Source organism: Mercurialis annua, linkage group LG3, assembly GCF_937616625.2.
Source record: "Mercurialis annua linkage group LG3, ddMerAnnu1.2, whole genome shotgun sequence".
Taxonomy (NCBI): Eukaryota; Viridiplantae; Streptophyta; class Magnoliopsida; order Malpighiales; family Euphorbiaceae; genus Mercurialis; species Mercurialis annua.
The window spans coordinates 65,413,067-65,522,510 of record NC_065572.1 but is presented as its reverse complement, the minus strand read 5'-3'; the positions used below and the strand labels follow the sequence as shown (position 1 = coordinate 65,522,510).

The window sequence follows — 109,444 nt, the reverse complement described above, 5'->3', positions numbered from 1 at the left end:
AGATCATACTGAAATGAAATGATTTCTTTAATTGTAAAACGAAATGCATGAAAGCCAATAATAATTATTGTAAATGACATATACACATATAACTCCAGTACTCAAAGTAAAGCTTTTGGGAGTTTAACAAGCTATTGCACATTTGTTTAAAATATTTAAGTCTGGTTTATTCAGAAAATTTCTTTTTATACCCGATTCATGGATATCATAGAATAAATTTTATAATTTTTAAATAGCATAGTCAGTTCATGTATTTTTCTGTTTAATTTATATCTAGAACAAAATAAATGAACAACTAAAATCTATTGTATTTATATCGATTAAGTATATTTTAGTTTGATGTATCATTTAATACAAAAATGGAACAGTTTTTGCTAATATTAATTCACATCACATGAGTCTTTATGATGTATAAAATTTCAGAAAACCCTGTGTCAAAAGTTGAAACCTCAATATAATTACATGAACTTATTCTTAAATTTTATCGTCTTATTGGATTATTGAAGTCTGACTTCTCGACATGTATCATGTAAAATAATGGTTAGAACGCTAATCGGATGGTGATTGTTCAATGAGCATTGAGATAAAAAAAATCAGCCCATCGTCTGATGAGCGCTCTGATGATCAAGTCAGTATAGACGTCTTCAAATAGTTTAAGAGTTTAAAGAGTAATAATATTAATGTGTGTTTGTAGGCAATACGAATAGAATTAGGTCTCCCATGTCGTGATGATTTTTAGTTCAAAATAGAATTCTATCTCTATTTTTTTAGATCGATACGAGTATTTTTTTAAATAATTAAGACTTATCCGAATGTGATAATTGATCGGAGAATATTTCTCAAAGCAAACCCCAACGGATTCAGCCTAGACGGACAAACCCTGAAGAATTCGGTCTTCCCGATCATTTGTAGGAGTCGGTACGAGATTGTGTTCGGACCTATAGTCCGGTACCGATCATTTTTTGAATATTTATAAAACTTTAAAGCATTAACTTCAAATATATTTCTAAAATTATGAGTTTAAATTTTGAGTATATTTAAAGATATTTGTTTATTTAATAATTTATTTGATTAATTGCCATAATATAATAAAATTTGATATGTATAAAATTTTCAAATTTTCAAAATGTCGTTTATGAGTCTCTATTAGGACTCCGTCATAATATAACAATCCAATACTCCATGCCGTCTAGTATTACTTATTCAATTAAAATCCCTAACAAGTTGTTAATTTTGTTGTAAACTTTGTGCCTATAAATACACAACACAATTAACTTAGACAGCAAGTTGACAAACTATTTAACTTGGAATTGAATTAACAAATGCCAGTCCAAAATATTCTCTCACAAATGCCACCAGGCTACAAATTCTTGCCTACTGATGAAGAATTAATAACTCATTATTTGATGAACAAAGTTTCGGATTACGAGTCTCTTCCTCCTCATGATTTCGAAGATATTGACGACGATGAGCTCCATAGCAAACCTCCCAGTAATCTTGGTACGTAATTTTATTTTTATCTCGATTTCTTGTCGTTTAAGTTATTTTCAAAATGCATACTGCTGCCCGACTCTCCTAGGGCAGATTTCGTGCAGGTTTGCGAAAGCTGTGTGAGAGGGCATGGGCACGCACAGAGGTAATGTTCATCGTAGCATGGGCATTAGGTTTCTAGGTTTCAAATTTTGGTTTAGTGAGGAATTTGCTAAGTACCAAAGTACTGTAAGTTTTGTTAGGTTTTGAAAAACGAACTTTGAATTATTTTTAGAATTTTTCTAACGCATCGTTTGGATTGAATTTTTTTTTATTTGTAAATTTTCTGTTTAGGTTGAATATCAAAATCATAGATTTATATGATTATTTTGGGCATAATTAAATTTTAAATGAAGAATTTGAATGATACAAATTTTCACAATTTATGGATCCACAATAACAGCTTTTTCCATTTTCCCAATCAAATGGTGACATTCATAGACCGTTAAAATTCTTCATAATCAATAGTAACTTTTTCCTACCAAACGGTGAAATCTACGAATCTGATGAAAAATGTTTCTTTAAAATTCTTCAATTTAAAATTTTAAATAATATCTAAGTCTCGAATACATACAAGTGAAAAAGAATTTCTAGATTTCTAAATACTCAAAAGTTTTTCTTTTCGATGCAACATATTTGTCGTCTCAATATACAACATATCTCTCATACATAACAAGAATGGAATTTGTTTTAAGTTCTAGGTCTCGGAATAATATGATATTTGCTTTTTTCATCTCGAATTCTCGAGAATAGAATGGCTATTACATTTAGAATAACTGTTTCTTTTCTTATTTGGTTTTTCGGTATTTGGAATTATGGAAAGTAAGAAACATCAAAGTGTTCAATGTCCTTTATGGTTATTCTGATTCGTTGGCTTACTCAAGTACTTGTAAGGCGGTTTTGTTCAATGCTTCGTTAAATCAGCATTTTACTTATTCCAAAACTAATTTATTTAGATGTTTAGATTACCATATTTTTTGATTGATCCGTCTTTTGGTGTTTTGCCTTCCACCTTTTGTGATTTTGTTTTATAAATCACCATTTATCTAAAAAAACTATTACTTATTTTGGTTTTTGGAATTATATCTTTATGGAATTGCTAATCATGAATTAATAGAAAAAATATCCCTCTCAAAAGCTAACAAATATCTATTTTATTCCATAATTCAAACATAACTTAAATATAAAATATTATGGCATCTATTGTAGTATCTAGCTACAACAAATATGTGACTTTGTGATTGAAATTCAAGTAATCGAATCTTGACGTACTAAATTCTATATTAAAAAAATCAAAATTATTTAGTTTTATAATAATTTCACGATCTTTGTGTAATTTCAGTGACATATTCATGTGGAGAAAGAGAATGGTACTTTTTTATTCATGAAGGCGAAGAGTTTGTAAAAAGATCATCAAATAGAATTGTTGGAGATGGATTAGGGTTTTGGAGAGCAAATGGTCAAGAACAACCAGTTTTTAATTCTGATGGAAATGTTTTTGCCTTCAAAACCCAATTCACTTATTTCTCAGGAAGTTCTCAAAAAAATGCCACCAAAACTCATTGGAGAATGGAGAAATATCGATTGCCTAATGATCAGTGTCACTTGGAAGATTGCTACTGCAAGGTGATTAATTCAAGGATAATTATACGGTTATGCCACGTCATTCGTGCAACAAACCAATAAGACGTTAACTATGTGTATATATTTAATAATAAAAAAAATAAATTATAATTAAAGATATCCTATCGCAAATGTTCATTAGTTTGTAGTAAAAATGACGTGACACGACCAACGTTGCATCAGATAAATTCAAACAATTGTACTATAACTGTATACTAATCATGATTGATGGATTGATCATAATAATATATAATAAAACAACTTAATTCATTGTTTAAAAAACAAACTTAAAATTAAGTAATCATGCCCATCCAATTGATAAGTTTTGATTTTTTTTATTAGAAAGATATTTATTTATGATTAATTACTTTATTTTTCGTATATAGTTTTGCTGATATTTTACAAATGAAAATTGTGTGCAGGGAAAAGAGTGGGTACTAGGAAGACTTAAAAGAGGAATGAGCTACAAGAACTATTTTTAGTTTTTTTTTCTTTTTCTGAAACACTTTTGTTCGTTTTTTTCATTCGTTTAGATTCACAGGCACCGACGTTGTTATTATTCATTATTATTAATAATAGAGTTATATTTGATTTTATACTGAAATTAATTAGTTGACATAGTCAGGAATCTAAATCTGGTGAGGGAAATTTTAGATATTTGATAAACCATATTCAATCAATTATCCAATTGGAAATCCATATCAATCTCTAAATTTAGAGTTTAGCTATTTATATAAATAAAAATACAAACTAAAATATAAGATAAAAAAATAAAATATAAATATGGATAATACCCAGAATAGTCACTTTTAAATAATAAACTTTATTAATAATAATAATTTTCAACTTTTTTCAAGATTAATAATAATTTAAAAAGCTAGAAATTGAGAAAAGTAGGTAAAAATTATAGATATAGGCTAACAAAATATAAATATGGATAATACCCAGAATAGTCACTTTTAAATAATAAACTTTATTAATAATAATAATAATTTTCAACTTTTTTCAAGATTAATAATAATTTAAAAAGCTAGAAATTGAGAAAAGTAGGTAAAAATTATAGATATAGGCTAACTCCTAATTTTTGTTTTTACAAAAAGATATTTATAGAGGCATCTCAAAAGGAAAAAAAAACTCTTCAAACCCTAGTCTAATTAGAAGTAGTACAAACAAGTCTCTGCTGGACCCAATTACCCCTATACATAAAAACAGGTCCGGTTCGATCAAAACATGCTTGGTTCGATCAAATCAGGCATGTGAATTACTGCCTTACTTGGAGGCAGTTGGTTCGATCGAACTGGTCATAGTTCGATGTAACATGACCTGTTTCTTTTCCTTTATCTTATATAGAACAAAGGTTAATGCGCCCCCTGAACTTGTGACACGGGATCATCTAATTCAATATATACTTTTTTGAGCAATTAATCCCAAAACTCTTCATTATTGGTCAACTAACTTTAAAACTCCCCAAAATCAATTTTTTAGGAGAGCTATAACAATCAATTAAAATAATTATTACTGAATATGAACATCCAATACAAATGAATCTGCGACTATATATAATGTATTAATCAATAATCAAAATATAGTAAAACTCATCAAATGTGAATTCATCATGTTATATAACCAAAGTTAATCGATAAACTTATAACAGTTGTGATTAACAGTTTCACAACCCACATCAAGAAAAAGAAATAAAAATAAGGAAATCTATCAAAATTATAATGTGCTTACAAGAGATCTGGAAATTACATAAAAGTTATTGTGAACCTTTTCCTTTATTTTATATATATTAAATTTATTTTTTATTTTATAGAATATTCTCTTTATTTTAGAGATTACATATTTTTCATATAAATAAAAGAAATAACCTAATGCTTCATTTGATCAACAAGGCTCAAAAGATTTTTGTAAGAAGTACCACCTTCACCAACACTCTTTGTAGCCATTTCTTTAAGTTTTAGAGAATTGATTTTTATATCATTATCAGATACCAATTTCTCTATCTTGCTCTTAATCTCATGCCTAGTTACAATCCCATTTTCATTTGTGTTCACTTCTAAACCAACTTTCCAAGTTTCACAAATATAATTCTTGTAATGGATATGTTCCCCTACGTAAGGCCAGCATAAAAATGGCACCCCCATGCTCACACCTTCTATAACCGAGTTCCATCCGCAATGCGAAAAGAAACACGCAATCGAAGGATGAGCCAATACCTTCTCCTGAGGTACCCATTTAACTATTTTCCCATAATTTTGAACTCTCTCCAAAATGTTACTATCGTGAAGTTTTTCATTCGATCCATTATCGGTTGTGAAATCTGATCTAACAACCCATAAAAATGGGCGGCCTATGATTTCGAAAGCATGTACCAGTTCATTAAATTGGTGCTGATTGCAAACTGTTGTGCTTCCGAATGCAGCATAGATGACCGATCCATTTGGTTGTTGATCGAGCCAGCTTAAGCAAGTTGAATCCTCTGACCATAAGTTTCCCGCGATAGGTCCCGAATGAGAATTTTCTAGCAGTGGACCGACGGGTAAGATCTTTGGAACCAAGTGATAGGCTGATGGTTCGAGTTCATAAAAGGAATTCACAATTATGGAATCAGAATTTCTAACATTTTCTGCAAGATTTTTGACGAAACTATTGTATATAAATTTTTGAACTTCTAAATCGCCTTTGCAGCTCCATGAGAGTTCATTTATATTCCAAGAAGGCATTTCTTTAGATAGAGAAACCGTCTCTTCTCGGATTGGAAGCCCTGCGACGAATTCCAAGTATTTTATCAAATAAAAATGAGGAATTAATAGATATATCCAATTCACTATACATACACTATGAATTAAATGATATCATTGAAAAGTTTATAATGGTACATAATTAAATGAGCTAAATTAAGAATTTTCAATATTAATACCATGAATATCTATGATTCCAGCCTCAATAAGCTTAGGAGCATGCAGTCCCAGTGCCAAAGTTCCGATTCCAAAAGGTGCAAATGCGGCAGTTTTGATACACATCTTCTTGGCTACTTCTAGTGCCCACCCATTTGTTATATCAGCAATCACATACGACACTTGCGCTTCATTGTTCTCCTATAGGGGTCAGGCCAGAATTTGTTTTAAAATAAGTGAAATAAGTCTAGTCCATCTTTTTTCGATCTTCATCAAATACACTCACGGCTTATTTGAAGCTGATATGATAGAATGTTGCATACACCAAGTGGGTTATATATTTTACATATAAACATACAATATTGCGGCACGTCTACTCCATACAAGTCATGTATATATATATATATATATATATATATATATATATAAAAAAAAGATAAAAAAGATGATGGATCAAATTAAAAATATTTAGAAGATAGTAATATATTTTGGGGGTGTTTGGTTCAACTTTTTGGAGAAGTTTCTAACTTTTACTTTTCAAAAACCTCCATCAAAATGTTTGGTGAGAATTTTCTAGAGCTTTTCAGAGCTTTTTTAACCTCCAACAATTGTTGTTTGAAAAGCTCCATTTTGGAGGTTTTTACCAACAGCTGATAGCTGTTTAAGTATTTTTAGTTATTTAGACAAAATTATCCCTATTAGAATATATTATTTTTTTAATATATAAAATTATTTAAATTATTTTTAAATACTCTAACCATTTATAAATTATAAAAAATTATTTTATTTATATTAAAGCAACTATAATTTAATTTTTTTTAAAATATTATTAAATAAATTTAAATTAAATACTGCTGCTTATAAAAAAAATAATTATTAATATTTTCATTAAATAATATGTGATATAATATATTTATAATTTAATAAACAAAAATAAAAGTTATGCCCTTTACGATCATTTTGTATATAAACAGCTACAGCTAATTAAATCTCACCAAACACTTATAGTATATCAGCTATCAGCTACCAGACAACAGCTAACAACAGCAACAGCTAACAGCCACCCGTTACAAGAAACAGTTGAACCAAACAAGCACTTAGTAAATGAAACATATTTGCGGAAAAATATGTTAATTTAACCTAATATACGTAATTAGTATTAATTAATATGAGCTTGTTTTAGAGTTATTTTGAACTTATTGTGTTAAGTTTACTGTTGGAAGAAAGTGATAGTAATTCATCTTAAAGTGAAAGGTGAACAAAATAAACTCTACTTCCAAAAGACGAAGTAAATATAGATAATCTTATTAAATATAACATAGAGTTATTTGTATATAAAAGGCTTAATTCCTTAAAAAAACTCCACCTTATATTTTTTCTTCATTTATACCCTGATCTTGTAAAAACACCATTTGTACCCAATTTTGAGTTTTTATGTTTCATCTCTATCCAAAAACATCAAATTGTACTTTTTTCATTTGGAAAAGAGTTTAAAACATACTTTTTTCTATTTTAAAGTATACAAATAAATCCTTAAACTTAAAAAATAATCAAATACATCCAAATAATTAATTAATTTTTTTAATTTGATAAAATAATAAAAAAATTAAAAAAATTATTATTATTTTTAATTTTTTTTTCGGAAATATTTTTAAAAAAATTAAAAAAAAAATCAAAATATTTTTTAAAAAAATTATTAAAAAGATGGTATTTTTGTACTATTAATAACATTAATATCTAATTCGTATATAAGTTAAAAATAAAGGATTGTTTTAAACTTTTTTTTTCAAATGAAAAGAGTACAATTTAATGCTTTTGGGTAGAGATGAAACATAAAAACTCAAAATTGGGTACAAATGGTGTTTTTACAAGGTCAGGGTATAAACGAGAAAAAAATGCAAGGTGGGATTTTTTTAAGAAATTAAGCCTATATAAAATACCATCTTTAGCGTTTTTGAGGTAATAGACACTGGGGATACACAGACTAGCTATCATGATGTATCAATTTAATGACCAAATTTTAGTATTTTTTTATTTTTGATTATTAAATTTCAATATTTTTTCAATTTGATAACTAATTTTTTTTTTCAATTTAATTACTAAAATTTAACTATCAGCCGAACTTTACTTCTTCTTTTTTCATAATTTAGCAAAATAACTAATTATTGAAATCATGTATAAATGATAATTTTCATGAAAATACAAATAAAAAATAATTCTCAAGTGGTAAAATCTGGCTGATACGTCATCATTTTGGCCTAAAAATCTCTGTTGAAATAATTTTAACGTTTAGTAATCAAAATAAAAAAACAATTAAAGTGCAGTCACCAAAATGAAATATAACATAGTTTGGATACCCCAAATATCTATCACCCGCATTTTATTTTGCGATTTAAGTATATTATTTAAAATTTGGAATAAAAAAGCTCAACCTTTTATTTTTGGGCTGTTTACGTACCTAAGAAAATGAAAATAATTATTTTTTACCTCAACACTGAAAAGTTTTAAAAAATACTCCATATTTTTTTCAGATTTATATTTTTACTCTCGGTTTTAAAATAATTATGATTTTACTCTATTATCGTGTAGGTATCATAACATTATCATAATTTTTCAGTAATGTTTTTTTCATGTATATATCATATTATTATCATAACCTTATTATTTTATTATTATAAAATCTTATCATACTATTATCATAACATTATGTATCTATTATCATAACTATATCCTCCTATTATCATTTCCGTATCATACTATTGTCGTAATTTTATCATAATCGTATAATATTATGATATTGATATGATAATGTTATCAATACCGATATGATAATATAATGATACCGATATGATAATCAAGTTTTGTATCTATACAAAAATCGTTTTTTTCCTGCAGTGTTATGATACGGATATGATAATACAATGATACTCATATAATAATTAAACGCTAACTTTTTGCAATAATTGTTTTTTTCTACAGTGTTATGATATCAATATGATAATGCAATGATACTTATATGATAATTTGATGCTGTTTTTTGTTGCAGAAAATAGCTTTTCTCTACAGTGGTACGATATTGATATGATAACACAGTAATACTCATATGATAATCTGATGCTATTTTTTTTTGCAGAAAATCATTTTTTCATCATAAATTTATTATTATGTAAATTTTTAGATTTGGAACTGGAAAAATTCAAGAGCAATTTATTTAGATCTGAAAGTTAAAATAACTAGTAATAATCACCATAAATTAAAGAAAAAAAATTCAAAAATCAAATATGAAAAAACGGCTGAACGACGGCGGAGTGATAAAAGAATGACGAAGATGAAGAAAACGAAAATGAAGAAGGAAAAAAATAAAGAAGAAGAACAAAAATAGAAAAGGAAAGAAGAAACAAAAAAAAGAAAAAAAAAAGAAATGAGAGAGAGAGAGAAATGACAAGTGGTTGAGAGTAAAAAAATATATAATTATAATATGAACAAGTTTTAGAATAGAAAAATAAAAAATAAAAAAGGTGAATTATTTTATTTATCTTTTTTTCGTTAAAGTAGATAATCAGATTATTTTTAAAAATGTAATATTTATTCTTATTTTCTCTTTATTTTTAGTATAAAATCCAAACTTTTCATATTTTTTGGCAGTTTATAGTCCAAATGCCTTATCCGATGTTATTTAATTCAAAATGGTCAAAATAATATCGTTTTTTTTGGGGGGAAAACGTCTAAAACAATATTGGACTATAAATTTTAAAAAGATTGAAATGTGAAGTGTCACATTTTTTAAATAACATATTTAAATTGTCAAAAAAGCGCAAAATATGAATTTCTTGAACTCATAACCGCAGAATATATATTTTAAAAAAGTTTACGAAGCGGTCAAGTGACCACTATATTTATCTATATGGTTTCGTCACCTGATTAATGTTTTGGATCAGATTTTGGAGATGAACCCGCATATACTTAGGTCCATCCTCCATTAATTTCGACATGTCTTGCTCACCACCACCAGGCTCCAATATATCAGGAATGGCAGCTAAATTTATAGGACACTGGTCCTTCATTTCTTGAGACATTGCAGACGTAATTTGCATGTGTATGGACTGTGTGTTAACAAAGGTGACCTTGATGCCGTGGCTTGCAAGCTTGTATGCCAACTTCATCAGAGGACCAACATGACCCTGTAATGCTAAAGGTACAAGTATCGCATGTGGTTTGCTACGACAATCCATATTATAAACCTAATCAGAATATTACAGATTATAATTGTTGAATGAATTGAGAATGCAAATTGTTCCATATTTATATACTGATAGGACATGCATGCATGCATTAAAAATTTGAGGGAGGTCCTTTAATAGGATATTTATATGTATTTATTATTGAAACCCACTTGTTTAGTATAGTGGATTGCATAAACTTTCAACTAGAAATAAATAACTAAATAAAGCTTTAGGAGTTCATTTATTTAATTTAGTCAGCAAAGCAGGAAAATTTATGCACAAAGGGTAAACGCGCCCTCTAAACTTGTGTCATAGGGTTATCTAACCCATTTTAGATTTTTTTGAGCAACTAACCCCAAAACTCTTCATTTTCGTGTCAAGTAACCCCATAATTGCATTTTCAAAACGCGTAAAATACAAATCGGAGGTGAGAGATGCAAAAAAATAATTAGATACTTCCCTAATTGTTGCGATATAATTATCCTAAATCTGTTTTTTAAAATAAAAATATAAATTGTGGGGTTATTTGACCCAAAAATGAAGAGTTTTGCGGTTGATTGTTTAAAAAAGTATAAATTGGGCTAGATGACCCCGTGTCACAAGTTTAGGGGGCGCGTTGACCTTTTATTCGAAAATTTATAGTTGTAAAATTAGACGCAATCGAATTAAATACAAATTTATCAAAAAACTATAAGCAAAGAATAAAATAGAGAAATGAAAAAAATATAGAATTTTTGATGAATCCGTCAGGTTATAGCCATAGTTCACTTTAAGACATTTTAAATTTGGAACAATATGGAATGTGACATAGTCAAAAGGTGTAAGGTGTGTTCTGTTTATGCATGTGATATGGACAAAAGGGGAACATAACTGATGGAGTCTGCCTTCTGAACCGGTGAATAAACCTGCAAAACAGGGTAGAAGCTAACCGGACGGTGGTTGTCCGATTAACTCTCCGATGTTAAAGTCAGTTTAGAGCTTTGAGCAACGTTTTGAGTATATGAATGTAATTGTCATTCTAGGCATACCTCGTGCTCTTTTTATAGTAGTCGAATATACCTAGTAGAGTTGTATTAGGCAGGTGAATTCCTACTTTGTAGGGATTCAGCAATATCGTAGAGATTCTCCTGATTTGTCGGGATCTACCTTAATCTGATAAGAGTCCTATTTAGGAACGTCTTCCTAAATAGTCTTATCTTCCTAAAGTAGAGCTTATCCTTACATATGTAGTGTTTGTGTCCGAATAGGACAATATTTCCATACTTAGTTGATTACCCGAATCCCGGACCCGACGCGCTGTCGGCGGATCATGTGGGATTCGGTCTTTATGTCGCCGAATCTTAAGAGATTCGGCGTCTCCTTCATATCTTCGGATCTTCAGGGGGAGTCTGGTATCACCTGGGAGTGGATCTCCTGTAACTCGGCTCCATTTTACTTACAATAGGATTTGGTATCCATCATTAGCCCCCCCGCAAGTGAGCTGAAGTAGTTTGGCATTTATGCCTTAGTAGATTTTAGCTCTTTTGGAGCTGAGTTCTCTCATACGGGCGAGTCGTTTTGTGTTCCGGGCGAGTCGTTTCATATGTTTGTGGGTGACGTTTCTTCTTTAGTAAGATTCTGTGTTGCCACGTGTCGGCATTTAGTGATTCAACGGTTAATGATTCAAAAACTCTTTGTATTTAATCTCTTTGCATTTCTTCTTTTCCCTCTTACTTGCTTTTCAAATTTATTCTTATTTCTTGCAGCTATTTCTTCTTCGTTCTTTGTTTGATTATTTGGTTCTTCGTGACTTGTTTCTTCCAGATTTTTCAGGTATGTTCTCTTTTGTCGCTTGGATGTTAATATGGTTTTCTTCTTTGTATATGTTCTCCATGATTTATATTCTGGAAATTCTCTTTCTGTACTTGGTGTTCTTCGACGTGTTCTTCAACGTGTTCTTCAATATATTTCTTGTTTGATCTTTATTCTATATTTATGTTTGTGATTTCCTGTTCTAGGATGCCTCTTAGTCGAGTGGAAGATGCATGCGCTGCTATGGCTGGTGCCGATATGGCTGCTTCTGATTCTCCAGGATCTTCCTGTAGGGCGGTTCTCTTCGAAGAGCAATTTGCTGCTGGTCTTAGGTTTCCTTTAGATTCATTTTTAGTAGAAGTGTGTAGGGATTTAAAGGTTGCTCTGGGACAACTTTATCCTGGTACGATTAAAGTAGTGCTCGCCTTTTCGGAGGCGTGTAGGCTCCGGGGTTGTGCCCCTTCTCTCAACGTGTTGTATCATTTTGTAGACTTTAGGAAGTGCGATGGTTGCTTCGTTTTCGCCCTTGGCAGAGAAGGGCGATCTCGTATTTATCTTCCTTGCCTAACCAGTCGGTGGCGAAGGCGTTTCTTTATTGTTTATCATAAATTTGTTTTTCTTCATTTTTCGGATGGTTTTTCTTCTCACCAAGTTCGGAGTTGTCTGTCTCCTTTAAGTTTATCCGAGTCGAAACTTGCTTTCGACATATCTTCCTGTGGTGTTGTATCGCGTCCCATTCTAGATGTCTTGGTCAATAGTCATCTTCGGCGTCGATGGTTTCCTTTGGAGGATCCTCCTCGGGGCTTGGCGGATCTTTGCTACTCTTTTGTTCAAGGTATATTAATTTGCTTAAGTTCTTTTTGATGTTTCTTTTGTAGGATGTCTTCTTCTTCTGACGATTTCCTTTCCGGGTTTCAAGTAGATTTGGACGTTCCGATGGGTGGTCCTGACGTTCCTATCGCCAACATTATTCCTGGCGACATTGACGTGGATGTGGCTCCTGTTGATATTCCCATAGCTCCCGTCGAGATAGCGTTGCCTGCGGGTGGTGAGTTTATTGTTGTAGATGATGATGATGACTTGGCTGATCCAGTAGGTGACGAGGCGGTTCCGTCGCTACTTCCCCCTCTAGCATCATTTACCGTCTCGGGGGGAGTTGGGGGTGTGACTTCAGAGGGCCTGGTTGTTGCTGATTCGGGAGAGATTTCTCTGGGTCGAGACTCGGATTCTCCGTCTAGGAAAAGACGTCGAGTTGGCGATGGTTCTCCATCGAGGGAGAGTTTTCCTGGAAACTCTTCTTCTGCTCCAGATTTGGTGCAGTGGGTCGAAGGTCAGGATCCTGCTAGTTTGCTGAATCCTAGAGTGCTAGCGGAATATATCCGAACTTTGGCGATTCCTGATGATGTCACGTGGTTTTGTGGTAGGCCGGGTCAGGAGCTTTCCGATCTGGCTTGCTTTCATGGTTTCTCTGTAAGTGCTTTCTTTCTTGAATATAATATGTTTTTCGTATTTAGTTGTTTCCTTATTTGTTTGTTTCTGGTGTTTGTAGGCTCTTCAATCTGTTCTGGTATTGAACGACCGCCGACAGTGTGCCGAGGAGGAGGTTGAGCGTCTGTCTTCTCTTTTGGCGGCTTCCGAGTCTGAAAGGGCAAAATTGAAGGCCTCTTTGAAAGAGCATGATTCCCTTCTGGCGCAGCTTAAGGCGCAGGATGCGATTAATGATCGCCAAGTGAAAGTGATCGAGAAGAAGACCGATGACTTGACTCAAGAGATTGAGGAGCTTATTCGAATCAATTCCCTTGTCGGTGGGGAGAGGGACAGTCTAAGATCGGAGGTTGAAGGTCTTCACATCCGTTTGCTAGATACCAAAGCTTTTTACTCTGCTTTGATAAGCGAGTATCGCCTTGCGATTGGGAGGAAGCTTCTAGAGCAGAATCCTCATATTGATCTTTCTGGGGTTAACGGGTTGGATCCCCAGGCCATCGCTCGTGACCTTCTTGTCAAGATGTCTAAAGACCGTGTCTAGTAGTTTTTTTCTTTTGATTGTATTTGCTAATGTACTAATTTTGCTTTTTGTAATTCTCAATTTATGAATATATTTTCTTCGTGTTTCTTCGAAATGCGCTTTCGTCTTATATCAATTTTATGTACTTGTCTTGCCTCGAAGGTTATTCTAAACCCTGTTCTTGGCGTTGCTTTTATAGAGTTAATCTAAACTCTTTTTTGTTTTTGTTTCGAGTTAATCTAAACTCTTTTTTGACGATTTGCCTTTTCTGAGTTAATTTAAACTCATTTTTTAGCCTTTTGTGGCGATTTGCCTAGTTTGGCGATTTTGCCTTGAGTTAATTTAAACTTGTTTTCTTGGCTCTTAGCCTTTTGTGGCGATTTGCCTAGTTCGGCGATTTTGCCTTGAGTTAATTTAAACTCGTTTTCTTGGCTTTTAGCCTTTCTTGAATTTGATCTTTAATTTATTTTTTCTTCTTTCATCTTTGATTTAATCATTCGTGGCTGTTCTTGATTTTTATTTCTTTATTGGTTCGTCTGGCTAATCAAATGGTAGCAAAATTGAACTTTTATTGATAAGAAGATGGCATACAAAATATTAAAGATAGATTTGACGCCATCTGGTAAGACGTAAAGTCGTTACCGATGATGGGTCGTTTTCCGTTCCTATTCTTCCTTCTTTTCGGTCTTGTTTTCTTGGAGATCCACCACTGACTCGTCATAGCACTTCTTGGCTATTCCTTGGTCTCCTCTCAGCGTCACTACTCCCTTTTCGGTTGGTACTTTCATCGCCAACGCTCTTATGCTGGTTACTGCTGCCGAATCATGGAGGAAAGGCCTTCCTAGGATGGCATTGTATGTCAGTTCCATGTCCACTATGTTAAATAGTGACATGATTTTCTTGTTTATTCCTCTTTCTGGGCCGATTATTACTTCCAAGGTGACTGCTCCCAGCGGAGTGATGGAGGGGCCACCGAGTCCTGATAGCGGAATTGGGACTCGGCGTAGCCTTGACGCCGTTCCTCCCAGCATTTTGTATGCTGCGTTTGTCATGAGGTTTACCGCGCTTCCTTCGTCGATTAGGATTCGCTCCATGTTCCAATTTTCAATGATAGTAGTCACTACCAAAGCATCGTTGTGGGGTGCTTTGACGTGTTCATAGTCTTCTACATCGAAGATCACTGGCGGCATGTGAGTTTCTCGTATGTTCATTACTTCCTTCCTCTGCTTCCTCCTGATCGTGGAGCTGCTATGTCCTCCACCGTTAATCATGTGTATGGTTCCCAGAATTTTGGATGGGCGCTCGTCTTCTTTTTCTTTCGGCTTGTCTTCTCTGTTTCTTTTTTCTCCCTTGTCACTGCTCTTCTCTTTTCGGGCCACAAATTTCCTCAGCTCGCCTGTGTCGATCATTCTTTCGATCTCGACCTTTAAGTCTCTGCAGCTATCCGTTTCATGTCCGTAATCGTCGTGAAATTTGCAGTACTTTCTGGTGTCTCTTACCTCTGCTTTCATCTTTGGTGGCCATACCACGTTTTTGACGTTTTCTTTGATCCACATGAGGACATTAGTTCGGCTGGTGTTTAGCGGAGTGAAGTTATTCTCGTCATCTCTGGGGTCATATCTCGATTCATATCTTGTCTGGGGGGCGAATCGTCTGTTCTCTTCGGGTCTTCCTCTCCTGTCTTCAGGTTTGGACTTGGTTTTTTCTCTGGATCTCTCTTTTGATTCTTTTCCTTTTGCTTCCTTTCCGCGGATCGCCCTTCGCCCTTCGTCTAACTCGAAGTATTTCTGGGCTATGCCCATTAAGTTCGAGAAAGTGGTGGGTTTATTGACTAGCAGCTTGTCCACCAGTTTTCCGAATCGCGTCCCTTCTCGCAATGCTTCTGTCGCCATGTCGACGTTCAGGTTGTCTATCTTCATAGCTTGCTTGTTGAATCGTTCGATGTAGCTTCGCAGGGTTTCTCCTTCTTCTTGGATGCAGGCTCTCAGGATACTGGTAGTGGTTTTAGCTGGGATGTTTGTGAGATATCTATTAAGGAACTCTGTTGAAAGCGAAGCGAAGCTTTTGATCGAGCCTGGTTTTAATTTGTTATACCATCTCTGGGCTGTGCCCGTGAGTGTGGTAGGGAAAACCCTGCAGAGAATGGCGTCAGATACGCTGAGTAGCCCCATGGTCGCTGTGAACCTAGAAGTATAGTCTCGGGGGTTTCCTTCCCCATTGAAGATTGGCAGGATCGGCAGCTTCATGCTGTGCGGGATGGTTTCCTCCATGATCTCGGGCGAGAGGGGTGATCCTTTCAACCTGAGGTCGTCTATATCCAATTCTTCAGATTTTAGTTTTTTGAGTGCTTTGGCGATCTTCTCTTCTAAATCTTCTTCCACCACATATGTGGCCTTGCTTTTTTGGGGTGTCTCTGATGATTCGCCCTCTTCTTCTTGGTGTTTTTTCTTAGTTTGCTCTTTCCCTGCATATCTTTCTTGTCGTTTGCTCCTTGGCGGGGCGTCTTCTTTTTCCTTCTCCCTTCGTTCGTCTCTCTTTGAATTCAGACCGCTCCGGGCGTCCTCCTGGTTGTGCTCATTTCTGGGTGTCTCCGGTGATTCCTCGTTAGATTTGTCTCTGTTCGGACTTTCCTCGTCGCTGGTTCTATTTTCTCGCTGGTTTCTTGCTTCGTTTCTTTCTCTGTTCCCTCTGGTTCGGGCTTCCTTGCTTTTGTTGTTTTCTGCCCTTGTCTCTCGTCGGCCTGGGTTTGCGTTTTCTGTTCTCTCTCTTCTTCTGGGAGTTGTAGGGCTGAAATTTTCCCTTAGGATTTTCATAGTTTCTTCGTGCCTGTCGTTTGTTCTTTTGGCTTCGCTAGCCAATCTGTCGAGATTTGCCTGTACTGATTCTAGTATCTTTTTTAGTATTTCGTTGTGTGGATCTTGTGCTGCTGCGTTTGGTGCTTGTTCTTCAGTGCCCAGATTGAAAGCAATTGGGTTGCTTCCCCTCATCGGATTAGTTTGGTATTGGGGTGTTGAAAAAGAGAGCCCTCCATTATTGCTTTTTTCCCCGGAGTTGAGAAGCCCGTCTTCCGTCACGTTGATTATCTCCGGAGTGCTTTTTGGGTCCATTGGTTGTTTGTCTTTCAGGTTTACTCTTTCAGAAGTCATCTTCTTCAATGAGATTTGTTTTTGAGTTCAGAAAAGCTCCTTCTTTTGAAGTTTAGTTAAGCTTTTCCCACAGACGGCGCCAATTGATGGAGTCTGCCTTCTGAACCGGTGAATAAACCTGCAAAACAGGGTAGAAGCTAACCGGACGGTGGTTGTCCGATTAACTCTCCGATGCTAAAGTCAGTTTAGAGCTTTGAGCAACGTTTTGAGTATATGAATGTAATTGTCATTCTAGGCATACCTCGTGCTCCTTTTATAGTAGTCGAATATACCTAGTAGAGTTGTATTAGGCAGGTGAATTCCTACTTTGTAGGGATTCGGCAATATCGTAGAGATTCTCCTGATTTGTCGGGATCTACCTTAATCTGATAAGAGTCCTATTTAGGAACGTCTTCCTAAATAGTCTTATCTTCCTAAAGTAGAGCTTATCCTTCCATATGTAGTGTTTGTGTCCGAATAGGACAATATTTCCATACTTAGTTGATTACCCGAATCCCGGACCCGACGCGCTGTCGGCGGATCATGTGGGATTCGGTCTTTATGTCGCCGAATCTTAAGAGATTCGGCGTCTCCTTCATATCTTTGGATCTTCAGGGGGAGTCCGGTATCACCTGAGAGTCGATCTCCTGTAACTCGGCTCCATTTTACTTACAATAGGATTCGGTATCCATCAATAACCATAAACCGACTGTCATGTAAGTAAAAATTGATCATCTTTTATTATGATTTTGCTATAGTCACTAAAGTAATAATAGTACCATAATTAATTTATAATATATAATAGGACACATTTGAATTTATTTTTCTTTAAGAGTCTATTTTTTTTTTCTTGATAATTTGGAAAAGGAGGGCGCTTGTGGGAGGAATCGAACCCACGGCCTACCAGTTTTCTGCTTAACGCTTATAGCACTTGAGCTAAAACTCATTGGTATTAAAAGTCTATTTAAACTATATGTCAAATATGAAAGACATATTTGAGCTTTTTTTCAAGTGAAACAAGTCTAATATAATTTTATTGAAATAGATACAGTTGAAAATAAAACTTGAGAATTAGTGTAAACTTAGAAAAATTAAAAAATTGGGATATAATAGCTTCAAGTTGAAAAGTGAGATATTTTTACAAAATTAGACTAATTTTCTATAGTAACAAAAATATTTTAACTATAACATACACATTTTCATAAAATTAGATAAGTAAAATTTTCTTTATTTATATTATTAATTTATCAAAAAACAATTTAAAAAATAAAATTTATTTTATTTTTATTAATTCTTTATTTTTTACTACGTGAATATAATTACCAAAATTCATAAAACTCAATGGACCAAATTAATCGAAATTACTTTTTATAGTTAATGATTGATGAAATCATTTTATCTATATTTGATTTAGATGTCATTTCTAGTTCTTCTTTCAGAACTCATAAAATTAACGAATAAAATTGTTTGAAATTGTTTTTATTAATTTAGTCTTTGTGGATAGATAAAATTAGTTTGCCTATATTTTAGGTTTAATATCATTTCTTGGATGTAAGATGTGTATACAACCACAGGTTTATTAATTATTAGAATTCATAAAACTCAATGGATCAAATTTATCAAAATTACTTTTTATAGTTTTTTCTTGGATAAATACTTTTTATTGTTAATGATTGATGAAATCATTTTATCTATTTTTGATTTAGATGTCATTTTTATAGTTCTTCTTTCATAACTCATAAAATTAACGGATAAAATTGCTGAAATTATTTTTATTAATTTAGTCTTTATGGATAGATAAAATTAATTTGTCTATATTTTAGGTTTAATATCATTTTTTGGATGGAGAAATTCTAATCTAGACCTGATTCATAAATTTTCCATGCACCTATCCAGTGAGGTGTTAGAAAATAGGAGAAATTTTTAGATAGACTCAGTCCACCACATTATTCGTGAACTAAATCAATCATATCATAACACCTTATTAAAATGATGGTATTCTTTTAATATTATTATCCAAAAATGTAAGTAAATAACAAATAAAATTACAAAAATATCCTTATTTTAATAAAGTGTTATGATATAATTGACTTATTTCATGGATAACGTGCTAGACATAGTATACATAAGAATTTTTCTAAAAAATAGTACTCCCTCCGTCCCGTTTAAGAAGTCCCATATTCTATTTTGGGATGTCCCATTTAAAAAGTCCCATTACTATTTTTAGAGTACTTTTCCATTGAATACCCTATTTTACCCTTATTTTAGTCATCTTAAAAGAGTTCTATGTAAAATTCCACTATCATTAATAGGGGCAAAACATGAAAAAACATGAAAAGACAAGAATAATTAATATTTTCTTAATCTGTGTGTAAAGTCAAATGGGACTTCTAAAGTGGGACGGAGGGAGTAGATAATTTAGCTTCTTTGCATCTACTTACTTGGATTGTATAGCCTATATTCTATAAATAGCTATCGACCATAAAAACCTACCTCAATCGAGTAATACACAAGTAGGAATTGCGCCAAACCTATATCGGGTAAGCTACAAATTAAACTGTAGTTAATTGGGTCTGCCAAACTTATGCACCACTATTAATTTTGATTTTTTATCATTGAAATTACCATTTTTTTTCAAAAAGTTAATTTATCACATAATTTTTCATGTCACACAACATATCATCACCGCTTCAGCAAATAAGCAATTTAGTATTCATTTTAAATTAAATTATAAAATTTCACAATTTTTTAGAATTTTTATTAAAAAAATATCATTATATGAGATAACATTAAAAAATATTTAATTAAATTGGAAATTAAATAAAATCTCCGAAAATAAATAACTCGTAGCGCTAATGCATTGAAAAATTTATAGATAATAAAAGTTTCATTAAATTATTAAAAACATTTAAAATAATTAACAAATAATATGAAATATTATTAAAAAAATATTATTCAGGACTGACTACTAAATAAATTCTTGAAGCTGAATTTACCTCTCAAATAAATTTAAACAACCACAGGATCTATAAAGTTTAAATTTTTAAACTAAATGAAATGGCAGTATATTAAGCTGTGTTGGAACGGTAATATTCAAAAGTTCTCTGCTAGCTGCAGCTGTAATAAACGCCTTTACTAAGCTATGGAAATCATCTTCTTCTCCAAAGGTGAAATTCTTTGTGTGGATAGCCATTCATGGAAGGATAGCGAGCCGCGCTATTCTTGTTAGCCGGAGCATTATTTCAGCTGCGGAAACTGGATGAATAATATCACTACTAAAAATTATTGATTTAGCGACGGATCAACGTAATTAGTACTAGCCTGCAATATGACATTGCGGCTGGTGGATCCCTACTGATTGAGGAGTGCTTTTCTCTCCCCAATCATTGGAGAGATAATGATAAATTTAAAAAAATTGTTATTTATGAATTTATTTACAAGTGTTTTTACGTTTTTTATAATTTATTATAGAGTTAATTACACATAAAATCATCACCTTTACACGAAATTGCAAAAATAACACGACCTTTAAAACGTGGCAATTCAAGGCACCGCCTTTCATTTATTTTCAAAAATAACACAGACACATTTTTTGTGGTGTTTTTGCTGACGTGGCATGACATGTGTCACTCTCATCGGGTGTCCAAGTCAGCAAAATTTTATCTAAAAACGTGTCCATGTTGTTTTTGAAAAGAAATGAAAGGTGATGCTTTGAATTGACACGTTTTAAAGGTCGCGTTATTTTTAAAAATTCGTGTAAAGGTGGTGATTTTATGTGTAATTAACCCTTTATTATATACTTGAAAATAATTTTCAATTGTAAGGTTTATAGTTGTTATTTTACTGTTTAGAAATTTGGCAAAAATTACGATAACAATAAATTACTAGTGTTTTATTTCTACTATATATGAAAACAAATCCAAAATTTTATTACTTAAAATTTTAAACTACTTCCCACACAATCATTAAATGGGAAAATAATTTTAGTCATAAACTAACATTAATTGTTTTCCATACAAGCAAATTGATTGTTTTTCATATAATTTATTTTTAAAAAAAGATTAATATGTAAATAATTAAGCATTATAAATTTAATGAGATGGTGAATTTAATAAGATAAGAAAGGTTAAGTCAAAAATTGCACTGAAAAAAATTATGCAATAATGAAAAAGAACAAATTCTTAAAAAGGGTTGTTTTGATCTTCTTGTTTTTTTATGTTTCTCGGAGTGTAAAAATGTCGAAAATAAAGAGAAAATGGGTAAGGCGATATTATAGTTACGTAGTGTGTAAAGCGAAATAAAGAGAGTTAACATATAGACTATAGAGTTGCAGTAGGAGAAATCAAGGGGCCATTACTATCTCTATAGTGTGAATTTCAAATAAAAAAATAAATTAAATCTTTTAACGGTTATAAATTATATGGCCATTAAGTGTTTATTTTTGATTGGGCGATAATTATTTATTGGATTATCTCTTCAATGATTGGAGAGAGAAAAGATTATTGGGGAACCACCAGTCCGTAAGGACTGGTACTAATCACGTTAATTAATGATAATCAACGTAATTAGCACCAGCTTGCAATATGAGATTGCGGGCCGGTGGTCCTCATGCACAAAATGAAAAATATTTTGTATTGGGACACAAAAACGAAAATATTTAAGGTTAACAGGCGTAATTTTATCAAAAATCCAGCTTTTTTTTACCAAATTCTACATGCATGTTAAGTTTTTAGACAGAAAAAAAAAATCGTCTGCCACATGCATTTTTTTGTCTGAAAACTTTCTTTTAAAATAAAATTAGAATTTAACAATCAAATTGAAAAGAAATTAAAATTCGGTATCCAAATTGAAACGAATAAAAATTTGGTCATCGAAAAATAAGAAATGAGATAGTTTGAATATTTCCAGTGTCAATCACCAAGATATGGTGTTAATTCCCGACTTCCTGCTAAAGTCTGTTTATATGATGCAAATTTTATGATACAAATAGTGAAAATATGGCAAGAACACAATTCACTCAATAAATTTAAATTCTAACAAACCACCATTGGTCAAAACGTTCGAAATTATAAAAACAACTTAATATTTTATTTGATCAACAAAGTTTGTAAAATTCTTGTAAGAAGAACCACCTTCACCAACACTTTTTTTAGCCATTTCTTTCAGTTTCAGAGAATTATCTTTAAAATCCTTATTAGAAACCAATTTCTCAATCTTACTCTTAATTTCATGCCTAGTTACGATCCCTTCTTCATCTGGATTTACTGCTAGACCCACATTCCAACCTTCACAAATGTAATCTCTATTATGGAATTGATCCACAATGTAAGGCCAGCACAAAAATGGCACCCCCATGCTCACACCTTCCATCGTCGAATTCCATCCGCAATGCGTAAAAAAACACGCGACGGAAGGATGAGCCAGTACGTTCTCTTGCGGAGCCCATTTTACTATCTTCCCATAGTTTTGAATTCTTTCCGTAAATCCGTTGAGGAATTCTGCTTTCGCTTCATTGTCCGTTGTAAAATCTGACCTAACAACCCATAAAAATGGTCGGCCTGTGATTTCAAGACCGTGTGCGAGTTCAATTAATTGCTTCTGATTGCATACTACCGAGCTGCCGAATGCAACATAAATGACTGATCCATTAGGTTGTTGATCGAGCCATTTTAAGCAAGTTGAATCCTCTGACCATAAGTTTCCGACAAAAGGTCCGAATTGAGAATTTTCCAGCAATGGACCGATAGGTAAGATGTTTGTAATCAAGTGATAGGCTGACGGTTCGAGTTCATAAAAGGAATTCACAATTACAGAATCGGAAATTCTGAAATATTCTGGAGTGTTTTTGACAAAATTCCTGTATATAAATTTTTGTCCTTTTGAATCGCCATTGGTACTCCATAGAAGTTCATTTATATTCCATGCAGGAATTTCTTTAGATAAAGAAACCGGTTCTTCTTGGATAGGAAGCCCTGCGGTGAATTTCAGTTATTTTACCAAATATTAACAAAAAATGTAGACGAACTCAGTTTATTAGGTACGCTTAAAAATTGTTTATTTATAGCGTAACACATAATGATATTGGGTAAAATCGTTCATCAATAAAGAGCACTAAATTCTCATTAGAACATTACTCATCAGTGATCGATATGTAGGATATTAGTTGAAAATTATTAAAACGATTACGTAATTTTTTAGTATAAAAATTCAACCAATTAAGATGATATAAAGAAAATTTAACAAGAAAACAATTTTTTATCTTGTGTCTGTATATAAGAGATCATTCATTTAGCTCGTGAGGCTCACAAGTCTCTTTATCTAATAATAGATTTCAACTCAAAATTAAACTCAAGTAGCTCGAGATTGACTTCAAAATTTTGATTATTCTTTCAATAGCCTAGAGTAATTTACAGTATTTTTTTTTTTGGATAAATGAATTTACAGTATTTACATCCGTACTTACCATAAATGTCAATGATTCCATCCTCAATAAGCTTAGGAGCATGCAGTACCAGCGCCAAATTTCCTAATCCATAAGGTATAAATGCCGCAGTCTTGATACACATCTTCTTGGCTACTTCTAGCGCCCACCCATTTGCTATATCACCAATGAAATGTGTAACTTGTGCATCACGGTTCATCTGATTCACGTTTTCGATCAGATTTTGCAGATGAACCCGCATATACTTCGGTCCATCCTCCAGTAATTCCCATGTATCTAGCTCGTCGGGGTTCGACTCCAATCTGTCCGGAATCGTAGCTAAACTTATCGGACATCGGTCTGCGATTTCTGGAGACATTGCAGACACAATTTTCAAGTGTATGGACTGTGTGTTAACAAAAGTGACCTTGATGCCGTGGCTAGCTAGCTTGTATGCCAACTTCATAAGAGGAGCAACATGGCCCTGTGCTGGGTAAGGTACAAGTATCACATGTGGTTTACTAGTAAAACCCATATTATCTAATTAAAAAACAAATTGTTGAATGAATTGAGATCGCAAATTGTTCCACATATATATATACTACATGACCGAGAAGGATCTAATAATTGAGTGAGGTTCTTGGACTCCCCTTTTTGTATATATATTATATACATATATATTAGACATTTATATATGTATATATGAATTCATCAAAAAAATATATGTATATATGTATTTGTTTATTGAAATCTACTATTTCTCAAGATAGTATAATGAATTCGATAAACTTTTAACAAGAAATTAATGACCAAATAAAAATTTGAGTATTTCATCATTGCAAAGTCAGAATTTTTATTTATAAATACAAAAGTTTTATTTGCGAAACGACATGATGTTCGACTGTTTTTTTCAATTATTTTATTGTTTGGTTTAACGATTTTTTTTTTAAAAAAGCATAAGGTTCTTTTAATTAAATATTTATCAATTATAGCAAGCGGAAAAAATAAGGTAGGGCGCAGTTGTCTCCATAAAAGGATGATGATTCATTTGGTTTTGGCTGCCAGAGGGAGAAGCCTCCTTTACGCCTCCCTCTGACCGCTCATGAGTTTAGTTATCAAATTTAGCTCATAACGGAGGAAAATTTAGGACTATGGCAAAATAAACCGAACATTTGCCGAAAATTTCAGTTCTATCCAAACTCTTAAAACGTCTTAATAATATTTAAAATCGTATTATATCATTTTAAAAATATCACAACTCAAAAATAAGTGTGCTGATGCTGATGTGTCGCTGACGTGGACTTTCACATATTTTTCATTTATGAAAAATATTTTAAGAATTGAACATACCGGTGACTTTCGCTGATTGAAAATAATGAAATTTTTTGCTAAACGTAAGATCTTATTGGGTCATCATTTGCATCTTTTGTTTTATATTTTTCATTCATGACAAAAAGATGGCAGTTCTAGTCAATGGTACACAAGCATCAACACACTCTTTTTCAACTTGGGATTTTTAAAATGATAGAATACGATATTAGTTATTATCGAAACGTTTTGAAGGTTTAGACATAAACAAGACTTTCGTTAAATGTTTGTCTTCTTTTTTTTGTCATTAGGCCTAAAATTTAAGTTTAATGGTGTTAAAAGGTCAAATTTTTAAAGTTTTTACAAATTTATTTAAATCTTTTAAATTTTATAAATCTATCTCAATTGTAATTTTATTTAATTTTTTCAATCAATTTAATTATGTTAACCTTTTACTGTATTACAATATCCATTTGTCTTTTTTGTTCATTTTAAAATTAAAATATTTTTTCTCTTTAGCTTTAACCACCGCAAAATGTAAATTGAAAACCAAATTTAGATATTGTTTTTGAATTAGGAGTTAAAGTTTACTATTTTAAAAGAATGGATTTCACTAATTAATAAGTTAGTATAGAAATACAACTGAAAATTCAAACAATCAAAATGATTGAATCTTTTTTAATAGAATTGCAAGACAATTATTAAATCCAAAAAGATTTACAATATTTAAATATTTTGAACACATTTACAAAAAATTCAAAAATATATGACTTTTAAGCACACCATAAAGCCTAAAATTTATAATCTAGTGCATTCATTTAACATCTTATAAGAAAAAAGTTCATTTAACCTACATATTATGAAAAATGTAGTGTAATTTTCATTAACTTTTTTTTTTGGATCCATCACATATTGTGATGGGTAGGGGTGAGCAAAAACCGAATCAAACCATTAATCTGATCCAAACCAACCCAAAATTAATTTTGGTTTGGTTAAAATGGTTAAAATGGATTGGTTTGTTTTCAAATTATAAAAAAGTATGGTTTTTGGTTTTGGTTTGTTTTTAACTAGTGGTTAACCGAACCGACCGAAAAACCGAAGTTTACAATAATATTATTTTTATTAATATTTATATATGTTTAAATAAATATAAAATTTATTTATTGAAATATTCATATAAAAATATAATATGTGTGTATAGATACATATATGAAAATAAAACATATAAACTAATACACACATATAAGTAAAAATTATTATGCATAATTTTAATTATTGCGTATAATTATATATAATTTTTATCTAAATCTATATTAATCAAACCGAACTAAATCGAACCGAAACCGATGCTAAAGTTTGGTTAACCGAACCGAAATTTTACATAAATGTTTGGCGTGGTTTGGTTTTTATATTTTTCCTTAAAATATGGTTTGGTTTTGGAATTTATTAAATCAAACCGAACCGAACCATGCTCACCCCTAGTGATGGGGATTTTGTTGCAAAGTGCTTAAACATTATTTGGTGTTGAAATCATTGCCTGCGTTTTGCTATTGTAATTAAGTGTCTATACATTTGTGATTGATTGCAGCTTGCGGTATCTAATTAACAGCCGGCCACTATGTTTTTGTTTATTAATGTTAATTAATTTGAGTTTGTCCGTTTAGAAAGTTGTCAATATCTAAACTTACATTTAAAACAATCAGAATCCTCCGGTGACATAGGGTTTATAAAATGTTAATTTTATTGTATAGGAATAATGTTGTGGAATCTAGAGTATCTTACTATTTTGTTTTGCATTTTAATTTTATCAAGTGGGTGTTTGGTTCAGTTTTTCGATGGGGATTAGTTTTTATTTTTTTAAAAATTCCACTAAAACGTCTGGTGAGAATTTTATACGTGTGTCCATTGTTCATAACTAAACGGCATTATTAATATTGATTATAAGTGAGTTGGATTTCTATTGAAACAATGGTATGAATAGACTAAATCTACAAAGATAAATTATTTTATATATCTATAACTTTAACAATTTTAATAGACATTATTATAAAAAAATTGAACAATCTGATCCGTTAATTTTATAAACTGAGACAGATATATTCACGGTGTATTTAGTCCGACATGGATTGATTATGTGGATTTATTTGACTGGTTCACATAGAAAAATAAATAATCATATTTTTAATCGAATTGAAATTGAATATAATTATTTGAACTCATTAAATTAATCTGTCAAGCTGATCAAATATTTTTAGAAATATTTATGTTTAAAAATCGAAATTATAAATATATAAAATTATTTTGGCATCTATAAAGCACTTTTGGCTCAATGAAATTCTTGAATTTTCTACCTTAATTCAATTCTTGAACTGGCTAATTGGACTGGGCCGAACACCAACTCAGAGAGTTGTTCTTAGTGCCTTGATCCAGCCCATGGGCCAACTCATTGGATAAGGCCGACTCATGGACCGACTTACTCCAACATAGGCACTTTAAAGTAGAATATAAATATAGTTTATATGTATATTTGGATATATCTAATTTTAAAAATTATAATTAGAATATCAATTTCACGAGAATTGAATTTAATACCATGCCAAGCTTTTATGATAGTATATGAGGTTGGGGGCTCAATCCCCAACTCTCTCAGGATGTGTTGTCTCTCTCAGGATGTGTTGTCTGTTTAAAAAATGTCCAACTATACTAATAAACTCCCGCTAACCTCCATTAATAATTAGAATAAATTTATCTTTGATAAAAAAAATTAATACCATAATTAGATAAATTAAAATTGTTTATTAATTAAATTTATAAAAATGAAAAATTAATAATAATGATAAACAACATAAAGTATTGCTTTTTTCTATTAATTTTCAATTCAATAGATTTTTAATAAATACAGTTGTTGCATATGATGGAGAATAAATTTAACTTACTAATCATCTATTCCTAAAAGACGTTGGCCTATAAATTATAATCGAGCATCTCAAATTATTTTTATTATCACATCTACCGAATAATAGAAGATATTCAGCAATTTATAACTAAATCATTAAAAATCATCTATCCACATATAACAAATAATGCAAATAGTGGTATGACTCATCTTTTATAATTATATTTTTTATTACCTCTTTTAATCAATTACCTTTAATTCCTAACGCATTAATCGATCTAGCATCAAGTAGTTAGTGCCAAATTAACTACTAGCATTAAATTTAATAATAAAAGCTATATGAACAAACAATAGTTTATTAAAATTTAATTTAACTATTTATTCATACTTCCCACTGTATTATAGATTAATTTAGAAAGACGTCATAAAATTAAAAAAAAAATGCAAACAATAGAAAATTATATAATCAAAGAGAATGAAGAATAAATTAAATTTGATTTGCCTCAAAAATAATTTTCTTCAATAAAAAAATTACATTACTTGGATAATTTAACAAGTCAAGCGCAAACATCCGAGCATGAGTTTATTAAGTTTCTATAAACACCTTCAAATAATTTAATTCTTAATTTTCAAGAAACCTTAAGCTATCTTGTCTGAGTTGTATGAAAAACATGAATTTGTTATAAATCTCTAAAGATTATAAAATATTCACTTAATGAAAAGAGGTCAATTTACAAGTAAGCAAATGTGATGCGCATATTATCAATTTTCATATTATCATAAGCTAGACACTTCCAAATATTTTAATGCATTCAAAAAATGAAGGTATTATATATATTGTAATCCAAATGAACAATTGCATTACATTCATAGGCATAAATAAATCCATTTTAAAACATTAATGGATTAAGTGAGATAGAAAATTCATTAAAAGTTTAGTTGTTTTCCGCCGTATAATATAAGGGTATATTTGTTCCTTTTTCCTTATTTTTCTTGTCGAAGATGAAATATCATTAGTGATTATAATTGACTATCAAAGTTTCAAAGCGGCACAAAAAGCTTCAATTCTAGTCACGATATTGGGCTAGACAAATACAACGAAATATGGCATTTCTCGGCTACATAAGGGCCACCCAAAATGATCTATTGCATTAAACTCGAAAAACTAAATCTACAAATAGATTTAAATAAATGGGTATAATAATTTATAGGTTTAAGAAAAATACGCAAACAATATTCTAGATCAATAATGAATCTAAAAGACATACTCGAGGTGTAAAATTTCCAAATCCGCAAACTGAACTTCCAAATCAAGAGCGGAATATTCAAGATTCGCCTATCCAAGAGAGTAGACAATTTCTAGACGATCTCTAGTAGAAACTTCTAATTTAAAGAAAAGAGAAACTCATATAGAATAGAAGAATAAAAAATAAACAACCATAAACTAGTAATATATGATAAAATCATTTATTTGGAGTACGGTGCGAAAATTTTAAAAAATATGAATAATCTATTTCTATCACATAATTGGATATGAAAATATTAGCTTATACCATCAAAAACAAAAAAAACTAATGCTTGATTTGTTCAACAAAGCTTAAAAGGTTCTTGTAAGAAGTACCACCTTCACCAACACTAATTTTAGCCATTTCTTTCAGTTTCAGAGAATTAATTTTTATATCCTCATCACAAATCAATTTCTCTATCTTGCTCTTAATTTCATGCCTAGTTACAATTCCTTTTTCATCAGGATTTACCACTAGGCCAACTTTCCAAGCTTCACAAATATAATCCTTATTATGAAATTGATCCCCCATGTAAGGCCAGCATAAAAATGGTACCCCCATGCTAACACCTTCCATAATCGAATTCCATCCGCAATGCGAAACGAAACACGCGATCGAAGGATGAGCCAATACCTTCTCCTGAGGAGCCCATTTAACTATTTTTCCATAATTTTGAATTCTCTCCAAAATGTTACGATCAGAAAATTCTTTAGTCGCTTCATTATTCGTTAAAAAATCTGATCTAACAACCCATAAAAATGGACGGCCTGTGACTTCAAGACCATGTGCTAGTTCATTAAATTGGTGCTGATTGAAAAATACTGAGCTGCCGAATGCGATGTAGATGACTGATCTCGAAGGTTGTTGATCGAGCCAGCTTAAACAAGTTGAATCCTCTGACCACAAGTTTCCGGCAAACGGTCCGAATTGAGAATGTTCTAGCAATGGACCAATTGGTAAGATGTTTGGAATCAAGTGGTAGGCTGATGGTTCAAGTTCGTAAAAGGAATTGACTATTATGAAATCAGAAATTTTGATGTACTCAGGAATGTTTTCGACACACTGTCTGTATACAAATTTTTGTACTTCTGTATCGCCATTGATGTTCCATACGAGCTCGTTTATATTCCAGGGAGGAATCTCTTTGGATATGGAAACTGGTTCTTCTTGGATTGGAATTCCTGCAGTGAATTTTAAGTGTTTTATCAAATATTACCAACAAATATGTTATCAGAATCATTTAGTACAAAAAATTTATAATAAAAAAAGCTACTTGTGCTTACCAAAAACATCAATGATTCCAGCCTGAACAAGCTTAGGAGCATGCAGTACCAGTGCCAAATTTCCCAGTCCATAAGGTACAAATGTGACCGTCTTGATACACATCTTCTTGGCTACATCTAGCGGCCACACATTTGCTATATCAGCAATAAGATGCGTTACATGCGCATCATTGTTCGTCTGATTAATATTTTCGATCAGATTATGCAGATGAACTCGCATAAGCTTTGGTGCATTCTCTATTGATTCCGGCTTAACTTGCTCTCCAGGATTAGACTCCCATCCGCCAGGAATCGCAGCTAAATTTATCGGACATTGGTCTGCGATTTCTCGAGACATTGCAGACATAATTTGCATGTGTATGGACTCCGTGTTAACAAAAGTGACCTTGATGCCGTGGCTAGCAAGATTGTTCGCCAATTTCATGAGAGGAGCAACATGGCCTTGGGCTGGAAAAGGTACAAGTATCACATGTGGTTTACTAGTAAAACCCATATTTTAAACCTAAATAAATAATCACAGATTGTTGAATGAATTGAGACCATAAATTACTATATATAAATATAATGTATGAGATTCTCAAGGTATAAATTTTTTGAATACACTTAAACATTATCCGTTGATGGTATGGTGATTTTGTTGCAAAGCGCTTGAACATTATTCGTTGATGAGATCTTTGCCTGCGCTTAAAGGGTATCTAACAGCCGGCTACTATGTTTTTGTTTGTTTACTAATGTTTTGTCCATTTAGAAAGATGTATGTCAGTATCTAGACTTACATTACAACTCTCAGAATTCTCTAGAGACAATTAGCGGATAATAGATACCGGAGATATCCAAACTTCGCTTCATTTTAATGCATGAATTTTAGTTTTTTATTTTTATTTTGATTATCAAACTTTGTTTTTTTTTTTAATTTGGTTACCAAATTTTAATTTCTTTTCAATTTGGCTATCAAGTTCTATTTCTTTTTTTAATTTGGTTACAAAATTTAGCGGGCACGTTATCTTTTTGCCTAAAAAGTTTTATTGAAATGATTTTAAAATTTAGTAACCAAAAAAAAAAAAATCAAAGTTCAGCTCACCAAAATAAATATTGAATTAGTTTGAATACTCCCGATGTCTATTATCCGAAATTTGGAAAATATGCTAAAACTGACGATTTTGAAAGTTTGGAGCCACAAACGAAAAAAATAAAAGGTGGAATATTTTTAGAGGATTAAGAACAATGTCGTATTTTATGTCAATAATATATAAATAATAGTTAAAAAAGATGAAGGATCTAATTAATATAAATAAGTTTACTATCTCAACATTTTTTGTAATATGTAAACTTGATCTTAAGCAATTATAAAAAAAAAGTTATTTTTATGCATAACTAGTTTATAATTAGAGAGCAAATTAAAAAATCTACCAAAATTGTTCTAAAACTATTTACAGTATTTTGAAGAAAAAAAAATTCACCCAAATGTATCCTTTTTATTGGCTAAACTGAAGTATTTGATAAATCAAAAAATGAAAGTTTAAGGATTTTAAAATGGGTTTATCCTTTTTTATTCAATACTCTCTTCATCCTATTTTATTAATCTCTTTTCTTATTTTTTACATAAATTAAAAATAAATGAAATATTATAGAATCAAAAAAGAGAGGGAAGATTTGAACACTAAAATTCTCAGATTTAAATATCACATAATTACATATAGCAACAATAGTTTATTATACCACCAAAAACAACCTAATGCTTTATTTGACCAACAAAGCTCAAAAAATGCTTGTAAGAAGTACCATCTTCACCAACACTCTTTTTAACTATTTCTTTCAGTTTGAGAGAATTAGCTTTTATATCCTTATCAGAGACCAATTCCTCAATCTTGCTCTTAATCTCATGCCTAGTAACAATCCCATTTTCATCTGAATTTACAGCCAGACCCACTTTCCAAGCTTCACAAATGTAATTTCTGTTATGGAATTGATCCACAATGTAAGGCCAACATAAAAATGGCACCCCCATGCTCACACCTTCCATCGTAGAATTCCATCCGCAATGCGAAAAGAAACACGCAATCGAAGGATGAGCCAATACCTTCTCCTGCGGAGCCCAGTTTACTATTTTTCCAAAATTTTGAATTCTCTTCAAAATGTCAGAGTCCATAAATTCTTCAATTGCTCCGTTATCCTTTGTAAAATCTGACCTAACAACCCACAAAAATGGACGGCCTGTGATTGCAAGACCATGTGCTAGTTCAATAAATCGATGTTGATTGCAGATCACTGTGCTGCCGAATGCGGCGTAGATGACTGATCCGGTAGGCTGTTGATCGAGCCATCTTGAGCAAGTTGAATCCTCCGGCCATAAGTTCCCAGCAAAAAGTCCAGTGTGGGCACTTGCGAGCAGTGGACCGATAGGTAAAATGTTTGGAATCAAGTGACAGGCTGATGGTTCGAGTTCATAAGAGGAATTCGCTACTACAGAATCAGAAATTTTTATATGTTCTGTAATATTTTTGATAAAATGCTTGTATATAAACTTCTGTCTTTCCGAGTCGCCATTAATACTCCATGCGAGTTCATTTATGTTCCATGTAGGAAGTTCTTTAGATAGAGAAACCAACTGATCTTCTTGGATTGGAAGTCCTGCGGTGAATTTCAAGTATTTTATCAAATACTAACCAAAAAAATTTGATGAATCAAGTTCATTACTACTAGAGGATTATAAACTTTCTATTCACATTGTGACACTCGATGTAATTAGTTAAAATCTTTAATCATTAAAAACCGTTCAATTATACTTAAAAAGATCATTTGATGTGGACTATAATATTAAACGATGATTCCAATTCAATTCTGTCATGTGTGATGCTATAATGAAAAATTAATTTACCTACTCATTGAGTAATTGCACTTACCATAATCATCTAGAATTCCAGCCTCAACAAGCTTAGGAGCATGCAGCATCATTGCCAAGTTTCCTAGCGCATAAGGTAGAAATGAGACAGTCTTGATACACATCTTCTTGGCTACTTCTAGTGCCCACAAATTTGCTATATCGGCAATAAGATGCGTAACATGCGTATCATTGTTCGCACAATTAATACTTTCGATCAGATTTTGGAGATGAACCCACATATGCTTTGGTCCATTCTCTATCAATTTCTTTCTGTCTTGCTCACCGGACGAGTTAGACTCCAATCCATCAGGAATCGCGACTAGATTTATCGGACAATGGTGTGCGGTTTCAGGAGACATTGCGGACACAATTTTCATGTGTATGAACTCTGTGTTAACAAAGGTGACCTTGATGCCGTGGCTAGCAAGATTGTACGCCAATTTCATGAGAGGAGCAACATGGCCCTGGGCTGGGTACGGTACGAGTATCACATGTGGTTTACTACTACGACCCATCTCACTAGCTCAACAAAAGTTTCAGCTGCTCTGCTCCTCCTGCTCTGATTTGAATTATGCAGTGGAATGGACGGTGTGGATTCGTTTAATACCCGTGAACGGTTGGGATTATCTGCAGTTTCAATTATTGTGGCTTTTTTTTCTTCTAATTATTGTGGCTCTCTTTTATTTCTAATTACTGTGGCTCTTAAGATTTCGCTGTGGGGCAGACCGCATGTCGCACATGTCTCTCAGGCAGGCTGAATATTTATATGTTTAGGCTGAAGAGTAAATAGGCATTATGAATTTTTAATTTTAAATTAGGTCCCTACCATTTCAAAATCGGTCCATCGAATCCGATCACTTTTATCTAGCAGTGTTAACGAAACATTACATGTTGTTACTCTCTGCCTACGTGAACATCCATATCATTTTCCACATGAGAAAAATTGATATAATTCAAGTCAATTTAAGTGTGATATCACCAATTGGGCGCAATTCAATTGGCATATTGGAGCCTGTTTCAAAACTGTGAAGATCTGGTGTTGGAGCAAATTGACCAACAAAGAAAAAATAAGTGAGATATTTTAGTTAATGACCAGTACTTATGCTTACCATAAAAATCTATAATTCCAGCCTCATCAAGCTTAGGAGCATGCAGCATCAGTGCCAAGTTTCCTAGTCCATAAGGTACAAATGCCCCAGTCTTGATGCACATTTTCTTGGCTACTTCTAGAGCCCAACCATGTACTATATCAGCAATTACATACGTTACATGTGCATCATTATTCGCCCGATTAATATTTTCGATCAGATTTTGCAGATGAGCTCGCATACACTTCGGTGCATTCTCTATCGATTCCCATTTTTCTTCCTCCCCGGGATTAGACTCCCATCCGTCAGGAACCGCAACTAAATTTATCGGACATTGGTCCGTGATTTCTTGAGACATTGCAGATGTAATTTTCATGTGTATGGACTCTGTGTTGACAAAGGTGACCTTGATGCCATGGCTAGCAAGATTATATGCCAATTTCATGAGAGGAGCAACATGGCCCTGTGCTGGGTATGGTATAAGTATCACATGTGGTTTGGTAGTACCATTTGAATTTGACATTTTATGAGTGAATGATTGGTCTCAAATGTTTTGTTTAACTTTGAAAGGGGAGATGGAGATGGTTATTATATAGGTATAAGATATATAATTGGCCTAATATAGGAAAAGGATTTGTTTTTCCAATTTGAGTATATAGTTCAATTAGAATATGATTTTAAAGAGCTGTGAATATCTCGAGTTTTGGGAGACGATAGAAAATTAGAAATATTGCACGAAACTTTTAGAATTCTATGTTTATATTTTTCATTTTCACTTTCAGAATTGCTTATAAAACTGTAATTTTATATTTTACAATTTTTACTTATAAAAAATATGAATTCCCGGTTTCTTTTTTCAGCATTTTCATTTCCGTACTATATGATAGAACAAAATATCTCGAAACTAATTTTTTTTCATTTTGATTTTTTTTTTTGACAAACGCAAAGAAAACAATATCTGAAGATTCTCAACCATCCTATCTTCTTTTTGGTAAATAATCCATTTGGATTCACTTCTTTTATACCATTGATAATTTTAGATTTTTCGATCCACTTTAGATCTTTTGAGATTTGACTTTGAATATCAAATTTTGTCAAACTTTTCTGAATTCTCTTGTCACCAATTTAATTAGTTTTTTTTCCTCCTTTTCTTTCTATGATATTATATTGTTATGAAATCAGCAAATAATTTGAGGGGTTAAAAATTGGCGGTAAATCGACATAAATTGTATCGATTAGGTTATAAATTAAGTCAAGCATTTCTTTTATTTTAATTATAATAAGCCATGAGACGCCGAGGTGTATAAATATATATAGACATAACATAAATTTAATAAGTCAGCTGCCACTTCATTATTTATTGACGTAGTTAGTAGAAAATTAATGAACAGAGATTTTGTATTACCCAACACGGAATTCAGAGGTTTAGAATTACAAATTCAAATTTAGGGATTATAGTGGGAGAAAGAAGATAATACGGGGATCTTGGACGAAAATAAGCCAACATTACAGCATTTAAATAACACATATTCCATAATAATTGACCTTAAACATTTTGAAACTTAAGAACTAAAGCTTGAGTTGTTCAACAAACTTCTCCAAATTTTTGAAAGAAGATCCTCCTTCTCTAATACTATCTTCAGCCAACTCCTTCAACTTTAATACATTTTCACTTATACCCTTATCAGAAACCAACTCATTAACTTTCTTCTTAACTTCATACCTCGTAATGATCCCATTTTCATCATAATTCAATTCCAAGCCCATCTTCCAACCATAGCAAACACAAGTCCTGTTGCAAAATTGGAGGGGTTAATCCCGCCAATTTTTATTAGGATTTAGCGATGAATTTTAAATACGTCGCTAAATTAGATTTTAGCGACAGTTTGAAATCCGTCGCTAATCGACTGTTTTCTAGTAGTGTAATAGTTTATTTGATCAACAAGGCTTAAAAGGTTTTTGTAAGAAGTACCATCTTCACCAACACTCTTTTTAACCATTTCTTTTAGTTTTAGAGAATTAACTTTTATATCCTCATCAGAAACCAATTCCTCAATCTTGCTCTTAATCTCATGCCTAGTAATAATCCCATTTTCATCTGAATTTACAGCTAGACCAACTTTCCAAGCTTCACAAATGTAATTTCTGTTATGGAATTGATCCACAATGTAAGGCCAACATAAAAATGGTACCCCCATGCTCACTCCTTCAATCGTAGAATTCCATCCGCAATGCGAAAAGAAACACGCAATCGAAGGATGAGCCAATACCTTCTCCTGCGGCGCCCATTTTACTATTTTTCCAAAAATTTGAATTCTCTTCAAAACGTCAGAGTCCATAAATTCTTCAATTGCTTCTTTGTCCATTGTAAAATCTGACCTAACAACCCATAAAAATGGACGGCCTGTGATTGCAAGACCATGTGCTAGCTCAATAAATTGATGTTGGTTGCAGATCACTGTGCTGCCGAATGCGGCGTAGATGACTGATCCGGTAGGCTGTTGATCGAGCCATCTTAAGCAAGTTGAATCCTCTGAGCATAAGTTTCCAGCAAACATTCCGAAGTGGGCACTTGCGAGCAATGGACCGATAGGTAAAATGTTTGGAATCAAGTGATAGGCTGATGGTTCGAGTTCATAAGAGGAATTCGCTATTACGGAATCAGAAATTTTAATATGTTCTGTAATATTTTTGATAAAATGCTTGTATATAAATTTCTGTCTTTTTAAATCGCCATTAATACTCCATGCGAGTTCGTTCATATTCCATGTAGGAAGTTCTTTAGATAGAGAAATCAACTCTTCTCGTATTGGAAGTCCTGCGGTGAATTTCAAGTATTTTATCAAATACTAACCAAAAAAATTTAAGTGAATCGTGTTATTATAAATTTTTATTCATTGTGGCACTTGATGTAATTATTAAAATATTTAATCATTAAAGACCATCCAATTCTAGTTTAAAAAATCATCAATTGATGTGGACCATATGACACTTGAAGGCTTGGCTTAGTTGGCCAAAACTCTAATGATATGTGTATGAGGTTGAGGGTTCGACTCTCAATACTCACGGCAGTGTGCCTATTTAAAATATGTCTAACATTAACTCCCGCTAACCTCCGCTAACAATTAGAGTGGGCTATCTTTAACAAAAAAAAAAATATGTTGACCATATGAAATCAAGATTTCAATTTGACTATGTCATATGTCATGCTATAATTGGAAATTATTTTCAAAGATGTGACATCTTGAGGTTAAGTATTTTGAGTGAACTACTTTTTATTATATAACGGTTATTGAACCATAAAAAATTATAAAACAACTTCAAACTATAACATTAATCTTTACAAAAAGTTGTTGAATCAAAAAGATATAAATAAAAATTGGTTTGCTCGTTGATTGTATATTTTTGTCTCGTCCACGTCAATAAACTAGTAACAGTTTAAAATAAAAGCAAATTACTCTGAATCTTTTCATATGTAATTCACATATTCGTTTTTTTTGTTTGAAAATCAAATTATATGGTTTCCACTTTTGTTTCTCTCAACAAATTAGTCTTACAATTCATTTGTTGTGTTAGAAATTAAGAAAAAATTAAATTGTAATTTAATCTTTAAATTTATATTTTAATGTCTAAATAAAAATCATATTATAAAGAGATTTAGCAAGTTAACTGCTTCAATTTAATTTAAAATTTATTAATGTTCAAATTTTTTAAAAAAATAGTTTTAAAAACTAGAAGTAAAAAATTAAAACAGAAACAAATTTAAAAACTTTAACAGTAAGAAAACTTAATAATGAATAATTGAAAATATTAAACCGTTGAATTTATAAATTTATAATTTATATTTGTATTAAAAAAAGTTTAAAATTAAATTAATGTTTAAGTTTTTTCAATTATGTCTTTTGCCTCGGTTGACTAACACAAAAAGTGAACGAAAGGACTAAATAGTTGACAGAAACAACAGTGGAGGACCGGAATAATTGGCTCACAAAAAAATCTATTGTTTGGTAACTCTTTTATAATTTTATAAAAATTTGTAACCAAACGAAGAAAAATTCTGGTAACTGCCTTATATTATAATTTATTAACTGTGTTGTAAGTTTTTATAATTCGATAATCATTTTGTAAACAAGATATAGTTTGATAACCGCACAACTATTTAACCATGAGATCTTGTGTTCAAGCACCGGTTGAGCAAATTAACCAAAGAAATGAAAAATTAATTTAGCTACTCATTGAGTAATTGTGCTTACCATAAACATCTAAAATTCCAGCCTCAACAAGCTTAGGAGCATGCAGTATCATTGCCAAGTTTCCTAGCGCATAAGGTACAAACGCGACAGTCTTGATACACATCTTCTTGGCTACTTCTAGTGCCCACCCGTTTGATATATCGGCAATTAGATGCGTAACATGCGTATCATTGTTCGCACAATTAATACTTTCGATCAGATTTTGGAGATGAACCCGCATATACTTCGGTCCATGCTCTATTAATTTCTTTCTATCCTGCTCACCGGATGAGTTAGACTCTAATCCATTAGGAATCGCCACTAAATTTATCGAACAATGGTGTGCGGTTTCACGAGACATTGCGGACATAATTTTCATGTGTATGAACTCTGTGTTAACAAAAGTGACCTTGATGCCGTGGCTAGCAAGATTATATGCCAATTTCATGAGAGGAGCAACATGGCCCTGTGCTGGGTATGGTATAAGTATCACATGTGGTTTGCTAGCACCATTTGAGTTTGACATTTTATGAGTGAATGATTAGTCTCAAATGTTTTGTTTAACTTTGAATGGGGAGATGGAGATGGTTATTATATAGGTATGAGATATATAATTGGCCTAATGTAGGAAAAGGATTTGTTTTTTCAATTTTGAATATAGTTCAATTAGAATATGATTTTAAAGAGCTGAAAATATCTCAAGTTTTGGGAGATGATAGAAAAATAGAAATATTGCACAAAACTTTTGGAATTCTATGTTTACATTTTTCATTTTCACTTTTAGAAATGCTTGAAAAAATATAATTTTATATTTTACAATATTTTCTTATAACAAATAGGCCTAATGGTGAAAAAACTCAAACCTTTAAGACTTGTTGCAATTATATCCAAACCTTTTAATTTTTGCAATAATATCCAAATTGCATTATATTGTTGCAATAATATCCAAATCGCATTTTTTATAGCAATAATAGTCAAATTGATGGCTAAACTTGTTGTTTTCAATTAAGATATTAGGCTATTATTATTTTTTGATGTATAATAGTATAGTAAAAGTCTCAAAAAATGGCAAAAAACTCAAAAAAATTCACATAAAAAGTGCAATTTGGATATTATTGCAACAAAGTAATGTAATTTGAATATTATTGCAAAAATTAAAAGGTTTGGATAAAATTGCAACAAATCGGAAAGGTTTGAATTTTTTTTGCCATTAAGCCTAAAAAATATGTATTCGCCTTGTTTCAGCATTTTCATTTCCGTACTATATCATATAGAACAAATTAGTTCGAAACTTATTTTTCTTCAGATTGTTTTTTTGGACAAACGCAAAGAAAACAATATCTCAAGATTCTCAACCATCCTATCTTTTTTTTGGTAAATAATCCATTTGGATTCACTTCCTGTATACCACCATTATTGATAATTTTAGATTTTTAGATCCACTTTAGATCTTTTGAGATTTGACTTTGAATGTCGAATTTTGTCAAACTTCTCTGATTTCTCTTGTCACCATTTAATTAGTTTTTCTTTTCTCCTTTTCTTTCTATCACATTATTTTGTTACGAATTCAGCAAATAATTTGAGGGATTAAAAATTGGAGGTAAATCGACATAAATTGTATCGATTAGGTTATAAATTAAGTCAAGCATTTTTTTTATTTTAATTAAGCCATGTGGCGCCGAGGTGTATAAATATATATAGACATAACATAAATTTAATAAGTCAGCTGCCACTTCATTATTTATTAACGTAGTTACTAGAAAATTAATGAACAGAGATTTTGTATTACCCAACATGGAATTCAGAGGTTCAGAATTACAAATTCAAATGTAGGGATTATAGCGGGAGAAAGAAGATAATACGGGGACCTTGGACGGAAATAAGCCAACATTACAGCATTTAAATAACATATAAACAAGAGGACATACACACATAATAACTGGCCTTAAACATTTTGAAACTTAAGAACTAAAGCTTAAGTTGTTCAACAAACTTCTCCAAATTTTTAAAAGAAGATCCTCCTTCACCAATACTTTCGTCAGCCAACTCCTTCAACTTTAATGCATTTGCATTTATACCCTTATCAGAAACCAATTCATCAACTTTCTTCTTAACTTCATACCTAGTAACGATCCCATTTTCATCAGAATTCAATTCCAATCCTATCTTCCAACCATAGCATACACAAGTCCTGTTGTAAAATTGGTCTGTAAAATTAGGCCAACACAGCATTGGAACTCCCACATTTATAGCTTCCATGATTGAGTTCCAACCACAGTGAGTCACGTAACACGCGATCGAAGGATGAGCTAATACTTTTTCTTGCGGTGCCCATTCGACAGTCTTTCCGAGTTCAGCCGTTCTGGCTCGGAAAGTGTCGGGATAGTCGATATTGATTCCGTCGATTTGGTCCGAACGAACTACCCATAAAAACGGTTGTCCGGCAAGTTCGAGGCCTAGAGCGAGTTCATTAAACTGATTTTGATTGAATTTTCCAGCGCTTCCGAATGCAACGTAAATGACTGATCCGGTTGCTTGTTTGTCAAGCCAGGTTAAGCAAGATAAATCCTCTGACCAGAAGTTGCCGGTTGGTTTCTCATCTGCAAGCAATGGACCTATAGTTACTAAATCTGGAAGCAAATTGCTAACCGATTCTTCGAGCTTTTCGAACCAGTTGCAGAGGATCCAATCGGGAACTTTGAGGTTTTGATTGACGAGAAGCATATGATGAAATGCAGACTTTTTCATTAAGTCATTCTCAGGAATATTCCAAATAAGATCAGTGTCGTTAAAAACCGGCAAGCTTGGTGATATCTGAATCTTCTCATTCTTTAGCATAGTACCTACAGGAATTAACATTTTCGCCATTCAATCAAACACTCAACTAAGGAGTAAGGACCGTATAATTGAATCGAGTCAAGTTGAAACACTGTCAAGTTGGAGTTCTATTCGACTCTAAATTTTAAGGACCAAAACTCAGCTCAAACTCGATTATCTATACAAATATTATTTAAATTGCTCGATTAGGCTCGTGAGTTTGTCGAGTCAAGTATCTTGATGCTCGAACTCGACTTGGCAATAGACTCGAGTAGCTCCAACTCGAATTCAATCAATCAACATCAAGTCAATATTGAGTATTGTTCGAGTCAATTTCGAATAATTCGCAAGTTAACTTAACTCGGTTACACTCCCTAATATCTAGTATAGAGTTTATGATAAGCTTACCATCATTTGGATCAATTATGCCAGCCTGAATAAGCCTAGGAATGTGCAGTATCATGGCCAAGGCTCCTGGTGCTGCGGTGAAAAATATAGCTTTCTTTAGTCCCATTTTTTCTGCAATCTCCAGAGCCCAACCGAAGATAGAATCTGCAATAACACAAGTGAGTTTTTCTTCATTTTCTTGTTCATTTATAAACTTTGCCAAGTAACCAGGCATGACAGTGAAAATGCTCCGAGTTACAAGCATTTCGTCCTTCCGATCGTCTTCTTTGGGCAATCCATCAGGGACAGAAACTATCCTGACAAATCCCTTATTATCTCCGGTCACGACCGTCTTGATTCGCTCGTGTAAGAATTCTGTAGTGAGAACTGTGACCTTACTTCCATGACAAGCAAGCTTGTGTGCTAATTTCATAAATGGTACAATATGACCTTGTAATGGAAAGGGCAAAAGTAAAAGATGTGAATTGGCTTCAGAAGTATGCTCCATTGTCTTTTTTTTTTATCTTTGGTTTACAAGATCTGGCTCTTATTAATTCTTATCCTCCTCAATTTATGTAGCTAAGATGATTTAACTATTTTATTATTATTATAGTAGACGGGGATCAAATCTGAAATTCTCTTATTTGAGCAATACAATTTAGATATATTTTTTATGAATATTACTATTTAGATTATGTTAGAGATATGATGATTTTTTTTAATTCATGAAATTTCATTAAAAAAAATCTAGGTAGGAGTTTAAATTGTTATAATAACTTTGACATGCCATTTTTGTGTGCGAAATAAAATGACTTAAATTCAGGTCAGTTTGAAAATGAGAAGGGGATGGTAAGTGTAGCCAACTTCAACAATGTTGTTTATTTTTTATTTTCTTTTTGTTTTCCTTTTTTTTTTGGCCTTCAAAAGGGATTTCTAACTAATTGATATCGAAATCTTACTGTAATAGTTTTGCCTTTCTAAGGTGATCTCCTATTGGATAAATACTATGATCCTGAAAATGAGCTAAAATGGTGAAAGGCGAAAAGGTAATGTGGCGAGGGGCTAGGAATATTTAAGTCTGTATAATCAATTCATCAAATAGAGGCTCGTTTGTGTACTCTAAAAAAAATACTTACAAACAAAAACATATCATTAACACAGTATTCAGTCAGTTTGTTTATGTGATCCTACCACCTAATAATAAAGTCACACAAACAATAAAAAGGTTGTGTTAGAAAGAAAAATTGACACTTCAGATATAAAAACGAGGACATTATTTTATGTTGACACATTATTGTAAAACCATATTAAACAAATAGACTGAGCCAACATTCATGATAAGAGCTTATATATTCCCAACTCCTAACCACAGATAATTATCAGTACCTTCGGCCATGATTAAACCACTGGCGAAATAAAAATAAATGTTCACTGAATAAAAAAAAAAGTTAACACAGTCTAATATCCTGCTTAGTGCTTTCAAATATTCAGAAGAAGATATGTTGGTATATGCCTCTTTCATATCAGTTCAATACATCATTACTAAAACGTAATAGCTAATGGAATCTCAACAAGGTAAATTTACAAAGTTTCGATTAAATTTGTCAAATCAGATCAGCCACGGCCTTCAAAACTAATTAATCAGCACCACCAGATGCAAGGGACCTTAAATTGTCTCTCCTTGTTTAGTCCCCAGGATGAAGGCTCACTTTTGTGGCTGAGGACTTGGTCGAGAAGCCCCCAAGTAATTAGTCACCAACCCCATGATCGCAAACCTGGCGTCAGACAACATTAAAATTTAATAACCTTAGTTAGCATAATCCAAACCAACTCGCAATCTGATTTCTTTCTTAGATGTATCTGTGGTATAATGACATACACATTACCAGATCTTCAATCATCAAGTTCAACTTCTTTCTCGATGATCTGCTTATGCTTAATAAAATTAATAAAATTAAACTCTTTTAGCTAATTCAGTATTCTATCAGTAGAATTCTCCTCAAACCGGCTTGGATATCAGTTTTCTATAAGTTCTTGGCGGTGCCTAACTGTAGCCCATGGTTAAAATACATATGACCATTGCGCAGCCACTTTCAAGAGACCCCTAGAAATGTCTATATCAGCAACGAGAAAACACAATCTCTGTCAGCCAGCTCCTACCAAGCCTTCAACACCTGTTAAGTGACCGAACTCTGATTTCTTAGGACAAAACTAGACTTTGTTCATTACAATTTGTCTGTTACATTGGAAACAAATTTCAAGTTGTACAAACAAAAAGGAAGTATTTGACACTATGTAACTCTATTAGATGTCTCAGGCTCATCTCCAAGACGTTCACACAAGTTATCCCTCCTCCCCTTTTCCTCCATCACCCGTTATTCTCGGCAGCATAAAATTCCAAAGATCCAAATCTCTTTGATCTCACCGGCACCAATCATGGTCCTTTCTTCTCTTGCACAATTTTTACTTTTCTTTTATATGATAATGCTGACTATCAGTTTTAGTAAGCAAAGTAATCAGTGCTTAGTTATGGCTTAGATAGGTCATGGTTGCTAGATCTTGAAAATCAGCAGCAAACTCGAGTGGCAGGCCTCAAAGAAAATGAACCAAATTATGTGTCATTGGCTTATATGTAAAGGCAGTCTTATATACACTACCTGAGAGCTCTAAATATATCTATGTCTATAGTTCTATACCTATCCTACAAGCCCATACTTGACTCATCAGAAAAGAAAAACCATCAACCCTCCTCCAAGGGATCTCACAAAGGTGGTCACAATTGTAACCAATAACCTAATGATAAACCGTTTCCGTTGATTCAACTTATATTGGGAAATAGTATTTGTTTAAAAACCTTCCAGGCATCACCCTAGACAAAAACATAAGATTTGAGATTCACACTTGCAATAAAGTATCCAATGCGGTGAATCTATTATCCTGACAGAAACATTTTATTCTGAAAGTGATACTCTTTAATCAGAGCAACAAATCCTGCATAATTGCCTTACACTTCTTAAGCTAAAACTCCAATTCTAAACTGTGCCCCAAGCAGTGCCGGATAACAAGCAGGGAACAACTCAAAAATAAAGTAAGCTATCAAGAAGCAACAATATCTTGCAAAAACCACTGAGAATTGCTTTATTCACAGCCACGGCTCTAATAGTGGAAGAAAACTTTCACATCACAAGAATCTCAGAGGTCTTTAATCTAAATAAAATTAAGCAAGTCACAGAAAACACATGAATGATTGTGGTCATGATCTCTCAGCTATTTATTCGCTAATCTTAGACACTCAGGACTACTTGCATATGGAGATATGTGATGGGTTAGGCCAGAACATCATGATGAAAGTTGGTATCTCAAACTTCAAAAATCACCATTTGCATCGTCCGACATACTTTAGGATATCTCATAGCTTTAGCACTCCTAAAACAGTATGTTGTTGGTGTTCATAAATTTTCTTTCTACCCTTGTATTCCAGTTCTGACAATTCATTATGATTATGTCAACACAAATCGCCACTAGACTGAGATCAGCTGCCACGGCATATTATACTACTAGCTCCCTTTACAAATCATCCACAGTAAATCATAAGTATTTAACCTGCTTTAAATTTTTCTTTTCCAGTTCTTTGCATATGTCACAAACAAACACACATCGACAAACCTAAATTCAATCCTAATCAAATCTCTAACCACTAAACTTTTTAACAGATCTACATTAGAAAAACAGTAATGCATAAAAGCACATGCTATGAGATCAATAACATTAGGTGCAGAACATGCAAAATTAAGCTCAATTCCAGTGAGACAGATTAAAACAAACAAAAAATGATAACGAACTTACATAGTAGCCATAGAGATCTGTTTCAGATCATTCTCGGCATTTCTCATATTGGATAGCGATTGTGCACAGAATATGATTGCAAGCCACGAGCATCCCTTATACTGCCAATACATTATAAATTTAAATTTCAGTAATTAAATTCTATAAGCAATGAGCAAAAATAAAACTATTGAATCGAGCGCAGAAGAAGATATACAAACCCTAAACATAACGCCAGCAACACCAAAAACAACAGCGATGAAACCGGCGTAATCGACCGGTAGATCTTGTGGCGAGATCATCGGTGCTACGTAAGGCTTCGCTGCCGATGGCTGACGTGGATCGTTTGCCGATGACGATGTATTGTGTTGCGACGACATCTCCGATCTATCTCTGTGACGGACAAAAGGAGAACGAGATAGTTTAGACTACGGAGAGATTTGACGGAAATTAAGTTGTAAAATAAACACGATGCTGATGTGGATTTATTATTAGAGAAAATTACTTTCCGGTCCCTGTATATACCATAGTTTACATTTCAATCCCACCTGTTTAAAAATCAAACAAAATTGAACACAATGTGGAATTTAAAAATTTCCTCTTATTATAATAATTAGTTCGATACGCGCAGTCTTAAACCCTGTAAGCGCGTGTATTCCACCTCCACCATCGCCTCCCGTTAATTCAAAAACCCTCCTCTGAGCAGACCATGTCCAGTTAATTAAGGTGGGCCACTGTGCTATGGAAACTCCAGAGAAACCTTCTTCTTCATCATCCTCCTCCGTCTCTCCACTGCCAGCATCAGCGTCTCGGCTATGGAGACCGGCGGCGCAGAGAAACCTGAGAAATCAATGGTCAAAATTAGCCTCCTCCAGAACTGAATGGCTTTCGTGTTCTTCTAAAGGAAGATCACACGCTACTGCTTTTATTAACGCTTATCTCTCTCAAAAGTGATCAGCTTCTTCTTTAATCCAACATTTTTTTTAATTAATACTAATTAATTTATCTAAATTTAGTTGAATGTGAATTTCAGGTACATGCCTTCAATGGAGCTTGGTGTTCTAAAAGACATGCCTGATATTAAAAATAAAGCTTCTTCTAAATTATTCAAGCAACAGGTTAATTCTCTTCTTAGTTAGTAGTATTTGTTTTTCAATTTTGCTTTAATAATTGATTGTAATTTTTTTGTTTTTTGTTGAATTTATAGGAGGTTTATCAAAAACAATTATTGTCATCTTACAAGGATATGGTATATAAACTAAACCATATACTCTAATTTCATTTTTTTCGGGTTAATTGCAAAACAAATTAGTACCTTTAGCGCGAAGTTTCAGCTTTGACAATTTAAAACACAAACTATCGTTTTTGTTAATGGAACACAGAGTAATTTTTCAATAAATAAATGTTGATGTGAACGCCGGAATATATATTGTTTCAGATTCCACATTGGTATTTTTTAATAAATGGCATTCCATATAGTAAAAATTTAGTATTTCATATTTTAATTTGTCAAAGTTGAAAATTCATATTAACATTACAGAATACGCTAAAATTCGTAATCTACTCTGCAATTGTCCTTTTTATAATCTAGTGAGATTGCTGATGTTTTAGACTATGGCTTCTCTTATATTTTTTTTCTGTCCTTTCCTACAGGTGGATATTGTAATAAACATGGTTAATACTAGTAGATTAATGAGGTGCTATGTTAAAGGACCAGCCAGTAGTCCCATCTTGAAATTTTCAAGCACTTCTGAGGATCATAATGACGATTTTGGTGACGGTGGAGGGATTCCTGTCTTTACATTTTTGCCGATTTCTTCTTTTGGTATATTTGCACATTTTATCAAGTTATATTTGTTTGGTTATTTTCTTCTGGTTGAAGTTTGAAATGTTAGGTTTAAATGACTTTTGATTGAATCTTTGATAAAATAATATGTTTATAATGCTGGTCTTTGAATGGTTGCAGAAAAGTTAGCAGATGAACTTGTACAAATGTTTGTTTCTGAGCTAAATTTGAAGGTAATCTGTGCACCGTTAATACTATGATGAGATTATGGCATGACTGAACTTCTGGTTTTGTTCTTCACCGATCAAGAAATTTATTCGGTTTTTTCGACTTTCTGCTATTTGTCTCAGAGACTGCTTGTAGTAGAGTTTGTTACCAGTAGCTGTGAAGATTCACAGGTCAAGGAGTTAATTTGGTCAAATGAACTATATCCTGGAGAATTTGACGATTTGAGCATCTTCGACTTGTACTCCAATGAAACTTGTAAACTAGTGACTCCAAAAATGATGGAACGGGAAAATGCAAAGCCTACCTTGCAGTTCAAGAGCCAAGCAAATCATGAGGTACTGATTTGTATGATTCTATAAACATAAGGATTATCGAATAAAACGAATACCCTCTTTATGATTGATTGAGAGTATTTTAATTCTCATACGCAAGGCCAATTCTTCTTACAACATTTAAAATGTTCAACTTCGTAACTTGGAATCAGACATCTTTATTAAAACTCCGTCAAGATAATTGTAGCTCATGTCAGTATTATTGTAAACCGATGAATTTGCACTTTTGTGCTGACATGCTTTCATGTGCAAGTTGATGCGAATTCTGAAGCTTGTCGAATTGCAGGTTTATCTAACAACATGGCTGGCAGAGGTGAATATAGATACTGATAGGTGAGACTGGGACTCGGAACTAAATTCTGATTTATTTGCTCGCTTGATTGCTATATAGTACATTAAGTAGCTATCAATGGCATATCTCGATATAAAAGATAGTCTAGCGCCTTCAATTTTGATAATTGGTTCATAATATTTTTCAGGGTTGATGAAATTTTTTCAGTAATTGGAGAGGAAATGCATGTGAGCTTGCTTATTTCTTGATAGTCACACTTAAAGGCATGAATGATCTAGCAAAATGCATGAAGCTCGGCTGTTGCTAAGGCATCTTATCATAGCACCAGAAGAACAATCGAACTGCCTTATTTGAACCACATGAACGCATATCAATCGCGAACTAGACTATCAGTTGAGCTCCTACGTCAAGAAACAAAGGGGAAATTTTATAAAAATAGACTAACAAAGTTATATAAATTATTTTTTTATTTTGTACACTTCATAGGTTCACTTCATATCTAAAAGTTAAACACCTTGTACGCCCCGTATGAGCCATGTGTCTTTAAAGCATCTAATATATATCTGATGCATCTTTCTGAGACAAAAATTAAAGTATAATTTTTATTTTTAGTTTGGATAAAGATGATATTTTGGGATTAAAGTGTATTGTTAAAAATTAAGACTCTTTTAGGTAGTTTTATGGTTTTCCAAAAACATTAACGGATAACTGGTGACTGAATGTAAGAACTGTGAGGAAATTACATAGAGATAAATAATTAGCAAGGACTTATGTGCATAGTTTGCATTTTCTATGCCTATCAGATTTCTTTGAAGTCACTTTCTAATCGATTCTATAAGCATAATATTGGAAAGGGGCAGAATAATTAGTTGTGGTTTGTATTGTGATTTTGCTTTTGATTTTCTTTTTTAGGGAAATTGTGATTTTGATTTGTAACCAAAACAGTGAGAGGCTTCAAAACCCCTTGGTAGCTCAAAGCGGATTGCTCTTGATTCATTGTTAACTGCGATCTAACGACCAGTCTTTTGGTGCCGATATTTCTCTTAAAATTCATATTTGAGAAGCTCGTTAAGAATAAGTTTTTCCGATACTACTGGCATTCGGGAGAAATAAACTTGCAGTTGATTAGTTACCTATCTGAATGGATCTCACAACTGATAAGAGGTGCTGATATACTTTCCGGTACATTTGTGACATAGAAGGTGAGCTTTTAGAATAAATGGGAGCTCTGCAATTTTTTCTCCAAAACAAGGATCAAATAATCTAGTAAAAGTACATGCTACATGCCATTTACTGATTCTTGAACCGTCTAATAACTTCTGAAAAATGAATAAATAAGGTATAGCAATACATGTGAAAATTAGATAACCAATCATTTAACAACCTAGAATCAACACATTCCACATTAAACTGATAACAGAAAAGTCGCAACACTTATCCAGAGGCACATATTTTTCAATTTTGTTTTTCCGGAAGAAAAAAAGATGAAAAGAACGACAGATATTGAAGCAGAATAAAATAGAATAAACTTGCATATAAATCAATCAAATAACTAAGAAAATTTTAACATGCTTCTCAAAAGTTTCTTGCAGTAAAGTTTTGCATAAAACGTGTATAGGATGAGAAAGTTTTGGTAATTTTTTCCATTTCATAATTTCAGACAAGTATCCTACATTTTCATAACCAAACCTGCAGTTTCCTTCTCAGCGCAAATGTAAGGACATTAACATGACCACATTAAAATTCTAAGTTGACTCAGAATCTGATAGTCTCCAGAAGGGAACTGACAAGAAGTAAAGTTAGATGCACAAAAAAAAAGGAAAGTATGAAGGCTCATAGAGAAAGAGAGCGTAAGCTGTTGAGGAAACAAAATTGAAACTGCTCGTAACTGTCCATTCAATTTGGCAACTTATCTTTGCATGTTTTTCACCATTTCTTGGAACGTCTAGTCCCACAAATATTTTGTAGCACGGCCAATTTGTACAATATAATAAAAGGGCCAAAATGAAAAATACACAATTATTTCACGAAAACTAGCTATTTCTCACTTTGAGCCATGAAAGTTACTGGCCTCACCCTACCAATCCCCCCCTGTCCCAGCAAAAGCCAGCCATGAAAGTTACTGGCCTCACCCTACCAATCTCCCCCGTCCCAGCAAAAGCCACCCTTCAACCCCCCCCCCCCCCCCCCCCCCCCTCTTTCTTCCTCCAGAAAACAAGGGAGTGCAAAAGGTAAAACCCTTATGTCCCGTTTTAAAATGTGTGATCGGAAGCTTTGCAGGCAAAAGCACACTTATCAATTTTTAGCTAAATTGTGAACATCATTACTGAATCATACTGCCATCTGTTAACCCCCTTTTACAGGAAAAAAATTGGCTGGGAATCCCATCTTCTAATCATTTAATGTATACAAGACCAGATTATACTGTTCAAGAATGAATATGATACTGATGGCCTAGATTGTAAAGATCTAACAGCCTCCCATTGCTTCTAAGGAGACGATCTAGTATTCAGACCTCCTACATGCCCATCCGTGTGGTTATACAGTGAGCAAGCTCCAGTAAATAGGTTGGTAGAAATGATTCGGAGAAGTATGAGGATGTGGAGATAATTGGCCATGAAACAAAAATCAATTAATTAATGGTCAAAGTGAAAAACACTGTACCCCATCAGGGAGATTCCTAGGCATGGGAAGTGCAGTGACATATCTCTGGAGGCAGGATCTCTGAGAATTAGTGGATGCATCAGAGGGCGATGAGTTCTCACCCCCATCAACTTGTCCCCGGCCATGAAATTTTGCAAAACGGTTGATAACAGAATACTTCTCTAGCTCTTGGCATTCCACTCTAAAGTCTAGAACAGATGCTCTTTTATCCAACCTGAATCATTAGCAGACAGCAAAAAGGAACTGTGAGATTGGAAAAGTAACTAAGATAGACATTGTCTTCCATAAATGTTTAAATGGTACTAATAGCCAAGGAGGAAAAGGTCAGTAGCAACAACGGCAAAGAGAGATGAAACCGCAGAAAATCTTTAAAAACACGGAAGCCAGACCCAAATGACACATATGCATCACTTCCTTTAACTGCATCAACACGTAACAAGCTGAAGCAAATTCAAATTGCATCCCCAGACCATTTTTACCCTCAAGTATAAACCTTCAAGTTTAAGCTTCAACTGAACCTACTCTCAACTATTATGAAGAATTTATCACACAGTTCTACTCGCAACTATTATTCAATATTGAAACTGGAATAAGTGTTTTACCTCAAGATATCATTCTCTAGTTTCCCCACTCTACTGATCAGGTCTTCCACAACTTTTGAGAAGTATTGATCTATAATTCTCTCGGATGTCTTCTCCGGAACTCTGAGAAAAGATTATTGTTGTTTGAGAAATTTCCTAATAGCATGGATAGGATAATATTCCCTTGGCGAAAAATATGAATTTCACAAGCAGCCTAAAGCATGCTGATAAAACAGAGCAACTTACAGGTTCCCACTGCTCGAAGGCATCGCATTATCACTTCCAGCACAAGATAGTGTGCTGCAAGCATCTCCAAGGGTTGACCGAGCAACAAAGTGCAAAACACTCTCATATTGTGACATAGCATCTGTAGACAAAATTGATGCTGGAGGAGGACGAAAGAGCAGCTGCATAAGCTGTGTTGTCAATATAAGTCGTTTCTTAGATCTAAATGCTGGTGGTCCGTCGCCTACCATTTGAACTTCATCTTCCATCTGACAAGTAGTATAATTCATGAGACACTAAAATAACTGTCAAAAAAACAAAACTAATAACAGTGATATAGAGTCAGAAAGCCTGTATCGGCGATGTATATACCTTCTCAGTCAATCTGTTGGCTACGCGAGACCAGTCTAATTCCGCAGTACTGCACCCCAAAAAATACCAACATGTGTTAGAATAGCTGAGAAAAAAAAAATCCTGCCACATGATATACAAACACTTATATAGGATATGTAGTTCCGTGCACACTAGCAGGCCAAAATATTTTTGGGATAAAAAAGAAATTCAAAAATCAACATGATCCATTAGCTCCATCAATAAAGAAAAGAGAAGGCACTCGTCAATGTGAAATTTACAACACCCACCTAACATTAAGCATTTGAAGTCCATGAGCCACCTGCCTATGCCACGGGACAAGTTCTGATGTAGCACTTTTACGCTTCTTTGGTCTCGCCATAGTTAAGGTTACAGCAGCAGCATATGGATTCGTCAACAGAGGCGAAGACAGACCCTCACTTGCAACAAAAGAAGAGGTTGATCCTTTTTGGAGTAGACCATGCTGATTGGCATCAGCTGCAATAGCATTTCCTTGCTCCCCTGGAGCATGAGGATACAAACTATTGGAAGGTCTTCCGACAGGTTTATGCGCATCATGCAAAGGTAAAATCTGCCCATTTTTAAAAGTTCCATACTGATCAAACCAGGATGGAGCCATCTGGGGACTGATATGAGAATGCTCAGTTCTCACAGGAACTGCACTACTAGTAGCAACATTCTGAGAATCATTTCGACCAAATGCAAGCATCTCCTGAGAACAAATATTTGTATCTTGAGGATCCGTTGATTTTGCTGAAAAGTTTAGCATATCAGAATCACCAGAGGGAATTGAAGTACAATCTCTTGTTGCATCTCTAACCATATTATTCTGAGCATCAAACTGCTGTCCTCCTTGGAGGCCTACCTTTTGAGAATCCCCAACATCATCTTGACCTTTAAATCTCTTCAAACTTCTATTCTCCAAATCAACTTCCGCCATTTTTATGTTCTGAACTTGGTGAGTTAAGGGGTAATTTTGATGCCAAATGTTATTGGGCCTTAAAGACCTGCCAAAAGCTTCAATCTCTCTTTGTGTACTGTTGCAATCTGATGTAGGAGTGCCGGCGACAAAATTTGCAACAGATTCTTTTCCTTGTGAAACCCTTATTGTCTTCTGTGCAGGGTCATTCTCAGGTGCAACTTGCTGCGACTGTTCCCCTTTTGCAGACTCCATTGCAAAATTTGCATGTGAATTCCCGGAAGATACACCAGACTCAGATGGCCTCATCCCTGTCATTAGTGCACTGTTACCCGGTTTCTGTGATATAGAGGAAGTTGTTTCAGATTCATTATTCAGTTGAAGATTAGACTTAGAGATATTGGATGAAACCTTCAAAGGCTGCAGCCCAGATGAATGTTGCGGAACAGAAACATTGGTCCATGTACCGGACGACATTTTTGCTGAAGCACTCTCCTGTAATGTGCCAGATACAAACGAATTTTTCTGAGCTGGCACAGACTCTAGAATGGGGAATTGGGGGAAAGAATCTCTTGCATTATTTTGGTTTTCATTACCCAGCTGAGGTATTTCACCGGATGGAGCAACACTGTTTTGCGAAGTACTTCTAGGTGCCGACTGAGCACTCTTAGCTCTCACAAAAGATTCATTCATCTGTTTTGACTGGGAAACAAACCTATCCAAATAAACATTGACAGGTTGGCTGTTAGTTGCCTGTCCACCGATATCATACATTTGTTGATTTTGAAGATGACTTTTTGAATAAGGAAATCCCGGGGGAAACCCAGCAGGAAAATTTCCATGAGGACTCTTCTCAATATGTCGACCAGTACCAGAAACATTATTCCTCGATTCTACTTGAGATGTTTCATGGGAAGGAGGCAAGGCCTGAACAGAGGATGTAGACGCCAACCATGTTTGGCTCTTTTCCCCTACTTCAGGAGGGGCACGAATTAAACTAGAGGAGTTTGTAGTCTGGGAGGGGTTCTGAGAAGAAAATCCATGATCGTGAATGGGCAAGAGTTGAGATGGGGGAGCAAGTTGTAAACCAAAACCCTGAGATGTGGATGACTGGTTATGTTGGAGGTGAGCAGATCCAGCAGAACTTCTTATTTCGTGCATCTCAGAAGACTGATTGCAGTCGGAAGAGCTAAAATGTGCTGCATTTCCATGCTCTCTTGATTGATCCACCTTATGAAGAAGCTCAAGCATATTCTGACTGCAATAGATCTTAAAATAAACATGACTCGTGCAAGAAAAAATAAAGAAATAAGCAGCAGCACCAGAAAGCAAATCACATAATGAATGGTAAATAATGGGAACCATGCCAAACGAGATTGTTTTAAGAACAAGCAAGCAACTGTTTCAAAATAAAAATAACAATAAGGAAAACTAACCGACACATTCAAATGATTAAAGTGCTAACACTAGAAGCACTACATTAGAAACCAAGAAATTAAATACCTTGATGATGTTGTTTTGCTTTTTGCATTTTCAAAAACATGTCGGTCAAAGGAAGTAGAAGTGCTAGGTGCAGAACCTGAAAGTCTGTATTTCATTTCATTTGAGCCTGTTGTTTCTCCTTGAAAACCAGGAAACTGACCCTGTAAATAAGTATTAAAACAGATACAATGAACAATAAACTTTCTTCTCTTGCTTTTTTTACAGCAGAATGGCACTTAGCATGATCCTTAAGTTTGAAAAGAAGAAAAGAGAAATGACATGAACCTCATAAAGAAAAGTAAGCAATTACCTTCTCATTTTGCAGAGATTTAGTTGTCTGAGCAGGAAATGTTGATTGTCCAAAACCTCCATGGCTATGACCTTTAAACCCTTGAGAAACCTGTGTTTGCTGCAAATGTGCAGCATTTTTTGTTCCATAAGAAGGTTCAAGATCAGCATCCAGATCCCCCATAGGATGATATTGAAATTTACGAACTCCAGAAGACTTCCTATTAATATGATCAGATGCCTTTAGTTTTCCCCCAGACGGATGATTTTCATCTAGCCAGGCATTTTCTCTCCCTCCACTGGTGGCAGTGTAGTGGGGTGCATTACCAGAGCTATCGTGTTTGAATTCCTTTGAATCAGGATAATCATGAGATTCATCAGCCCCATTGCTCACATTACTATTTCCTGGTGACTCAAAAGTTTGATGACTCTTGTCCACACGAAATTGGAACTTTCCAGGGAACTCGTGTCCTCTAGAGTTGACTGAAGAATTAACATGTTTCCAGATATCAATATTACTACCATTGGGAGGCTGTTGACTGTTCTCCTGGTTCTCCCTTACATTGCTTGAATCAGGCAATGCAGCAACTTGACTGCGGTTAGAATTTGCTCTTCTTACCTGCGCGCTTCCAGGGGTGGATTTTGCATTCTCCATTTCAGTAAATGAATTAGAAACAGTATCAGTCTTCCACATATCAGCACCATAACCTGTTGCCTCAAACATGGGACTCTTATTCTCAACATCCTGAGAAGATAGTGATGATTTTTCATTCCCCTGGTTCTTCATAATAGCACCTGCACCAGGTAACACAGAATCAACAACTTTCCAATTATTTTTCCTGCTTGGTTGACCACCAGTACTATACGAGGATAAACTCTGTTCATTCATCCAAGAACCTGATATAGTTTTTGCAATTGGGTGTGCATCTGAAGAATGAGAAACCTTTTCATTATTATTATTACCTTCAGAAATAGGTGTTTGCAGAAGTTTGCGATCCAACCATTTGGTTCCTTCTCCCGAAAAGGGCTGAGCAAATCTCTGAGAAGGACTGGCACGAGGCATCTCACTCTGTTCATTTGATATACTGACTCCGGAGTGCTTAACCCCTGCAAAATTATTATAGCTGACAGCAGTGTTGTTGCCATCGGGCAGATTACAAGGACTAGCTTTTGGCAAAGAGCCTGCCTGCAATCTGTTATTAGCCCAATTGGATTGTTGTTTGCCACTGTCATTAACAGTTGCCGCTGACTGATTCTTGCATGCAGGTTCGCTACTTTGGTAAGCCACATCACTCCACTCTTCTTGATGCCCAATATCAGCAGTAGATGTTTCTGCTACGGCAGATTGCATGAGAGCACTCCAACTCCCACTTTGTAAAGAAGGAAATGCCCCAAACAAATCTGAGCCTTCTGACATATTATAACCTCCTGAACCCATGTTTGTCCCCCTGCCAAAAGATTCCCACAAATTATCATCTGAACCAAACAAAATCTTTTCCTCAGTTGGATCTAGGGTGGCCACATTCTGCGAAGGGGCAACCTGCGCCACTGTTTTCTCCGATGCAGTTTCTGATGTGCCAATCAGATCCTGCTTTCCATGAAATCCCTGGCCAGAGCAATTGCTTTGCCTGAGATCTACATGCTGCAAGTTTTCAAACATAAATCCACCACTTAAACCTTGACTATCAGCAGTCCCTGCCATACTTTTTCCCTGATACCCCTGTCTAGAAACCAAAGTGCTATCCTGCATGCTAGCTTGATCTGGAAACCCAGTATACTGATTACCCAGGAAGGAGTTGCTGCTTCCTGACATACGATGTTGCATAGATTTGTCCGTTTGGACAGGAGAAAACTGGTTTGCAGCAACTCTTGATCCAGAGATGGGGACGCCATAAAGAGACTGATCAACATGCTGAGGAATCATTCCCATCAAGCGCGGTGTTTGGCCTTGCTCAGGGGAAAACATTAGTCCACCAGAAGATCCTTGCATAGCTGGAGACATGCTACGCTGTGGCCAGTTCATATTAGCTGTCATAAGCTCCGGCTGCCATTGATAATTAGATGCATCATGCATGGGAATGCCGTTGATGAGAGATGATGGAAGAGGGCCAGCTGCCTGCTTTGCAAAAGTGGAAACCTGACTTCCAGAATTCAGTTGCCTTCCTTCTTGTTGCTGCAATTGTTGCTTCTGATGCTGCTGTTGCCTCTGAATATCTTGCATTTGCTTGAGCATGGCCTGTTGATGTACAAGCTGCATGTCATTGATCCCAGACTGCTGCCTTGGAATAGATAGGAACGTGCCAGGACGCTGGCTACTCATTTGCTGCTGACCTCCCAAAAAATCATAATTAACAGGAGGATCATTAAAATCCATCCTTACAGAATTTTTCTTCTGAAGTTCGGGACCACTTCCTATTTGTGCATCAAGAAATGAAAAACCTCTTGATGTCAGATTTCGTGGATCAGATTCTGAATCCACTCCCAAAAAGTTTGCTTCATTCTGCCTTGTCTGGAAAACCTGGTTCCCATGTGCGTAGCCATTCAAAGTCAGTTGGTTTTGAGATTGACTTCTAACGAACTCAGGCCTCAAAATTGATTGAGAAAAACTCACACCATGCTGCGACCCTGATGATTGTCCCCCATTTCCTCTCTCAGAATCAGCTGGCATAAAATAAAAAAGAGAAGAAAAAAATATCTTTAACAAAGTAGCCATCAATCCAAAATATATGCATGAAAGTCAAATCATCTGAATAACTTACATAAAGAAACATTATTCGTGAAATCAAGAACGTGCAATGAGCATGTAAATAGTTGATACCTGATTGCTGTACAGGGTGATTCTTTAGATGAGATATAAATGGTGTGCCGATCTGTCTCTGACCAATCCACTGATTGTTACCTAACCCTTGCCAAGTCCCTTCAACAACCTCCGGGAGGTGCTGGCTCTGAGATAAGTTCTCTTGGCCAAAGAAATTATGGATCCTATCTCCAACTTCGTTTCCAGGCATAGATAATCCGCCAAACAAGTTATCAGCAGCTAAGACTTTGAGATGACAAAAGAAACACCTAAATGGGAAACATAATTTCCACTATTTATAATTATAAATTGACAAATGATTGGAGAGAATGAATTATAACATTAAATCTTAAATAGTACAAGCATATTCAAACCTCCTTTCTGCTCATTTAATCGTCCCACGAACTGCCTCATTCTTGTAAATTCAGAATCGGAATCTGCATAAAATGGCTTTGAGGACCTAAATATTGACAAAAGATAATTCCGGCATAAGCATGAACTAATTGTAATAAGTTCACATGTCCAAAGTTCAAATAAAGACAAAACTTTAAGCGCATGAAGCAGACAAAAGACTGAAACAATAACTTCAGGTTATTTAACTAGAAAACACAGACTATATATATGCTCCTTTGTAAATGGGGGATTAAGGAATAACAAACAAGAAATGTGAATAATTGAATAAGCACAAGCAAAAGACATTCTTATTTGGTAAATAAAAGATCAAAGACGCATAACTTATACATTTTGCAACTGTAATAACAAGAAATTGCAACAGACTACAAACTGATGGTTTACATAATTGAACCTAACCAATTAGGTTTATGATAAAACCAACAAAGTTGGTTGATTAGGATAAATTTCTATGGACCACTTGACCTTTCTACCATTGACTTAACTATACTATAGAAATTTACTTGACTCACAAAGTGAGTTTAAGTGCGAAATAGCTAAGGAGTATCAAATCTTTCACTATTTCTCTCAATTTGAAAATCCAAGATTTAAATCCGTATCCTTCTTCGATTTCTCTTAAATAGAGTTAAAACATTATACTTCTATCGCCCATCCACCAGAGACTGTGCAGTGAATATAATTCAGTTGTCAGAAACTAGTTAACCTGAATAAAGCAACCAACTAAGGCTGAGAATAAAACATATATCTATTTTTAATGTATGAAGCTACCCTCTCCAAAAAACAAATCAACCTCATTCAAGGTCATCCTTGGGTAGGTTACTGAATTGCATACAGCATTTTCATTAGAAACCAGACATCCCACCTACATGTAGTCAATTAGCATTAACCAATTGATCCAGCAATAAAATTCTGAATGGATTGCAGATACACCTATATGTAGTCAATAACCATGGGTAACAAACAAACTAAAGGAACAATGATATCCTGAATGGAGTGCAAATGCACCTGTATGCCTTTTTGACTTCCAAGACAAAAAAATCGAGTTCCTTCGCACTTCTTTGAACTTAACTATTATTCCCTCGTTGGAATCTCAAAGGCTGAGATTCATCGACCAACCAAATTTTAGGGAAAAAAAGACAGCTTTAGAATAGTAAAATCCACACCTAAAAGGAGCACAGGTGTTAGCAACCCTAAGTTTAAACTGAACTTAGGAATATATAATGAACAGCTAATTCAGTCACAGCTCTAGAGACATTTAAAATACCATTGCACGTAAACCAAATAAAAAACAAAAAAGTCTTCCCCCCACAAGGCCCCCCAACATGACATATAGTATTTCACCTTGAAATATCAAATCATCTTCATTAAAATTTCTTGTTTGTACTAGGTAAGACTGTAAGCAAGGAATTTTATCAACTATCCTCTCCAAGTGATTCCCAAGCTCTCCATCAATTCACCTCCGGTACGACAATATGTTATGCATCATCCCAAATTACAAAGCATTACAAATATAAATAGAGAATGCCTGAAAAAAGGCCAAATCTAAGCAGATCAAACAGTAAGTAACGTTAGAACCAAATTTTAAAGCAAACACAACAACACATAGCACATAAGCACTTAAGCAGCATCAATTATAAGCTCTATAACTCTGCAAACAAAGGCTACTAATCATGCCCAATCTGACAAAACTAACATCAGTACCATGAAACCAATCAGCAGCATAATGTAACATAAAATTTATAGATAATTAAACTCCATACTATCAATTCAAAAAAAAAATGCAGACTTCAAACTGAAAGCAATGGAAATTGCCATTACCAGCTAAACTCAACATTTGAACTACTAAAAAGTAACAGCTTTAAACTTAAAACAAACAACATTTACCTCAAAACCCCTTAAACCTTCAAATTCACCACCAATTTCCCACAAGATCGAGAAATCCACACAAACACAAAACAAAAACCTAATAGAATTCCAAAACAAGCTTAAACACAGCTGCCCAAGACTAAAGCACCAAAATGAAAGCATAGATTCAGTGTAACAATGCAATTAAAAAACTAAAAAGTAAGGTTAGGGTTTTAAGATAAGAGAACTCACAGTTTGAGTTTTAAACCGTGTTTTCTGAGCCTTTGTAATCGATCTTCTTCTTGTTAAAGGAGTGTTGGTGGTGGTGTTGGTTAATTTCTTGAATAATTTTTTAGGGTTTGAAATCGATAGATTTATGTGAAATTGTTGGAGAAATGATAAAGAAAACGTAAATAAATAATTAAATAAAAATAATATTTTTTTAGAAATGAAAATGAGCCGTCTCGTTCTTTTTTAGCTCGGACATAGAAAGAGAGAGATAAAGCGATCGAAATAGTGTGCGAAATTTTCAACGAACTGAGTGCGGATCAAAAGTTGAGTCCGGGTGGGTTTATAAGTTTGGATCCGAATGTAACCAAGTAATTTGCCATAAACACTTCATGAATCTTGTTTATTTATCTACATAGTATAAATTTATTTATTTTAGAACATCAACTCAATCTATAGTAGACCCTCTAATAATTAATACTCAATAAATTAATTCTAATAATTAAATACAATTTCAGAAAATCAATTTCAATTTTACATCATATAAGATATTTAATAAATTAATAATTTTAATAATTCTAATAATTGATGGAGTCTGCTTTCTGATCCGGGAAATACACCTTCAAAACAGGATAGAAACTAACCGGAACGGTGGTTGTCCGATTAACTCTCAGATGCTAAAGTCACTTTACAGTTTTGAGCAGCGTTTTGAATATATAAATGTAATTGTGTGTTTAGGCATATCACATGCTCCTTTTATAGTAAATGGTTGCACAACTAGTGGAGTTGTAGTAGGAAAGTTAATCCTATTTTGTAGAGTTTGACCCTGATTAGAAGTAATTTTTCTTATTCAGACATGAGTCTTATTAGAAACGTTTTCATAAATAGTCTCGTCTTTCTAAGTTAGAGTTTATCTTTTTAAGTTGGACTTCGTATCCAAATAGGTAATATACTCGAGAATATTCAGTAGATCTGGTAATCCGTCCAATCCCAGGGTCGACGCGCTTTGTCCGGGTCCTCGGGGATTCGGCATTATGCCTGTCGGATAGGTCGTGGCGGATCCTGTTGATTCGGCCACCTGTTTCGTATGTTTTGGTCCTTCGTTTAGGAGTCTGCTATCGTCTGAGAATAGATCTCCCGTAACTCGGCCACATTGTAGTTAAGATAGGATTCGCTATCCATCAATAATTAATAATTTTTAATCCACCGTGTATATTAATTATTAGAGGGTCGACTGTATTGAGAAGAAAGTATATGATTAAAAAAAATTAAATTTAAATTTAAAAATTAAATAAATTTTATTCATCAACTTAAATGTAAATTATTTTATTTATTAATTTTAGGCCTAATTACTTAAAAAAAACCCTCATCTTATAATGTTTTTATAATGTTTCAATTTACCATCGTACTCCTCCGATTTAGGAACATGTCACTTAATTATTATTTTTAAATATTTTTTATTTATTTTTTACAGTCCTCGTGCTCCTCCTTCCATGAAAGGATAGAAGGAGAAGCGGATATGTTCCTTCCTTCCATGGAAGTAGGAGCAGCTCGTGCTCCTCCTTTGAAGAGAGAATTGAAAAAAAAAATAGTAATAGATTTATTTTATATAAATTTTATTTATATTACGGTTTTTGATTTAAAAAATTATTGATGATTAATATAAATTAAATAATTATTGTCAATTGAATTTTTAAGGACGAAGGTGTTTTTGTACAATTAATAACATTAACGTCTAATTAGAATATAAGTTAAAAATAAAGGACTATTTTAACCTTTTTTCAAATAAAAAGAGGTTAATTTAGTAATTTGGGGTAGAGGCAAAACATGAAAACTCAAGATAGGGTACAATTGAACTTTTTTATAGGTTAAGGTATAAATGCAAAAACGTTATAAGGTGGGATTTTTTTTAAGTAATTAGGCCTTGATTTTATTATTAACTATTAAACTTTTGAAATATTTATAAATTTGTCATGATCCAAAATCATAGGTCGTGACCGGTGTTAGGGAATATGAGTGCGAGCTCTGAAACCCATAACAAGCCGAACAGATTAACAAACATCATGCGGTAACAATAAATATAATCAATGTTTGAGGGCAACCTAGATTCCAACAACATAAATATCAATAATAATAATAATAATAATAATAATGTTCGAACAAAATATATCCATAATAAATACGACATTAATTTCGGACAATACCTGAATAATAAGCCATCCTAATACAATTACAAAACTACTAATAATACTACAAGATTAAAGCATATAATGTCACAAATTATTAGTAGTTCAGAGAGTGCTTTATTTGGAATTTAGACTTATCTCTGATTGGTGGCACATAAATTTATTAACTTCTTAAAAAATTGGAAAAATGTACAACAGCAAGATATGGCTATCAAACTGGATTTAAGCAAAGCCTATGATCGACTTGAGTGGGGTTATCTTCGACATATTTTGTTTTGTCTGGGATTTCACCAGCTGTGGGTTAATTGAGTTATGAAATGTGTTTCGACTGTGTCTTATACGATCTTGGTAAATGGGGAACCAACTTATATAATTTATCCTTAAAGAGGTCTCTGTTAAGGAGATCTTTTGTCTCCATATTCATTCTTATTATGCTCAGAAGGTTTTTCTTTCCTACTACAAAAGGCATAAGTAAATGGATCTCTGGTTGGTATAAGTATTGGACTGAATTGTCCAACTGTTTCTCACCTATTGTTTGCTGATGATTCATTATTATTCTCTCGTGCAATGGAATCTGACTGCTGCATTATTATTCGCTTGCTGCAACTCTACTGTCAAGTAAGTGGCTAACAAATTAAAATGGACAAATCTTCTGTTTATTTCAGCAGAAATACACCTCAAAGATTTCGTTTGCAGATGGCCAAGTTACTTGGCATTACAGTGATAGGGGCTCAGGATAAATATTTAGGACTCCCTTCAGTGGTGTCTAAGTCCAAAAATGAAACATTTTTTAAATCTAATTACGTATAACCCACAGACTTTTAGGTTGGAAAGAACAAATTCTTTATAGTGGAGGAAAGGAGACCCTCATTAAATCTGTTGTTACGTCTATTCTGTTATATCTTATGTCTTGTTTTGATTGCCCAATTTTAGTGGTCTATGAATAGAAATAGTGAAGGAATCCACTGGGTTAGTTGGCATGATATGTGTAAAAGCAAACACAATAGTGGTATGGGCTCTCGGGATATTAAAGCATTCAATTAGGCATTGCTTGCTAAACAGGGTTGGCGCTTATGCGATAGTGTGGCATTATTTTATATCGGATTTTCAAGGGACGTTATTTCCCAATTCAACATTCTTACATGCGGGTCTTGGATCCAACCCAAGCTGGGCTTGGATGAGAATTACGGCCGGAAGGGAAATCTTATCTCAGGGATGTTCGTTGGCGTATTGGTAATGGTGATTTAGTGAGTTGTTTTCTGGATCCTTGGATACCATCGTGTTTTCCATTTATACCAAAACTCCGGATTGATGTACCATCAATTTAGTCAATGAGCTGATTACGGGAATCACTCCACGATGGAATACAAGTGTGCTACATAATTTATTTTGCGTTGATGATGTTATTTTGATTCAAAGCATTCCTTTGGGTGTTTTGGGACAGATACGAGACAAACTGACTTGGCACTTCACTAAGAAAGGTAACTATGATGTCAAATCAGGATATCATGTAGCATTAGAATATATTAACTCCGTTCGGTTTGCTTACGTATTCCATATGTCGTACCAAATTTACCTTCAGATTTTCAATGGAATTCAATATGAAACTTGTGTGCTCCACCAAAATTTGCATAATGGCGCTTATTTTCAAACAAATTGGCGCTTGGAAACAATCTTAATCTTCGGATTACACAAATCTCCCTTACTTGTTGGGTATGTAGAAATGCTGAAGAGATAACATACCATCTATTCTTTTTATGCCTGAAGTCCAAGTATGTTCTTTTACTTCATCTCCTTATAGGTCTCAGCTAATTTTGTGGAATTCTTTATAAACATTCAGAAGTTACGATCACAAAACTCTCTCGATCAAATAGCAGCCACTGATTTATTTATCAAACAGTACTGCTTAAACAACTTTTTTAATATACTAAATTGCACATTAGTTAATTCTTGTGGTTTGTGTGTTATGTTTGTCGAGTTTGTTGTTTCTGTGTTTCGTATATGTTTGGTTTTCTTGATCTTTTATGGATCATGACATGCACAATACATCTAACCATACATTCACAACACATGCACAAATATGGTATTTGTTATGATTAATAGTACATGTAGGGATGTATTATGTTTTCACGTACGTATCTTATTCGATACTTGTGTATATCGTACATATAGGAATTTACTATATTACCTAACACTTGATCGATATCTGAATATTGATCGATCTACAATTCATATCATAATGCTTTTACCCTTCTCCGATTCTTTAAGCATTCGTATTCATTTCATATAATTATGTCATTTAAAAATAAAATAATACAAACATTTTAAAACATACATACATAATACTTTTCAAATCATACATATCATATACATTTCAAGCATATATATTCATATAGTCGTCCGTATATAAAATACACGACTTTATGAAAATCGACGAGTAATTAAAGTGTACTCACCTCTTGCTATCCATTTACTCTAATCCAACAAAGCGTTAATCTCAATCCATAAACTCCGAGCCTCGTCGGTAGTCGCCTCTTCAGGTCAACGCAATTATGATAATAGCATGAATTAATAATATTCAAGCTATAACTACTTTAACTATAAAGTTGGTTTTCTAGCCAACTTCAGTTATTAACACCGCTTACCTAAAACAGTCTAAACTCTAAACAAAATTGACATTCTTATATTTTGGAATGTCTTCTACAATTTTTATTCAGGTCTCATACTAAAACTAGCACCCGAAGGTGTCAGAATCTAGCCCTTAAGTTAAGACCTTGGGTTGTCCTAAATGCATAACTGTTATGAAAGGTTTTATGTTCTTCTAAATATGAACATCCTAGAGATAGAATTAGGAAAAACTCAAAGCTAGCCAATTGTAGAGGATACATTCAGGCTTCTGTAACAACAAACAGAACCTGATTTGGAGCTCTAAAGCTCACGATATTGCCATCGCAAAATCACTGTTTTGCAGGACATAATTCTGCAAATCATCAACCAATATTCAATCATTCAAACTCAACCTAATTCAGCTCTAACAACTTAAATACAATGCCTATGATCATCATTTCATCTCATATCATCACCTCCTAACCATGGCCGAAACCTTATGTCAATTGCATAAACAAAATTCATCTTAACCACATCATATTCATATCTTAATCTCATTAAACATCAAACACCTAGACCTCATCATCACCAACTTCATCAATCAAGACTTGAACAATTTCAGAAACCCTCACCTTAGTTGATGTCCTTAGGCCGAAGGTTCAATCATCAAAATTTCACCATCAAAACCTTCCATAGAAGCTCACAAACACACATGAACAATCAAGAACACAAAAACCTCAATTCTATAACCCTAAACAGCAACTGAGCTTTAACTTCTAGGGGCCAAGACATGATTCTTACCTTAAATTGATGCCCCAAGAAGATAGATAATCGTTTCCTCTTTCCAACGCAACGAGAATCGCTCAATTTCGAGTCTGAACGAAGAAACCGTAGCCATAACAATTTTTCCTAGAGTTTGGAGATAAAGAAATCATGTTTGATCTTGAAGAATGAGCATTTGCTGATTTCAATCCTATACTTGGCTATGTATATTTATGGTTAAAGTGATTGTTTGTTCCTCATCTTTTGTTTTCTAACAATTCACACCTGTATCCTTTCTTTTACTCGTTTTCGTCTGACGATCATTTAACCGATTTAAATCTATTACTTACGTATTATTTGTATCCAAATAAGTAATAATAATCCAATCTGTTATTAATTTATATTCCAATTATTATTATTTGCTAAACTTCCATTTTAATTCAAAGGGCTAAATTGCACTTTAACCTTTATTCTTAATTAATCGTCACACTTACCTTTAAAACGATTTCATATTTTTACGAAACTTTGATGATTATTTATTAATAATATTTCACGGATCTTGGCGTGAAAATTATTAACTCGGCTTCCCAATTTGTTAATTTTATTTCCTTTCTTTTTAATTCCGCTTAAATCCAAGTTTATCGTATAATAATTTCTCACTTAAATTATTATTTCACGATAATTTTAATAGACCTCTTTGGTCTAAGTTCTTATTATCCAATCCTAATTTGATATCTTTGACCTTAATATTTATGATTTAACCTCATGGTACTATAAATAAGACCTTAAAATTCTAGGTCATTACAGCTATGCTTGTGTGCCTTGCTCTGGAATCCCGACAATTCAATTTTATAAGTCACTGCAAATTTAATTAGTATGAGTAATAAGAATGAAATTACCATCTCCAAGTTTGATCCCATCTGGACCAGAATAATCAATAGGAGCAGACAAGTTATTTATATCGGATGTCATGTGATGAGTTGCCCCGAAGTCAAGAATCCAAGGCTGTCTGTGTGAGGTGGTGGTGGTTGCAAGGTGAGAAGCTAGTGAAGGAGAGAACTGTTTTGATTGCGGTGAATTTTTGGAGAAGAACATATATTTGCATAATGTCCATTTCCATTACAGTTAAAACATGTAACTGTAAGAGGATCAAAACTAGATTGTTGTGGGCGAGAAGAACCTGAACTAAACTGCCACGCAGGAGACGAGTTTTTCCATGTACTGTTGGTACGATTGGAGTGTGAAAAAAATTGGTGACGTCCTCTGCCCCGGAAACGACCACCACGGCCACGGAAAGTGGAAGAATAACGGCCACCAAATGAGCGAACAACTGCAAATACTAATGGTACAGTAGAGTGTTTTTCATTTTCATTTGATAAACTAATTTTTTCGCTCAAAAGTAAACCACAAAGATCGTCAAAGCCAACCGCATCAAGGCGATTTTCCCAAAGAACAAATGAAAGGATGATATGAAGAGTCAAGACCATTGGTAATTACCCGAACAAGGACCTCTTCAAGAACTAAATTACCAAGATAAAGCAGTTGATCAAAAATTTATTTTGCTTGTTGAACATATGCAGAAATTGATTCACTATGTTCTTTTTGGAGACAATAGAAGCCATATTTGAACATTCGAATATGTGCTTTGAAGCCAGAAGCATAGGCGGCAGAGAGCTTTTGCCACGCTTGTCGAGCGCTGGTTGCGTTGACAATTTGAGAAAGACAGCATTCTGAAACTGAACCGATTATCCACGAAAGGACTAGCTGGTCATATTTATACCAGTTTTGGTATAAGGGATTCAGTTGATTTCCATCAACCATTGGTGAAGGAGGATCGCAATCAATGTGATGTGTGAGATCATGAGGACGTAATTATGGCAGGATTTGGGCTTGCCAAAGGAGGAAGTTGGAAGTGTTTAGTTTGATATGCAGTTGAGTTGTGAGATTGGCGTTGGGCAGATTCATTGAAGAAATCGGGACGATTTCTTGATTGTTTGCCATTTAGGTTGTTTAACCGTATGATGGCTACCATGCTAGTTTTGGTACTCAGTTATATTTAAGTGTATGAGAAGTACATGATTTATAGGCTACAAAGTCAGAGTTTGATGTAAACTCTACTACTAACAGATAAGCTATGACTAAGCTAACTAATATTCAAAAACAATATTTGGTACATTATCAAAATTAAGATAATACTTATATCATTTTAGCCGCTACCAACGGTAAGTAATTTACTTTTAAGTTTTATAGTTAGATTTTTCTATCGTTTCGTTTAGCAAATTATTCCTTTGATGATTTTTAATTTGTTAAACAAACGTGTAACTGGATGGTTCAAGTAGTAGCCGTTAAGTCCACTTTTATTCTCTTTGCTTAAGGAGGGTTCATCATCTTCATGTGATGACATTTCTTCATTTAAATTTATATATTGTTATCTTTGTAAAAAAAAAACTAGCATATACTAATGATATAATTTAGTATGGAGTGCAATATATATTACAATGCAATGCTATAGTTAAGTTAAAACCTAATGTTTCAAAAACCACAAATCTTTCAGTTTCTTTTCAGTTTTACCTTAACGTTATAAAATCGTCAATTATCTCCAAATTCATACTTTTTGGTTTTAATTCCACCCATAAGCATCATAATTGACTCTTTTTCATTCAAAAAAAATTAAATAAAAACTTCATATTTTAATACTCCCTCTATTTTTTTTAGTTGTCACTTTAGGCAAATATATTTTTCCATCAATAGTTTGTCTTTTGAGAAATTCAAGATAATATTAGCTATTATCTTCCAAATTCATCCATCCCCTAATAAATGACTGTATGACTCAATTTACAAAAACATTTATTACATAGTAGGGTTATATGAGTATTTACTCCCATAATTTAAGACAAAAATCCCACTTTTTTAATATGTACTCCCTCCGTCCCACAAAGATAGGCCGTTTGGACAAACACGGGAATTAAGAAAAAAAATAGTTAGATTAGTTAAAATTAGTTTATTTGTGTACTTTTCCATTTTTAGCCTTTAATATTTTTTAAATAAATAAATAATGTATTGATGACTAATTTTTGTATTGGTGTATTTTGCATTGGTATTAAAAAATGACATTTATTCTATATTGAAACATGGAGCAATTCTTTGAAAAAAAAAATATGGAGCAATTAATTAAGTTGAAGATAACAATTTATATTTATTAGGGGTAAGTAAGACTTTTATATTTAAAATTGTTAACCAAAAATAAAAGGTGACCTATAATTTGGGACGCCCAAAATAGAAAGGTGGCCTATCTTTATGGGACGGAGGGAGTATAATTTTAGCTAAATGTACAACTAAACAAAATGGAGAGAGTATATATTATAAATAACCTGTAATGCTATAATTAAAACAAAATCTCTTATTAAATATGCAATTAATTTTTACTTTTTACGGAGTAATTTTTTTTAAATTGCTCATATCAAATTTGTCTTGGAAATGAGGCCCAGATCTAGATAGTTATAGGAAAGCGAACCTAGGTCGTCTTTCCCATGAAAAAAGATGAAATAAAAACATAATTATTATTTTTTCCTAAAGGAATACGATATTGAAATTTTTTACCGAGACGTGATTGATTTCTAAGATCACTCCCAGCTTTAGGCCTTTTACTAGTTAGTCCTGGTAAAGCCTCCAGACGGCGTATTTTTTTAAACGAGAAACTGTAAATATCGTGGGTTTAATTTCTCCCACAAGCGCTCTCCTTTTCCTAGTTATCAATTTCTTTTATATGATTAATAAAAATAAGAGCAAATTACTCTAAGGTACCTCACATTTGTCATAATTCACAGTTTGGTACCTCTTATTTGAAAATCAAACGATTTGGTACCTCAGTTTTGATTTTATAAACTATAAGACCCTTCTGTTAGTTCCGTTAATAATTTGAAATTTATTTTCAAACGATTTGGTACCTCAGTTTTAATTATATAAACGATTTGGTACTTCAGTTTCAATTGTTTAAACGATTAGGTAACTCATTTGTAAACTATTTGGTACCTCACTTTTCATTCCGTTAACGATTGAGTACCTATATTTAACAGAAGGGTCTTATGGTTTACAAAATCAAAACTGAGGTATCAAATCGTTTGATTTTCAATCAAACTGTAAATTATGACAAATGTGAGGTATGTTAGAGTAATTTGCTCTAAAAATAATAAAAAATAAAGAATGAAAATTAATAAAATTAAAAATAATTATCATAGCAATAAAACTATAATATCTGCCTTTGTTTTATAAGAAAGTGGGACCTGATCAATAAGCACTGTTGCTGCTAATACACACAGCATCAACCGACGCGTCAGGGTTTTTACGTTTTGGAGCTGAAAGCGTATCGTATCGTACCGTATCGAGTAAAAAAGCTCTCAAAAACTTGAGCGTGGATAATCAGAGAGGCGGATAATATGGGAGGCGAGGAGAAACGGCATCAGATGATGCAGAATCTGTTCGGCGACCAGTCCGAAGAAGAAGAAGAGGAAGAGATCGATTCTGAACACGAGTCTAATCCTCAACCTAATTACGCCTCTGTATGTTTTCTTTCAATTCTTTTCTGACAATTTATGATTCTTTTACGTTTCATTATGTTTTATTTATCTGCATTGATTTGCTGTTGCCGCTAGATTCTTATTAATCTGTTCTTTTAATTTTGACGTTATGTTATCTTAGGTAGGGTTTCTAATTTGTGCTGTGTTAGTTCTAGCTGAGAAGATCAAACTATGATTCTGCAGTCTTATTTGACGTTTTCAAATTTAATTTTGTATGAAGTGGATTAACAGATTAATTTCCTTGTATCTTATGAGAATTTTGTGTAAGTTCGGGTTTCGGAATTGATAATTTGAAGCTGAATGGATAGCTCTTTTTTGTTTGGTTTTAAGAAGTATATGATTGGAATTCATAGCTTGTTTAAGCTTGATTATTGTAATAGGAATGTAATTTTAAATATTCCTATGAAAAGACACATAAATGAGAATGTCGTGGCATTTATTTTTCTAAATAGATTTCTTTGATTTGTTCTTTCTAGGATGAAGCTGAAGGAGGGCTGAGGAATGAGGGTGAAGGAGAAGTGGAAGGAGAAGGTGAAGATGAAGTAGTAGAAGGGAATGAGGATGTGGAAGTAGAGAGTGAAGGTGAAGGTGAAATGCGTGACGTAGAACCTGATCCCGGAGAAAGTGAGGGTGAACGAGAAGCAACTTCTGAAGAAGTAGATATTGGTGATGAGAGGGAGGTGAGCGAAGCAAAGGATGTGGATAGTGATGAGAAAGAAGAATATGATCGTAGAATAGCCGTAGGACAGAGACATGATGTGATTGATAGTGGGTCCGAGAGATCTGAGGAACATCAATTTGGTGATCATGAGGATGAGGAGGTTGATCAGGCTAGAAGTCCAAGGTATTTTCCTTAATTTTTTTTCCGACATTGATGAAAATCTTACATTTTGCAATATAATGTTATCTTTCAGAAAGTACATCAGCCCTAGATATGACTAATATGCTCCGTCCATGTCTAATTGTTAAGCTTACTTTATTTGCTACTGTGGAAAATTGACACCCCGTAGCAGTAAATCACCTGATGTGGAGAAGGATGACGAGAATCACGTTTCACAATCAGCTGCTGAGATTCGCGATGTGTTTGGTGCCTCTGACGATGAGGAAGAGCCAGATTATGCTGTTAGGAATGAAATTGAGGAGGATTTAGCTGTAAGTATTTAATGTCAAAAGCAGTTCTTCTACTGTTTTTGCATCTTCTAGTGCTATTAAGCATGCTCATCTTTGAAAATGATTCAAAACCTTTTTCATTGTGTAGAGATCTCCAACGGATGAGGAAGGAAGCTATGATAGGAATTTAAGACCCGAGGATATGCTGGTTGATGAAGATGCTCAAGATGAATCGGAAGAGGAAAATATTGACGTTAAATCTAAAGAGAAACCAGTTGGCCCCCCATTAGAGCTAGAGATTCCTTTTAAGGAACCTCCAGCAGATCAAGCTAGGGTATGCAACTCTTTCTCCTACATGCTGTTATGGTATTCGTCACATCTTTTTAAGGTGCTTTTTCGTGGATCTATAAAAACAGATGTGGAAATGATGCCTGAAAGAGGTTATTTTAGGTCATTGAAATACTCTAATTTGCATTTTTGCTACATATTGTATTTTTAAAATGGCATACTGCACATATGGTAATTTTTATCTCTTATAGAACCTTCCAGCATTTCTGTGACGAAGTTAGCAATTCGATTGTGAAATTCTCATAAAGGTATCTGTTTAAAAGAAATTGAGTCACTTGGAAATTATGGCTTAATGACGCTTTCTTTATTGTTTATAGAATAGAGAACTTCTCAAAGTAAACAATTTACAGGGGAAATTTTATGGTTTTTTCCACTAGGAGTTCTTGCCTTTTATCGTATTTGTTCATGCAGTACTTATGCTAGGTATATGTTTTCACTAAACCTGCATATTTAATATTTGTTTGCAGATGAATATGATCACGGTTTCTAATATAATGGGAATTGAACGAAAAGAGTTTAATCCTAAGACGTATGTTGAAGACAAAACAATTGTTACAAATGAATCTGGAGAAAACAAACGTATCCGTTTGGAAAACAATATAGTGCGTTGGCGGACTGTTAGAAACCGCGATGGCAGTAAATCTGTGAGTATCTTCCTTGAATTTTACATCTTCTAAGAATGCGCATAAAAGGAACAAAGCAGGGAACTGAGATGATGATTTTAAGGTTATAAGGATCTAATCCCTAAATCATAAAGGAAAAAATAAATTGGGATTTCTGTTTGTGAGTTAGAAAGAGTTGTTTCTTGGTCTCAAGTTCACTTATAGTAGTAGCCCAACCTTATAAGTCTCCTCAGGTATTTGCTTAACAGTTCTTATGTAGGCAAGCAGATAAATTTTAATCAAATTGTCAAGTATGGAAATTTAGGAGATATACTTTGATTATGATGGACAATTTTGTAGATTGGTCCAGCCAATGATCAGTCCCATGTTTATCTTGTTTTATTTAAAGTGCCATGAATATTAATCTTAGCTTGCCTATTCATCAAATAGGTCAATGGTTCACAATTAGTAAATAGATTTCATTTTTGGACATTTATGATTGTATATGTGACCTCTGATTCAAATGTATCCAACTTAGTTTAATAATGTTAGCGCTAGAAGTCTAAACTTCCAAATTGATGATTCTTTATAGAGCCATTAGTGGCTTGAGCAATGTAATAAGCAAACCAGACTTTTTGACTGTATTCTTTAAAGAGCCTAGCTTTTGTGATCTCCCCTTATGTGGGGGGTCTAGGAAGGAGGATTAGCCTCTCATTGTGGAGCCAAGTTCGGTTGGGCTTTCTAACAGAACTTTGAAACTAAAAAGAACTTGAAAGCACAGGTTTCCCTAAATATGAAGTTTAAGTATTAAAATTGGGGAACCAAGTTTGTATTTTTCTGAAATATTGTGTTATACAATGAAATAATGTATATTCTATTTCTGTCTAAAGGAGTTGCAAGCTCAATGTTTGCATGTTTTTGTTACTTCCTCTATTGAAATTTGAGCAAAAAAGAAAAGGTCAAATAGCTCAGTGGTATCCTAGGTAGTTATGGCAAAGCATTAGGATTAGTTCCACAAGTTCTGCAAAAGCAGAGAATCAATCAACTGCAAAACTGCAAGACTGCTGGGTTTGTTATAATTAATCAACTTTTGTCAGTCAATTATCTTCGTGTCCGAATTCTTCTTTTGAGAGCTCTTGCACTGCATTGCATACTTTATTTCTGTTTGAATGATTTCTAGGTTGAAGAGTTAATGAATAATAATTGAACTTTTCCTACTAAGTCTGTTATTGGAGATAGGATATGAATCTGTTAATGACATTTCTTTTAGACTTGCTTGTCTGAATGGAATTTTGACCTTTCTTTCTATCAATTAATTTTTGTTAGATCCATCTGCCAATTTAAAAGTCAAAATTTACATAAGCACAATTGGTGTTATTGCATGTGACTATATTAAATGATCTGGTATTAATATAGAAGAATTTATCTATTTTATTTGATTTGTAGATTGAAAGCAATGCACGCTTTGTGAGATGGTCAGATGGTAGTTTACAGCTGCTAATTGGGAACGAAGTTCTTGATATATCTGTGCGAGATGATCGGCATGATCAGACACATCTTTTTCTTCGACATAACAAGGTGACTTTCATCTAACATATGAATATATGATAATAGAAACTTCTTATATTCCTGCGTGTCTTCCTTTTGAATATTTTAGGTTCATTTGAACTTTAAGGAGCTTGCAACAATTCATGTTTTCCATTACCTTTATAAGTTTTATTGTTTAACGGGATTGATTTCTTTCAGGATGTTAATTAAAGTATTAGTAATTTTTATTCTCCAATAATGTAGATTAATTTTATGGGTCCATTGACCCATCATTCTGGCTGTTGGCGTTCCGTGTAAGTTGATTTATATGGACATGATTGGGAATGGAAATAAATGTCTAGGTTTGAATAATCCATTTCCAATTTATATTAATGACTAAATTAAGTTTGTAATTTTAGAAAAGATGTACACAAAGCTGAATATCACAAGTTACTCAAATGTAAAAATCTCATAAAGAACTTGATTGATTTTATACTGATAAGAAAAAGAAAATCAAAAATCATATTTCGTTCCCAGTTCTTAAGCACTCTAGATATCACTAAAGTAAGTGATATTGGTGATATTTGGGGAACTTCTGTGTGCATTGTGATTGAGAAATATGTCATGGATGTGGATGCCTACAATTTGTCTAAAGATCTGACATCTGTCATGCGGTTGCTATTTTTTTGTTCTTTTGTAAAGAGGACTTTGTAAATGTATGTTTATTTTCATTGTGTTATTTTCTCTGATTATTTATGGGGCTTTTGCTATTCTGGAGTCACATCAATTATCTAGCGAGCTAGATGTCTCTAAGATGGATTTCAGAACAAATTAGATATAGTTCATCAAGTAGAATCTCTTAGATGCTTATTGTAAATTTGGATGGTGAAATTCAATGAATGCCATTTTGGGTTAATCCTACACGTGCTCATGCATAAAAACAAAAAATGGGACTAGTTTTACCAATCATAGGTACTGTTCTCTGTAAGTCATCGAGCTAGGAACTTTAAGCATCATATTTATTGAATTCCATGTATTTTTTAAGCAGCCAGTTATGCCTTCATTTCTTGTTAAATAATATGAAAACTTATAATCTGTTTGCAGTCGCTTCTTCAATCGCAAGGAAGAATTTTAAAAAAGATGAAGTTTATGCCGTCATCATTGACTTCAAATTCTCATAGGCGGTTGACTGCTCTTGTTGACTCAAGTTATAGAAAGGTTTATAAAGTTAAGAACTGTGTCACCGACATTGATCCTGAAAGAGAAAAAGAGGAGAAAGAAAGGGTAAACTATTTGCATAATTCTGTATTGGCGTGTATGTTATTTGTTTGTCGTTGATTTCACTTTATATTGGCCTTTTGGTTTTGTAGGCTGAAAGTCAAACAATTAGAGCAAATACAATTCTTAATAGGAAGAGAGAAAAGATTAGCCGGAAATACACACAAAATGTTGATCGAAGGCGTCAGCTTTCTCCTGGATTCCTGGAGGATGCTCTTGATGAGGTTTGCAGTTGCCAAATGCATCACTTGTTTCTTTTTCACATGTTTTGATTGTTTCTTTGGTTGTCCTTTAGGTGTTTCTGATTAATGTGCAGATGCATCCCTTAACAGTCCAACTATTGGCATCCTGTTGTCTGCATTTTTACTTTAGTCTCTCCTTATGTGTATTTTTTGTTTTCATTATTTTTATCATTTTAGGTACTCTTTAGTCTTAGAATGCAATTTAATCTTTTCATTCTACTTTTTCCATAAGGATGAAGAACCAGATTATTATGACTCCCGCCGTTCTCGCCGCCGCTTCGAGGAAGATCTGGAAGTGGAAGCTCGGGCAGAGAAACGAATTATGAATGCTAAGAAGGTCATGCAACCTAAATCAATGTGTATAAACCTTTCATTTTGGGTGACATCTACTCATTCTGATATCTTTACTTATTTTAACAGGGAAACAAAGATATTCTTCGCAAGCCATCTTTACCCGTTGCTAAGTCATCAAAGCGCCCTATTAACTTCTCTGACAGTGAGAGAGAAGAGTCTGAGTATGAAACTGACGGGGAGGAAGATGAGAGATCTCTGCCCAGGAAACGAGGCGAGGAGCCAGAACAGGAATATGAAGAAGAGGAAGAAGAGGGAGACGACCGGTATGATGAAGCAGAAGCTGATGTGGCCTCAGACGAGGAAGATGAGGCTGAGGTATGCACAAATTGTGTTAAGTGTTTTTTGCCTTTTGTTTCTGCTTCATTATCATTTAGCACTATGGAAAGGTAATGTCTGCACAAGGCAGAAGTTGTCTTTGTTAGGTAACAAGGGCATTGATGAATTGCTAGTTCTGCTATCTCATAATGCAAAGATTAATGGCTTAAAATTCATGATTCAAAGATTAATGGTCTATACCTTTCTAACTTACAGCACTTTCTTCCTAAACGATTTTCTGGTTCTTGCAATCTGGATACCAAATTCTCAAGTATGTGATCCTGTTGATCTCCGAGCAGTGTGTTTTGACTTCTTAGCAGTTATTAAAGAACCAGAACGGACCAGACCGGCTGGTTGAACCGGGAGTCAGCCACCTGTCCGGTCCAACTGACACTTAAGAATTGAAAATCAGGTCCAACTGGATTTTACCGGACTGAACCGCCCGATTCAGTCATTTTGTCAATTATTGATTAAAAAGAGAAGTCTTTCCTGCACCATTCATAGAAATAAGATTGAAGAAGCCAAATAACTAGTTAACAGTAGCAGAAAACACGAAAATTCAATCAATCTAAAGAACCCAGAAACAGATACCAAAAAAATGAAATTCACTTTAATACTCTTTATTGAAACAAGATTCTTTAGGAGAAAATCCATCTTCTCTATTTCAAATTTGCTTATGTTTTACATGTTTAAAGGAGCCAAGGGACTCAATTTCATCTCGATACAAATTATTATCTGATATGTTCTCTCTCTCTATCTCTATCTATTTTTTTTTATATATATATATATATATATATATATATATATATATATATATATATATATATATATATATATAGATAATAGCTCATCTGAAAAATGGCAAAATAACTATCAAACTCAAAGAAGCAAAAGATGACGAGGATAGTGGCGCGCTTAAAAGTTTTGCACAAAAATTTATGGTTTTCCTATATTGAGAGTACATAAAAAACGGCATAGTTTTCTATACAATTTTATTCAACCGGTTCAACAACCGGGAAGTGGTGGCTGCACCAGTCTGACCACCGGTTTGGATTTTAAGACACTGTTTATTAGGTCTGTTGTATCATTTGCTCTGGGAGTGAATTTATTTGATTCATAGGTGCTCACAAGATTCTGTATGCCTTTTATTGGCTAGAAATTTAATGTCTTGTGGCTGAAATGTCAATTAGCCTAACCTGTTCACAATAGGCAATCCATCTCAGTTGTAATTTTCTGGCCTTGGTAGTCTATGGCTTCTGTAACATTGCATTTAATCATTGGGAAGGTATGTAGGTTAGTTGGGGTTAATACTATCTGCAAGCCCGTAGTGGGGGCGGAAAATTTAAGAAGTCGTTTCCATTCTTGCTGAATGCTGCCTAGTGTGAGGTCGTCACATTATGCAATAGGTGATTTCTATGAGTTCTCATCCTTAGTTTTTCCGAGTCCATTCTGTATGGGAAAAAGCAGAATCCATTACAACGCTGTTGAGCCTTAATAAAAGGAAAATGGAATGCTACGAGCTTATTATCAGATGAGTTGAAGTTATATTCCCTGGGTTGTTGATTTTGGAGTATGCGTATGCCATAATTGCGTTAAATAGCTTTAATCATACAACTTTAATGGGCATCATTCACCTGTTTAAGATTTCTTGATAATTTATTAGTTGCGTTGCTATGATTTTGGATATGCTAACTTAGTGTTACATTTTTGTTATTTATGTAGGATCCAAGACAAAAGAGCAAGGATTTTGGAGGCAGTCGCAAGAGGGCTGGGATTGAATCAGATGAAGAATCCCCGCCAAAAAAGATGGCAACCCACCGACGAATGGCGGTTGTTTATGATAGCGATGAGGAGTGAAAACGTCATGGAGTTGAATATGGTATAATTTTGTATTTTAGTCACAATCAGTGTTTATGTATACATAAGTTATCAATGTGTTGATGATTTTTGCAAAATAAGCATTCTGTATTTTCTCAAAAAAAAAAAAAACATTCGACATTAATTTTCTTTGCTTGGATTTTGTAATCCTTTTTAACTTAATTTTTTCGGCTATGTTTTTTTATCTTGTCCTGTTAGATTTTGTATTATCCTTTAACACAGTAAAATTACGCTAATCCACAATTGTGATGCTGTTTAAATTGTAGATGCTATGAGAAGGTCTGCTATCCACCTATCCCGGTGATGAGTTTCAGAAAGAACGTGAGACACGGAAGGTCGTCGGCGGATGAAGATAGATTTATGATAAGTATACTTATTTTTGATGAATATGATAAGTATACTTGTTACTATTTATTTGTAAAATATTAAAAATTATCACTAATGTAACAGATGATTATAATATTTCCAGTTTATATAATCTTTTTTCTTCATAAATACTGAGATTTTTGTAACAAAACACGACCTTTGCCAGTGTAAGTGTGTGCACGGATGAGAAGGTTAATAAGACGTCCTCTAAAATAGTATTGTATTTTTTCATTTTTGTGTAAAAGAAAACAAAACATGAGCTATTTTTTCAAGTGTAGGCTACCTTAATTGTGTGTATCATGCATGTCTAGGCTGATGTAGTAGATAATAAATTATTTATTTTCTATCTTTTTAACTAAAAGAGCAGCTACCACTTCATCAGTGAGGACATGTAAGGATTTTTTTTTTCTTGGGATATATTATGATTTTTTGATAAAAAAACATATTAATTAGGATATGCCTGTATTTTGTGAAATATTCAAAATTCGAGCATTTGCATGTTTCATTGTTAATCATGTCTATGTATGAACGAATACTTTGAAGGAAAAAAAAAAGGCTAACCCCATCTTAAAGTTTTTGTTCTATTAATTTTTTTTTATTTTGATATTTTTTTTATTTAAATGGTAATTTAACTATTTATCTAGTACATTCACGGTCCTTTTTGGCATGCAACTCTATTGATTCATGCCAATCAAAACGACATTTTAATTTTATCAACTAAAGGGCTACATAAAGTATAAAATAGACAGTTAAGAAACTATTAAAACATAAAATATTTATTAAAGATCAATTAAAATAAAATATAATGTTATACAGACTTCATGGTGGATGTACTTGGAATAAAATCATTTCATAAATGAGAAACAAGTTCACGATGAGTTCGTATTGAAATAGCTAATTTTTAATTTTTTTAAAAATATTTAGCTTACAATTATAAATTATAAATTAACAATTCCATTATTATTATTATTATTATTATTATTATTATTATTATTATTATTATTATTATTATTATTATTATCATTATTATAAGTCAAAATTAAAAAAATATTTCATATGAAATAGTTATTTTATTTTTTCTTTATTCCATAAACAAAGATAATCTGAAGGAATAAATTTAAAAGTGATAAAAATATTTTTTTATAACATAAATTTTAAAAAATTGTGCTGCATATATGGAATCATCAATCAATACACTTATATAGTTGAGAGGATAAAAAAAGTATTCTCATGTATTTCTAATTTAGACTAAATATTTATTTAATTTTAGAAAACTCTTATTAATAGATAATTTTTATTGGTTTTCCAATTTAATTTTTTAATTAGATTATTTAATTATTTAATTTTTATTCTTAAATATTTTATAATTACTATAACCTAATGTCTTAATATTCAAGAATTACAATTGGTCTAAAAAAATCATCATAATTAACGATGACAAATTGTAGAAACAATTTTTAATTAAATTATTTTAATATAGTCAATATACTACAAGAGTAATTTATAATTTATACGAGTGTTTATAAGTTTCACTGTTCTCATAATTTAATCTGAAAAAAAAACGAAAAATATAAAGACAAGTAATAGCTACATATTAAGATTGTTTGAAATCAGTACTTAATAAAAATTGTTCAAAAATAAATTTATTTTTTTAGATTGTAGATAGTTATTAAAATATAGGTAAGTAAATTAAAATTAATTAAAATATAATTTTTGGACTTTAATTACTTGATAACTCCATAGATTTTTCACCATATACCAATCATCCTAGAGAAATAAATTCTATCTGTTTCGAGAAATATTTTTTTTAAAAATTATTTCTTGAATTTACTCTTTCACTTCTTCCGTTAAATCTAGACCTAATTAGCACAATAATTGTAGATATTTACTATTTTATCAATTTTGATTAAATTTATTAATTTTATCAATTATAACTTTATTTGATGGATCTTATTCCAATTGAAACCGATATATTCTAATTGAATAAATTAAGTATGATTTTGTTTAGATACGAGTCATTGAATAGTAATCTATTAATGGTAAATTAATCCAGTTGAATAAAAAAAACATAAACGTAAGAAGGTGCAATCTTTTAGTGCCTCTTACGTGAATAAAATCAAATTTAATTGATATAATTAAAAAAATTAAGATATGACTAAAAAATAAATTTTGAGATCAAACTTTAATTGATAAAATTGAAAAGTTTGATTAGGATGAATATATGTTATACATGAAGTATTTTAATTATTATTTATATTTTTATATAAAAAATTATAACTTTATTTAATATATTTATTATATATAAAGGCGTTACTATAGTAAGTACATAAAACAATATTTGTAAAAATAGATATTAAAAAAAGAGCGAACAAATACTTATTTGCAAAGGAATAATAATTTGAAGATAAGCTGATGAAAAAAAGAGAATGTAATTTTTTTTATTTTAAAAATTAAGGGGTTTTTTGGTTCAACGTTCGGAATCGGAATGGGAAGGAGAATGAGAATGAAAATGATTGTTTTCATATCTTGCTTGGTTTAATAAATTAGTATAGAAATAAGAATAGGTAAAAGTGTGTTGTTTTTTTTAAAAAAAATTATTTCTTATTATAAATTTTTATTATTTTTAAATAAAAAAATAATTTTTATTAATTTTCTAAAAATATTTTTTATTTTTTCAAATAAAATATTTTTTATTTTTCTAAAAAAATTATTTTGTTTTTCTAAAATTATTTTTAGTTTTTTAAAAATATTTTTTAGTTTATAAAAAAATTAAATAAATATTTGAAAATAATTTTATATTATTATTTATTATTAAAATATTAGTTAAATTTTGATTCATATGGAAATAAAAAGTCCATTCCTATATGAATAGGGGGAATGAGTGCTTTTCATTGAAAGGGTAATTTCATTATCTAATGATTTTAGAGAAAACAAACACATGAGAATGATTTATTTCCATTTCTTTTTTTTTTCTTTTACGAACCAAACGGCTTCTAAAAAAGAATAACATTCTTTTCAAATAGCAGATGAAAACAAAATCTAAAAATTGGAGTAAGTTTATGAAATTAAGCTTAAAATATAGTGTGTGTTTTTTTTAAAAATTCATTATACATATTTGATAATTTTTTTTTTTGATAAATTTGATACTTTTTCTTTACCCAAAATAAGCCAAATAAGTTTCTAAAAAAAAAATCCAAAACAAATGGCTAATAATCACCCACGGCCCCTGACTTTAGGGGTACCTTACGACAAACCCCCTGATAAAAAAAACGATCAGTAAACCCCCTAATCTTTGTGGCGGCGCTCGCTAAACCCCTTTTCGCATAAATTGACCAAAATACCCTTCAAAACTGTAAATAAATACAAACAAACCAGACAACTTCAATCTAACCACACTTAAAACCGACCCAATCAAATCAAACCAAACAAATCTAATCAAACCTAAATTTATTTAAAAATTAAATAAATAATTATTTTTAATTTAAATAAAAAAATAAAAAAAAAATACTTTTTTTAATTCATGCCGGTGAGCAGACCCACCGCGGTGGGTCTGCTGTGCAGCAGACCCACCGGCCGGTGGGTCTGCTCTGTGCAGCAGACCCACCGGCGTGGGTCTGCTGCAAAGAGCAGACCCACCACGGGTCTGCTCTTTGAAGCAGACCCACGGTGGGTCTGCTCTTTGCAGCAGATCCACCGCGCCGGTGGGTCTGCTGCAAAGAGCAGACCCACCGCGGGTCTGCTACAAAGAGCAGACCCGCGGCGGGTCTGCTCTTTGCAGCAGACCCACCGGCGCCGGTGGGTCTGCTGCAAATAGCAGACCCACCGTGGGTCTGCTTCAAAGAGCAGACCCGTGGTGGGTCTGCTCTTTGCAGCAGACCCACGCCGGTGGGTCTGCTGCACAGAGCAGACCCACCGGCCGGTGGGTCTGCTGCACAGCAGACCCACCGGCCGGTGGGTCTGGGTCTGCTCTCCGGTGAGCAGACCCACCGCGGTGGGTTTAAATTAATTTTAAAAAAAAAATTTAAATTAAAAATAATAATTATTATTTTTTAAAATTAAAGGAGTTATTATTTGGATAATTTTTTTTCCGGCAATGGACGGTGGTGGCCGGAAAAAACCGGCGGCGGCGGGTGAAAGTTTCGGTTGGATGGTTTGATTTAATTGAGTTGATTGGTGATTTAAGTATCATTTGGATGGTTTATATCTGATTTGGTTAGGTGAATGATTTTAGATTTGGTTAGATTAGGTTGGTTTGGTTTTTGTTATTGACCTTAGGGGTATTTTAGGTATTTTTGAAAAAATAAAGAGCTTGGGGCGGTTTTTTGGGGCGGTTTTAGGGTAAAAGGGGTTTAGCTGATCATTAGGTAAAGTTTAGGGGGTTTACGGCAGCTTTTTTTAGATCAGGGGGTTTAGCGTAAGATACCCCTAAAGTCAGGGGCCGTGGGTGATTATTAGCCAAAACAAATACTAAGAAAAGATAATGCGAATAGCGCAAAAAATGAAATAGAATTTTCTTAAAATAAAAATTCGAGTTAAATCGAGGAGCTTCCAGCCCATCAAAACGACACAGTTCTGTCTTTCTTTTTTGCACTCGCTTGCTATTATAGTAGAACTTTCTAGCGCCACGTATCCAGGTTCTTCCAGACACACCTCCTCTCTCTGCTTCTTTTCCCCCGAAAAAAACATCACTATAAAACACTCTCCATAACTCTTTTGATCTTCATAACATAATCTGAAACCAAAAAAAAAATACACAAAAACAAAAACAAAATCAAAATCAAATTTTCAAACTCTCATTTCTTTATCAAGCAATCTTTGTAATTGTATTGAATAAAGCATATACCAGAATTTTCGTGTTCTTGAGAGGTGAGTATCAAAAACATTTTTTCTTGATCATTTTTAGTTATGTTTCTTGATTCTTGAGTATTTAATATTCTTTTGTCGTATGAATCTTTGATATTTATGGGTGTTTTTTTTTCTTTTGAGTTTCTTGAAATAAGCTTGTTGCATTTTCATGTTTTTTTTAGTTTATATGTTCTGTTTTCAAACGAAACGATTCTTGAATTTAGAGTGCTTGAAAAGTATATCTATGAAGAGTTTCTTGAAATGTTTATTTATCACATTTTCTTGTTTTTTTAGTTGATGTGCTCTGTTTTTAAACAAAACGATTCTTGAGTTTTTTTTTGCAATTTAGTGTTCTTGAATTTTCATGCAGTTAGTATGTGAATTCTTTATTAATCGTGATTCTTTATCAGGTTTTCTTAAGCACCAGTAATGGACCCTGGAAAATTAACCCACAAGACTAACGAAGCTATAGCTTCTGCTAATGAATTAGCCCTTAGCGCCGGTCATGCCCAAATAACTCCGCTTCACCTTGCCGTTGCTCTGATCACTGACCCTAACGGAATCTTGAGCCAAGCAATCTCCAATGCCGGCGGTGAAACTGCTTCTCAGTCAGCGCAAAGAGTGTTCAATAATGCTTTGAAAAAGCTTCCGTCTCAATCTCCACCGCCTGATGAAATTCCTCTGAGTACTTCTCTTATTAAAGTGATCAGGCGAGCTCAAGCATTGCAGAAATCGCGGGGCGACTCGCATTTGGCTGTTGATCAGCTAATCTTAGGTGTTCTTGAGGATTCCCAAATCGGGGAGTTGTTAAAAGAAGCTGGAATCGCTACGGCCGCGGTTAAATCGGAGGTGGATAAGCTGAGAGGGAAGGAAGGGAAGAAGGTGGAGAGTGCTTCCGGTGACACTAATTTTCAGGCATTGAAGACTTACGGGAGAGATCTTGTGGAACAAGCTGGAAAGCTTGATCCTGTGATCGGAAGAGATGAGGAGATTCGAAGGGTTGTTAGGATTCTATCGAGACGGACTAAGAACAACCCGGTACTTATCGGAGAGCCGGGAGTTGGTAAAACTGCGGTTGTAGAGGGTTTGGCTCAGAGGATTGTGAGAGGAGATGTTCCCAACAATCTTTCTGATGTGAGGCTTATTGCTTTGGATATGGGTGCTTTAATAGCCGGTGCTAAATACAGAGGAGAATTTGAAGAGCGGTTGAAATCTGTTTTAAAAGAAGTGGAAGAGGCTGAAGGGAAGGTGATTTTGTTTATTGATGAAATCCATCTTGTTCTCGGAGCTGGTCGAACCGAGGGATCGATGGATGCTGCGAATCTGTTCAAGCCAATGCTTGCTAGAGGTCAGCTTAGGTGCATTGGTGCTACTACATTGGAAGAATATAGGAAGTATGTGGAGAAAGATGCTGCTTTTGAGAGAAGGTTTCAGCAAGTTTATGTTGCTGAACCTAGTGTTACTGATACTATTAACATTCTTCGAGGGTTGAAAGAGAAGTATGAAGGTCATCATGGTGTTCGAATTCTGGATCGAGCTCTTGTTATTGCTGCTCAATTGTCGAGTCGATACATTACAGGTATGGAGTTATTAACCTCGATTTAAGGTTTAGTTTATGTATATTTGTCTGAATATCTTGCTTATGTGGTTTGAAATGTTGTTATGGTTGATGTTGATGTGCATGTGTTTGTATCCTGTTTCAGGGCGCCATTTACCTGATAAGGCAATTGATTTGGTTGATGAAGCCTGTGCGAATGTTCGAGTTCAACTCGATAGTCAGCCTGAAGAAATTGACAACTTGGAGAGGAAGAAAATTCAACTAGAAGTTGAGCTTCATGCGCTTGAGAAGGAGAAGGACAAAGCCAGTAAAGCTCGATATGCTGAGGTTGTTAAAGAACTTGATGACTTGAGAGATAAGCTACAGCCTTTGATGATGAAATACAAAAAGGAGAAGCAGAGAATTGATGAAATTCGACGACTCAAGCAGAAGAAAGAGGAGCTACAGTTTGCGATACAAGAAGCAGAAAGAAGATATGATCTGGCAAGGGTTGCTGATCTCCGATATGGTGCATTGGAGGACGTGGATGCTGCAATAGCCGGGCTTGAAGGAGGCACCACTGACGAGAATGGGATGTTGACTGAAACAGTTAGGCCGGAACATATTGCTGAAGTTGTGAGCAAATGGACTGGTATTCCTGTGACACGGCTTGGTCAGAATGAGAAAGCGAGGCTAATTGGGCTCGGCGAAAGATTACATCAGAGAGTGGTTGGACAAGACCAAGCGGTTTCTGCTGTGGCTGAGGCTGTGCTGAGATCAAGAGCCGGCTTAGGAAGGCCACAGCAACCAACTGGTTCGTTCCTTTTCTTGGGGCCAACCGGTGTTGGTAAGACTGAGCTCGCTAAGGCGTTGGCGGAGCAACTTTTCGATGACGAAAACCAGATGATCAGAATTGATATGTCCGAGTATATGGAGCAACACTCGGTTGCAAGGCTCATTGGTGCTCCTCCCGGCTATGTGGGGCATGAGGAAGGTGGACAACTTACGGAGGCTGTGAGGCGAAGGCCTTATAGTGTTGTGTTGTTTGATGAAGTGGAGAAAGCACATTTGTCTGTTTTCAACACTCTCCTTCAAGTTCTGGATGATGGAAGGCTAACTGATGGACAAGGCCGCACTGTAGACTTCCGGAATACTGTCATCATAATGACTTCAAACCTTGGAGCTGAGCACCTTCTTTCAGGACTGACAGGCAAAACTTCAATGCAAGCTGCTAGAGAAAGGGTCATGCTAGAGGTATACTAAATGCCCCTATTATTTACTATATGCTACACATGTTGCACGAAAATGAAATGCTGAAATGGTGATGTTTACTACGAAGTTTTAAGTATTTCTGTGATTTGGATTGCTTTTGCTGATTGATTTTTTATGTGCTTGGCTAATTTAACAGGTAAAAAAGCACTTCAGGCCCGAGTTACTAAATCGGCTAGATGAGATTGTGGTGTTCGACCCTCTTTCACATGACCAATTGAGGAAAGTGGCAAGATTACAAATGAAGGATGTAGCTCTCCGGCTTGCTGAGAGAGGTATCGCATTGGCGGTAACTGATGCAGCACTAGATTACATACTGTCTGAAAGTTATGATCCTGTAAGTATATAATAACATCTATAGTCATTATTTGTTTATGTGTTTGCAAACAACAAAAAATTGACAGCGTATTTCATTTATGGTAGGTTTATGGAGCTCGGCCAATTAGAAGGTGGCTCGAGAAGAAGGTGGTTACAGAGCTGTCGAGAATGCTGATTAGAGAGGAAATCGATGAGAACACAACTGTGTACATAGACGCAGCAGCAGACAGCGTGAGTGGCTTGGTATACCGTGTGGAAAAGAATGGTGGACTTGTCAATGGAGCAACCGGAGAGAAAGCTGATGTGCTGATCCGAATACCAAGTATCCCAAAGAATGACGCTGCTCAGGCGGTGAAGAAGATGAAAATCGAAGAAATTATTGACGATGACGATGAGATGGTAGACTAGTTTCCGTGAACGGATCAAGAACGGTGCTATGCAGCTGAAGTCTCAACTGCAGTTTCTTAGTTTTTGGTGTATTTAGTTGTTTAAATTGTTGAAGAGTGTAAAAAGAAGAGCACGATGGAGTGTTTTCTTTGTGTTCAAACCTCTGGCAATATCTTTTTTTTGAGCTTATTTTGATGGAAATTTGGAATGAAAATGTAAATGAAAAGGCTTTATGACATTTTTCTTTAGAAGTTTTTTAAGTCCATCTAAATTTCTGCAAATATAACAAGCTGCCAACTACTTTTATCAGATGGCATTTAAAAATTTACACTGAAAATAGAAAAAGTGGGCAATGCCTTATTTCTTCATTATGCAGAAGCAACAAGTAGCATTCGAAAGTATATCTCTGCAATTTATGCAGTTGATAATTTTTTTTTCTACATAACCAATTAGACATAGTCATATTTAAATTATAAAAGATTTGAAAAAGATTGTATTAAAATTTTCTCAAATTCTTGCCCGTTGAGTTGAATAAATTGGAAAAGATGCATAAAAATTCTCTCAAAGTCACTTGGACATGAGAGGTCAAATTAGATAAATTTACGCAATTTTTTAAAATAAAAAATGGAAATTGACTTAATTCAACTTAAACTTTTTTATTTACACCTTTCATTTTGAAACCTCTTATGTTCAAAGAATCCTAATTCTGCAAATATATTTCATTCATAGCACAAAAATAAACAGTAATATGGGATAACCTTATTTATTGCCTCCAATTTTCACTAATAGATCCTAATTTATTTTTTTCATTATCATTCCTAAACTATAATTTACATTATATTGTCTCTTAAGTTTATTTACTAATTTAATTGTCCATATCTTTAGGTTTTTTTTTTGAAACTATCTTTAGTTTTTTTTAACACTATAAAATTTGACTTAGTCCATCTCCAATAGTATATTAAGTGCTCTATATTCAATTCTATTATAATATATATTTTTTTTATTCTATATACAAAGTCACTCTGTTATAGTGTTTTAAAATAGACTATTATTAAAGATGAAAATAGAATAATTCTATTTCACTTTTGTTTTCTAATTTTATTATAAACTCATTATTAAATTAATACAATATAGTCCAAATACACAATGTTCAATTACTCAGAAATTTAAATATATAACATTAAACAAAATAGATTTACAACCCCTAGCTTTGCCTCTGCTACAACCTATCATTATCAATTTGGTCTATTTATTAATATATGATTTTTATTTAAATGTTATTTTATTTTACCAACATATTTGATTATTAATTTTTTTTATTATATCTTGAATATTACCTTTTTATTCAATTTATGTATAACCTTGACATGGTATTATAAATTATTATTTTTGAATTATTTAAAATTTTATTTTATTATATATATTAATATTTAGTTATAATAAGTTGGTTATAAATTAGTTCCTATTATTGTCAACATGATCTATTTTTTAACTAGTCGTAATCCCACGCATTTGCGAATCAAATTAAAATCTCAGTAAAAATAATTTATTAAAAAAACACTGTCCAAAATCAAAACATTTTTAATATTTGTGTTCGAATTTGGTTATTTTTCTCTCTCGTGATTTGTTTGTTCCTTTCAATTTTAACTGCTGTGAGCTCTTCTAGTAACAAATATTCGTATTAATTTAGGTTATATCCTGTTTAAATTAATTATTATGGTTATATCTCGATCTAATTAAATATGGTCGGTTATATTTTAGGCATGATGACTTGTTCTTCTTCATCAGAAAAAGATCACGCTATAGCAACATTCACATTGAAGATTAATGATGGTAAAGATAGGATAAGTTGATTGAAGAACTCATCAGTATTAATTCTCCTTTACGGACATATTAAAGTTGGAAGTCCTTATTTTCCAATACCAAAACCATAAAAAGTAATGAAACAAGAAATAATTAAAAAATTAGAAAAAATGGTGGATTCAAAAGGAAAAAACAAAAGTGCGAAAGCAAAAGAAGAAAAAATTAGAGGACGATTTTGTGATCAAAGTTATCAAAAAATGGCGTGGGTGTAAATTAAAATTATTTTAGTGATAATATATATTTCATTGCTTTTGAGAGTTTGGAGAACAAAGAATGATTGGGTAGATAATGGCAAATAGATTTAACACTCTTTACCCTAACTCTTTAGTAACTAGATTCGGATTAGGCTATATGAATTTGAGTTAACTCATTAGTAACTAAATTCATATTACGCTATAGGGATTTGAGTGGTACAGATTATTTATCAGCACTTTACCGGCGGGAGAGGGGGCGACCGAACGGGCTCGCCACCCCTAGATTTGCCCATGCTACAGTCTATTATTGTCAACATGGTCTATTTAATTTCTAATTTTTAACTTATCTAATTAATTTCTTCATCATGTAGGAATTAAATTTCTTAAATTTAATTATTTATCTAGAATATGTCCAATAAAATTATCTAGATTCGTCAATCCCTACTCTTCTCCAATCATCTTGACAACAGTACCGCTCATCGGAAAACCTACAATAATAATTCAATATGTTAATAAAACAACTGTGTAACATTAAAGAAAAACAAAAATGTAAAAAGAACTTATTATTTAGCAAAAGCATAGCCATTATTGGTATAGCTAGTGTGTATAACAATGCACTGGCTGCTCTAAGCATAAGTAGAAATGCATAATGCCCTCTGAAATTACGCATTCCCAAACCACTGGTCTCAGCTTGATTAATGACAGAATTGAGCATTGCGCTCGAAGATTTGATAGTATCTACTACATTAACTAATGAAGGCTGTTGGTCTGGAAACATAGAGGAAGCAGAATGCATTGATGTGCTGGCCAAAGAAGTAGAAGTGCTGCCCAGAGAGGAAGTGCCACCCTGTGGGAGCCTTGGCGGCCTCGGGGAACCGCCGCCCAGCGCACTCGGAGAAGAACCAGCCTGCAATGGCGAGCAGTAGCACCAAATTGTGATTGCAATTGAGAAGCAGTAAGGGCAGCCACCAACGAAGCAGCTAATTGGGAAGAAGAGGCAGATTGGGTGTCGCCAGCCGGAGCGTCGTTATTCGCCGGAGCATCGTCATTCGCCGGAGCAGCGCCATTCGAAGAAGTAAATGTAGCTAAAAAGTTATTCATTTCACCAATGGGCCCAGTACTTCTTCTTTCCAGAAGATCGTTCAACAATGCCAGATGAGCAACCATTCTATATGCAATTATGAAAGAAGGAAGCATACCTGAAACAAAACAGTGAGTTTCAATGTAATTTTATAGCAAATTAGAAAGCATTGAAATTAACGATATTTCAAATATAACAGTAAACATAACCATAATTAAATATCAAACAAATCATATATGTAAGCAAAAGGTCCAAATAAAGAATTACTTATGAGTAATTATAAAAGTGGAATCATTTTATGAATTAAAGAGCAGTTTGGAAATAAACAGCATATAAAACTTAACAAAATTAAAACAAAGATAGCAGTACATACAGATTTAACAAAATTAAAACCATTTATAAACTAAGACAGATTTAACAAAGTTAATCATTTAGAACCTGTTAAGAACATGAAGAGCATCATAACACAAACAAGGGCGAAATTATCTGCATTTTTTGTGAAGACTAGCAAAAAGCTGATTGTTGTCACCACAACACCATATATTGAATTTTGAAAGGTATGCTTCAAAATAGAATCATTGGCTTGTTTCACGAGCTCAATCTCTTCTTTGTTCAAGTAGTTTACTCTTTTCTCGTAAAGTGTTATTACTTTAATATTATAGCTATCCTCCTTTCTAACACTCTTTACGCTAACTCTTTAGTAGCTAAATTCGGATTAGGCTATAAGGATCGAGTTAACTCTTTAGCAGCTAATTAATTCATGATAGGCTATAGGGATTTGAATGGTACAGATTATTCATCAGGACCTTGCCGGTGGGAGAGGGGGCGACCGCACAGGCTCGCCACCCCTGGATTTGCCCTTGCTATAGCGTATTATTGTCAACATGGTCTTTTTAATTTCTAATTTTTAATTTATTTAATTAATTTATTCATCATGTAGGAATTAAATTTCTTAAATTTAATTATTTATCTAGAATATGTCCAATAAAATTATCAATAAGAAAGAGTCAAATGAAAAGTAAGGTCTTAAAATATTAAGATAAGTAAATGTGTATTGTATAGAATATATATATATATATATATATATATATATATATATATGTGAAAACAGTAATTACTTAGAAAAAAATAAAAAAAAATCAAAATTAAACTATAATCTATTGTATGATATATACGTTAACGAGAAAAAATATATCAGATGTCATTGTCTAAATAAATGGCATATAAAATGTCAAGTAAAAAATAATTCAAATAATAAAATTTATTTTGTAATAAAATATAGGTATTAAAGTTATAATTTTTTATTATTTAAACTGTATTTTTTTGTCAATAACTAAAAGAGCAATATCTTGCTGTAAACTGAATTCTTAATCACAAAACTATAAGCTATTTCTACTGTATTAGTATCATTGGCTAATTTAATCAATTAACAAATATCCAATACCAATGAATCTAATATAACGCAAGAAAGAGTGGTTTTTTTTATTTCTTGGTGAAATCAAAATTATATATAGAGATAGAGAAATGAATAATAATATGGAAATTAAATATTATGAATAAAATGCAAATAAAAATACATATTATAATCTCACCGGTTGATTTTTAAGATTAGAAACAATTTCACTTAATAAACAATTCAAAATGGAACTTTAAATAAATGGTTACCAAAAGTAAAAAAAATCAAATCTAATAAAAACCCGTTCAAATTGGATTAATAAATAAAAAAAAGTGCACCTTTACAAATTCTCAATTCACACCCTAGCTAACTACATGATTAACGTGACAAAAATACATATTTTGTTACCTAACACATCCATCACCCCTCGTCTTTTCTTCCAATACAACAATTCATTATTTATAGAATAGGTTGCTGAAAATCTAAGACACGTCCATATATAATAGAAGGGAAATAAGAGTTTGTATAGCAGTGGAATTAAGTTTTTGAGATGAATGTAATCTCTAATATATTAAATATAGTGTTCATCTAATAGATAAACAATTCAAAAAAAATTGGAGACTTTATTTAAATTAGAAACTAATTAAATCAATTACAATAAAATAAGTAGTTTAAAAAAGTTGGAGACTACTAGAACATTCTATTTATTTAGGATCAACGAGAGAGCTCTGTTGGTCTTCTCAATTATATAAATACTAGTCGTAATCCCGCGCATTAGCGCGAAATCTAATTGTATGCAATTGAAATAATTATAACAAAAAAATTAGACAAATAATGCTAGCAAACTAATATTTCATGATATGTAAACTAATAAAATAAAATATAATAATCTATTCTAGTTAATAACTCTACTAATTTATTATTTTAAAGTATTAAATATTTACGGTATATGTTTTGTATTTTATATTTTTTAATTTTTTTTGTCGGAACTGTATCTTTATCTCTCCAATTTTTTTTTTCATTTTCATAAATTTTTATGCGGTTAGTTTTTGTAAGTTGTAATCAAATATAAATCACGTACCAGGATTTGGAACACTTCACAATATACGTCAAATCTTCTTGTATGATCCGATTGTTTTGCAACTATTAGTAAAATTGATATTCCATTTTGATTATAAAATGTGTGTTTGATAAGTTTATAATTTGCATTATATACTAAAAGCAACTACTATATTTAATGCATAAGGTTTTTTTTAATTGGTCTATAACTTAAAGATTGAAATAAGTTTTAAGAATTAGAAACAAAAGAAGTTGTAGGCATTGATTTTTAAATTTGATTTAATTTCTTCTATACACATAAGATAATTACTATTAAAATTATTTAGAATAGTTCTATTACATTATAGTATGAATTAAGAATTGGTTCATTACTTTGCTATGAAGTTCAACAAAATTTTACTGCAGAGATGGATGATAAAAAAATTATCAAATGGTAAAAGCTGCATGAGAAGATAGATATAAAATAGTTAAGAACATAAAAATAAATTACAAAGGGAAATAACAAATTTATCTCAATGCTAATCATAAGCAAAACCTAACACAACACAGTCTAACAACATTTGCATTGATCCAACAATGGTCCTTACTCTGTTTAAAAAAAATGATCCTTACAATTCAAGTATCCTTCGTTATAAAATAGCTAGATGATACCCTTAGAACACAATATTAAGCTGTAAATATAACAAAATGCTATAGAAAAACTTAAAACATTTAGTTGAAATTCATAGTTACCACCGCATATAGTTAAAAAATCAATCTCGAAACGCTTCAAAATTTATATTGATTATCTGAAAATTAAAGTATAAGATGTCATTGACTTAACAAATCAATGGAAAAAGCTGTAACACTTTAAAGTTCATATCCATTATCAAAATCGAAGTATAAAGTGACGTTGAATTAACTTTACAAAGAAAAAATATTTTAGAATTAGATTGGAACTCAAACCCCAAAAATAAAATGAACAAAGAATCAATTAACCCCCTCAACTTGGCACAAAATATCAAATAGGTCCAAGGTTATAAAATCTGATCAATTCAGCCCACTACTATGCCAAACCGGATCAAATATACCCTCCCCCACTCTCACCTCCGCAAGTGAAACACACTCTCCCTAATTAAATGAAAAAAGGTTCAAAATAATCCTTAATTTTTATTTCATTCTTTAAATTGATACTAAATGAATTTTGAATTTCAATTACAATCCTAATATTTTAAAACTTCAAAAATTAGATTAATTTTAAAATAAATACTGAAAGGATTATTTTACACCTTTTTCATTTCCCATCTCTAAATTAACATTAAAATCGTTCAAAACCTATTAACCCTAAAATTAAACAAACTTAGGATTCTTCTTCATTTCCGATGACGATGTCCAGCCGTTCTTCCTTCTCTAGAAATCGTTGCGTCTGATGGAGGCAAAGGATTGTTGCTGCATCTGACGGAGGCAAAGGATCGCGCGCGTTTGGTGAGAACGGAGACGGCTACTGCTGTGTCTAGTGAGAACGACGGCTGCTACTGTGTCTGATGTTGCGTGTGGAGATGTCCGGCGACGAAGACTTGACAACTTCTCCATCTGCTCCTTCTTGATATGGCCGGCGAAGACTGCTCAAGTTTCCAGCCTTCTAATTTCAGCAAGGACTGCTAATTGCGTGAATTCCTTCTCTGTGACTAGTTTTACTTCTTGTGAATTTGATTTTTTCTACTTGGAATAAGTTTGCTTGTGGTAAATTTCTTATTTGCGTTTGAATTGAAGATCAAATTGATGGCGGCGATGGATGTTTAAGGAGGCGACATATTTGTTTTGTAGGTTAATTAGAGTTGTTAGGGTTAATTTAGGTCAATTAGGAATACTTAAGAGCAATTGAGGTTTTAATTTATTGTAAGTAATTAGAATTTAATTAAGGTTATAATTAGGGTTAAGTGGGATTAATTAGGATTAATTAGGTATAATTAGCAATCTCACTCTCTTTTTGTGTTAAAAGGGGTTTTTGACCGATTTTTGCAACTATTGGTTTTTTTTGACCCCATTTGACGACCTTGGACCTATTTGATATTTCGTGCCAAGTTGAGGGGTTAATTGATCCTTTGTTCCAATAAAATGCTTCAAGTTCATATCAGTTACCTAGTGGCTTGAATAATAAATCAAGCATAGAAAATGAAATGCTTTAAAGTTCAAATTAATTATTTAAAAATCAAAATATAAGATGACATTGAAGTAGCAATATAAATGAAAATAATAGCTTAGAAATACCTGAAAATCCAAATATAACCCAGCCAATGAAACACTTTAAAATTCAGATTGCAATTACCTGAAAATTTAAATTTAAGGTATTGAATTAGCATTATAAAACAAAATATGAAAATTGATTAAACTCAAACCTGAAAGATGAAACACTTGAAAGCTCAAATTAGTTACCTGTAAATTAATGAAATAAAAGAAATTTATCAGAATAAAATATAAAACACAGAGAATTAAGAGCCAACATGGATATAAAGAAATAATTTTAAGATAACATACAGCAAACAAAAAATCAAGGTTATATTAATACTAAGATTACATGTTTATTTCACCTGCTCTACTAAATTCAAAAGTTTTACATGCTTTTTAATATGAGACATTTTTTTCTAATCACCAGATAATCATGAAATTTAAATTTTATCTTTTTTTTAGATTTTCAATTGGCACATATTGAATTGACGTGAATTAGAAAGAATGATAGGTTTTGTTTTTCTTTTAGGATCAGCAAGTTTATATAAACTAGTTTCGCATTACTTACTATACACGTGGCTCGTAACGTAACTCGTCAATGAATATATTAGTAAATTTATTATAATCATATCAATTTTTTATTTATAATTAATATTAAATTAGTTAAGAATTTTTGTAAAAGTAAATATAATATATTCGGTTATTAAATTTTTTTCCATACTGAATTTATTCTTTTTTTGGTTTTATAATAGCGATAATAGCCATAATTAATTTAATTTTATTAATAATATCTTAAAAAATAATAAGATATAAATTTAAATAATAATATATTGACCAAATATAATATTTTAATTTTGTAGTTCAATCAAACTAAAAGATAGGTATTCCTACTAATTTGGAGAAAATTTAGTTATTTTTTACATACTAAAAACTAAATTGGAGATAATTTAGTTACCTATTCTAATTAGAACTTTAATTACAATAGTGATTAATTAAATAACTAATTAGTTAATGACTATAAAACATTTATTTAGAAGTAAACTAAAAATGATTATTAAGTAAATTTACCTGTCCTCCCCCAATTCGTACTTTTATATATAATACTAGCGTTTCGCCACGTGAGCGACATTTATATGACCCGTTATATTTATTTAATATTAATTAAAATATAGTATGTGAGTGATTTTATATGACCCGCTATATATTAAATATAACATTTTAGTTTTCAATAAATTATCGTATTGAATAATATTACGATGATATGTTTTTATATAATATTAAATATTATTTAAATATTATTTAAATTATTAAATATATTATTTTAATTTTTAATTGTAGCATGTGAATGATATTATATGATCCGTTATATATATATATATATATATATATATATATATATATATATATATATATATATATATATATATATATATATATATATATATATATATATATATATATATATATATATATATATATATTATATTGTATATGTTTTGAATTTATACCTTCTTTTTAATTTTTCAGAAATATGTCTGGTGTATTTTTTATTAAAGCTAAATTCTTAATTAATTATTTTTTTTAGTCAAAGACAATCTACTCTAATTGTTAACGGGGTTAGCGGGAGTTAATGTTAGACATTTTTTAAATAGGCATACTGCCTGTGAGCGTCGAGCGTCGAACCGTCACCCTCATACACATATCATAAGAGCTTAGCCAACTGGACCAAGTCTTCAAGTGTAATTATTTTTATTGAAAATATCAAAATTGGCTCTTGTATTATAATTTTGTTTAAAATAATACTTTTTATAATTATTTATTTGATCGGACAATGTAAACTCTTGAGTTTGGAAATGGTTGGACTCAATTGCTTTTTATATAGACAAAAGAACAATTTAACCCCGAACTTGGCACAAAATATCAAAAACGTCCAAATTAGCAAAACGAGGTCACTTTTACCCTGAATTTGTCAAATTTAGTACAAAAATCCCCTCCCCACTCTCACCTTAGAGAGTGTAACTCACTCTCCGGTTTTAATAGTGGTTTTGGTTTTTTAGGTGGATTTTGTTTGAAAAAAGTTTAAAATAATCCTAATTTTTTTAAACATTTTAAATTAATACCTGACAAATTTAAAAAGGGACAATTTCATCCTTTTAATTTCAAATTTAAAATTACAAATTAGTCCTCTAACTTTTATATATATACCAAATTAATCCCTAAAATTTATATTTTTGATAAAACAAAATCAATTTTTTTTAAAATTAAATCAGACCCATGGGTCAAAAGTTGACCCATGGGTCGTGAAGAACAGACGGCGCCGCCGTCTGTTCTTCTTGAGAAAACAGACCCGCCGGTCTGTTCTCTCAAGAACAGACTTCCGGCGAGGAGAAGGTCCTCCTCGCCGGAAAGTTAAAAAAAATTGATTTTTTTTGGGTAAAAGTTCAAAAAGGTTCCTAGATTAATTAGAGTTTAATTGCGATTAATTAGTATATAAGTGTGATTAATTAGAGTAAATTAAGTTTAATTAGAAATCCACTCTCCAATTAAGTGCCATGTCAGCATAAGGGGTGTTTTTGTACCGGTTTTGACAAGTTCAGGGTAAAAGTGATCCAGTTTTCTTAATTTGAACGTTTTTAATACTTTGTGCCAAGTTCAGGGGGTAAAATGATCCTTTGTTCATAGACAAAATTATGACACTTCTAAATAGTGTAACAAATTAGATCAAACTTTTGATAATTATCTAAATGAATATTATTGAAATAAGAGTTAAGTATTATGTAATTTAAGAATAATTAAGAGAAAGAATATTTTTAGCTAATGGTCGTACTTGATTACATATTTTAATCAACTTTTAAAATCTACATATCTAATTAAACTTTCTTTTTTACGGAAAACAAAAGGCATTCCTAACCCAAATACAATTCTATTAGTGCAATTAGTTTTTACTTTAATATTGAAATTATTTTTTTAAATTAAATTTGTATTATTGCTACCTTAATAATTATACTCTTAATGAACCCTATTATCGTAATTTTGTCCGTCCCTCCCCTCCCCTCCCCCCCCCCTTCCCATATATAAGATGGTTATAGATAGATAAATAAAGATTAGACCAGTGTTTTAAAAACCGGACCGGCCGGTCGGACCGGTTGAATCGCGAACCGGTCAGTGGTCCGGTCCGAAAAGGCAAAAAACCGGATTTTTTGGTTGGACTGGATTGGACCGGTATGAACCGGTAAAAAATCGAGTATTAAACCGGATTGGACCGGTAAAAAACCGGCCAAACAAATTTTTTTTCAATTTCTTTTAAATTTATTAAACCGGTCATTGAACCGGAAACCAGTGGCTTCACTGGTTCGACCACCGGTTCAGTTTTTAAAACACTGGATTAGACAACTTTTTTTTTTTTTTTTTTGACAAAATAATCACATTCTGAAACTTCTATTCCAAGTTTACATTTACAAATAAGATGTTTCAATCCCTTAGCCGCAAGATGAAATATAAGAGCGATATGGAGTGAATCAAACTGAATTGGGATGTCTTCAGATGATTAACAGCATAAAAAAATAGCTCAACATACAAATATTTAACATGCTTCCTACTTCTATTTTGTTCCCAACAAAGATTAAACAAAAATCTGTCTTCAATAAACATAAAAATAAATGTGAAAGAAAATGAGGGACCATTTGATGGGCTGTATATTACAATAGGCATTGATTTTACATGTAGTCATGTGCATCTGTATTTTCAGCTTGTCGGGATGCTCCTGGTTCATTTCCAACTGTTCTCTTGCTCATGTTAGCTCGCTGCACTAACCGAACCAATGCCTGAACCACTTCTGACATTGGCGGTCGGAACTCTGGCTCCGGCTGGACACACAGAGCAATAACGTCAGCAAACCGAGAGAGAGATTTGACAGGGTAGAGTCCTTTGAGAGCCGGATCGACCATTTTAGACAGAGCATCAATATCATGGAGCTGAGGTGTAGCCCATCCAACCACAGACTGCTCAGATCTTGGTCTCGAGCTGTCAAATGGTTTACGCCCAGTGAGAAGCTCTAACATGACAACTCCAAAACCGTAAACATCACTCTTGAGAGTATATTGACCGGACATGGCTACCTCAGGTGCACCATATCCAGATCCTGCATTATTGTTCAATGCCTGCTCTGCATTAGGGAGAAAGCTAGCCAGGCCAGAGTCTGAAAGGTGAGGATTGAGCTCTGCGTCCAGTAATATGTTTCCTGACTTGATATTTTTATGAATAATAGATGGTGAGCATACTTCATGCATGTACTCCAACGCACGAGCAGTCCCCAAAGCTATTTTGACACGAGTATTCCATATCAAAGGCTTGCTGTCTTCATCTGACAGATGCAAGAAATCATGCAACGACCCATTTTTATGATACTCATAGACCAGCAGGTGCTGTCCATGCTCTGAACAATAACCCATAAGTTCCGTCACATTAGGGTGATGCAACTTGGAGATTTTTGAAACCATCTCCAGAAAATCATTAGACATGTCACTCGAAAGAGTGGATGTATCTATTTTCTTCACAGCAAGGACCTTCCCATCATCAAATTGAGCTTGATAAACACGTCCAAAAGACCCCTCACCAAGAAGACGGTCAACACTGAAGCTGCCTGTAGCTATCTGCAGGTCTGCTATTGAGTATGATGTGACATCTGTCGGAACTGTAACAGTCTTTTTCTTAACAACAGGAATTGCTGAAAAATCATCATCATCAAATGATTTATGGCGATCAACAGGCGGGGGTCTAAGATTAAAGGAGACTGAGGAATCAAATGTCTTAGTGCTGACTGCGGTGGGAGGTTGTACGGCTTTCATTTCTTGTACTTCATTTGATGCAAGAGGAGCAAATGGCTGATCAAGCTTTTCTATATCAGAAGATGACTTTTTGGATCTTTTCTTAATGATAAAAAATGCAATTATTCCCCCAACAACTAACAGGGATATAATTATCCCAGCTATGGCACCGCCACTTATTCCTGATTTTTTGCTGCCATTACCATCACTCTCAGATGGGCTGTTATTACCTCCAGGTTTACGACCTGGGTTTCTGTGAGCAGGAGGTGTACCGGGTGGAGGAGGGGGTGCAGGCCCTGAGTTCCAGTTATTACCATCCGTCTGTGGATGGATATCCTTCAACTGTGGAGGGATCCAGCCAGTAAACTGATTATTTGCAATATTCAGATTTTTAAGAGGAAGATCAGCAAGGACATCTACAGTGCCTGTTAACCGGTTGTTTTGCAAAAACAATGTGGTGATGCTTGAAAGGTTTCTAAAACTCCAAGGTAGGTTACCGGGAAGTTGGTTGAAGGAAAGATCCAGTGTGGAGAGGAAAGACAGCTTCGCGAACATGTCACTTAATTGATTCTGAAGCTGATTGTGAGCAACATTTAAATAAGTAAGCTTAGTCATCGAAGAAAAGTCGTAAGGAATATCCCCATTAAGTTGATTATTAGCAAAATTTATCCGTGTCAAGTTTCGAGAAAGTCCATAAGGTATACCACCTGCAAAATTATTATTACTCAAATCCAAGTTTGTTAATACTGGCAAACTGGTAAACTGATAGCCTATTGATCCAGAAAGTGAAAGACCGGATAGTTTAATTTCAGTAACTCGTGTGCCCGTGCAAGTAACACCTTTCCAGGACTCTCCACATGGATCACCACCATTTCCTGTCCATTTTGTTAGCTGACCTGGTGAACCAAAGCTGTTGAACATGTTTCTTAAAGCAGCCGCATCATTTGGATCTGTGTCACCATTAATACAACCCAGAATGCAGATTAACACAGTAATCAAAACCACCTCATTTTTTCTCCAAATCTCCATTATCACCACCCTTCTCCAAGGAGCCTCACCTCACCCACACACAGCACGGATTAGACAACTTGACTCCTAAGTGATTACTAGTTGTATGTTTTGCAAGTGATAAAAAAAAGAATATTTGTAACAGGTAAAACTGAAATCATGGAATAAAATAGTTTTACTTAATGTACATTTTATAAATGGTAAAAATAAGTAGTTTTATACCAGGTAAAATAGAAATCATGACAATTATTAATTAAAACAATTAAATTTAATTAAGTAGTTAAAAAAGTGAGAACTAATGAGAATGCTCCTTTTGATAAAATTGAATGAAAGGGCTCCGTTGGTTCTCTCAATTATATAATATATAGATATAGATATAGATATATGATTGTGATTCTTACTTAAATTTTACTTTTAATTTACCTGATTATTAATGAGTAAATGATCAAAAAAAATTCTGAACTTGACACGAAATATCAAATAAGACTAAATTTGTAAAAGTGGATCAAATCATCCGAGAATTTGACAAAAATATATTAAATACTATCTTTCCCACTCTCACCCCCGAAAATGAACACACTCTCCAGTTTTCAATAGTAAACGTTAATAATAGTCCCTTATTTTTAGTTTATTTTTCAAATAGACATCAAATAATTTTAAATTTCAAATATATCTCTTATATTTTTAAACTTCACAAATCAAATTAATTTTCAAATAAAAAATGAGAGATCTATTTAACCTTTTAATTTTATTAATTAACTTTAAATCCAATTCATATTAAAAAAAACTAATTTTAAATGAACATTTCTTCTTCTCTTCTCCGTTCACTCTCACCCACCGCCGTCCTTTTCTTCTCCGTTCACTCTCACCCACCGCCGTCCTCCTCATCTTCTTACTGTCATCGTGGGTCTGTTCTTTATTATTTCCGGCGAAATAATCAAACCCTTCTTGTTATTTCCTCCGCCGTTGATTTGTCTCCGCCAACAAATGATAATCCAGAAAAATAGAAAACAAAGTTTATAATAGTCCCTTGTATTTTATATGTGTTCATGGTAATTAATTAATTATTTAGTATAAATTGTTTTGATTGAATTGAAATTATAATTATTTAGCTTTAAATAAAAAAAATATAAATATTTAATTTTTCATTGTGTTAAAAAATAAAAGTGAATTTAATTTTTTATTTTTAAAAGGCTTAATCACTCAAAAGCCCCACATTTTTAATTTTTTTTCAATTGCACCCTGACGTAAGAAAATCCTCTCAAAACTTCCCCACCTTTAAATTCTTTTTCAATTGTACCATAATATATTAAATTGACTTCTTTTCATATGAAAAAAAATTAAAAATATTTTTTCATTTTTAATCTATATTCTAATTAAACACTAATATTATTAAAATCACTCAAAAACCCCCCACCTTTAAACTTTTTTTCAATTACACCCTGACGTTGAAAAATTCTCTCAGAACCCCCCCCCCCCCTCCCCCCCACCTTTAAATTCTTTTTCAATTGTACCCCAAAGTATTAAATTGACCTCTTTTCACATGAAAAAAATTAAATTAATCTTTTTTAATCTATATTCTAATGAAACACTATTATTATTAATAATATAAAAAAATATTTTTTTAAAAATTATATCCAATAACTTTTTAAAATCAAAACCATAAAAAATTTCAATTTATGGTAATTGAAAAAAAAAATAAAGGTGGGGGGATTTTGAGAGAATTTTCCTACGTCAGGGTGCAATTGGAATGGAATTTAAAAGTGAGAGGGTTTTGAGAGAATTTTCTAACGTCAGGGTGAAATTGAAAAAAAGTTTAAAGATGAAGGGCTTTTGAGTGATTAAGCCTATTATTAATAATGTAAAAAATCATTCTTCCTAAAATTATATCTAATAACTTTTTAAAATCAAAATCATAAAAATTTCCAATTTAGGGTACAATTAAAAAAAAAATTCTAAAAGTGGGGGGATTTTGAGAGGATTTTCCTACGTCAGGGTACAATCGGAATGGAATTTAAAGGTGGGAGGGTTTTGAGAGAGTTTTTCAACGTCAGGGTGCAATTGAAAAAGAAATTTAAAGTGGAGGGCTTTTGAGTGATCATGCCTTTTTAAAAATAAACATTAACTTTTAACATATCTTTTATTAAATTATTAAAATAATATTGTATTTTGACAATTTTTTTATTTTTTAAATAATATAACAACATCGTACTTATAGGTGTAAATGGACGTCAATCCTGATATATGTCAATTTTGAAGTTGAGTGTGTTATATAAGTTTATAAGCCATGACGCGAAAATCTGAATGAATTATAATTCCTTATTACTTTTGTTTAGTTGTCCCTATTTTTTCAAATCAGTTTTGAATATGTTTCAAACAAGTACCTCATTTACGATATGTATTCTAATATTTAAAACATATTTATTTTGATAAAGTAATCATTAATATAATTTTATAAAAAAATAGGATATTAAATATTATCAGATTTGGTTGTATTTGGTAATAGGCATTTGTATGAATTATTTATCTTGCATTCCGATGTTCCTCCCCAATTTTTAGTGAAAAAAGACCACGGATTCAATTATATTAAAGTATCCTTACATTTCTAATAATTTTTTTATTAATTTAATTTTACGTTCTAATTGTTGATTTAAATATGAACAAAAAATTTCTGCTGCCTAGGCAGCAAGAAATTCCTGCAGACTGTGTGGTGGCAGTCTCTTAGGCTGCCACCACACAGTTTTATTAATTAGAAAGAAATTGGTTAATTAACTATTCCAGTCTCTAGTTAATTAAATATAAAATAGTTAATTACCTAAAAAATTCATATAACCTGCAAATATTCATCCAACGAGCTATTCTTGCATCATAATAGCAATTCAACTGTTCTTTCCATTTCTATCGAAAATGGAGAGTTTAACATTTTATCATCAATGGTTTGTGATTGTTATGACGATCTTTATCAACCAATTTAATTATACTTGATTTGTCTCTTTTTATATTTCAAACAGCATAAACAAAATGGTTGTCATAGGATATGATCCTACTGTCGGTGGTGGACCGGTGGTGGTTCATCGGATTTTAATAACATCACCAGTTGTTGTTCTTTCTACACTGGTATTCATGATGTTACAACAGTTCTTGCATTGGACAAGTAATTAGGAATATTGAGGGTTAATTAATTAGGGATTGGAATAGTTAATTAACTAATTTTTTTAATTAATAAGACTGTGTGGTGGCAGCCTAGGAGACTGCCACCACACGGTCTACAGGAATTTCCAGCAGGAAATTTTTGTTTTTTAAATATTGTAAAAAATTAAGTAAATTGCATCACCATCTTGTATTATTATAAGGTCCTTGTTTGTATAAAAAAAAGTGCAAGTATTTTATTTGTATAAACTATAAATACAGGGACTTGATCGTTATATATCAAATTATAAAAATAAATTTTTAATTTTATTAATGAAGCATGTACTGCAGGCGCTAACAAAAGGACTTATATTAAATAAAAATGAAAATGCATGAATTTAATAATTGAGTTTTATAATGCAGGGATCTTGTATGTAAAAAGTTGAAAATGTATGGACCTAGAAATGAGTTATGCCTAAAAAAATAAATCCTTCGATATCCTTTATATGTCATTATTGAGAATTTGGCATTTTGAATGTAAGTCATAAAACCATGAACTGATTAGGGAACTGAAAAAAAATTAAACCTATCACATTATGACACGTTATTAAAATAATGACACTATCGTAATATTATTATTTAAAAGTGTAAATAAGTAATAAACAAAATTACGATAATGCCACTATTTTAATGACGTGTTATAATATGATACGCTAGTCTACGGATGACGTGGTAGACTGAGTCTACCTAAAAATCTCTCTTCTTTCTATCCCAAATCCTTCTACAAAGACTTCACAATATCTAACCAAAATAATTGTTTATTAGTTTGCTTTGCTGTCCTCTTTTTTTATCAATCAAGTGAAGAATTATTGTTGCCTAACAAAAAGTGAAGAATTATTAGTGAGAAATGAGAATGGCTGGAAAGATTTATGGTGTAAATTTGTTTTAAATAAATTTTTATGGAATTTATTTGTAAATGCATATAGCTATTATGTTTGATTTATTTGAAAAATTATATTATAAAATTTATAAAATAATGTTATTTGTATAAAATTAATTTATTTGAGAGGAAATAAATTTTACAGGAAAATTGAATCAAATAAAACATTAAGAACTGTCAAAAGTATAAAGTTATGGGTGACAAAAATTTCAATTAAATAAAATTAATTAATCTTTTTAGTTAATTCGGTTAAAATTAATTTATCAATTTGATTAGCTCTGTTGGTTTTGTTTGTTTAATAAGAAATTGGTCAGCCGCAACAAGAGGGAGGTGATTTTGGCCATTGTTTAGTTCAAAATCACCTCCCTACCTTTTCGTTTTCTCGTTAAATCTCGTATTTAGTTTATTTTACGTCAATAATCACAGATCTGAGATCTGTTGGTTTTTTCTTTTTTCCTTTATGGATATTTTGTCTTCATTAGTGGAGTTCTGGCTCTTACCCTTTATGGATTTTGCTATTTCCTTGATGGAATTATCTACGGAACGTAGATCAGAAGTGTTATCAGTAAAAATCTTATTTCTAATATTTTCTCAATCGGACTCATTCAAAGACCAAAGAGTCGATTTGTGGTTTAAAATAACTTTCGAGTGGAGCGGACGGATCGCCGAATTGCACATTCAAAGAGCTCCGTAAATGCGATTGAAGAAATTAGATATGACTTTCTGTTATTTTACTGATGTTCTATTATTGTACCTCTTGAATGTACTGATATATTCAATATTTGATCAAGTTGTATTTTTATTTCTCTATTAATGAAATTTTTATTATTCTCAAAAAAAAAAAATTGGTCCAGTTAGGATTAATAATTTCAAAAACTTGGTTAATCAATTTAACAGTCTTTTTAAAAATTAATCTTCATTTTATTTGACTTAATTAAATTTAACAGACTAATTCAATATATTCGATTTTATATTATTAAGATTTCATTTAATTCAATTTGTTATAATAAAAATAAAATAACTTAATTAATTTAAGATTTAAATGCGCCAAAAATCACCAAATTTTTGCGTGTTTTTGGTATTTAATATAATTTTTTAATTTTGACATATTTAACATAACTTTTCAATTTTTTGCAATTAAAATTATGTGCGATTTGCTTTGAAAAATAGTGTCATTTTACGTTCAAAACAATGTCGTTTTAATTCAAAACGGTACCGTTTTACATCCAAAATGGTGCCGATGTCTTTAATAGTTTAATTGCAAAATTTTGAAAGTTCGTGTGTTTCTTTGTCAAAATTAAAATATTATATTAAATATTTAAAACACACGAAAATTGGTGTTTTTTGTTGCATTTAAACTTTAATTTAATTTAATAAAGTTAATTAATTTTAACTTAATTAACTGTTTGATTAATTTTTCAGTGATAATAGTACTGATAACAATGAATGTTGGCACAAGGACGTGTACGATACAGGCGTCACCTTCTTACCTTTGTATTTCCCCCGGTTTTCTCCCATCACCGGCGACATAAAGCCTTTTTATTTTTTTTTGAAGAAAGGGTCAACGCGCCCCCTAAACTTATAACACGGGATTATCTAGTTTAATTTATACTTTTTTAAATAATTAATTCCAAAACTCTTTATTTTTAGGTCAACTAACCCATAATTTATATTTTTTATTTCAAAAAATAGATTTAGGATAATTATATCGCAACAATTAAGGAAGTATTTAATTATTTTTTTGTCTCGCACCTCTGATTTGTATTTTACGCGTTTTAAAAATACAATTATGGAATTATTTGACCCAAAAATGAAGAGTTTTGGGTTAGTTGCTTAAAAAAATATAAATTAAGTTAGATGACTCAGTGTCACAAGTTTAGGGGCACGTTGACCCTTTGTAATTTTTTTACTAAAAGAATAGCTTATAATAAAATAATTGTTAAACTACACTATTATAAAATATCAAAACTAAGATAAATAAAAAATTGATCTAATTTGAGTAAGAAAAGTTGACGGTAAATTATGGATAGCACCATTAATCCTAATTTTTTTTACTGTTTTATTTCAGATATATTTCAATAATATGACAACAATTTCGATTTATATCGGAATAAACCCCAACCAGTTTCAAATGAATAAAAATAAATTTAAATATATTAACTAGAATTATTAAAACAAACCACGAAAGTCATAAAAAATACAAATATATTTAAAAGTAAAAAATCATAAATAAATATTATATATATGGACAAAGAAATGGTAATTTTTAAGTTTAAGCGTGGTAGGTTTGATTTTCTACATTAAAAGACTATGTAAACTTAAGTAGTGGTAGGTTGGGGATGTGGTTGAGAACTTGTACAAATAGAAACTAAAGTGTTCTTGAGATTGAAACACGTCAACAAAAAAATGACTGAAACTCAAACTTCAATAAATGAGTCGATATGTTAACATAATATCAAAATAGTGATAATATTTTAATAAATGTTTATATTTTAATAATAATATTATAATGTTACTATTATTTCAGATGATGTGATAGACTTATTCAATCTAAATTTTTATCTAAAGAAAATAATTGAAAAGTAAAAATGTAAATTTATACTCTATAAATACATAATTAACTATTAGGGAACAAAAATAAAATCAGTTGACTAATTTATTTCTTTTATTCTTTAAGCAGTTTAATGTATTTATAATATTATTTTTATGTAGAATCTAGGGATTATATATTTATCTTGAGACTTCATAAAGCTTGGAGATAGATATATTCAAATTATTTTCCTTAAAAAGGTTTAAACTTAAATCAACCTGGTTAAAAAAAATTACGAGGATCCTCATGTTTTTTCCTCTCATATTTTCTGTAGAATTTCTATGGCCAGTAGGAGCTTTTTTTTTTTTGAGAATAAAAAAAACATTAATTAATATTATTAAATTTTATAATATAAACTATCAATTTTTAATGCATTAATTTAGTATCTTCAACACTCTTCTCAAATATAACTAGACTTGGATCAATTATCACTACTTATAGTGGATGGACGGCTCTACCGTCGTTTAAAAATTAAAACATTTATATGCTAGTTCGATGTTTTGATATCATTTAATTATTTTGTGGCTTTAAGAATGCCAAGCTAATTAACATGGAGACCTGGCCAAGTCACAGTGCATTTTTTCGAATGGGTTCGAATTTTAGTAGAGCCAGTTATTTAACAGTTTGAATTTTTTAATATAATAACAACAATTATTTAATTTTATATAATTAAAATGTATGATAAAATAAAAATATTAAGTCGATTAATTAACCAACTTAAATAATAGATATAACATGACCGTTTAAGAACGTACTATATTTTAGGTTGTAACCTATGTAGCACGGAAACGGAAACGGGAAACGGAAACGATACGAAACGGGCACGGGGAAACGAAAGTTTTTCAAAATGAAGGACACGAAACGTGGGAGAAACGTGCAAATAACAAAAATATAGGGATATATTTATAAAAATATTATCTAAATATTTATGATAATTAACAAAATAATTCATTTTAATATACTAATATTTAAAATTTTATAAATATATAAAAAAATATAATATAATTCAACACAAATAAGTATATTTGATGTATTGTGGGCAATGCAAATGTAAAATTTATGGATAACAAGTAAGATTTTTTTATTTGTGGGTAATAATTTTAATTTTTTTACAAATTTTTAATTTTTATTATTTACGGAAACGGCCCGAAACGTTTCGTACGGGTGTCTAAAAGTTTCCGGTTTCCGAAACGTTTCCGAAACGGAAAACGCAACTTTATCGAAGTTTCCGTGCTTCTTAGGTTGTAACAGATTTTAGAAAAAAATTGTTTATTACTCCCTCCGCTTTTTTTAGTTGTCCATTTAGTTAAAATTGTACAAATTAAAATAGTGAGAATTTTTTAGGCAGATTCAGTTTACCATGTCATTCATAGACTCAGCCTATGATTACTTTATTTTATTTCAGTCATGAAATTTATACATGTTAAAATATCTCCAAAAATGATTATCTGAACTTAACTTATCACGTAGAATTAATAATCATTTTCTCCTATTTTTTCATTTGTCTATCTTGCTAAAATTGTATATATTACGGAAAAAGAAATACTCCCTCCGTCCCATAAAGATAGGCAAAATAGAGTTTGCACATGAATTAAGAAATGATGGTTAAAATAGTTTTATTTTATTAATTTCCAATATTAACGTTAATTTCATTATTTAAATATTATAAATTTATATTATGGAAAAGGTAATTATTGTATTAAAATTGTAATTATAATTATTAAAAATATAATTTTGTTATCAAATTTTGTATTGTATAGAGTGATAATTAATGAAGATTTATAGAATATAATAAAAGTGGTTGAATTAATGAAGGTTAATATTGATAGTATTTAAACTAATAATAACTTTATCTATATTTTAAGACGTCCAAAATAGCCATTTTTGTCAATTTTTATGGGACGGAAGGAATATTATCTTATAACTTATAAATGTAATATAACTCTATTAATTAATAAATATATTAATAGTTGAATCATATAATTACTTATTATGAAGGTATACATTTAAAAGATAACGATTAATATTATTTTAAAATTTTAAAAGAAAACATAATTAAGTAAACACATTCAACTAGTTGGACAAATAATAAAGGGTAGCGATTTTCGCACTCCAACTTTCATTTCTGCACTCCACTAATACTGTCGCTGGACTATAGTGCCCTTATCCACCTATGAAACATTTTACTGTCCTCATAATAAACTACCAGAAAACAATAATGTGGTAGTCTTTTTTTATTTCTTTTTATAGTTATATTAACATTGCAAATTCAATCTCATATTTCGAAACATTTTCAATAAATAAATAAAAAGAGTTATATAACCAAAGAATATATCATAAAGATTAAATAAATACACTTTGTTGATTGAAAATTAGACTTTCTTAATTTGATAAAATGTACGTATAATACTAATTTAACAAAAAAATAATTATTAATTAATACAATATTCAGCAACAAACGAAAAAATAAATAATTTTTCTATTGAATTGAATTATTTGTTTTTTTGTTTTTTTCTTATTTATAAAAGTTATTTATTCTATCTTATTTGTTTATATAAAATATAATCA

General features: G+C 32.6%; 14 protein-coding genes across 21 annotated transcripts; 4 read left to right on the top strand and 10 right to left on the bottom strand.

Moving 5' to 3' along the window:
- The first annotated feature begins 1,295 nt into the window (after nt 1–1,295).
- On the top strand, nt 1,296–3,697 carry LOC126675027 (NAC domain-containing protein 72-like). The gene is made up of 3 exons (XM_050369592.2): nt 1,296–1,500; nt 2,873–3,156; nt 3,576–3,697. The coding sequence occupies exons 1-3, from the start codon at nt 1,323–1,325 to the stop codon at nt 3,633–3,635; spliced, it is 522 nt and encodes a 173-aa protein (XP_050225549.1). The 5' UTR covers nt 1,296–1,322; the 3' UTR covers nt 3,636–3,697.
- A 1,042-nt stretch (nt 3,698–4,739) lies between these two features.
- On the bottom strand, nt 4,740–10,331 carry LOC126671099 (UDP-glycosyltransferase 83A1-like). Its single transcript, XM_050364810.2, has 3 exons — nt 9,971–10,331; nt 6,077–6,254; nt 4,740–5,920 (listed from the first exon to the last, which is right to left on the bottom strand). The coding sequence occupies exons 1-3, from the start codon at nt 10,283–10,285 to the stop codon at nt 5,025–5,027; spliced, it is 1,389 nt and encodes a 462-aa protein (XP_050220767.1). The 5' UTR covers nt 10,286–10,331; the 3' UTR covers nt 4,740–5,024.
- Nucleotides 10,332–22,237: 11,906 nt separating this feature from the next.
- Nucleotides 22,238–24,153, bottom strand: LOC126673369 (UDP-glycosyltransferase 83A1-like). Its single transcript, XM_050367490.2, has 2 exons — nt 23,661–24,153; nt 22,238–23,169 (listed from the first exon to the last, which is right to left on the bottom strand). The coding sequence occupies exons 1-2, from the start codon at nt 24,151–24,153 to the stop codon at nt 22,277–22,279; spliced, it is 1,386 nt and encodes a 461-aa protein (XP_050223447.1). The 3' UTR covers nt 22,238–22,276.
- A 5,225-nt stretch (nt 24,154–29,378) lies between these two features.
- On the bottom strand, nt 29,379–30,886 carry LOC126672870 (UDP-glycosyltransferase 83A1-like). Its single transcript, XM_050366818.2, has 2 exons — nt 30,392–30,886; nt 29,379–30,289 (listed from the first exon to the last, which is right to left on the bottom strand). Exons 1-2 carry the CDS (start codon nt 30,882–30,884, stop codon nt 29,394–29,396), a joined length of 1,389 nt encoding a protein of 462 aa, XP_050222775.1. The 5' UTR covers nt 30,885–30,886; the 3' UTR covers nt 29,379–29,393.
- Nucleotides 30,887–32,021: 1,135 nt separating this feature from the next.
- Nucleotides 32,022–33,854, bottom strand: LOC126673368 (UDP-glycosyltransferase 83A1-like). The gene is made up of 2 exons (XM_050367488.2): nt 33,295–33,854; nt 32,022–33,022 (listed from the first exon to the last, which is right to left on the bottom strand). The coding sequence occupies exons 1-2, from the start codon at nt 33,788–33,790 to the stop codon at nt 32,124–32,126; spliced, it is 1,395 nt and encodes a 464-aa protein (XP_050223445.1). The 5' UTR covers nt 33,791–33,854; the 3' UTR covers nt 32,022–32,123.
- A 105-nt stretch (nt 33,855–33,959) lies between these two features.
- LOC130015286 (UDP-glycosyltransferase 83A1-like) lies at nt 33,960–34,886 on the bottom strand. The gene has a single exon (XM_056105082.1). It carries the CDS (start codon nt 34,884–34,886, stop codon nt 34,293–34,295), a length of 594 nt encoding a protein of 197 aa, XP_055961057.1. The 3' UTR covers nt 33,960–34,292.
- An 857-nt stretch (nt 34,887–35,743) lies between these two features.
- LOC126672869 (UDP-glycosyltransferase 83A1-like) lies at nt 35,744–39,121 on the bottom strand. The gene is made up of 2 exons (XM_050366817.2): nt 38,617–39,121; nt 35,744–37,181 (listed from the first exon to the last, which is right to left on the bottom strand). Exons 1-2 carry the CDS (start codon nt 39,119–39,121, stop codon nt 36,232–36,234), a joined length of 1,455 nt encoding a protein of 484 aa, XP_050222774.2. The 3' UTR covers nt 35,744–36,231.
- A 1,238-nt stretch (nt 39,122–40,359) lies between these two features.
- LOC126673370 (UDP-glycosyltransferase 83A1-like) lies at nt 40,360–42,496 on the bottom strand. Its single transcript, XM_050367491.2, has 2 exons — nt 41,821–42,496; nt 40,360–41,438 (listed from the first exon to the last, which is right to left on the bottom strand). Exons 1-2 carry the CDS (start codon nt 42,305–42,307, stop codon nt 40,564–40,566), a joined length of 1,362 nt encoding a protein of 453 aa, XP_050223448.1. The 5' UTR covers nt 42,308–42,496; the 3' UTR covers nt 40,360–40,563.
- A 718-nt stretch (nt 42,497–43,214) lies between these two features.
- Nucleotides 43,215–46,096, bottom strand: LOC126673373 (protein Asterix). Its single transcript, XM_050367495.2, has 3 exons — nt 45,846–46,096; nt 45,646–45,746; nt 43,215–43,574 (listed from the first exon to the last, which is right to left on the bottom strand). The coding sequence occupies exons 1-3, from the start codon at nt 46,002–46,004 to the stop codon at nt 43,505–43,507; spliced, it is 330 nt and encodes a 109-aa protein (XP_050223452.1). The 5' UTR covers nt 46,005–46,096; the 3' UTR covers nt 43,215–43,504.
- A 155-nt stretch (nt 46,097–46,251) lies between these two features.
- LOC126673371 (uncharacterized) lies at nt 46,252–48,884 on the top strand. Of its 2 annotated transcripts, XM_050367493.2 has the most exons (8): nt 46,252–46,574; nt 46,658–46,742; nt 46,832–46,873; nt 47,278–47,449; nt 47,591–47,643; nt 47,761–47,973; nt 48,257–48,303; nt 48,450–48,884. In XM_050367493.2, the coding sequence occupies exons 1-8, from the start codon at nt 46,366–46,368 to the stop codon at nt 48,508–48,510; spliced, it is 882 nt and encodes a 293-aa protein (XP_050223450.1). In that variant the 5' UTR covers nt 46,252–46,365; the 3' UTR covers nt 48,511–48,884. The 2 variants fall into 2 exon arrangements, with proteins under 2 accessions (XP_050223450.1, XP_050223451.1); XM_050367494.2 differs by lacking the exon at nt 46,832–46,873.
- A 1,236-nt stretch (nt 48,885–50,120) lies between these two features.
- LOC126673367 (uncharacterized) lies at nt 50,121–60,395 on the bottom strand. 6 transcript variants are annotated; one of them, XM_050367486.2, is made up of 12 exons: nt 60,099–60,395; nt 57,965–58,050; nt 57,612–57,859; nt 55,757–57,454; nt 54,816–55,588; nt 54,527–54,666; nt 53,435–54,281; nt 52,374–53,362; nt 52,105–52,153; nt 51,754–52,001; nt 51,529–51,630; nt 50,121–51,140 (listed from the first exon to the last, which is right to left on the bottom strand). In XM_050367486.2, exons 3-12 carry the CDS (start codon nt 57,799–57,801, stop codon nt 50,906–50,908), a joined length of 5,271 nt encoding a protein of 1,756 aa, XP_050223443.1. In that variant the 5' UTR covers nt 57,802–57,859; nt 57,965–58,050; nt 60,099–60,395; the 3' UTR covers nt 50,121–50,905. The 6 variants fall into 6 exon arrangements, with proteins under 6 accessions (XP_050223443.1, XP_050223444.1, XP_050223438.1 ...); XM_050367487.2 differs by having other exon boundaries at nt 52,374–54,281; nt 55,757–57,311; nt 57,405–57,454; XM_050367481.1 differs by adding an exon at nt 59,886–59,964 and having other exon boundaries at nt 52,374–54,281; nt 60,099–60,394.
- Nucleotides 60,396–69,919: 9,524 nt separating this feature from the next.
- On the top strand, nt 69,920–78,355 carry LOC126673585 (protein LEO1 homolog). Of its 2 annotated transcripts, none has more exons than XM_050367786.2 (12): nt 69,920–70,188; nt 70,683–71,050; nt 71,220–71,358; nt 71,465–71,650; nt 72,132–72,308; nt 73,713–73,844; nt 74,898–75,077; nt 75,164–75,295; nt 75,546–75,650; nt 75,734–75,982; nt 77,705–77,861; nt 78,127–78,355. In XM_050367786.2, the coding sequence occupies exons 1-11, from the start codon at nt 70,066–70,068 to the stop codon at nt 77,837–77,839; spliced, it is 1,926 nt and encodes a 641-aa protein (XP_050223743.1). In that variant the 5' UTR covers nt 69,920–70,065; the 3' UTR covers nt 77,840–77,861; nt 78,127–78,355. The 2 variants fall into 2 exon arrangements, with proteins under 2 accessions (XP_050223743.1, XP_050223741.1); XM_050367784.2 differs by having other exon boundaries at nt 71,217–71,358.
- A 4,591-nt stretch (nt 78,356–82,946) lies between these two features.
- LOC126674414 (chaperone protein ClpB1) lies at nt 82,947–86,820 on the top strand. Its single transcript, XM_050368860.2, has 5 exons — nt 82,947–83,092; nt 83,482–84,650; nt 84,775–85,862; nt 86,017–86,214; nt 86,301–86,820. The coding sequence occupies exons 2-5, from the start codon at nt 83,501–83,503 to the stop codon at nt 86,601–86,603; spliced, it is 2,739 nt and encodes a 912-aa protein (XP_050224817.1). The 5' UTR covers nt 82,947–83,092; nt 83,482–83,500; the 3' UTR covers nt 86,604–86,820.
- An 11,072-nt stretch (nt 86,821–97,892) lies between these two features.
- On the bottom strand, nt 97,893–100,279 carry LOC126673737 (protein STRUBBELIG-RECEPTOR FAMILY 6-like). The gene has a single exon (XM_050367985.1). It carries the CDS (start codon nt 100,236–100,238, stop codon nt 98,100–98,102), a length of 2,139 nt encoding a protein of 712 aa, XP_050223942.1. The 5' UTR covers nt 100,239–100,279; the 3' UTR covers nt 97,893–98,099.
- Nucleotides 100,280–109,444: the final 9,165 nt, after the last annotated feature.

Bases quoted from the DNA above. Each gene is read 5' to 3' on its own strand.
- LOC126675027 (XM_050369592.2), top strand. From the start codon at position 1,323: ATGCCAGTCCAAAATATTCTCTCACAAATGCCACCAGGCTACAAATTC. The intron at 1,501-2,872 runs GTACGTAATTTT...GTGTAATTTCAG, and splicing joins CAAACCTCCCAGTAATCTTG to TGACATATTCATGTGGAGAA. The intron at 3,157-3,575 runs GTGATTAATTCA...AATTGTGTGCAG, and splicing joins TGGAAGATTGCTACTGCAAG to GGAAAAGAGTGGGTACTAGG.
- LOC126671099 (XM_050364810.2), bottom strand. From the start codon at position 10,285: ATGGATTGTCGTAGCAAACCACATGCGATACTTGTACCTTTAGCATTA. The intron at 6,255-9,970 runs GTGACGAAACCA...TGACCCCTATAG, and splicing joins TGATCCAAAACATTAATCAG to GAGAACAATGAAGCGCAAGT. The intron at 5,921-6,076 runs GTATTAATATTG...AATTCGTCGCAG, and splicing joins TGGAATCATAGATATTCATG to GGCTTCCAATCCGAGAAGAG.
- LOC126673369 (XM_050367490.2), bottom strand. From the start codon at position 24,153: ATGGGTTTTACTAGTAAACCACATGTGATACTTGTACCTTACCCAGCA. The intron at 23,170-23,660 runs GTAAGTACGGAT...AATTCACCGCAG, and splicing joins TGGAATCATTGACATTTATG to GGCTTCCTATCCAAGAAGAA.
- LOC126672870 (XM_050366818.2), bottom strand. From the start codon at position 30,884: ATGGGTTTTACTAGTAAACCACATGTGATACTTGTACCTTTTCCAGCC. The intron at 30,290-30,391 runs GTAAGCACAAGT...AATTCACTGCAG, and splicing joins TGGAATCATTGATGTTTTTG to GAATTCCAATCCAAGAAGAA.
- LOC126673368 (XM_050367488.2), bottom strand. From the start codon at position 33,790: ATGGGTCGTAGTAGTAAACCACATGTGATACTCGTACCGTACCCAGCC. The intron at 33,023-33,294 runs GTAAGTGCAATT...AATTCACCGCAG, and splicing joins TGGAATTCTAGATGATTATG to GACTTCCAATCCAAGAAGAT.
- LOC130015286 (XM_056105082.1), bottom strand. From the start codon at position 34,886: ATGTCAAATTCAAATGGTACTACCAAACCACATGTGATACTTATACCA.
- LOC126672869 (XM_050366817.2), bottom strand. From the start codon at position 39,121: ATGTCAAACTCAAATGGTGCTAGCAAACCACATGTGATACTTATACCA. The intron at 37,182-38,616 runs GTAAGCACAATT...AATTCACCGCAG, and splicing joins TGGAATTTTAGATGTTTATG to GACTTCCAATACGAGAAGAG.
- LOC126673370 (XM_050367491.2), bottom strand. From the start codon at position 42,307: ATGGAGCATACTTCTGAAGCCAATTCACATCTTTTACTTTTGCCCTTT. The intron at 41,439-41,820 runs GTAAGCTTATCA...TAATTCCTGTAG, and splicing joins CATAATTGATCCAAATGATG to GTACTATGCTAAAGAATGAG.
- LOC126673373 (XM_050367495.2), bottom strand. From the start codon at position 46,004: ATGTCGTCGCAACACAATACATCGTCATCGGCAAACGATCCACGTCAG. The intron at 45,747-45,845 runs GTTTGTATATCT...ATGTATTGGCAG, and splicing joins TTGCTGGCGTTATGTTTAGG to TATAAGGGATGCTCGTGGCT. The intron at 43,575-45,645 runs GTAAGTTCGTTA...GTCTGACGCCAG, and splicing joins CAGATCTCTATGGCTACTAT to GTTTGCGATCATGGGGTTGG.
- LOC126673371 (XM_050367493.2), top strand. From the start codon at position 46,366: ATGGAAACTCCAGAGAAACCTTCTTCTTCATCATCCTCCTCCGTCTCT. The intron at 46,874-47,277 runs GTATATAAACTA...CCTTTCCTACAG, and splicing joins TGTCATCTTACAAGGATATG to GTGGATATTGTAATAAACAT. The intron at 48,304-48,449 runs GTGAGACTGGGA...AATATTTTTCAG, and splicing joins GTGAATATAGATACTGATAG to GGTTGATGAAATTTTTTCAG.
- LOC126673367 (XM_050367481.1), bottom strand. From the start codon at position 57,801: ATGCCTGGAAACGAAGTTGGAGATAGGATCCATAATTTCTTTGGCCAA. The intron at 54,282-54,526 runs GTATTTAATTTC...GATCTATTGCAG, and splicing joins AGCAAAACAACATCATCAAG to TCAGAATATGCTTGAGCTTC. The intron at 52,002-52,104 runs GTATATACATCG...ACTACTTGTCAG, and splicing joins CCAACAGATTGACTGAGAAG to ATGGAAGATGAAGTTCAAAT.
- LOC126673585 (XM_050367784.2), top strand. From the start codon at position 70,066: ATGGGAGGCGAGGAGAAACGGCATCAGATGATGCAGAATCTGTTCGGC. The intron at 71,359-71,464 runs GTAAGTATTTAA...TTCATTGTGTAG, and splicing joins AAATTGAGGAGGATTTAGCT to AGATCTCCAACGGATGAGGA. The intron at 72,309-73,712 runs GTGAGTATCTTC...TTTGATTTGTAG, and splicing joins ACCGCGATGGCAGTAAATCT to ATTGAAAGCAATGCACGCTT.
- LOC126674414 (XM_050368860.2), top strand. From the start codon at position 83,501: ATGGACCCTGGAAAATTAACCCACAAGACTAACGAAGCTATAGCTTCT. The intron at 85,863-86,016 runs GTATACTAAATG...CTAATTTAACAG, and splicing joins GAGAAAGGGTCATGCTAGAG to GTAAAAAAGCACTTCAGGCC. The intron at 86,215-86,300 runs GTAAGTATATAA...CATTTATGGTAG, and splicing joins TGTCTGAAAGTTATGATCCT to GTTTATGGAGCTCGGCCAAT.
- LOC126673737 (XM_050367985.1), bottom strand. From the start codon at position 100,238: ATGGAGATTTGGAGAAAAAATGAGGTGGTTTTGATTACTGTGTTAATC.